Source organism: Lytechinus pictus, chromosome 17, assembly GCF_037042905.1.
Source record: "Lytechinus pictus isolate F3 Inbred chromosome 17, Lp3.0, whole genome shotgun sequence".
Classification (NCBI taxonomy): Eukaryota; Metazoa; Echinodermata; class Echinoidea; order Temnopleuroida; family Toxopneustidae; genus Lytechinus; species Lytechinus pictus.
The window spans coordinates 6,050,919-6,195,097 of NC_087261.1; the positions used below are offsets into that span (position 1 = coordinate 6,050,919).

The 144,179-nt window shown below is 36.5% G+C and overlaps 3 protein-coding genes across 3 annotated transcripts; 2 read left to right on the plus strand and 1 right to left on the minus strand.

Annotated features, from left to right (window-relative positions):
* Positions 1-8,454: 8,454 nt before the first annotated feature.
* On the minus strand, positions 8,455-24,620 carry LOC129280640 (meiotic recombination protein SPO11-like). The gene is made up of 13 exons (XM_064111985.1): positions 24,566-24,620; positions 23,104-23,330; positions 22,446-22,559; positions 21,475-21,563; positions 19,184-19,250; positions 17,765-17,873; positions 16,502-16,588; positions 16,137-16,173; positions 14,809-14,918; positions 13,569-13,668; positions 12,955-12,992; positions 12,162-12,350; positions 8,455-10,556 (listed from the first exon to the last, which is right to left on the minus strand). The coding sequence occupies exons 2-13, from the start codon at positions 23,250-23,252 to the stop codon at positions 10,437-10,439; spliced, it is 1,209 nt and encodes a 402-aa protein (XP_063968055.1). The 5' UTR covers positions 23,253-23,330; positions 24,566-24,620; the 3' UTR covers positions 8,455-10,436.
* Positions 24,621-31,661: 7,041 nt separating this feature from the next.
* Positions 31,662-105,306, plus strand: LOC135157224 (laminin subunit alpha-2-like). The gene is made up of 3 exons (XM_064112172.1): positions 31,662-31,788; positions 104,089-104,372; positions 105,262-105,306. The coding sequence occupies exons 1-3, from the start codon at positions 31,662-31,664 to the stop codon at positions 105,304-105,306; spliced, it is 456 nt and encodes a 151-aa protein (XP_063968242.1).
* Positions 105,307-118,981: 13,675 nt separating this feature from the next.
* LOC135157321 (laminin subunit alpha-1-like) lies at positions 118,982-140,213 on the plus strand. Its single transcript, XM_064112491.1, has 11 exons — positions 118,982-119,281; positions 127,553-127,672; positions 128,138-128,239; positions 131,785-131,902; positions 132,225-132,434; positions 133,740-133,819; positions 135,152-135,307; positions 135,811-135,951; positions 136,782-136,949; positions 137,478-137,579; positions 138,010-140,213. Exons 1-11 carry the CDS (start codon positions 119,066-119,068, stop codon positions 138,274-138,276), a joined length of 1,680 nt encoding a protein of 559 aa, XP_063968561.1. The 5' UTR covers positions 118,982-119,065; the 3' UTR covers positions 138,277-140,213.
* The last annotated feature ends 3,966 nt before the right edge of the window (positions 140,214-144,179 follow it).

Consider the following 144,179-nt stretch of genomic DNA (forward strand, 5'->3'; position numbering starts at 1 on the left):
TGTTGTCATATCTGTAAGTTACACTTCAGATGTGCATGTACATGTAGCTATTTCACTAGCCATCTACAAACAGAATGGAATCAATTCATGGTTGCCTTACTGCCTTGGTCAATTTCTGTCTGTAAGTCGGTTTTACTCCTATTTGTTTATCCATCTCTTTGATTAACCAAATAAATTTCTTCATAGGAAATAGACTTTTTGTAGTCTAGCATTTATTCATGAGAAAAATTTATCAAATTTTGTGTCTTGATATAAACCAGTACTGATACTTCTGTTAAATATTGATGTTTTTGATGTACTATGGAGTTTTATTGTAGGCCAGTCCTGTGTATGTGTTTTCATGTTAGTTGTTATCAATCAAGCTATGTTAGATGATTCTTCCTTTGAGTGTGTTAACATCTCCATAAAATCTTACAGATATCATTTGGTGGATTCATATAAGCACTCTATCCTGAAATACATTAAGAGACAAATAGTTTGATTGGTTAGTTGAAAGTAAAGAAAGAATGTTTGTTCTTTATAGCTAGTGATTTTCAAAATCTTATTCCTGTCTTTCCTGATTTAAACAAAGGAATTCTCTTATAAAATATTGTTATATGAATGAGACGGACTTCATGTAGTATGCAAAACCTTGGGAGTTGGAAGTCTTGATAATGAGTTAAAACTGAGGAGCAATGTCCGAGACTTGAAACTACCTTTGATATGTCTCTCTCTTTAAAGCAGAGGAATAATCATGTGTGAATTCAGGACATATTTAAGTACGTCTACATGTATATAACACGGTCAAATACAGAATTATATACACACTCTGTGAGTGGATGATCATGCCGTTTTCATCTCAAGCCAAGACAGTCATCAGGTAACATCGTTTTGGTGATGGGACTTCATATTTTTTTCTTTTCATTTGAAGTCACTTTAAAATCATGTTATGTTTTGATTGCTTAATTTCCATATCTTCCTGTGTTTGTAAAAAAAAAATGGTGTTGGTGAAATCATTTTCGTGTATCATGTCTTTCATGAGTGTACATACATACTCTATTTCTTAAATAAATGCCAAATTAGGAACTTCCACGGACAAGAAACTGGGACCCATTTACACAGGCTTGGTGATTGATGGTATAGCAGATTTGTATAATTGATTGAAATGATGATTGTATTACAATCAGTTATGAAATTCAACCTGTATCCAATTACTTAACTTTTTATGGGGATTCATAACAGATACATTGTACTTTATGCCGCGATAGCTCAGTCGGTAGAGCGGGGGCTTCGGATTCCGGTGACCCGGGTTCGATTCCCAAGTGGTGCGCTAGTGCCCTTTGGTAAGGCATTTATCCTCATTACCAGGTCCCTCGGAGAGGACCTTAAGCCGTTGGTCCCCTGGTTGCTTGCTCACAGGCATTCATGCTTTCTTAGCAGTCAGGTAAAACAACCTCGGTATAACCTCGGTAAATAAATTTCGGTTCTTTGGCAGAAGGAAGCAGATTACAAAAGTATCATTTGTTGTAAATGAGCAATGTGTGTTCGTCATAGGCAGCAATGCAATTTAACAGCATATTTTCTTCAATATCTTTTCATAGAACGATAATTTCTCCCCCAAATTTTGCCTGAACATGCAACAGACAAAGGGTGTTTCAGAAACAACAATAACTCAAATTTGACCGATGTGTCACTTGCTTCCTTTTGCCAAAGTTGGGCAGTATAGTCTGTACAGGGTCATTTGTTTGGAGTGAATGCTTTGATCACACAATCAATACCTAATCCAACTCAATCAAAGTTAACTTTTTCTTTGTTCCATTTTCAGTTAACCATATTTGAATGTCTATTTTGCATGCAAGGTTGTTTTGTAAAGTATATTCCCTGCATGTTTTTGTAGATCTGCTCTTTTAAAAATTATTTTTAGAAAAAAAATCATGGCATCTGAAATAAAGAAAATTGTAGACTATGTTAACCAAGGTTTCTGAAGGATTGATAATTACAAAGTAATTTGAAAGAGTTTGTGCTAATATGTAACGTGTATAACTCTAATAAGATGAGTGCTGGATACATGTACCTTGTTACCATATGATCAAAGATGTCAGCACTGCCTATTAACAATGTTAGCTCTGAAATTCCAGTGAAATCCTTCCTTTAGTTTGGTTCGAGAAGCGCTTGGGATGTTTCATAAAAGTTGTCAGCAGTGACTAAATTGATGTCTGAACATTTCAATGAAACCCTTCGTTTTGATAGATAAGAAGCAGTGGTCTCTGTCTTGGACTATGGAATAGACCAATCCCACTTCCAAGCAATGTAACTTATGGCAGCCATAGCTGGGGGGTTACCACTAGGCTATTAGCCAATTAGCAATGAGTTAGGTGTGTGTATGTATGCGAGTATGTACATTTCTTTTGTTACGCATTCTGGAAGCCCCACAGTCATGGCCGCCATAAGACGAAACAACACTCAATCCTAATTCGTCTATGTTATCTGTTTTATAGAGAAAGACAACATTGACAATGATGACAAACTTAATGCTATAGCAATCTGGGCCCCGTATCACAAGGATTTGCGTTTGATCATAAAGATGATTTTCATGAATGAGGTTACTGTACATGGTGGTCAGTGCAATCAAACGCGAAAATCTGTTTTACGATCAATAGCTAAGCTCTGTGTATGGAGACCAGGGCCCTGTTTCATAAAAGTTGCTATTATGGTAAATTAGTCATCCAATGGTATCTGCCATTTTAACGCTGATCAACAGCCAATCAGAATGAAGGATTCCATGCTAGTTACCATTGGATGCAGAGGCGGTGGAACGTCATGCTCATACAATGAAAGTGGAGGGGCACCTATTGTTTGGCAGACAAAAGGTGCCCCTCCACTTTCTTTGTCCAAGCCTGATGTTCCGTCGCCTCTGCAACGGGGGCCTGGGATGTTCTGGGTTTGAGCCCTGTTCACACCTTTCGAATGGTAATGTTAAAGGTTAGCCCCAGACGTAAATAATCATATCCAATTGATATACGTCTGTAAAAACTCAATCACAGACACAAACACGGATGTAGCATTCTCTTTGAGTTCGAAAACCTTTCTGATTATGAAGTAATTATGAATTGAACCCCAAATCTCTTTGCTTTGCACTGCCCATTATAGATGTTTATAACTGATTCTAATATATTACTTCTTCATTATTATTCATTATTTGACTCTTTGAAGAGCACAAAGACTTGTTTGTGTATGGGGTTTCTCAAGAAGCAAGTGAAAGGGAGAAGAGAAGAGAGATAACCAGTATACCAAAATATTACAATAAATGTCAACTCCACCAGAATAATAGTGCTTCCATATTTTCAAATTCTAATAATGCTATGTAAACACAGGGATGTACTGTTTTATTATGTATATATGGTATGGAAATTATGTTTCTTTTTCTACTGTGCCTAGTACATACATGTGTGATGTGCACAGATATCAATTCATGTGTACATTTATGTTTTTCCACACTAGTGTTAGTAATTCATATTTATACTTGACCGGGTATAAATTTATTATTACTTCCTGTTTAATTTCTTAATTAAGTTAAATGAGTTACGATGTAAATCATAGTCAATCAAAGTTTTGTTGGCTTTAGTTCCATTTTCTTTTCATTTTGTCCATCTTAAATTGTGTTGAGATATCTGCATGAAGAAATGTCGTCTCAAAAACCCGTAAGATCCAGTTGAAAAGATGGTTTTTGAGTTGGTACAAATTCATGAGAGATTTTACCAGTTACAGAGATCATGCATGTCAATGTATCAACCCAGTGCATGTTTTGATTTATATAATATTTTCTGGTTTATTATTTCAATCTGTTTTCAGGGCATATACTACATGGGTGTTGTACTCTGTGAATTTCTTTACCAAAAACCCTACTTCCTTCAGTACAAAAACTATTTATTGTATGATAAAATCTTGTATCATTATATAAGATATTGTGTTGTACATTGTACCATCTATAGACATTTATGTTTGTTAAAGTTTGCTTTCACTTTTATACATATTTATACAATATTATTATATCCATGATGGATTGTTACGATAAGTGTAAACCATATTGCTTTATGTACAATGTAATATCTATCATTTAACATGTAAACTATTATTCATGTTTTTTGCAAGAACAATAATTTATCAGAAATCAGTGTGTAAATATATCATACAAGAAACTTGTAACATCATGTGCATTATGGATTTCATTATTATTTTCATAATTATGAACGATTTCCACTCTAAGTGGGATTCCTGAATTTTGATGTGATCGTAAAAGTTACTGCATTAGAGTGAGAATACTAATTGTACAATTTTTCAAGTATTCTGTTGATATTATGAGGTAATTATGACCTTTGACCCCTAAGCTTTTCCATGTGATCAAGACTTTCTTGCCTTATTTTGGTCAAGTGAAAAAGCAGACGATTTTCTATTTAGTTTTGTCGTGACGGGGTCTCGTGTTGGAGACAAAATGTAGTCAAAAGAAATTATTCTAATTATTAAAGGAGATATGTAGTGATGTACATCAGACGTAGAGTTTTCACAATAAAAAAAATGAAATAGTTCATTTAATCTTTTAATTATGTTGTCCTTTTCTTGTTTATTAGCTTCTACATGTAGTGTGCATAAGATGGTACTGTATTCAAAACCATTTAAATCATAAGGAGTCTGAAGAAACTATTGTTCATATATTAAATTGATGGATATTTTGTGAAGAAACTACATGTATATATCATACATTTAATTTATGGATATTTCAGTGAAAATCTCAACAATTAATACAGAAGAAATACAATTTTTTTTTCAAATCATATTGTAAGAAACCCTTACAGACTGCAATGAATACATTTCATTCTGATAATTTCCCAATTTGAGGATGTGATAATTTCCCAATTTGAGGATGTGATAAATCAAGGAGTTACAAGGCGTTTTGCATTCCTAAAAGGCATATGGAAAATTTCATGACTCCCATCTTCTCTAAATCAATTGTCCCACAAACCACCATAACCATGACGACCATTGATGTTCATTGTTGACGCGAGACCCTGCACCTCGGTTCGTCGAGGATCCCTGTACATTTCTCTCAAGTACGCTGACATGTGCGCTGCCGATAACAGAAAACAGGCTACACACAACACACCCAACCCGACGACCATTAAAACATCCATCATGTGCGCGCGTCGGGCGAAGTGCAACTGCGCGGCTTCGTACTCCCGTGCCGTGAGTTTGTGTTCGTCCAATTCGACATTGCGCGGCACCAAACAGCTGATGACTAGGGTTGTTATGGCAATCAGTAGGATGACAACAGAGATGCGAACGAAGGTTGTGTTTGCTTGGGGTGTACGGCACGGCTCGTAGTCATCAGAGCATTTTGAATCGGTAGAGAGCCGTCTCTGGAGCACATCACGGTTAATGCTTGCCATGGTCATGTGCTATATGACTGCAAAAAGGGACTTCAATCTATTATTTCCTTAGGGCAGCGATTCAAAATGCGAAATTGAAAAGACAAGCTTTTCGTGCAAGATATATGGAATAGCAGTTTTGATACCTTCTTTTACAGTGTATCTTCTTGAACATTAACTGTTACATGTCATGGTAAGGGTGCTCACACTGTCAGTATTTCTCATAACTGCACATTCTCTTGATCAATATGATTTTACGTCCTTAGTCAATCAGACTACTCCTGTCCAGGTAACCGCTAGGTGTCCAATTCCAAGGAAATCCAGTTAAGCACCAGCCTAGGAAACCAAAAATGCCATTGACTCGTCACAAATGATTAGGTTGATCTGGAGTACATAAAGAGATCAGTACTTCTGGTGGAGTACATTTGCATTTTGTATTTTAGAGAACATAAAAACCAACGATATACTGAACAGGAAGAGTGATCCAAGATCAGTTGATCTTGAATCAGATCGGACTGGAGTAAGTTTTATTGCACAATTGAGATTGTTGTGTTATTCAATGCTCAAATGGTTCCAGTCGGCTCACTAGCTCTGCAATGCGGTGATGGTGAAGTTAATCACCTGAAAGAGAATAGGAAGAGACAATAGATGAAGCAAAACTTTGAAATATGAAATTCTAATTTTACATCTTTTAATTTTAATGAACTTCTAGCATTATACTTGGTATATTTTTCTGATTCCCTATTGATTCAAAATATTAAAAATAATTTTTTTTAGGGGGTGACATTTATATTGTAAGATTTGCCTAACGTAAATACTCATTCAGCTATTATCTAAATGTGCATTTTGCACCCTGAGCAGCATGTTTATATAACTGGGGGCCGTTTCATAAAGCTGTTCGTAAGTTAAGAGCGACTTACTGGTGAACCTTTCTTCCGTGCTTAACCATTGCCGATGAATACACCATTTACCACAAGAAAGGATCACCAGTCGTTCTTAAAGTTGCTCTTAACTTACGAACAGCTTTATGAAACACCCACCAGGGCCCAAATAGGATTATGTATCTAAGCAGTTTGTGTCAATAGTTTACAATGGCACCATATGCAGGCATTCACATGATTTTGATGTCTGGAAGTGGTATTTTTTATTATAATTACAGGACTTGCTATATACACATATATATTTATGGTGAACCATGTGAAAGAAAGTTGCAGTTAAAGATAAATACCAGTTGTGGTAACGATCTCAAAATGAGTCCGAACAGAATCCAATGAAATTACCACCAAAGTGTTTGTACAGTGTATGTATAAATTTAAAAAAAATGTGCCAAATAGTTCTGGAAGAAAATGTGTAATTGCTGAGAAATTAGCAAAATAAAGCATAGAATTCCATCAAACGTCAAGTATTTTTCAAAGCAATATTAATGCACTGTCCCACATATGCTTTTCTGTGTTAGTGATCATCAGAATTATCAATTTCGAGCTAAGATTTCATGATTTTACAAAGATAAGTTTATATTGATTTACCAGATCTAGATGTATGATAATACTTTGACAATGTTGATTTAAAAGACTCATGAAATAATTGTTTGCTGCGACTACCGTCTTATACCTTCAATTGTATATATTAAGCATCTCTTTATTTTACACCCCTACTCCCCTCAGTGAAGTAATCTGAATCTCATATAATTGTATGATAGAAATCTTGTATCCATTGCTTATGATACAATTCAAATTGAATGACTTCCTAATGTGTAAAATGTAGTTTGACAGGGTGTATACTAGAATTATACAAAATGCATGTCTATTCATGTGATACAAATTCCACAACCCCTTTATATCATACCAACGTCCCTATCCTTTATCGCATAAATTAAAATAATAATTAACCATACAGTGTGTTCACCAAACTCGTGTACCAGCAGAAAAGGATTTTTTTAGTGTTTTTTTTTTTTTATTCATAATGGAAGACCATACAAACAAATCAGTTGAAAAGTGATTTTTTTTTTTTAAGAGCAGTGCCTCTATTTTCAACTGCTCATTCTGGAATATTTTAGCTGTTCAATAATATTCACTGATCGTAGAAAAATGATAATTTAGATTCTCACTGCCAGTAACATAATATTCTTTACTTCAGCTTAGAGCCACTTTTGACTGCATATTTCATTCAAATTTGCGAAGAAACAAAATAAAAAAAAATAATAAAAAAACATTTACTTACGAAGTTTACCAGTGTAATAACAGATCCTTGCCAGCTTTTCAGAAGAAATTTTGCAGCTTAATTGATGAAGTAATGGAATTGATTTTCCATTCTGAGCAAATCATGTCTGGTAGGTAAATGGCAGTCATCATTCTGCCTACAAGCTGAATGGTAATCTCCCAATTCTTTATTTGCATTGCACCAATAGTCGAGTGTTATCAAAATACCAGACGAAATGTCAGACAATTCTCCACCACCTCTGCTCTTTGAGAATGCCATGAGTGGTTGTATTTCAACAGAAAGCTTTTGTAATGAGGACATGTTTACCACTTGTCTGAAATCTAACTTGAGGTAGCACCTGTTGCGCACTCAATCAGGTCACATGGTTGGATCCATTGTTTTAGTGTATATTTATACACACTATCAAATACACATAATATCAGACCATAATGTATTATACATGTACCATACACAGCATGCAATCATGTACATTAGTATTTGTACAAAGTATGGATCCATTGTCTCTTTTCGTAAAGTGATGTTAGTTAAATATGGTAATGTATGTAATGTATAATTGCTTCACTGTATGGTAACTGTGAACCTCAGAATAGAGTACACATCTACATAATATTGTCATCATCGTAAATATTGTTTTTCTTTGTTTTTACAGTGGACAAACTTTCCGATACTTTTCTCATATCCCTTTGTAATTTTTGCAATTTTTTTACTTTACCTTTCACCTCTCTTTGCTTTATGCTATCAGGGCCAAAATTACATTTATTAATTATTTAGCATAAGGAATGCAACCTTTTTACAGTACACTTTAGAAAATCAGTACAATGAATTAATGCAAATCCATTTCAAATCATAGCTTTATTTGAATATTCTAATCATTTACTACACAATAATCAAACAACGGCAAACAAAATATATCAATATATCTATCTCTTTATAATCTATAAAGTAAATGAATAACTCAATAATAAGTCTTTGAAGTTTATTAAACTCATTAATATGAAGAAATTCAATCATACCATTTTGAAAACAAACTATTAAAAAAAAACATAGACCTTTTAAGCCTGGAAATTTAAATTATTATATATAAATGTCTCCATATCAAAAATATCTCCAGTACAGATTCATCGAAAAACATAAAAATGGGTATTTCTATCAATAAAAGGAAATGCTTTCACATTTGTACTAAAGTGAAGTACATGTAATTGAATAAAGCTTTGATATAAAAATAATAATGCATTGATAGCATTGTATCATTTAATGGAATCTCACGAGAAAAATAAGTTCTTTAGATTCTTTAGATAAGTTCATTGGTATCAATATATATTGTTCACAAGATAAATATCTATTATTCTCCAATAAATATATTTACAAAGGAGTTACAATATACTACTGTACATATCTTTGCCATATTTACATAATGATAAAGAAGTATGCACAAATATTGGATTTACATATGAAGTATTAATTGTGACCCTTCACCTCAAACCAACAAGTTGCCTGGCAAGGTTTTTTGTAATAAGCCAAAATAGTAATTTGGTCTAAAAAATATATAAATAAAAGTTGGTAGATGAAACAAAACAAAAAAAAAAGATTCCAGGGTTTATTTGACACCATTTTTTCTGGACTGCTTGAAGTCTAACCCAGCTTCCACGGTATTCATATGCATTCTCAAGTGAACTAAAAAATGTCAAACTTTGTTTTCTCCTTAGTCTTTGAAGCGTTCACTAATGTGAGGCAATAGCCTGCAATTTTTAATAATATACAACTATTGATTGCAAAGCTTTTAATATACCACTATTGATTGTACAGCTTGTAATGTAAACGCTATTACATTCGTTTCCATTTATCGGCTCATAAACAGATTGTGTAGTCTGCATCTGGCTTTACACAATTGTTTTCAGAAGAGAAAGGAGTTACTTATATAATTTCAATGCCTGAAAGTAGACATAATCGCTTTAAAGCAGAAATTTTCAGAAAGAACACTATTACTTCATGGTAAATTTACTATTTATGGAAAAGCAACCTACTTGGTTTATTTTTATCACACATCAATAATTTGTTGATAAATAAATGATATATATATGGGTATTATCATATACATTGCCCCTGTTACAATGGCTAATAGTGCAGCTAAATATTTGGTGACAATCGGTCCATGGGGGCCTGAGATATGACGACATGAATACATAATTAGCCCCATTGAAGTCAATGTATTATTGGCCTGGTTCTAAAAGTTAGGAACCAGGCCAATAATACATTGACTTTATATTCATGAGGTCATATAATCAATTAGCCACTTATCATCCCTCTTATATTCAAACTTTTTTCCTCCTTTAAATATTCTTCAAAGTTTCACTTCAACTATACTTTTCCACATTTTTTGTATACTGGTAATCATACAACTGCCGACTAAAAGTCAAACATAAAGAGCACTCACAGATACGGCAAGAAATAATGAATAAATAATTTATAAACCAAATCAAGACTACAATATAGGTACATTGGTTAGTACATTCCTTTTCAATTCAATTTGAGAAAATAAACCATATTTTATCAGTTCCTCAGCTCTTTTCAAATCCATCCTCCACATCTTAATTTGGTTGGTAGGTAGACATCGGTGAGGAAAGTTTCCGAGATTGATGTCAAGCTTTTCTTAAATCCATCCTCCACATCTTAATTTGGTTGGTAGGTAGACATCGGTGAGGAAAGTTTCTGAGATCGATGTCAAGCTCTTCTTAAATCCATCCTCCACATCTTAATTTGGTTGGTAGGTAGACATCGGTGAGGAAAGTTTCTGAGATCGACGTCATGCTCTTCTCAAATCCATCCTCCACATCTTAATTTGGTTGGTAGGTAGACATCGGTGAGGAAAGTTTCTGAGATCGATGTCAAGCTCTGGATCTCAGCCTTGTATCCTGATCTCATCATTTCTTGTAGCTACAAAGATATGAATGGATTCAATTCAATTCAATTGTTTCAATTGCATGTAATTATTAATTCGAAAGCACAATGATCTGTATTATGTTTGATAAAAAGTGATATGGATCCTTGTAAATTGATAAAGCATCCTCGTCTAAAAACCATGTCGTCGATTCAGTGGATTCACAATACGGTGCGCCACCTATCGGTTGCAGCGGACAGACCAAAATTCGCAATGCCTCACGGGAAAAAGTCAACATATCTGCTGAGCATGCTAGTGCATATGCATGCGATTATGCACCGACCAACGCGGCTCGGCCAGTTTGCATTAAAGTGTGCTGTTTACCAGGGTCTAGGAGAGAAATTTGCTGCAGATTTCTTTGGGAAATTTTAGACCGTTTTCGGTAAATTCTTCCTGCGCTTATCATATGGTTTTCATTTTTTAAGCATCTTTACACCAGTACTATGCACTGGCATGCGCTGGCTGCACCTCACCTGCGCATGATCTCAACCCAACAGTTAGATATTGGTCTGTCTGCGGCTAACCGATAGATGGTGCACCGTACTGTGAATTCACTGAATTGAATTAGTCATTAGCATATTTGCCGGTTAGCTACAATGTACAATAAATGACTGGTCATGTGATTGATTTGAGCCAATCATTTGATTAGGATCAGAGTCATTATAATATAAAGATAAGATGCTGGCTGAATGATGCAGCTTAGACTTTTCTTATGGTGCCTTATGAATCCTCATTACCAGGTCCCTCGGAGAGGACCATAAGTTGTCGGTCCTCTGGTTCCTTGCTTTCATGCTTTCTTAGCAATCAGGTAAAAATCAATACCATTTACGATGAACAGAGCCTAGGGCCCTGCAACATATAGCTTAGCGATTGATAATGTGGCTGGTTTCTATGATTGATTGCATTGATTATTGTGTATGAACAATCGTAAAATCAACCCCAAGATCTAAACCGTTACATGGAATGGGAGGTGTTAAGTTGACTTAGAGCCATGCTTACACGCCAACGTGCGCACATTATTTAATAATGATAATATGTGACATTTATATAGTGCTTCATACAAATGTCTCTAAGCGCTGCATACTACTAACCCAGCTTTAGCAAGGCTATCCTGATTAGACACTCGAGCATTCAAGGAATTCCTTCCTACTGGGTACCCATAATACTTCACCTGGGTGGAGAGTGGCAATGAAGATAAACGCCTTGCCAAAGGACGAAAGTGCTGTGGTGCTGATTTCTATGATTGATTGCATTGGTTTTTGTGTATCATCATATTTAACACATAATCTTATTGATGGATATGTGATAGTGCGTGTACCATGCGCATGATCCGACCAATGCGATAAAGCATTATATAACATACCGAACTGAAATTTAAGTGCCACACTAAGTCACACTTACAAAATATTTTCTAGATATGCTGCTTATTCATACATGTACTGTAATTGCCTTCTTGAAAAGTGAGGGTGCTTCTCTAATTTGTTTACAAAAGACATTGCACAAATTCCCCATTGAAAAAAAATGACACTGATGGATTTCCATAGATTTGAGGTGATTGGATCAATCGTAACCCTTCGTAAGACGGGGCCCTGAATACTAACCTCTGACATCCAATGAGGGAGCTCTTTATAGAACGGTCTTCTCATGAGATGGGAAGCTTTCCTCAGATCTGACGGAGAGAGTGGTACGAGTGCTTCCTCTGGGATCCTCAATCCTTTCACATCTGATGGCAATACACCAAGCCATCGTATGGATGGGACTGTTAGGCTGTGAGATTCATAGCTTAAAGACTGTCAAGAATAATTGGACATAGTGAATCTGATGATAATACACCGAGCCAACGAATAGATGGAACTGTTAGGCTGTGCGATTCATAGCTTAGAGACTATATAGAAGATATAGAGGCACACTTTAGTTTTAATTGCTTTAAAAAAAAAGAACTAAACACTCTCCTCTTCTTGGAAGTTTTGATTCTGTCTCACCATCTTTTTCTTTTTGCTTTCATCATTGAAATTAAGTTTGGTAATGTCATTCATTTTTCAGAATTTCATTTATAGACACTTCAAATATTTATTTAAGTGACATATTGACATTACAATCCATGTATACATGTATGTAATCCACAGAGCTTACTAGAAAAATCTTAGCTTTCTACTAGGTTCTAGTGTGACTTCATAAAGCTTAATAAGACTTTATGAGATCTGGTAGCAAATGAGAACCAAATCTTAACTAAGCAAGCTGGATTCTATGGAAAACATGTGTTATAGCAAAATCATTCAGTATCCAACAGGCTAAAGGATTACAGGGAAAAAAGAATTGGTTGAAAGTTTCTTTAGCAGGGCTTCAAATATTTTGTACAAATAATGAATTGATAATGGTATAATGAACACTTACCCTTGATCCAAACTTGTATACAAAGAGGATCGCTAGCCCTGAAAAGATAGAGAGGGGGGTATGGAGATAATTTATTAATTGATTTATTTATTTATTAATAACAGAAATGAATGAATGCTTTTTATATAAATTCAAACAATATAATCAATAAGATATCTAGATAGTTATCTATCTAATAGTCAAATTTATCACAACACATATCTAAATGTTAAGTGTTCTACATGAGGTTTCCACAAATTCCTTTTAAATAACAGCATTAGTTATGTGTTTCATTATGTGGGGTAATTCATCTCCTGGAATTCCACCCAGAAATACATGAAATGGATGAGAACCTAGTCAAAATCCTCATTGGACATGCACAAATTTATTTTTTCCTGTCTTACTCGAAATAAACTGTCATATTTTTGTGTCATTCTGATGTTCATATAATAATAATAATAATAATATAGGGTATTTATATTGCGCACATATCCACCTTGTTAGGTGCTCAAGGCGCTCCTATATTACCCGGCTAAGCTAGGCGTTCATAGCGCACACAGCTTTTTAAGGAATTACTTCCTACCGGTACCCATATAATCAATGTCATTCCCATCTAGCGTTAAAGCATATCTTACCATGTGGATCAGCATCTACAAGAGCAAATACAGGTATATGCAAGGTGTCCCACAGTGTACGAACCAGCATTCTCGTGTTGATATCTGGGAATCCTTTACCCTGCCCAAGAACAACAATAGGAATGTGAGAATATCTTTTGTCTATATATATCCCCTCTCTCTAAACACTAACAAACAAAATGAATGTCAAGTCATGGAGACATTCGTAATATTTTAGCAGTGATCAGACATGTTATTTCTATGCCTCAAAGAAGAAGAAAGTATTTCTTGACCATCCAAATCATTGACTAGTAGTAGTCTGTAGTTTGTAGTTTGAGACATACATTTATTACTGATTGTTATGTCATTGGCTCGACTTATAGTTTTAGACATACATTTATAAATGATTGTCATTTTTCACTCGATTTTCTATAATGCCATAATTAATTCATTGATATCATTTCAGTGTTTTTTATCAGTGAATAAATTATACAATTGGTAGTTTTATAATTAGTACAGTAACTGTTCCCTTTTGATAAGTTAAATATTTCAGTTTGATTCATATTATCATCTAAGTAAAAATATTTGTTTATTTACATGTATGTTACCAAGCATTGTTATCTTTGACTTTAATAGATTTTTACTTTATTTTCATGTATGATATGATGATTTATGTTGTTCTTTATGTTTGTATCAGGTCATTGATGAAAAACAGTTTTATGCTGATCTTTTGTACAGGTCTGAATAAATATGTTCTAATAAATAATTAAATTGGTGACAATTATCTTTATCCATCCTCTTACATTGCTTGAAAATAAGGTAATTGAATAATTTTTAAAAGTTGCATGTAAGTGATTTCACTATTTCCATTCCTTTTTTAGGGTGTAATGATAAGTACATTTCAGCAAGGTCAGAACAACGTAACACACTAAAAAGATACAATTATCAGTACATTTTTCAGTTCTTTTGCTAATCAAATGAACAGCATACAGGATAAAGTAGAACTGCAAAATTATCTCTTCAGCGGTTCCTTGTTAACTGTCAGGGCCATGTCTTTTGCATGCTTTCGCGCAAGAATCTCACAAGCGGCATTTCATTTCCACTTCTCACACTTTAAACAAAACGATGGGGGAATGTAGGGGAAGGTGCTGTAAAAAGACACTCAGTGCATTAATATCGGGATTCCTGCTAAAAGACGTGGCACAGACTTTTGACAAGGTACCTGAAGAGAGTGTACCTCTATGGGTCTGATTGAACTTACAGTAATGATGATGCAGTTAGGTATCCTGTCCACCAGACCATCATCAATTATCTTCTGAAAGGTAGCATCTTTCTCAATAATCAACACAAACCTAGCACGACTTTGGATGTCTGTAATAGGATCTAGGTCAGGGAAAACTAATTGATAATATCGAATTAAACTCATGGAATTCTTTTTTTTTTTGCATGCAATTCATGTCAACTTATATAAAGAGAAAACAGAAATGGATAACAATGCGATACTTAACCTTTACTTTCGGAAATTGATATGAGAAGAGTGAATTTTCAGATTCAAATGTAATATTCAATTAGTTGAAAATTCATGTGAATAATTCACACTGATATCAAAGAAGAAATCTTGGAAACTATTACTATGCGTCTACGATAGGCAACAATCTCAACGAATTTCATGGTTTCCAGTGGACATTGACAAGAAAAAGAGATAATTGCTTTGTATTCTTTCTGATCATTCTTACAAGTTATCTGCATGAGATATGAAGTCATTTTTCTTGGATTGTTTACAGAGCTTAATTTTGCTGTCAAAAATATGACAATAGCATAAACTGAATGCTTTCTTTAAGAATAAGAAGTTCTATTGTAAAAAATTTCGATATATTTCATATATGCTTGAAAGAATAAATGAGGTGACGAGGCCAAGGTTTAATCAAACGAACATTGCTCTTTCTCATTTTTTTTACAGAGAAGTTTAAAGGAAAGCCCTAAGACATGAATAAACACAAATAATCATAACTGATTGATACATCTCTGTATTAAAGGATACACATATACATGTATGCATACACATTATATCACATAATGGCGCAGATATTCACTGCTGAATGAGATGCGCTATATAAGCTAAAAACAACACCAACACAGAAGAGGATTTAACCTTGGACTTTAGCCAACGAGGAGGCCACGTGTAACATACGGAAGGACAATGATATCGTATCATATCAAAGACACTTTCAGCACATGTTGATCATTATCTTCATAAGATATGAACACACACTGCCTGTAATTAGTCTTTGCTTTAGGCCAATATTAAACACAAATCAAAGATATGTATTTCCTGCTGCAGGTGTCATATAATCATACACAAAGCAATTGGGTTGTAAAAACAAAAGACGCAGCAAAAAACTTTTGGAAGGAATCCCGCAATATAGGCATTACAGAGTTATCCCACAGCCCCATTGTCTTTCCTAAGATGAAATTTGGAGATAATTTTTTATACACAAAATTCTTTCAACAAATCGGTGCTTTCATTATTTACATGTACCTGTAAATAGAAATATCAATAACATTTTCTTACTCAAACTCAAAGGATACTTGTCACTCCTACAACGTGATTTGGCACTTGTGTTCCCTGTTATAAAAAAGAAATGCAATTGCACAGAGGGTTTGTTAAAATGACAATCTTTACGACACACATTTTCAGCCTGGAATTTCCTGTTCAGTGTAAATCGTATCGCATCAGTGGCATATCTATGAGAAAGCATCAGAAAAGCAGTGAGAATGCATTCCTTTTCAACTTATCACTATTTAATTTGGGAGAATGTTGATTACGGATTTTTAGTTGTTTTCTTTCTTTTTCTTTTACATTTTACTTCCTTCCTATCCTGATTCTTCCACCTACGTCATCTAGGAAAGAATTCATCAGGAGACCAATTCTATTACTTGTTACCCATACTCACTGTTCTATTCCTGCTGCAATCAATGTAGGATCCAGAAACATCAGTAAAGCGTAGGTCCCCATAGACCAATCCTTTAGAGGTAGCCAGCTGTCCACAAAACATAAATGTAGAATAAGCATAAATGTTCTGGGGGGATATACTCTTCATCTTTCAATTTTAACCCCCTCCCCCCCCCCCCCCCCCCCAATTTTTTTTTTAAATATAAAAAAATAATAATATAAATTAATAAATAAATAAATGCAAAAATAAATGAATAAAAATAAATAAATAAATAAAAATTAAAATGATTGAATATACAGAAAAATAACACAAACAACACAAAAACAGGATTTTTTAAATCTTATCATCAGTATAACAAAAAAAAAAGGGTAAACAGAGAAAGATCCAATAATAATGGAGAAGTGGCTTTATATTTTTTTGTTCCAAGCGTAATACGTCCCATGATCCCACCAGATTAAAAACACTTTGGAAGAGCCCACTCTTGTACATAAACCAATATTGCCAGTAAAATGCAATTGTGTTCAACTGTAGGCCTATCCATCGTTGTAATATCCTTCAGCTGTTGTTTATTTTTGTTGCTTTTTTTAATCAACTCATGCAATGATTAACTGTACAGTCACATCAAGAAAGCAGACCCCTGATCAATCAAAGCTACCGTTTTATTTTGAATGGCATATCATTGGTTGGTTTGGAGTAGATTTCATTGGTGTGGAGCCGTGGTGTAGTGGTTCTGACTCTCGCCTTGTAAACAGAGGGTCGTGTGTTCAAATCCCACCACAGTCTGGCGTCCTTTGGCAAGGCGTTAATCCACACTTTGCCACTCTCGACCCAGGTGCTAAATGGGTACCCGGTAGGATGTGAAAGTCTTTGTAGCTTGTCCAGTACTGTGTGCGCCTCACCGGCGACTGACTGGAATACTCCCCAGGGAGTAGAGGATGTGCACACATTGTGTGCGGGAATGACTGATTGAATCCGATGACCAGGGTAATAATATATCTGTAAAGCACTTAGACACATCGTTCCAATGTATTAAGCGCTATATAAAAGCGGATTATTATTACTATTATGGTGTGACTAACCCTAATCCTTACCCTAACCCTATAGCATTAACAAATTTTTCACTGAAAATGCCAGTTTTAATGAGGTATTCTAAAACTGCTTGACACAGTGATAAAGCTACATGTATGAACAAGGTCAAGTTTGGTAGGAAAGACTAATAATTTAAACTTGGTTTAGATGAAAATTTAAAAGAGATAAGCTTACAATATGAAGGCATCGTCTCGGAACTTGCAACAGACAACATAGATTATCAACGATGTCGTCAACAATTGACTGACTGCCGAATGACTGAACATCGCTGTAGTACAGGTCTCTGCATACAGAGAAAACACAGTTTGGATGAATGAGAGATAGTGTGTGTTTAAAATGTATTTACTGCATCAAATATTTGCTACAGACTGCTTAAATGCTTGTTTGTTTGTGTTTTTGAACAGATAAAAAGCAATACAATGAAGAACATACACAAAAATGAGTTGTAAATACATAGAAATCAAATAGGCTAGCCGAATTCAGCAATGCTGATACAACATTACTGTTCTTCCTATTAATAGGTTGTTTGAATGCTGGTAGACAAGAAACAAATATTGAGTCGACTGCAACACTTGCCTGCCTTGTTGCGAATAAATTTTGATGAGAGTGACGAAAAGGTACAGGAATGCACACATTTCATTTTCAATTAAAAACTATTTAAAATACATGAAAAATAACTTTTGACATACAGTTATATTTAAAACAAGTGGAATGCCTCTGGCCGTCTCACCTGCATCACGCGATTCAATATAGCAGCAGTGCTGATTTTGAAAACTACTATAACTCGCACAAGATGTTCAGTGATACTTGGTTACTCTTATTTCCACGTTTTATGAACTAGACCAATACACTTATAGAGATATGATGGCAATTCAACAAATACCCCCAACGTGGCCAAAGTTCTTTGACCTTACATGACCTTTGACCTTGATCATGTGACCTGAAACTCGCACAGGATGTTCAGTAATACTTGATTACTATTATGTGCAAGTTTCATGAATCAGATCCATAAACTTTCAAAGTTATGATGGTAATTCAACAGATACCCCCAATTCGGCCAAAGTTCATTGACCCTAAATGACCTTTGACCTTGGTCATGTGATGTGAAACTCATGCAGGATGTTCAGTGATACTTGATTAACCTTATGTATAAGTTTCATGAACTAGGTCCATATATTTTCTAAGTTATGATGACATTTCAAAAACTTAACCTTAGGTTAAGATTTTGATGTTGATTCCCCCAACATGGTCTAAGTTTATTGACCCTAAATGACCTTTGACCTTGGTCATGTGACATGAAACTCAGGCAGGATGTTCAGTAATACTTGATTAACCTTATGGCCAAGTTTCATGAACTAGGTCTATATACTTTCTAAGTTATGCTGTCATTTCAAAAACTTAACCTCAGGTTAAGATTTGGTGTTGACGCCGCCGCCGCCGTCGCCGTCGCCGCCGCCGTCGCCGTCGGAAAAGCGGCGCCTATAGTCTCACTCTGCTATGCAGGTGAGACAAAAACCTTTAAATTAGTTAATTTACTGCTTTTCTTACATATACTGTGGGATGTTTTATGAAATGCACCAACTGAAAACTTACCTCTTTGTTGAATATGTATCGGTCTGTACAAGCCTGTAGCACAAGGCAAGGACTTTCAACATGAGAGCTAAAATAAGGAAATAGGCCTAAATAATAATAGAAAATAACTTCTTACTGGCAATCACTTTTACAAGAATGTTAATCAAATTAATTAATTTTTTTTTTAAACTTCTCATTCTTCCACATTTATAACGCAAAGGAGCAAGATTTTAAATGCTCAGAGATATGAGACATATTTTGTTAAATGAGCATGAGGAAACTTGGGGAACACTCTCAATGGCTCAAAGATGAGCTTTTTTTCACATGCGCTTCTATATCCCAGTATTAATCAATCTTTCTCTAATCTGCTTCAAGAGAAATGAAAAGCTGGTCAATAAACATCCATTTCAAAATGACAAAAATACATATTAACAAGCAGGGACTCAGTTTAATAATTATGAGGGGAGCAATAAAAAGCTCTCCTAGAACTTTTAAGGAGAGCGGTAGAGGAGCACTGCAAAAAGCTCTCATTCAACATACAAGGGGAGCGTTTTGATTAACAACACGGATGGAGGAAATATATGAACCAAGTTACAATCAACAACCAAAGGAAGGAAACAATCGAATATGCAATATTTATGCTGTACCTCATTGAACATGTTATTGTAATTCTTGAAATATAATTGTTTTACAATGTATTGTAATGAGATTGTGTGTTATAAAACCTGTTTGAGTGAGGTTTTGACTTTGGCTAAAAGTTAAGTCACTGACAATTTTTTTTTTTCGGGGGCTCCATTTTAAATTTTTTGTCAAATTTCGGGGGCTACTTTTTGCATTTTGGGGGCTATTTTTAAATGCTCTTTTTGTATTTTGAGGAATACCTGTTCACTTATTAATGGATTATATTACTTTTTGTTTGATATTGTACGATTTTTAAAGTAATTTTTTCATGCTTAGAATCTTGGATGTGGGTGTGTGTGCGTGTGTGTGTGACTGTGAGTTGGACTTGGATATAAATGAATTCAATATCTAATTTCTACTCCGTCTATTCCAGTACAATACCCTGTACTCGGCCATGTACATGTAATAAAGGCCCACATAACCTCGTTCGTAGGATGAGTGACATACCCTAACTTTTCCTGAAGTTCTTTGAAAACGCAGATCTCCATGAAAATTGCATTTCTCTCTGGGGGAGTCTAAATTTTGTGAGAATGTATTCATTAAGAACTTAAATATACATGACAATGAAGAAATCATCAAACTTTATTGGCAGTTTTGAATAATATACCTGAAATGTAAACTCTGTCTGAAACAGAAAATCACCATCCTTGAGGCCTTTACTGAGCGAATTGTCCCCAAGAGCTCTGGCAGAGAGACAGAGCTCCGACTGGCTAGCTAGAACAAACGCCAATGCGTGCGCGAGCCTGCCGCCGGCCTTGTAAAATAGATGGAGCTTTGTTTGATGATTTATTGTCTGATATTTACCTCATCCCCGAGAAAAAGAAAACAAATGATTTTTTTGTTATAATTAATCAATAAGGTAACTCATTTTGGATGTTAATAGGCCGTTTTGAAAAGCAAAACCGAATGACAACTCACCAACGCTAGGTTACTAGACTCTGGTATTTATTTCCTCTTTTATCACAGAATTGTGATATATGTAGGGGAAACATGTGCATTCGAAATTGCACATGGTGGTAGTCATAATGGACCCCTTTACATGCAACTGTTTCCCGACCGTTGCGTTGATTTTTTTTCCATACCTGGTACCATGTGTATGGAAATACGTGGTACAGAAAAAAAGACGCAAAATTTGAAACTGCGCTCCTCGCTATTTTCAAGGCTTATTCATGATTTTGAGTGTGGATTTTGGATGATTTTTAAATGGCAAGCGGAGCTCGAGCATATGGCGCTAGTGGGCCGTTGAGATGTTATCACTCGGCAGTAATTCCGGGGGCGACATTCAGATTTCCGCGCAGCTCAGCGATCGCGAGGCGCGCTATTAATCGCGCTACCTAAAATGGATTAAGGCGCGCATGTAGCGCGCGATCGCTCTCGCGCGCCTTAAAATCGAGTCCCTGAACAAGTGCTTACTACATGTACAAATTGCAATGGTTTCATTCACTGCTTTACTTTAAATATGTTTAATGACTATTACATCCATGTGTTTTAAATCTTGCTGCACCGCAGTTTTTTTGGCATTCATTCAATGTCTGTCACACTCAACCATAGTTAGATAAATGTGAATTTGACAGTGTATTCCTTTAAATGCTGTTATTATCAATATGATTATTGCTTTGATTGAAACTTACCAAATTTATTTGTGGAAGTAGGTACATCAAATCTCACTTCAGTCATCTTTCCATCATTCTTCATCTCCAGTCCGACATCTTCTCTGAAACTGTAAGAGATGAGAAAGAAGGACAAGGAAAGGGAGAGCAAGAGAGAGAAGGGGTGGGGGAGAGAAAAGGAGAGAAAATGGGAGACAGGGCAGAGGCAAGAAAGAAGGGTCAATGTGGAAGAGAGGGGGTAGTGGAATAGGGAATGAAGAGGTCAAATGCAAATGGTAGAATGAAAGAAAAAGGGTGTAATCATGGAAGAAAGTGAGGAAAAGATAAAGAAATTGAGATAAAAGGCAGGAGTTATTAAACCTAAAGAATTAAGCAAACGGCTGGTAGGAAATATGGGTTTGATGGGCAGCAAATGAGCAAGGAATTGAAGGAATTAATACACGGAAAGGAAAGAAAGTGGAAGAAAGGCATACAAGATGTAATGTAGATTGAAAGAGAGGGAGAGAGATAATCCATGACAAATGTCTTATCATTTTGAACATATTACCTTCATGTGATTAGCAACTCAATAGGGATGGATTAAAAAAAAAAGTAGGAACGGCTTTGAATTGGTCCTTTACTTTGTAGAGCTCTATCTTATTTAGATATGAACACAATGTACCATGATTTTTTTAATACTTAAAAGGATTTTATATAAAAGTGGTTTCATTCATATATATCTAAAAAAAATCATGTTTGCATTCTACAATAATGTTCAGAAGACTAAATACAGAGAATATAATTTTTGTCAATAGAGCTACATGACGAATGATCAAACAACTACTCAGACAGCAATGGAGACCTTAAATTAGATAAAAATGCTTTCTAAACAAATTGATCGCAGAAAGTGGAGCAAAATTATATGAAGCGTTCAAGCAATTTGGACACGATTGCAGTACTACGTGTTGAGTCACTGAACCTGAGAGATCACTAATGATGAGGTAAATACCAACCTAACACTATCCCAACTGTTTCTCCTGCAGTAGCTAAGATATGGTGCTTCTCCTCTGGCAATGCAAGTCACTATGTTTTCTACAACAGCTTCTATCCGGTGCAATACATCTTGACTGTCAAAGGACAACATGAAGTTAAAGATCAATAATAAAAGGTCAATAAAAACAATCAGTCACAATCATATTGAAAGTAACAAAAAGAAATGGGATTGTTATTTTTAGTCTCACGTTCAACAGGATTCTTTAAAGATGAAAATTATTTTAGTTATTAATCAACTTAGAATTTCATCATCCCCCTCCCCCCACCAAAGAAAAAAAAATAGTTCCTAAATACATATACACCTACAGACCCAATTCACAATCTTTTGTTTTTCAATTGTTGACTGAGTGACAACCAAATCAAAATAGTTTTTGAGATTAATATGTACTTCTATTTTCCATTAGAAAATGGCAAATGTTTTTTTTTATTAATTCATGTAAATCCTTCAGATAAGTTAAAAATAAATATGCAAGCTGAAACTGTTTGAATGGAAAAATAGAAACTTGTTCATTTCTATTTTGAAAAAATATTAGGGGCTTAAAGAAAAATTCAACTATTTATAAAAATAAAAAAAACATAAGATTTGAAAAAAAATACTCTAATGTAATTGATCTTTACCTCCCAATGCATTTTGTTCTCACATATTTCACAGCTTCTTGGTCTATCGTTTGGCAAAATTGTTCTCTCAGTTTGCGAGCTCTGTCTTCTTTCTTCAGATCTTCAGTCAAATTATCAATTTGTGTCCAGAATTCAGCTTCATCAGTCATACTCCGCTGATGCTAATCCTGTCTTGAGTACCAACCCCTCCTGTGTCTTTCAACAAATCACTTTTTAACCTTTTTGAGCTAAAAAGTAAAATTCAGATAGATGCCAAGTTGAGATCAAAGTCAAACTTGAGTTAAATGCGAATGCCTTGTGATGCCAAATTCACAAAATCTGGTTGAATTTGAATAATTTGCAAAGACCATGGAAAAAAAGTTAAAGTCCGTACCGGGTAAGGGTAAGTCATCCAAGTTTTCAATTCCTGTGAAAGTGGAAAAAAATCAGTAGGCCGAGAGAAATTCTTCATAACCTTTTTTGCGACCTCTAGATCTAAATTAATTCTAAAAATTGTAACTTAAATAGATCCAACAATAATTTCATTTAGATCAAACATTTATAGATATAAAGTTAAGCCTAGATCTACAAAGTCTAAATTCTATACAAAAAATAGTACTAGATCTAACTTACATGTAGATGGGGTCTACAAACAAGCTTTGAATTAAAAAGCACACTCCAAGACAATTCCCAATCCGTTTGTATTGAGAAAGAAAAAACAATTCATAAAACCTGTAACTTTTTTTAGTAGGCCTAGGCCTAGAACATATTTTTAAAATTAAATAAAATACTGATGAAATGACAGGGGTAACACTGCAAATTAGGGCCTATACCCCTGGCCCTGATGGCTTGAACATAACTGTTAACATCAACAGTTCCAAAATTGCAGAAAGGAACAGAAGATGCCATCTCTGACAGAGTCTGAGACTGAGTGATGTTTCACTTTCACTTTCAGTTTCACAGTTTCAGTCAAACGAAAAGAATTATTGTTTTTTTATTTTTATTTTGTTTAATTTTTTAACTGACATTTTTCTACCCATGGTCGACCAATCTCTTATTCATCCTTGAGCACTCTACAGAGTGGATTTGGCGCGATATAAGTCTAATTATTATTATTATTATTATTATTATTATTATTATTATTATTAGATCATTCAGCGAAACAACCGAGAGGTCTGATTTTCTGAAGCTTGGTCTACCCGAACACGGTGGTGCGACTGCGAGGCTGCCCAGCCCAGGCCAAGCCCCATACATACCACTACAGTGAGACTTGCACTCAGCCTGGCCTGGGCAAGACCGACAGGGCAAGCCGAGTCGAGATGCGCGATGCTGGCAAGTCGCTAAAAGTTTAACATTAATTCTTCTTAACATTAAAGTTAGGGCCACTTAATTCCTACAATCACATCACACGTATAACTCCTTACCGTAAGGAAATTTTCTGCACTATCACTTATAGCAGCGTAATTTCTAGTAAATCACTCACCTCCCCGATTGAGTCAGTAAAACAAAAACAAGAAGATAGTATCAGCTGATTGCATGATCGATTGCATAATATCGCGAAAATCGATCAATATTTGACTTATAATGTTTTGATCGTAGATGGCGCTAAACCAAAACTGTGGAAATGCAGTTTCAGGGGTCTTGATCATGACGTGTAATGTGAGGATCATTTATTTTCAGTACTGATACATTGCATGATTATCCACATGAATGAATATAAAACATTTCGTAGAAAGGGTCGCCTATGCATGTAGGGGACAATTGCAGAAACTTTTTTTATATTAACCAATAATAAGGCGTTTTCGGGACTTGCACTTGATTGTTTATTTATTGATTGATTTTGTTTTTAACTAAACGCGACTCTTTCTGAAACACCCCATATACTTTCCGTACAGCCCCCGCCAGGGAAAAAGTTACAAGGGGCTGGAACGATTTAGCCCTAACATTTTCAAACCCTGAAAACTTTAAAAAATAATAACAATAATAATCCCCGGATATCCTTATTTATATCAGTGTTAACCCATTGCCTATACTAAAACAGGCAGGGTGATACCCATGAGAACCACAAAATTATGTTGTCAACGAGTTAAAGCTTATCGAATGTTGCAGATTTAGGCAGTAACAAACAGTTTTTGCCTGGCCCCCGCTCCCACTAAGAAAAAGACTGATGGTGATTTTCCAAAATAATGGAAATGCATAGTCTCTGGTGTCAACTTTAACAGCTTCAAATGAAAATCGGGGCTGTGAATTCATTATGGGACAGGATCTGCAAGTGACAAATTTCAAAAGTGAATTATTATTATAGATGAGTCAAGGCGTGGATCAGTTTAAAACAGGGGCGGTGTCGGTGTCAGGTTATTTTAAAAGAGACAAGAGTATACGTTGTGATATTTTTCTGTTTTCTCAGTGAAATAGGCCCATATAGGTTTTAGACCCAGTCCTCTCTTTCCAATAATCTGTTCCTATAAATTCTTCCTTCCTCAAAACTTTTTACAACATTCCTTTTTTAGTTTCTTTGATTATGTGGGGGGGGGGGATCATGAAAGGTTAAGTGAAATGAGCGTTAAACTTTACAATATAGCTATGTTAATCTTTTGTGCGTTTTTTGTTAACGATTTTCAATCCCTCACATCGATTATAGTCTTCATGGTTTAACAATGGAAAGGTTCAGGTATAAGACGGATAATCTCATAGAGATTACAAGTTCTTAATCTTAATCTTTTAGTTTCTTAATCTATCAATTCTTCCCTTTTTCATAAACGTAGAAAAAAGTTCAATTACATGGCCACACTTCGACAAGAAGTCATCAGAGTAAAATCGCATTAATGAACAGAACGTTATCAGAACTTACAAGGAGAAGCAAATTTCCGAAAGGAATAACGGTCTCAGGGTAAAGAGCTAAATCAGCTAGTTTATCTCTTGAGAATGAAACATAATTTTGTAACCCATTGTTTTTAAATTTCAAAAGAAAAAAAATCCTAAAAATTACTTTTGATAAAAAATTGATTTAGCCCCTTTTTTGGAATAACAACAACAACAACAACATCAACAAAAACAATGATAATAATAACAATAATAATGATAATAATAATGATAATGATAATAATAATAATAATAATAATTCTAATAATAATGATAATAATAATAATAACAATAATAATAATCATCGTCAGGTTCACTTTATTCATTTGTTCATTTTGTTCACTTTATTCAATATTAATGTTATTCAATTTATTTGAGTTCAGCATGATGGTAAAGTGTAATCTCATGAAAATGTTAGGATTTTATTAATAATATTTCAATCAGAAATGTTCAATCCATTTATTCCTCGCAAAGTGATTTTACATTCTTAAAGCAAATCAGTCAATTGACTAGACCAGTAGTCAGATGGGTGCAACTGATATGACGTTCACTGATAGTCACATTTCTTTGATGATGAAGATGATTTTTTCCTTTACATATTTGAAGCGGTAAATGATTAGTAATATTCAGCTTTTTACTGATATACTCATGCAAATTAAATATCAAAGTCAAAGGCCACTGGTACACACCAACCATCGTCATTACTGATCATCATCATCATCATCTACATATTGAAGAGTTTGTTTGCAAAAGGGGTTAGGTCCAATTTGGACCATTCCGAGAAAAAACATGTTTTTATTCTCACTTATTGCAATATTCTTATGAGAAACTAAATTGTCATGATGTATACCCTATCATGTAAACATAAAATTGGGTATAAAAGAAATCTACCTGTCTTCAATTTTTTTCTTTATATTCTTTTAAGAATAAATCATTGTGGACCTAATCCCTTTTGCAAGCAAACTGAAATGAATCCAATCTCTTTGGATTAAAAAAGTGATTTTTCTTTGCCACTTTTATTCACGTTTTAATGTGAATTTCAAATTTTCTTTGGTATCATCAGAGCGGCTAAAAATTTAGAGGTTTTGAGACAGAAAACAATAAAATTTATGAAAAATTAACCTGACCCCTCTTGACAAATGAGCTCTTCAGGAGAGTTTGGTTGCAAAAGGGGTTAGGTCCACCCCAAGAATTTTTTTTTATTCTCCCACATTGCAATACTCTTATGTGAAACTAAATTTTCATGAAACCCTTCCATGAGAACATAAAATTGGGAATAAAAGAAATTTACCTGTCTTCATATTTTTTTAAATATTCTTTTCCAAGAAAATTCAATGTGGACGTAACCCCTTTTGCAACCAAACTGAAATGGACCTTACCCCCTTTTGAAAAAAAAAAAATTTTCTTTGCCATTTTAGTTCACTTTTTGATGGGAATTTCAACTTTTCTTTGCTATCATAATTTTATAGAGCTACTAAAAATCTATACATAGAGACAATAAAAAAAAAATCAAATTTGATGAAAAATTGACCTAACCCCTTTTGCAAGTGAGCTCTTCAATCATCATCATCATCATCGTCATCATCACCATCATCATTATCCTCATCATCATCATATATATAAATTTGATAATCATCTACATCATCATCATTGTTGAAGGTTTGAGGGAAACCCATCAAAGATTGGATAAGTTAATTATTGGATTTTTTTACACTAGGAGCAGCTTCCCCATATGTATAATAAGATAATTAATGAAGTGTCATTTTCTCAAAAAGATGAAAATGATTTTTGTTGCACCTCCAATATATCAACAAACAAATTATTTCACACCTTCTCCGTAAAGATTTTTTTTAATAACCATGAAGCTTTAAAAAGGGAAATTTATGCATTTTGTACGACAACAAATAAAATACCATGTAATAGCTTGCCTAATCTCTGGTGGATTTTTCTCAAAACTTATCCAATGTTTCTTTATCATTATTATCTATTATGTTTCTGTTATTTTTACAACAAACTTTTCTTGAGGGTGAACTTTCCCTTTAAGATATCAGCATTACAGGCGAGTATGGCTCGGTATGCTCGTTGTAGCTAGCTGAAGTGAAAACGCTTGAGCATTGAGGTGCGAACACTGACAGAAAGAACAAGACAAGCTGAAAGGGGTTACAAGCAATTTTATCGATGTTTTAACTCTTCACATTTTGAAAGGTCGATTTTCTTTTCTTTTTTTATTCAGACAACAATAGAACGGAAAGACACGAGTATTAACTGTATCTAATCATGATAATGGGACAGGATAAAGTGAAGACTCATAAAAATTCCAAGATGGTCGCCAAAATAACCAACTTAAAACCCTAAACTGCTAAAGGACACGATGTGGCCATTGGCGGCGGAAGCCGAAAAATTTAGGGGGGGACCACAACATTTTTTTGACCAGTTTATCAACCAAAAATTTTAGGGGGGACGCAGGAAAAAAAAATTGACAAGCAATAAAAAAAAAAAAAAAAAAAAAAAAAGGTTATCAACTAAAAATTTAGGGGGGGGGGGACCGTCCCCCCACCTAAAATTTAGGGGGGACACGTCCCCCCCGCTTCCGCCGCCTACGGATGTGGCTATATATGCACATCAACTCATCAGTTAGACACTTCACGCAATACAAACAAATTTTTGGTTAAAAGAGGGAATTTCTGATGGTCAACGGGAGCCCCTATTTATTAGTGCCGTGGCTAAGTTTCGAACAAAAACAAAAAAACGAAACCGGGAACAGCACTATTCTTCATCATTTTTTTTATGAATCACATCTGATGTAGGTCCTATATACGTGTATGAATAAGTTCCTCATTTTTCATGCATTTTTTCATACGTTGCGTTTTTCATTTTAAGTTTTGTTTGCTTAGATGATGTAGTAGGTCCATGTTTAGATCAACAAGATGGCAGAATGATCAGGTCTATTTTGTTCCTTGTATTGTTTAAATTTAACGTCAGGCTATATACTCATATAAATGTAAAAGTGAAAATGTCTTCGAACGTAACAAAAAAAAAAAATGAAATAAACTTCTGATATAGGTCGAAAAACATTCCCCACCCAGAACCCCCGACTCGGAGGATCCGTTTCCTTGTCGAATCTAGCCGTTTCATTTTTTGTACCATTCGTCAGTGTTGGCAAGTATGCAAGATTTCCCTGTACAATGTACTGATATATACATGATATAGGCTTATTCATTTTCTCACGTATCGTTTATTGAAGCAATGTCCCTCAAAAGAAAAGCCCCTGCTTACAAAGGATTATTTACAGATAATCAGATTCCACAAAAATCAATATTCCTACAAGTGTTCATGTCTAAGCCTTACAACGCAAGTTAAGTGCTCTTCATGTGTTTGTGTGATATTAAACATCACCGTATAACGGTTCAGTTTTGGTATGAGGAGAGACGAGTATTTTATCACACTTACATGATAAGTTATCACTTGACCTACATTGTTTCAATTAGTCGTGATTGTATTTAAACAAGGCCCCCAAGAAAAAAAACACATAACAAAAACAAACATGAATATAAAAAAGAATGTCAAAACAATTTTGTTTTACTAATCGTGGCGGGGGGGGGGGGGGGGGTGGTTACATTTAAATTGATGTTAAATTGGGGGATAAATACAATGTAAACTGTATATCATGAGAAGTAATATTTTTGTTTATTGCGATATATATTTATATTCTATCGAGACCCTAAGAAGAACAATCTATAGAGGTCCTATCATATACCCATGTGAAGAATCACATTGATGGGGGGCTTTCGGGGCCATGGACCCCAAAAACGTTTTCACTAAAAAGATAAAAAACGGGAAAAAACGAAAGATAGGAAAGGAAAATGGGTGAAATAAATATATATTTTTTATGTCAAAATTTATCACAAAATTAGATTTTGGTATTGAGAAGCACATTTTTTTTCGCTCGCAGATTTGCAATTAAATCTGTCCCGTAACGCTATTTCAATGTTTGGCTCATTGCAGTCACTGTGGGGAATCGATAAATAAAATGATTTGGGTAGAAAGTTGCACATGAAGCTAATGGTACGCAAAGTGAAATAAAAATGATACCTCCATTGTATAAACAGGGATCCCTTCTAAAGACTAAACGAATGCATAAGTATGGATGCCAATTTATTGAATGATCAATCATGTTCATTGTCCGTAAATAAAAATCATATTATAAAAATGATGTATGGAAAATACAGTATTCGGATATTTCATTCATGAATTTGTTTCCTTTTACCACAACGGGGGTAATGAATTTGGAGCGAAATAAAGGATTTTATCCATGTGCCACGAAGCTGTATTGTCCACACGAAAGGACCACAAATGCTGGGTTCCCACGTGAATGAAAGTCAGTGACTTTTTGACGCAGGTGCATCACAAATTTATGATAACTTACTGAGCGGAAATGGTGCTCAATGGGACGAATATATTATGCCAAAGGGGTGTTTTGCTAAATACTTTTAGAGGGATGATATTATAGACTCGCGGCTCGGTGTAAAAATGGCAGGGGTAAAAAAAAATATGTCATGGAGTGATTGCCATTTATCTATCCACTACATGAAAAGCCATATTTCTATTGATATGGCATTAGTTTTTATTCTCCCCGTAGCGCGTATCTCCACGGAAGTGGCCGCCGTAAGGGGGGGGGGGGGTGTCTCCAGTGATCAGCAATACATTATCTTGACCAGACCCCACCCCAGAAATTATTATTATCCCCAAATCAACGTTGGATGCATGGGGTGGGGCCGGGTATAGTTACAAACCATGATGGTAAGTCGGGCTGATGGGGGGGGGGGGGGGCTGATGCTGGGGCAAGCACGAACACTTCCCCTCTTCTTTTTCCTTCTTCTTTTCAGTTTAATTCTTTTTTCCCCTCCTCCTCATACATCATCATCATCACCACCATCGTCATCATAATCATCATCATCTTCATCATCATTCATCATTATATTCCTCTTCTCCTTCTTTTTTCTCACATAAATTCTATCCATCTCCCGGCCCTCTCCCTCCTCATCCCTTTCCTACCCCCAAACTTTTGCACGTTTTGTGCTCATTTTGCTGTTGCTTATTGCGTTTTTCTGTTTATTTTTTTACCATAAAATAAGTTATGTTTTTTTAAAGTTAAATGTAGTTACTCAAAATAGAAATAATGCCACTAAGGATAACATACAGATAGAATACAAACTTTTGAAACCATCCACAATTTATAGGGAGAAACACGCGAGGTAAGAAGAAAAATCAAATCCCAAACGCTGAATCTGTCCCAGGCACTTCCCTGCCTCACCCATCCATATTTCACCCCCACCATAACAATGAAACAGTCCACGCTATCACCACATTGATCACACAAACTTCGCGGACACTTCAAAATACCTGTCCCAAAGTCCGCCCGAGAAAACTCCATCATCCACCAGAAATTGGGGGTCGATTGGTATATTGTGTAACTTGGCTCCATGCCCGCGCTTCGGTGTAGACGTACACTGTACAGGTGAGCAAGATTCACTGCGGTTATGGATAACCTTCCCTGGGAATTCCATTAGGATAACCCAAACGTTTGGATAACTTCTTGGAGTTTTAACCAGACACGGAATTACTTTAATTTGTGTATTTTTTCCACTTGGATTGCATTGATCTTAAAACGGAAATTTGAGTTCTTGGTGGAGGAGAAAAGAGGCTGTGAGTTGGAGATGCATCTTCGATTTGGGAAGATGGAGTTTGTTCTGCTCCTCTGTGCGGCTGTTACCCTGTGCAGCGGACTGTCGCCCCCGGTGGAGGGCCAGCAAGGTGATGATGCGAACGCATTCAACCCTCGCGGTAAGCTCAAATTATTCCATCTCGCTGTTCATTTTTAATGTTATACCATATTGATCTCGCCTAACCGTTAGCGAAGCACATAAGAAGCAATCCTTACTTCATCAACCTAATTTTTGTGATGTACACTTCAATTAATATATGATTAATGTTTGCCATTATCTTGTCTTGAAATCAGCTTGAGTATAAAAGTTTTAAGAGTGCAACGGCATCCGGACCTTATTTTTGTTATGCACGTGTGCTGAGCGAAAAACTGCACCGAGAATATACATATTTTTTTTGAGGTCATGGAAGTACGAAATCTCGGGAGTGAGCTAAAGCTAGGAGCCTGGGGCTAAACACAGTCTTCTGTAAAACGTGCTTCGTATCGTTCATGGTCCATTTCATACTTTTAAAATTCTATTCTCATTTGAACAATTCTTTGTGGTTTGAACTTTGTATGGTTAGAGCGGAAATTGTCGTTTTCTGCTCAAAATAAGGGAATCCTCTCGTATTATGTTGATGAAATTAAATTGCTTCACGGTGGTGGGATATGCACACAAACTAACAACTAATGTCTCTGTCTCATCACGTTTCTTAATCATTTTTTGTTGGCTGTTTTTGGTTCATGAGGAGGCCAAGACTTGAAGTTTATCCATGACACTTACAAGAATACTTACCTCATAATTCTGAAGTTTGTTGATTAGCCTAACATACATATATATTGTTTTTCTTAGATATATGATCATTATTTGATGTGATTGATATATCGGGGGGGGGGGGGGGGGGGGGTAAGTAGAAATACATATTGTTTGAAAAGAAAACAAATCAAAAATTATATTTATCAAAATGATGTTATGTTTGAAGAAGAACAAAAGTTCAGAAATGCACAATAGACCTCTTGGACTTGATGTTTAAAAAGTGAGAAATGTTCTAAGTGTAACTTGTGTGTCTTCTTGAATATTATTCCAGTTGCTCTAATCTAATACTTGTTTTGTTTTCACTGAATTTTGTCTGTTACATGTAGGCTTACATGTTTTAATCCAAACATTATATGAGAGTTCAAAAGACAAGGTAATGGACCTGGGGCCCGTTGCATATAAGTTTACTACTATGGTAACTTTGCCATCCAATGGAAACTACCATGGTAACGCTGACCAACAGCCAATCAGAATCGAGGATTCCTTGCAAGTTACCATTGCATGTCAAAGTTACCATAATGGTGACTTTTATGCAACGGGCCCCTCGTCTTTTTGTATGCTAGTTTTCTTCTGTTACTGTGTCTTTCATTGAGGTCTAGTCTCAGTCTATATTAACATTTTAACATATTTAATGAAATATTCAAAGAAGTTTTTATTTCCTTATCCCAATAATAACCCCCAAACATCCTTTGAGAACTGTACCATATTTTAACAAGTAGCATGACTTGCAAACCCCCAAAATACTGGACAAAAAGCAAGTTGAACTATCTCAACTTAATTTGAGAAAATGTTTGAAGAGATTAAAAGACTGTGGGCTAGCCTGATCAATGTTGAATCAGCTTTAGAGAGAAAGGGGTTTCATTGATCTACATGACAAGCAGGTACCATTTTCTCCATTCATCAGGACGGAGGGAGTAAAGAGAAGTGCAAACTTTGCTTTGAATTCAAATGAGCCCTGCAAAACAGTTCCTGTATGTTCCATGATAGGCATTTTGTCTCATGATTGCTTTAATACGATGAAAGAGCAACTTCTGCTTTTGATATATGATTCTATTATCAGACTGTGTTCTCCCGGGCCTTGTTACACATACTATTGTGGTAACTTTACCACCCAATGATTGGTGACTTCAAATAATTGGTTCCTTGAGTTTGATTGGCTGTTGAAAATCCTTACCACAGAAAATTCCATTGGATGACAAATTTACCATAAATTGATTTAGTAATTTGTTTTATGCAATGGGTCCATTACGATTACTAGACAATACAGATTTTACCTTTGGGTGTCAATCAGAATATTAATGGAATAAAGTGAAGACATTATTTTTGTAGTATGATACATTCCATTTTAGGTCCATGATTCTGCTAAGCCATAGTTTTGTGTCTTTTTATCTTTAGAGGACATCATATACCGTACATTGGAGTATAGGCCTACATGTACACTCTAAAAAAATTAAAATTGTGGGTAAAAATGCTCCATGAGGGTAATTGTGTGTCCAACCAACATTGGGCATTTTTATTTATCCAGTGTGATGAAAATTTTGCCCATTCTAAAGTAATAGCTGCTTATTTTTAACCTTACTGGACAATATGCTTTCCGCATTGGGTGAAATACTGCCCAAAATTGGTTGGACACATAATTAACCTTGTGCTTGTTTAAAATTTTACCAAATATTTTTTTTTACAGTGTATGTGGACTCCTACACTGTTACTGGCATAACTTGTGCCCTGAACCCCAAATATATCTTTAGTGTAGGCCTACCTTTACATTTTCATGTCCCCCTCTTCTCTCTGTCCAATATGTTATTGTTCTACGAGTCCATTTCCTTTCACTGCTCAATTCCCCCCTATCCTACCAAAGAATTTTCAACAAACTCCTTCCACCCCACCCCACTCTCTGTATTTACCCCTAGTCCTTCAAATTTAGATAGTGTGTAAATTAGGCATTGGTAAACAGACAGGGTCTCTAACTTTACTCAAGGAAGAACGTGAAGTGGAACGGAACAAAGATTCCTTCCCCTTCTTGACCACAGAACAATTATCACCACAATAGTGCTTATGATTAACATAATTTACTTAGTCCAGGCATATTGTAATGGAAATGGTCTTAAATCTCTCTGCTTTTTTATCAGTCTCTCCTCTTTTGTAAAGTGGGTTTTTTGTTATTATGTGAAATACTTACACCAGTGCATGATCTTTAGATAAGTTGGATCATTCACTTGTGGTAGGCCCTATCATGTAAATTTGTGGAATATTTAGATGGATCCCTTTTTAATGTTTTTTTCATTTTGCACTTTTGAGGGAGAACAGAAGAAGAGGTGGGGAAGGGGGTGTTAGTAACAATACAAGGAAAACGTAATGCTGGATCAGTTGAGCTGATGTTTCTATTCAATGTAACTGCCAAAGTTGAAAATCTGCTACTGCCATGGCAACCAATGAATGATTTGACTCATGAGTGCATTACTAAATTAGATTCTATGTGATTTTGATCCCTAGTAATTTGAAAGATTTGATATATAGCAGATTTTCTGTATGTTTTAACAGAATCCCAGAAACACTCTCATCTCTCAGCTTTATAGAGCAACTTTGTTTTGTGGCCAGAGAGTATTTAACTATAGAAGACCAATTAATGTTCATTCATGAAAGTACTTCAATGTTCTCTATACCCATGTACTTTTATTCATTTCAGATTTCCTTTATAATAACAAAAATAAAGGAAAAAAACTGATGTGACCAATGTAAACTTTAACCACTTCCCCCTAGAAGGATAATTTGTTGAGGTCCATGCTGATTTGACCAGTCTATTAGCAGCAGGGTACTACATTATCAGCACATGGTTCGCACCTTGGGAAGGAGGTTGTCCTGTGAGATCTTACAGGCCCTCACTGAAATGCCAATCAATTAAAATGAAAGATGACAGTTATCGAAGAGGGATAAGAGACGTACAGTAATTACAAGAAAGTGGAAAAAATGAAAATGTTTCAAATCCTGGGCAGTGGTGAGAGAAATTTCACATAGTTCTGACTTGCCTCTTTTAACTTAAAAGGGTCATTAGTACATTAATTCAATTAAAAATAAAGGCATAATTAGAAAAAAATTATGAAGAAGAGAAGACAGAGAGTAGAAACAGACATCGGATAAAATCACATCTTTTCATTCTTTTGATACCCCTGTCGATTAAAATGGGTAATTTGTCACATTTTAGTGCAAGCCTCTGCTGGTTATGATCAGAGTATTTGCCTATAGGCCTAATTAACGATACAAGTCTGAATTATGTTAATATTTCAAAGAGTACTGCTGTCTGTACATGGTAGATTTGACAAACTAGCACTTCCCTTGAATTTGATAAGAATATCATTTCCCACAAACTGGAAAAAATGAAGAAAAGTATGAGGGAATCATGGTTCCTTTGTGCATGAACCGACATCAGTGATGTATGTTTTGCTGAAGAGCAGTATTTGAACACCTGAGAAAAGTTGGAAAGAAGATCAAAGGAATCCTATTGCTTCCCTTTTATCAATGAAAATCCTGCCTGTAGCCATGGCCTGTTGGACCGGCGACCCATATGATGAACAAATGAGAGAGAAAGAAGGGGAATAATATAATTTTTTCATAAGAATACTAATCATTCAAACAATTCATCCCTGTGAAAGCCGCTTTTGGCGCTTTTCACAAATCTCTTTTCGGCAACTTTTCAAGTCAAGTGCAATCAGTGCTACTCTTCTTTTTGATCCTGTTAAATGCTGAAGAGTCATGCGGCGGTCGGCTTGTTGTCGGGCCGATCATTTTTAGAAGGGGTATCTCCTAGATCCGTTCACTGTATTTGTCATGGTTCGGTGGAATGTTTTGTGGCTATTTGTTTTGTGTACATTTGTTGAGTCTTGATTGAAAATTTGTATGAGTGCTTTGTGAGAAGGGAAGTAGGGGCTGGCGGGCACGTGAGTGTGTGTAGCCTGTGTTCTGTAGCCAGGGTTCAAAGGAATTATTTTCATGAGACGGGCCATGCTTGCCAGCATTTATTTTTTTTGCCGCGATTGATGTGATGAATTAGCATTCAATATAAAGCCCATCACAGTTTTCCATTTTCTTTTCCAAGAAAATATTAGGCCTCTGCCTATTGGTCTCTAGAAGTTTGGAAAGTTCAACAAGTGATTTTGGTCATTTTATCAATTTTTTCCTGCATTGCTGTATTCATATACACTATGATGATTTTCCAATCAATTTTATTTTTGATTCCTTTGGGATAAGTCTAACTTGTATGTCAGAGGAAATATGACAGTTACAATGAATCATTCTCAAATTAATAATTCATGTTTGTTGCATTAAAAAAAAAAGATCAATGATAGCTTCTACATGTAGGCCTACATGTATGTCATTGAGTTTTGTATTTGAAATATTCACCCTGTCACTGGTACCTGTTGTTACCATTCCTATGTTGGGGTTGTCCAGAGCAACTTTTACAGAACCGATTTCAGCAACACCCCCTCTTTCTCCCCCCCCCCATTTTCATCGGTGACCTACATATTTGAATTGTGACAATTGCCATGTCATACCCCTTTCATAAACCCAATTATGCGGCTAATAGCAGCATAATTTGGTCGTAAAATCGGAGGAGGACCAGAGTTATGCGCATTATTTTGATGCTGCAATTATCTGCATAATAGCAGCATCGGGACAAGATTTTGAGTTTATGAACGTATTTCCAAATAATGCGGATAATTGCCATGGTGCGGTCACAAGGTCACCCTTTTCCAACACAACCGCATCGGAGGGGGCGTGTCCAGTTGTCATGACGATTATCCGCCTTTTTCAGGACGGGCGCTCATAAAAATAATGCGGATAATTTTCGGAGTTTGTGAACGCAATTTTTATTGAATTATCCGCATTACTATTAGGCGGCTAATTGGAGGATAGGTTTATGAAAGGGGTATTATTTGACAGTGTACATGTAGTTAGTTTACATTCTTAAAGGATTCTTGTGATCAGTTGGTCTAATGACAGGACAGACCAATCATCACTAACTCTTTTGGTTCTTCCAATTACCATGGCAACACACTGCCAAGGGTACAGCCAGAGGCCCATGTTGGCATCAAATACTTTTAGGTTTTGTATGGTCATCCTCCATGTAGACCCCATGTTTATAATTAAGATGGACATACATGACATGAAAGGTATCGAGGAAAGTTTAGTTCTGGTTCATGTAGCATTTTTAGACATAACCTTCACTGTGAACATGGCCATCATCAATGTTAGCCTCAGGCACAGGTTTTGTCATCCTTCTCAAGATCAAGTTCATTCCAAAACCTGTGAAGTCATGATGAGTAAGGAAGCAGATTTGGGATCACCTAATCCCCTCACTCATATGCTCTTTACCCCTCTTTTAATCCCTCTGTACCCACTCCTTAAGCTTTCTATCACCTAATGTAACATGAGCCTCTGTATGTTCAAATAAGTCAGAAATATTCACCAAGCTATAAATAACATTGCCCTCTCAGAGTTACCCCAGGGCACTGGTTCTTCAATCAGGAATTAATAATGATAAAAGGAAGAAGAATTTTTAAGAAATAAAGTAAATTTCGCCCTGAGCTAAAATAATTGTTCAAAGGTAAGATACAATACATATAAATAAATCCAATTATCAACTTGTAGTTTATTTCATTGCTGCATGACACTATGATGCATCTGCTTGCATCACATTGATATTTTAGAGATATTCTTTTTTAACAACAGTCAATGAATGTTCAAGAGCGTGAAGTTGCATTAGTGGTCACATTCTTAGATCTTCAAAAATCTTTTTAGAGGAGGGTCAACTGCATCTCCATAAGTAATAAAACTGATCATTTTTGTAAAAAGTATGTTATTGTAGATTTGTGGCATAAATTGATGATTTAGAGATCCCACCAAGCATAGCAAAATATTATTTTTGAATCAACTAGAGCAAAAAAGCTTAAAAGAAGTTGAACATCAACATTTTTGGCAGTAAAAGCCATAATTTATGGAAGCAAGAGTTTGACCTAAAACATGCCATCCATCACTTTGAGCTCTTTTTATTTTCAACTAAACCTGTCATTTTGGATGACACTTTAAATCTTTATTTTTGAACACTGACTGCATCAATTGTAACCTCTTCTTTTCCCCCTAACCCCCCACAAGCACATTGACTGGGTTCATTGATAAACTGGTATCCCTTCCTTGAAAACATTGATGGTTTATTTTTGCTGTATTCGTTGACAAACAATTGCTGACTGATTTATTAAATAATTCCATACTGCAGATTTCAGCACTACTTACTGATTTACTGTTAGGCAGCTCCACAACAGGCAGGTTAACATGTCCTTTATACAGCCTCTATGAATTACTGTGAACTTGAAAGTTGTATAGTATGTGGTGTTATTACCATCTTTCTCGGACCTTGTAAGTTTTTAAAACCAGCACAAGTCTTACTTTCTGGCAGGCTGTTACAGTAACGTAAAGGTTTTGGGTTGTCATACTAAGAACTGGTTCAGAAAACTGTCCTGCACAGCAAAAACTGTGGTGTTAACAGGTGTACATAGAGGACCACACCAGCTATTTTACACCGGTGTTAAATTGACAGTGTTAGTTTAACACCTGTATGTGTTATTACAACACCTTTGGTTGTTACATTTACACTCTTTTGTGTTATGTTCAATCTCTAGGGTGTAATTTTAACACATCAGGGTGTGGTCCTCTATTTAAACCAACTGGTGTCAGTTTTAACACCACAGTTTTTACAGTGTAACATGTACATTGGACAATATTGATGATGACACTTGGTTTTTTGTTTATTGCATTTTATGGCACTGCAGTAACTTCATTGGCTCAATAATATTTCAAGTAGCACTCTTTACTGAGTTCATGACCAGGAAAGAATTCAATGTTTAATGACTAAATCTTTTTCGCCCTCTTGGTTTGCAATTACGATAATGTGAGGGAGAAATGTCGAGAAATGAGACATTGTGCGTCAGCATATTTGTACGTCAAATTAAGATGCAGATTAACCAATAATGCATCAGACAGTTGGGGTAATAATCACCTGTACTTGAGCTTTCAGGGGTACTACCTGACGCACCCTAAAGGTGAAGTTCGTACCCCCATTGACTCCTGGAAATTGAATTAAGATCTTAAATGAGAGGAACACCCATAAACCATCCATCAAAGCTATTACTGTCAATTTAGAATACACCTGAATAGTAGTTTTCCTGAGCAGACCTAATATGAATATTGTGGAAGTGTAGATGTATTGTGTAGTGGGCAATGTGATATTTTTTTAGAATTGAAACACACTGAAGCACTTTACGTTTTTAGCATGACATTAATCTCCATGTGCCTCTCGCCACCCAGCTAGCCTTCATGTATGTGAATCTCATTGTTGCATTGAGTGAATTGACTTCTTATTTCTGGGTCTCTTCCCAGGGAGTGGATGGGTTATTTTTTTAAAGCAGAATATACTTAGTTATCGACAATTACTCAAGTTTTCATTACTCATTTCTCAGTCTTATCAGGTGTTGCAAGAAACTTACGATCAATTGCAAGTCTATTTCGTTCTCTAAATCAATCATATTTCCTGAAATTAATTGCAAATTTGAGATTGATTGCTGATATGTTCCTTTAAACAAGGAGTGTAATCTGATTTGCAACAGCTGAAATTGATATATAGATTAATTGTAAAATTTCAAGGAAATTGACTTGAACACCTCGTTAGTCATACAGTCTGAATAATGAGACTAAGTCCTGATCACCTGCAAGGTTTTTATTAGAAGTCAATGTCAGGTTGTTTCACCTCCCATGACATCAGCTATTGTTACCTAATTGCTATGATGTCTCATTAACTCGACGTCTGGCTACGACTTCCAAATCGACTTTGCAGCAATTTCCCTTCCCGACCAGGGAGATAGTCCTGTGATCGGGGTTTCGATGACGTTCATTGAATTTTTCCCCCTTTTGTTACATGTCAAAGTTTATAAAAGAAACTTTACCTCAGCCTTTTGCCTCCAGCCTTTTACAAGCACACAAGCATTCCAAAGAATAAAATAAATTCCTGCCAGGTACCCATTTACCTCACCTAGGTTGAGTGCGGCACTATGGATGGATTGTAGATCAACTTATATGCTTTTCACATTGCATTTCCTTAACCCCATACTATCTTTTTTTTATATTCACACTGTCTTTCTTAACCCCATACTATCTGCTTAGCCGGGGTTAACGCTTTAACCCCGGACTATCCCACAGCTCATGAATATTGATGATTTTACCATACATAGCGTGATTAACGTGCAATTTCGACTTCTGTGATTGGCTATTGCTTAGCCCCACTTTTGCTTAGCCCATTTTCGTTTCACACTGCATCTCTTAGCTACGCAATTGTGGTGCTAGCACCACAATAAGCCGGCTAACCCTGCTTTTTTGCAGGGCCAGATAGTACCGTACTTTTTACCGTGCTAGCCCACTTTGCTAAAACGTAGTGTGAAAACGAAGTGGGCTAAACTTAACCCCGGGAAATTCTGGGGTTAAGGAAAAAAAGTACAGTGTGAAAAGCATAATAGACAACACATATTTTGAAATGGCATCAATGTTCTACCTGCTTGTGTGAAGTGTTGTAGGATTCGTAATTTGGTGTTTAACAAGATTTTGTCGACTTTCCTTGAGACCTAAGACTATAATCCTAATTAAGTTGAGCTTGCAGATTCCCTTGGATAAGTTTAGCTTGCGTGTATTCAACTTATAAATCTACAAATTTGTTCTAATCTGGTCCCAAATCTTGGAATGAGTAGAAAATATGAGGTCAGAAGTTGGTTAATCTTTTGAAAAGGAATGAAATATATTAAAAAACCTGAGAACCTTGTTCTATATGGAATATTATTAATCAAATGTACATGTGCAATATATAGGCCGGTATTTCCACTTTGAACTGTGGGAGATGTGGAGAATTTATATATATAGGCCTATACACAGTATGAATAACATACCAAGAAGTTAACTTGTCGCTTATTTATCACAAATAAAATCAGGAAGTAGTAAAAAATGTGAGGTCAATTCGATCCTCTTTACCTCAGTTGTGTCCTTAATAAAAATAAGAATGGAAGACAATTTATTCTAAGCTTTGCCTTTCTATAGATCCGTGAATAGGCCAAGAGGTGAATTATGATGGATTGAGTTTGAGGATTATGGAGATAATATACTTACAAATGTCCCCTGGTATGTATTTACAACAATGAAGAAGTGTAATTTGCAACTCTTAAAATCTGTAAGTCTCTTGGGGCCAATCAAACTTGATAAATTGTTTACTGGTCCTATAATATTCATCTACATGTAGATATCATGTTATCATTTTATCCTCTTCTGAACTTTAGTTCCATCCATCTCCTTTTCTTTCCTGTCTCATTCCTCAAGTGTCTTCAGTCCAGAGCTTCTAATGTGACTTCTCAAGCATGGACCTAAAGTAGTAATGCTGTTGCAACTCTGATTTTCATTCATTCATGGGTGGGGGCTACTGAGTGAATCCTTGTAATGGGATAAGGCTTACAATTAGTTGTTAAACCATATTTGTTACAGTTTTAGAACTTAAATGCTTTAAAAGTGTTTCAAACCAGACAACTCTGGTGCATGAGAAAGGTGTGATTTTTGACAATTGAATCACAAAAGTCAGTCTCATTTTATGAAAGACATTGATCAAGGTCAGTTTGAATGCAACTGTCTTCTTTGCCTTGGGCTAATCCATTCTTCTTCTCTTAGTGGTTTCTATCAGATTATGGTACCATACATATTTTGGTCTTTGTAGAGTATTGATTACCTTCTTCACACAATTACCTGTGATAGAAAATCACAATCTCCCAACAAAGGTACCTATGTAGAAAATATGTATATTCAGCAGCATATTTTTGGTTAGAACCTGACAGGAAAGAATCATTATTGCACAAGCTAAAAAAAAACATGATTTTGGTTCAGGATTTTGGGCGGGGGGGGGGGGGGGGGGGGGTGTGGGGAGTGATGTTTTTTTAATACGGACACCTAATTAAGAAATGAGCATCATGCATACAAGGGAAACATGCTTGGCTGATTATTGATTAATGAATTCAATCGCTGAAGGTTATTCTGAAAGTCGAATTGATTATTTGATGAGGTGTTGTGAAGCATTCCCATTCATGTGCAGAGATTATAAATGATGATAATTTATAAATACAAATATTACATTTTTGATGCACTTAAATTACATGTAGATCCTGTTCATTTTTTTCCCCTTCACCGATCTACTTGATTAGTTTGGAGGTAACCTTCTTTTCATTCATATTGGTAGAGTCAGTAAGCTGCATTGCTCTTGACTTGTTTTTAATAGAAACATGTTCAGTGAGGTTTAAATGTAAGCACAATTAGGTGACATTTTGCCATGTAGCTTATACCTTGGTCACATTTGCTCTACGGCGGCCGTACGGCGAGTCGAAAACAGCCGTTTTAGTCATTTTTATTCAAACCACCTATATTTAGCTGGTACAAAAACTGTTAAAACGACTGTTTTCGACTCGCCGTGTGGCCGCCGTAGAACAAATGTGACCGAGGTATTATAGGCCTATTCTTCATGCGATGTACATGTGCAGTATATTTGCTTAATTTCAGTGGTGTAATGAGCCGAAAATTTTGAGGGGCCAGATATGGTGTATCGGGCAAAAAAAAAAAAATTGTGAGCAAGCGAAGAATTCGAGAAAAAATTATGACATTTTTATTACAAAATCCAATTTTTGTGATAGATTTTGACATAATCAGAAAATAATGTTATATTTCACCCTTTTCTCTTTTTTTTCTTGGTTTTGAAAAATGGGGGGGGGGGTGTAGTGCCCCCAAGCCCCCCTTCTGTACGCCACTGCTTAATTTGAATTCTTCCCATACATGCTTATTTCGGTTATCCCCCTACAATTGTATGTCTATGCAAATAATGGCTGGCATGTTCTAACCTCAGGCAAATGCTCAAGTTCCAGATAGGAATGTCACAAAATATGATCCGTGGAAATATGATACTTGACAATTTATGTGTAATCTAATGTTACGATTTGTTCCCCCCCCCCCAATCTTTACATATGTAGGAATATGTGGTTGAGAATCCTCAGGATGGTAGAAGAAAATATAAGCTTGAGAAGCATTTACCCAAATGCAGTAATATACTTTAAAACTAAATGGATAATGATATAAGATCTCAACCCTGCAATATAGTCTTTCAATCATTGCAGATATTTCTTACACAAAAAATTACTGGTTTTCAAACTTTTAAAGTAGACCCAATTTTTATTAAAGTTTATAGCAAATAGCAAGTAGCTAGCCAAAAGGTATATGATAATGAGCATAAAAAAGTGGTATATATCTAAGTGCCATTGAAATGTTGTATTCCACTCATTTAATCTAGTGACTTTTCAGTGAAATAATCATAATTTGACATATGCATGTACATATGTAACACTGTATTGGCTTCTGTTGGGAGCTTTCTTTTTAGAATGTGCACATGGATAATACTAGATTTGCAGGAGCAAATATGTGAGTTGCTTTGAATATGGCCAAAGATGAAAAAAGTAAATTTTGCTTCCTATGAAAATACTCCATTTCATCTCTGGAATTTAACATGATGTCTGTAAGATACCTTAAAAAGTCTTTCTTCACACATTTGAGTATTTTCCTAAAGCTGTGCCCTCAACCATCATTCGATCACTGTTACAGAGGTATTGTCATATTGCCCTGCCTTCCATAATTAACCTAATTCTCATTATAAAGTGCCCCTTTGTAACATGGCTTCTATTCACTGCAAACATCAATTCTAAACCTGCTGCCTCATTTTATAATGGGGTTTTTATAAGTATTCTCTACTAAATAGAATGCCCCCTTCATTTTGATAACTCCCTACCTGTATGGCTCATTTTGTGATAAGCGGATGTGTTATTGAGCTGCAGATAGCAGGTCCTATTGTGGAGGTTCTTCAGGGAATCATTTTAAAACTTTAATAGGGATCCCATTTCGTCCCATTTTGTAGATAAAGAATGAAGGTCCTTGTCTCGTTGTCCATTAATACTAATGGACACACTTCCAATGTTAAACATGGTGAAAATAAAGAAAGATATGAACAGACAATATTCTTGTTTTAAAGATATACAGTGTCATGTCTGGTATTACAAATTTAAGAGATTTATTAGGGGGCCATAAAAACAGCCATCTTTAATGTGAATTATTCATGAGATGTTGGGTCTCTTTAGGTCATAAAGTACCTGTTTTGATATTTCAATTTTTTGAAAAAGCATTTCCTGGGAAAATTCCTGCCTATGAAAAATTAAATGTGAATTTGCAAATAAAATATGAATTTGGTGGAAATTATTTGCACAGTATAAGAAATGCTGTATAGTCATCATACTTCTCTGAGTAGGCCTATAAGTTATTCCTGACTGATGCATTGCCTAAAACGATATGTCAGGGAAAGCCTCCCCATGTGCAAGCGGTCTTCCATACATCACTTTCCAGGTAGACAGCTGACAGACCTGGGGTCTGTTTTCACTGGGATATCTTTTGATTTTGATTGGATCAAGAGATTGTGATCCGTTTCCTGGCAGCTGGAGTGGTAGAAATTGAAGACTGGGGAGAGGATTGCTGTGGTCTTGAACTTGGTAGGGGATAGATTGATCAGAGTGTGTTAGGGGAGAGAAAGGGATTGATGAAGGGGGAGAGGGAGGGGGGGGGGTAAACACATTTAGGGGCTTGGGTTATACTAGAGTGGAAGAGGGAAGATGATTGGTGTGAATTTGAACTTGGTAAGAAACGGATTGGTAAGAGGAAGTGATGGAACTCCGGGGGGGGGGGGGGCACTTCCATTGACGAGTGGATACCAGAGAAGGGTGATGGGGTAGGATACATTTGAAAGAGAGGAGAAGATTGCTTTGGTCTTGAACTTGGTAGAAGAGAGATTGGTAGCATAGAATGATTGGGGAAATTCCCGAGTGGAATAATGGAAGAGAAAGGGAGTGATGAAAGGGGGCGGGGGTACACCCATAAGGGTAATGTGGCTGTAGATTGAGAGTATGAAGAGGATTGGAATGGGCTTGAACTTGGTAAGAGATAGGATGGAATAATGGAAGAGAAGGGGGTGGGAGGCTGGACAAGACAGGTTGGGAAGGGGATGAGGATGATGGCCTGGACATAAACCAAGCAAAAAAAAAATATCCAAAACTGTTAACTGATTCTTCCAACATTTTTGCATGGAACAAGAAACATACCACTAATCAAATACTGTAATGTTTTGTATCGAGCCTGATTATGATGACTCACAACGGGGCAAAGGGCTTTCCTCGCCTCCTATATACCTCCCATTCATGAATGAATACATTGGACCTTGGTACCCTCCACAGGTGCCTGGAACAACTGCAGTGATTGAACAAATACCAACCTCTCATTCAGACTACCAGAATTTGTATCAAAATGCTACTGAGCATAAACAGTAGCATTTTGACAGCATGCCTCTACAGTATTCAAATAGATACCTGGAAGGAACACCCCTTGTAGTTATTCCATTTAGGGGCGAAACACAAATTCTTCAAAAAGGGTAAATTCATGGGCACAAAGGAGTGGGCCCTTGTTAATATTCTTATTGTGACAAGTTACCCCAGTTATTAATTCACATTTTGGATGTTTCAGACTTTATTGGAAGTGCAATATACTCACCATAAAAGTACCCACAGAAAGTTGGTTTGAGGGGAGGCCAATCTCCAGTTGAGAAAATTACACTACATGAGTCAGATATATACAAATTTTCTTAGATATTAATATTTGAATGCAAAATTGGTATTATGAAATATTTGCCCTTTTTAAATCAAGGTCTAATTTGGACGTGACATGCTCCCATCATTATTCAAATCAATTTCTTCAATAATGCTGCTATTTGTAGGAACGTTCACATTCTCTTTTGCATTAGAAGTATAAACAAATATACAAATATCCTCGTCTGAATACACCTTATGGTGAACTAATACTAAGGTGTGCATCAAAATGTATCCAAGGTTCAGAGTCTATTGTAAAAAATAGATTTGCGCTCTTTGATAGCGATTTACTCAGATACAACGCTACTTGAGAAAACAGTGCAGTAATTGTACAAATGTGTACTCTCCTCTTTGAGAACACAATCAGTGTTTTGACACACATGAAGAAAAACCAAGTTTTGTTAAATTGAATGGTGAATTTAACTTTGTACTGTTCCATTGTCGAGCTTTGTACAGATATATGAAATTATTTTTGGACCTCTTTTGAAATTTTCTTTACTTGTTTTTTTTTCCATTATCAGTTCAAACATTCTTTACATGCTCTAAGCGAGATAGGCCTACTACATACATGATTATTGAGTTAAACCTCCACTGAAGTTTTGAAAATTGTCCTCAAAAGTGCCATTACCTAGTTCATTAAAAAAAAAATGTTCCTCGGATTTTTAATGTGATGTTTTATGAAAAAGTGTAACCAAACATCTAGGCCTATGCAGTATGTGTGCTGTAAATGATTCATGATCTAATAAATACAATACTAATACCATACCATGTAAGGTTGCAAGCATTTACCGTTGGTAAGGTACGAAATACTAGTAATATCCAGAGTTCCAGACAAAGAATTGGACGGACTCAAAGAGATGGACTCAGAATTGTATCATCATCATGACAGTCTTTGTGACTACTGGAATCTGACCCCATAGTCATCAATCTTGTCATTTATTAGATTCCTATAGGATAAAGGGGGTGGGAAAAAAACTAGAATCACCTCCGAAGCGTAGAAGATCCGGTGTACTTCCACATCGAGAACCTCCGGCAATCTTGCAGCTTGTACTGAGATGAGAAGTTTGTATACTTTGATTAGATGCTGGTGATAGAATATGGCCTGACCCGATGCGTTCAGGTAGATTCTTGAGATGACGGAAGTCTGAATGAGATGATTAGACGTGTAGAGAATGATGCTGATTGAGATGGGGGAGGGGGTGGAAGCTGAAGGAGATGAAGGGGCGGGGTAAGCCTGCAGATAGGGCCCTTAATTGTTATCTATTTTTCAATGTGAGTTGTTTACTAACATGAGCACATGAAATATTTTATTGGAGGTCACAAAGGATGGCATGTTATTATCATTATCAGTCTGCCTGTAACAAAACTGCCAATTATACCCAGTTTGGGGGAAAGGTGACTGTCAATTTTATGATTTGATAGTATGATACGAAGCACAACTATGATTACCCTGGCTTCAGCAGCACTCGTTGCATTCAAGGAATTAATCCTGCTTGTGGTACCCATTCGCCTCACCTGGGTCAAGTGAGGCACAATGTGGATAAATATGTTGTCAAAGGAAAACCTGCCATGGCTAGGATTTTACCCACAACCCTCTTTTTGAAAATTGAGGGTTAGATCCATTTTACCATGACACACCCTCAACCTGCATTTGTTATGAATATCCAAGTTTATACTTCGAAAGTTTAACCAAATTGCAGAAATAGCACTGAAATATGAACATGCTCTGAACATCATACCCGATTCTCAATTACCAACTTGACGGTAACAAAGCAAGGCTTATTTTGCTTGGAAATCCTACACCCTTAAACCGTCTTTCCCATCTAACCAAACAGCTTTTCCACCGGTGTCATCCTTTCCCATCCTCTCTGTATTTCGAGACATGACATCTTGGATATCCTGTGTGAAATCCTTTCAATCCTCTGTAGCTCAAGTTCAATATAAACAAACCAGATACCTGTCATTTTGCAGAAAATATCTGTATTTGATGGTCTGGTTTTTGGCCCACTTACCGCCTTAAGTATTTCTCTCCTGACAGTGAACATGGGGACGGGAGACGACAGTCGTGGGAGTTTGTTCTTCAGTGAACTTACACTGTACCCTGAGTGCAATATTTGGGCGGAGTCATCTTTTAAAGTAAATACTTGATGAGCCAACACTTCTCAGGAATATTCGGATTGTTTTCTCATTTTTAAGTGTATTTTTTTAGTGTAGTTTTATCACCCATTCCAATTGTCAGTTGGCCACTTGCAAATCATAATTCATTATCATCATTACCATTAGGGCAATTCCATAAAATGATTAACCTTTTTGTACGTCCGACCCCCATTTTTCTCAAGTCATACTTCACTTCATAAACTGACCAAGTCATGTTCCTTTGAGAACATTACAGACTGTCAAAAGAACAAAAAATCAAAGACAGAAAATTCATGAAGGTCCTACATATAGGGGGTCGGACGTGCATATTTTATAGAATCTCCCATTATCATCTACATTATCATCACTGTCATCATCATCCCCATTATCATTACATGATCACCATCATCACCATAATCATTGACCAACATCACCATAATCATTTATCATCATTGATCATCATTTCCATTCCCCAATCTGCCTACATTTCCCGGATCAAACGTCACAGTACAGCATGTATTGTCATTGAAATGCAAGATTGTAAGAAATCAATAATAATAACGGTATATTTACCCAGGGTAGCCACTTTAGTTCCATAAATTGTTCTTCCTGAGGGCCCTGCTATTATTATTAACCGGCTAAGCTAGGCTACCTATTCGGTGCACACAGCTTTTTTGAGGAATTACTTCCCACCGGTACCCATTTACCTCACCTGGGTCGAGTGCAGCACACTGTGGATGAACCTTGCTGAAGGAAATTATGCCATGGCTGGGATATGAACCTAGGACCCTCTGTTTCAAAGTCTGGAGACTAATCCACTGGGCCACAACGCTCCACTCCAAATCAATGTAAACATTAATTAAAAATTTGCTTGAGTTGGACTGTTGATTAGTGAATTATTTTTGTGATTCTAGCTCAATAAAATTGCTTGAACACCCTAAGCCTGGATGCAAGACACATCTCTCTTCATCTTCAAGATTTGAAGACCACGGCTGGATGAAATTCGTACATCACCATACCCATCCGTCTTTGCTAATCATGCGCCTAATTTCTCAGTCGATGAGAGCCCGCTCTTGGCCAACAAGAATCGTGTCTGTATTTGGAAAATCAGTGTTAGGGTCCGCTTGCAATCTTGTCTCCTACTAATTTCTCTGTTGATGTATTTCTGATGTATTCCCATGATTGATTGGATCATTAGGATGCAATAAATATTCCCCTTTTTCTATATGCTCCTTATTGCTGTGAGCATTATAACAAAGAACAGTAATTCTGTATTATTTATAATAAAATATAATACTGTTGTATTATCACTAAATTAAAATATAGAATTGTAATTTGAAATTAAATTGTTTCATGATGATAATGTTATTGTGAAAATATTATACTATTAAAATTTACTGTATGTTTGCACACATCGTTAATTTGTTCATTGTGCACTTGTGCCGTATGGTGAAAGTCCAGCTTATGTTTATTATATATATATATATGTCTAATAGTAATTGACTCATTGATTTTAATAGATAACTGAATTCTTCACTGAATAATGATAATCAATTTATTACTAATTTTGACACTTGTATGTTTCACAATTAATTGTGTTTGATGCACTTTATGTAACTCTTAGTATTTGACATTACAATGTAGATCTGTTTGAGATCAAGTAAAGCACCCTTCTTTCCCCCGAACTTCATCACCCTCTATCACTCCTCACACTCTCAGCCAACTTTTCAATCATCTACCTGAGAGTGATCAAAGGGGTAAAGAATTGGTCCACCTGAATCCCGGAATATCCTAAAATACACAAATGTAACACCTTTCTTCCGGTGTGGGTGTTAAAATCGCCCCTAGGTCAAGGGTAAGAATTGGCTGTTGAAGGGGGGGGGGGTAAGAAAGGTGTAAGGGGGTGATGAGATGACAGGTGCTTTATAATTGGTGGTGGTGGTGGAGATGGGAAATGTACATGTATCATAAGAATCTTTGGAAAACTTTTTTTATATGTTTTTAATACACTGGTAAAAATGAAAGGAATAGGGATAGATTGGAACTCTTCAAAGTTGTGTCAAGGTCAGGAAGAACGCATCAGGAAATCTTCCACATGCAGCTTTCGGATACCAACATTGGTTCAAGCCACACTCCCAAGTCCTGGAAGTAGACCCGAGTGGTCTATTCCACGCAGTTTGTATTCACTTAGATGGTCTAATTCTCAGGTTGTCTAACACCATCCTGGCTAAACCCACCTGGTCTACAATCATTTGGTCCAATTGCAAATTGGTCCATCCATCACTTGGTCCAATATTCACGTGGACTAACTGTCAATTACTCTAATGCCCAGATGGTCTAAGTTCCACTTTGTCTTCTTAGGTTTTTGCACTTTGCCATTTGGTCCATAAACTGTTCATCTAATTGGATAAACTTAATTGTTAGACCAAGTGGATATAAGACAAAATGGTATGGCCTATTTTGAAATTAGACAAAATGGTAGATAAATACAGTTGCAATTAGACCAGGGGCCTGTTTCATAAAGTGTTACAACTTGTATAACTTTGCCATTATGGCAACTTCCATTGCAACCTTGATTTTGATTGGCCGCTGAGCCCTGTTGCCATGGTAGTTGCCATAATGGCAAAGTTACAACTGTTGTAACTCTTCATGAAACGGGCCCCTGATAGTTTAGTCGATGAACTGGTTGTAGACGAACTAGCTACGGATTAGCACATGTGGGATTAGACCAAATGAGAAGTAGACAAAGTGAGTGTAGACCAAAGTGGCAATGTTCCTTCCTGACATTGATTGGTGCCTGGGGCTAATGGATGTAAGCTTTGTGCTTAAATCCATCCTGTGTATTCACCTAACAGACTTGTGATTGTTTATATGATTGATCGGACTGGACTGGACCTTTAAGGTGTTCTGCTTCATCGGGTCCCTCTAGGATGATATCCCTTTGTGATATTTATTGATCAGATTTTAATAACTCCTGTAAAATAGCCCCTTACTGGATGCTATTCCAATGTATTTGTGGGTGATATTCCATTTTTTTGTGTGAGGAAATTTGCAGTCAAAGGAATAGGCAAAATCCACAACTTTGTTTTGCATTAGAACTACAAATATTCATGGTCCATGGATTTGTTTGAAAACAGAACTTTCAATTAAAAAAAGAAAGAAAGTTGAAGATAGCACGTACTGTGACTAGGAAGATACATGATTATATACAACAGGATGGGGTAGGGGTGAGAAGGTGGGGCCCAATTGTTCTTATTTTGTCATTGATTGAATGTAATTGAATTTAAAGTTTTAAAGTTTATTGTTAGATAATACCAGAACAACTATTTGGATAATATTCAATAAAAGTTAGTGTACATTGTAGTTACAACTTCACCCAACCACTATGAACCACATTTAGATGTTAATTTGTTTCAGTTGTAAATAAATAGATTTGTCCATATGAAATTTTTATAGGTATTTTTTAATATTCTAATAAAAAACATTTTAATATTGTTCCTCTAATTAATAGCTTTATTTCTTTCCTTTTGCATGCTATACACGTGGACAGATGAAAAGGGTAAGTGTCAAGATTACCAATGTATTGTCATTTCAGTGATCCATGAAGACATCAAATTAGTATCCAACGTAATTTCATAATTATTTTTAGAAACCCAGTTACTGCTTCTCCTATTTTCATGTTTTGTTTCACACATAAATGCAGTAGCTGTTTGAAAAACAACAGATTCTGTAGAATGTTTTAGCATACAGAGAACTAGTACCTACATTTTTCATTACTTCATGTGATTGGTCTTGATTAAAGTACCGTTGTAGAATTCTCGCTACCCCAAATAGGAACAAACATCTCATAATGCGCGAGACGAGATAATTTTCACTCCGTCGGGTCGTCATCACCACTTCCGGTTCAGAGTCATGCTCGCGCGAGGTTCGCGATACTGAATCCACCACGCTGAAATCGATGCCAATCAGCGTAATAAGTACAGATTATAATACTTTTTATCTAATTTGGTCAGTTTTGATTCCATTTGAATTATAAATAAAAAATATATTTCACGTGAAAATGTGAAAGAGAAGGTTGTGATCACGAACTTTCCGAGCGAAAGCCACGTTGTGTTATTGTGCATGACGGCACTGTTGATCTGAATGGCAAAACAGTGCATTGGACTTCCGATCAGGAAATTGTAATACCGAAAAGCTATCCCATAATGCAATGCGCGTTACAGGGATTTTACCGGATCTCGGCGAAATCGCTATTTGGGGTAGCGAGAATTGAATGAAGTTGGGGCATGAAGAAATGTGTGTATGGGGGGGGGGGGGTGGGGTGGGGTGGATATTCAAAGAAAGGAGAAGGTTGAATAGTAATTATATTTTTTATTTGCATCTTCTATCAACTTGTATAAGCAAGCCATTTTGTACTGCTTCGTATGAAAGAGGCCTTTGTTAGAGATGAAAGAGGAAAAAAAGAATGAGAAAAGTTGGAATAGACCCCCAGTACACATAAAAGAAGGGGGAAGAGATAAAAAGAAGCCCGGAGTCAATGAACTAGAACACTATGACCTGTTCTGTTCAAGTCTTTGTGATAAATGTGTTTGATATTGATCAAAGAACCAGTGGCATATACATTGATGATATCACTATTGATTATAATCTCTTGAGCTGATGTCCCCTGTCATAGTCTTGTATATCAGAAAACTTACCTGTAGGAAGTTTTGCTGAGCATTAGAGCTTTTCTGAAGGAAAGAAAACAATGTCACATAGTGTGCTCACAGTGTGTTCAAATAGGGGATTATTTAGGTAAAGATGTGAATTAGTGTTCACATGCTTGGATTTAGCAATGTGAAGATGATTTCATGTGTTCCACACTGTGATCACACTGTGAACACACTGAACACACTGCAAATATAATGTGAGCACACTGTAAACACACTGTGAACACACCGTGAATTGGTGAATACACTGTGAACATATTGTAAACACACTGTGAACACACTATGAACACACTGTGAACACACTGCAAATGTAATGTGAGCACACTTTAAACACACTGTGAACACACCTTGAATACACTGTGAACATATTGTGAACACATTGTTGGACGTAGTTAACACTGTGGTACACAGTGCGAACACATTGAACACTCTGTGAGCACACTGTGAACATACTGTGAACACACTGTGGGAAATGCTTTGAGATGCTGTTCTTTCCATCTAGGATTTTGAACTGACTTTTACTTGGATCATTTTTTGTTGCTTGAAACCAGCAAAGATTTAAACCATTTTAAAAACAGGGATCACCCTTCTATTCCTGCCACTAACTCTTCCCTTCTACATTTGATTGTCGTTACATCCTCTTAGAACATACTGGTATGCTTGTGTTATTCTCAAGGAGAAAAGGGGAATTTTCATTTGAAGAGTAATATTTTTAAGTTTTTGGTGAAATTTGTAGAACATCATTCAGTTGTTTCATCTAAGAACATGATAGCAAGTGAATGTTTAGAATACATAGTTCATGGACATTTAGTTTTTAATCAAACAAATGTACACATTAGCTTTGTGTCATAGAGAGAAAGACTGGCAGTGGCAGATCAGGCTGGGAAGCAAGGGACGCGTACCCCCCTCCCCCCCCTCTACAGGTATATGTTTAGAATCACCCATTGAACATCAGTCGAGTGAAACCTCAGAAAATTGTCATCTTCCCCCTCTAATAATAATGTCAAATTTTCTCTTCGAGCCCCCTCGATTTTGGAGAACCTGACTCTGCTACCAAGAGTGAGAGAGGGTGTGTATGTGTGTGAGAGAGAGAGAGAGAGAGAGAGAGAGAGAGAGAGAGAGAGAGAAAGAGAGAGGGGGGGGTCCGATGGGGGTTGGGGGAACAAGAGAAACAGGTATAGCAACAGAATGAATGAGGTAAAGAAAAGTGTGAGTATGCTCTGGTGTTGGGGTCATTGACCCTCTCCTGCATGGTGCATACAGGATGACTGAGGTGCCAGGAGTCTTAGGGTCAGTGCTCCTGGCTTTCTCTTCAAGCTCCATTAGATTCCTCTGATCCCAGTTTTGGGAAGTGAAGTTTGTATGCTTGAAGAAAAATTACAGTTTATATACTGAGCAATTATGTCAATAGAAAGTCTCTAAACTCAAGACAGGACTAAATATCATGTCATCATAAATTGAGATGTATCATGTCTTGGTATAAAAACCAAATGTTATCTTTTATATATCATATCATCAAAGAATTTTTACCTTATAAGATTAGAATTAATGTTTCTGATATAATTTATGTGTGTCAAACATTGTGAAAAAATGAATACAAGCAGAAATCACGTATATTGAAAGTAAATAAGGGCATGTGAATTAATCGTAGCCTGATGAATCCTCTACCGCTGGACCATCATGTTTTGGTAGATCACATTTAAATGTCATGTAGAATGCAGTTCAAGTTTGGAAATCAATCTTATATCTAGTTGATAGCTTTTGATCACATACTCCTTTATTTATTGGATCATTTTCCTGATTTCAAGGTGTTTAAAGTTAGTTAACAGGTTACAGGTAAGATACATCTGGCCTGCATCCACGGGCTCCCAATAGCCAACACTTTGTGGGTAATAGGATATATCATTTACACACCTGAAACGGTCTGTGGTTGACCGCAATCAATCAAAGATCAACAAAAGATAGGCAGTCATGCTACTCCTACTGACCTCTGAGAAAACAAAACCACAAGATATTTTAATAAAGCTCCTCTCCACTTCCTAAGAATCTTATATTTATATCAATTTTTTAATCTGCCATTTGAGAGAAGATAAATGGGCCCACAAGTAGAATGATGTACATTTAGGTGTGTTTTTATGCAAACAATCTCTATGTTAAAATTTATGCCTATTATGTGGTATTTGATGATTCTAAAAACTATTATATCATTACCAAATATTTAATTGATAAAACAAGTTGATCTTTAGATATTAACTTGACCTATGGGACAAATTCAAACAAAAAGTAAATACCTCTGTAGTTGCCATGATGAACTTGGAAAGATGTATGCCATTTAATTGGCTTCAAAGATGTCTACCCTGCCAGGCAACACCAGTGTGGACAACTGTCTATAGTACTGACCTTTGGGACAACCTAGCAAAGTTTACCAAGATTAGGATTAGGATAAGGATTATTCTGATTTAACATGGTTCACCTCTTCGCAATTCACCAAATCAGACTTTAATCCAAATCCATTTCCTCCTCAGTGTTTGACCACTAAATTTGGTAAATCCCTGTTTTATTTTTCTGTCAATATCTCTTGAGCGCAGCATTTACACTACAAAATAACAAATACATGTATGAATGTTTTCTGTTCACATCTTACATTTCATCATGTTTGATAAAAACATGTGGAGCGGTGTGGCCCAGTGGATTAGTCTTCGGACTTTGAAACAGAAGGTCGTGGGTTCGAATCCCAGCCATGGCGTAATTTCCTTCAGCAAGAAACTGATCCACAATGTGCTGCACTCAACCCAGGTGAGGTAAATGGGCACCGGTAGGAAGTAATTCCTTAAAAAGCTGTGTGCGCTATGAACGCCTAGCTTAGCCGGGTAATATAGGAGCGCCTTGAGCACCTAACAAGGTGGATATGTGCGCAATATAAATACCCTATATTATTATTATTATTATAAAAAATGCTGGACCATTTTTCATAAAACTTGTAATTAATGGTAAGTGAAAAGCGAATGTTACAGGCTACTGAAAAGGGGCCTCGGGATTGGCTAATGACAACCTATCATAGAAATCTTGCATTTGTGACTGAATTAAATCATGTTATAATCTAGGGTCCTGGAATGTATTTTTCTATGTTGGATCACAGGAAGACCAGGGCCAAAATGTTATTGTGATTTTCATTTCTTCGTCCAAGGAGCATATCAATCAATGAATCTTTGGTAGTGAGAAGTGGCCTGGAATTATAGGAGACACAACTGTTCACTTTATCATCGGTGATTAGCAGTTATAAGTGACTGTAGATTTGATTTATTGATATTGTGGGAAGAATTTAAGTTTGGCTGGAACATAGTAGCGCAATAGCACAATAAGGCTGTCCACTTAACCTTGTAGGATCATCTTCTGCCTTGTTGTCCAGTATCATCATAAGAAGTTACTTATCACAACCTTAATCTCAGTCAATCTGCCAGATAGATCTATGTTATGGAGTTTTTGTTGGATTAAAAAAGCCTGTAGGGCCTACTTGCAAGGGTATATTTGGCAGAAAACTCTAAAAAGAGATGAGTTAAGAAAATAATAAATGATTGAAAATAAAATAAATAGTAATTGAATAACTTAATTAATATGTGCATGCCATTGGCTCATTTCTCATCAATGATAATGGTAATAAAAGTAATAGTTTATGATAATGATAATGATGGTTGTTTTTCTTTCCAATAGGCCGACTGTTTAAATCATCCCGCTAACCCACCCCCCCCCCCCGATCTTGCCCTTGTCCCGTAGTTGACATTGCTAGGAAAGTGAGAAACATCCTGAAGTCCATTTCTCATTATTATCTCTGTTCCATTGTAGTTTACACTAGAAGTAGAGCTTGTTGAAACATTTTCCATCGACAGTTGGATCAAGGAGATTTTTGGATGATGTACAAATTCTACATCTTTCTTTGTATGGCTGAAAAAAAAACCCCTCTAATTTCGCACAGAGCATGCAGAGAAACAGCTTGTAGTCAGCTTTAAGTCTTGATTGATCTGTCAGAAGAATGTATAAAGCTCATAAATACATGTAATCCTATTCTAACAAGGACAATGGGTAACAAGTCACCCTTCACTTCATTCCTATTCCAGCTTTTATTCTCAAGGATGTCCCAGAGACAGTAGAAGGAACAAAAGAACCCTGTCCCGCTTTGTGGCAAGTAAAAGTGACAAAAGAAACATTGGGATTCTGTTACACTGATCCCATTGATTCAACCTGGAAACTGTAATTACAATGCCCTGATTAAAGCCAGGCTGAATCGTCCACCTTAATGATAATTTGGACCATTCCTTCAAGGTTTTTGTAAACAATGGGAGTTTTAATTTAAATTATTGAGCATTCCCATTGCAATATTGAAGATATCTTTGTTGAAGGAAGGTATTAGATTGGAATCGATCCTGACAGGATGAGGGTTCCCTGACCTTCATGTTTAGAGGTTAGGCAGGCAGTCTTTTGTGTAATGTGTATAGGATATTGTCATTCATGGGCTTCATAGTTAAACCTGGTCATACTTGATAGTAAACATGCACACTGAACCAAACCTGCTTCTAAATCCATTCCCTTGAACTGATGGAGACACACTTTTAAATTCTTTCCCAATACCAACATTTGTTAAATGCAAGTGTGAGTGCGAAGTTAGAAAAAATAGCAATTTACTTGAACTATTATTCACTCTTTATTAAAAGAGGTCAACATTAAACACTGTCCCAGATATCCCAATCACATCAGTACTCTTGTCCGCACAGGGGCGGAAAGGAGACCAAATTTCCCAATGGCCAGTATGGCCCTGCCAAGTCCGTGTATGTCAACAAAACTAGCCCAACACAATTGCCCACATGCCGAATGACATCCATTCCGGAGCTTACAAATTGAGGCAGGGGTATGAATTTCAAGATCTGAACTCAGATCAAAAAAATAAATGTCTCTGGGCAATGGACGGCCTTCGAAGAAGAGGCGGATTATTTTTCCCTAATCTTTTCATATAGGTTCCTTGTCCAAAGTCTGAATTTGAAATATGATTTTGGATACTAAGGGGATTTCCTCACTGAAGTTGGTCTTTAAATAAGCTCATAATTCGAACCAGGAGCACTGCCAAACAGGTGGTTTTAAATCTCCATTTTCTCAAACCAAATCAACCAGTTTTCTTTCTCCTTGACTTTCTAGGCACCCTTGATATTTAATGAAAGTATGCTTCTCTGCAGATATTTCTGTCTATTTTGGAACAAATAGATTTTGTAAAACATTTCACCTTCATTTTCATCCGTACCCTTAGAGTCAACATAGGCCCTGCTAGTGTCTTGTTACGATATTCCTGTCACTTTTAGATCAATTCATGCATTTTTTGGTCTTATGTCATGTGACAAACTTTATGAAGATTTAAGAGACTCTAGTTATAATCGTAGAATCTACATGAATTTGTGTACTTGACATGAAACCAAAATGATTGTAGAAAACCAGGAAGTTGAGGAACCAGGGGCCTGTAACACGAAGCTTAGCTGTGATCGAAGGACTTTTTTCTACGATTGATTACATTAATTACAATGTACGAACGATCAATCGTGAAAATCAAGCACGATCAATTGCTAACCTTTGTGTTATGGGACCCAGGGGAGCAGTTCATCAATATTTGTCATCTGACATCTTATGTTTCACAGCTATCCTTGGTCTTGATTGGCTGAGAAGCACAGGCATCTGACTGTTTCCATGGTTACTGTCATATAAAACAGACTTTGACAGATAACAAATTTGATGAAATGATATCTGGTTGGGTTTTTGTACATTGTCTATGCATACATGTAGTTGATGAGTTGATTCAATTTTCAAAGTGCGTCTCCTATTGTGAACTGAAGTTGACATTTTAAAATTCATAATTTTATATTTCATCAGATTATTAAAATGGCATTGGCAGCATTCTTTTTCTAAAAAGAAGGCCTAAATACAAAACATTTGACAGTGAAGCAGTAAATGTGGAGGAAATCTTAAACAAAGATTTCCCTCGCTTCAGTATTTGAAAGCAATAACCGAGCCCAAAGACTGTCTTGTAGAAATCTCTAACACCACTTGTACTACATTAAGACGGAGTGCTCCTTTCACCGCTGAAGATGTCTTCAAAGCCCTCTTGTCCACTTCCAACCTATCTTCACTGGTTCCTGTTCTTTTGCTTGTAACCTATTGAGTAAAGTGTGCAAACACTGTCAAGAATTCTGAAGTGCCTGTACCAAGACACAAGCGTTATTGATCAGTATTGATCTTCTGAAAATTATTCCTAAGAGCCGTTACCTCCTCTCGTGGGAGGCGGTCTTCCTCAGATGAATAAGAACCTATAAGAAGAAGAATGGAAGAATGCCATTGTAGGGTTTGTGAATACCCATAACCAAAGACCAGCTCAAAACTGTACTTCTTTGGTGTATGACATAGTTGTATGCCACCATAATGAGTTAGGAACCTTTATAAAATGGTGATATGGATCCTAATCAAACGATTGGCTTAAATATGTCATGTGACCAGTCTATAACTACCAGAAAAATTGCCAATGACTGATGCTAATCACTTATTCTATTGACTTGTCATCACATCACTATCTTATAAAACATATAGACTTCTGATACACATCATTTTGCTTGGGCATGAATAAAAAAAAAACATTATTCAAATTGTTACCTTTGAAACTGTCCAAATCTATATAAGAACTGTTCCAAAGCTAACCTGTGCATGTTATTCTTAGTATACTGTAAATGTTCTTGATGGCTTGATATTTCGTATTATATTTGTATGTTGGTTTTAAATTGAATCCATCAAATTTTGAAATATTCAATAAGAAAACCCAATATAAGTGTTAGTGGCAGTGTAGCAGGTTGTAGCTAGTTCATATTCATAAATGCAGCTTGATACAGAAACATTTTTTACTTTGAAGTCGGTGTTCTTTGTATTTATTTAAAGGTAAATGCTAGTTTTGGTAACGATATCAAAATGAGTTCGTACAGAATCCAATGAAATGACCACCAAAGTGTCTGTTTGTATAAATAAAACGCATGTGCCAAAGGATTCTGGAAGAAATTGTGTAATTGCTGAGAAATCAGCAACTAAGCACAGGATTCGGGTAGAGCGTCGGGCCCGACGCTCAAAGCAATAATTATACACTGTCCCACGTGCGCTTATCTGTGTTGGGGAAGTTCAGTCTGAACATTATTCAGCGTAGATTCAAGATTTCACAAAGTTCAGTTTATGTAACTGTACCAGATCTAGATCCTCGATGATATACTGACAATTAAGCCTGGTTTTACAGACTTTCTCATGAAATCAGTGTTTACTGCAACTACTGGAATTTCTCTTTAAATGTTATAGTTTGACATGTTTGAACTCTGTACTATTAATGTCCATAAAGGAGTATTTTGATTTTGAATACAAGGATAATACAATCCTACTGATTTGACATATCTAACCAATGATCGACATGTAGCACTTGAAAAATGCAAAAAGTGACAATTGATAATGATCACCATCATTTACAGTTCTCAAAATGTCATGTATATCCATATCGAAGATATTTGAGGAAGTCCTCAGGCTCAGTTACACTGTAAAAATGTTATTTAAAATTTTAAGCACTTAGTTAAAGCTCGTCACTCAAACTGTTTAAACTTTTAAACATGTTGTAAACTTTAACTTTTAAACAAGTTGTTAAAAGTTTTAAAAGCAATTGTTGAAAAGTTTAAATGTTTAGTTGTTAGACTGGCAGGCTTAAACTACAGTATGTGTTTTACAACTGCTTTCAGCTACAGTAGGTACTTGTCTCTTGACATTCCTATTCAAGTGCATTTCCACCCTGTATTGATTTTCAAGTGCATTTCCACTCCATATTGATTTTCTTCTTTCTGTATGGAAGTGTAATAAGCTCATTATTTGAAACCCAGTTTGTATTGACCAAACTTGTTTATAAACCTTGTCCATACTCATTGTAATCTTCTTATCTATCTAACTGTTCTCATCCTTGATATTGGTTAATCAATATTCGAATTTCACTCAAATTAGGTTTATGCAATAATTCACCCTGCACTGATCCAAATATTTTTACAAGTAAAAACTCTAACTGTTTTCAGGTGTAAAAGTAAAATCAGATCATATCATGTTCTGGCAAAGCATATAAGACACCGTTCTCATTATGCTTTCTAAAACTAGTTTACTGGAAACCGGTTCAGGAAATCAGTTTGGAAGATCGCTTTGATCACACGAAAGTGGTTTTCAAAATCACTTCACATAAAGCGATCTTGTTGCTATGGAACCCTCTCAGTGGTGTGACACGTTACGCGCGAACTTCCAAACTGCAGCGTAGGCATTCTACACCTGTCGTGTGAAGTAGCGTGCTCAAAATGTGCGAAGATCGCTTCCCGAAGAACGGTTGTGTCCTCACTTCCGGTAAACCTATTTAACGAGGCAAAGCAATCTTGAAAACTACATCGCGAGGCAACGTTCTCGCCAGGTTCATTCTGACGCTTGGCGGCGCGAAGCAACGCAAGCCGCGCAGCGGCCTTGGTGCGTGCGAAGCACGCACGGGCGGAGGGTTCGGGAGGGGGGTGTCCCCCCTCCCGCGCGGAGCGCGGTAGCTATCGAAAACATCAATATCGACGAGCTTAGATTGCTGCTAAATGCACCACTTTTATGTCTATTTAATGCTCCGGCGCGGCCACACAGCCGTAACGGTTGCGTGAATTGCGATTGAAGCAGAAAGGCAAGTACTGATGAAAAAGGTCAAAGAAATGATTTAAATTCAATCTCATTTTATACTTACAGTTTAAAGATTTATTCACATCGATAACATTGATAAATGTACTCCATACTTTCCAATGTCTAGATCGCTACGTCCTCGGAAAGTGCGATTAATTTTGTGAATGTGTGTCAATGACCGACTTCATCTACGATCGCATGCGTAGCCCTTTGAGCTTGCGCCGCGCCGCACCACGCCCTTGCTATATCCAAAGATTGTTCCGACTTTATTTGGAAGCCTCGGAAGTCGGAAGAAAACTTCTGAGTCTTCCAAATAATGGACATCGTTATTCATGAGACGGGGTCTCCAACTTATATAATTTGCATGTTTGTTTTATTTTCAGATACTCAATGAAACTATAACCCTCATAAGACTTCTGTTGATGATGTTTATACTAATAATATCCAATGAAGATTCGTTTATCACTGTCAATTATTGCTATGTTCATTTGTATTGTTCTATACTCACCTATAAAATAATGAATGTGCCCATCACTAGTGGGAGAAATATTTTTAGTCATTAATAATACATTAATATTACGATTTTGTTTTATATGATTTTGTATAATTAATTGCGATTTAAAATGTTTTGAAAGTAAAGTTTAATTGACAGGAAAGCAGATTTCTATTTTTAAATAATGTACTATGTAGGCCTACAAATACAGCGTGTTTGAAAGAGAGGAGGGGGGGGGGAGGGGTTGTAGCTAGGATGGTCGAAGGGAGAGAGCGAAAGGGGAGGGGTCGTGGCGTGGACAATGACAAGGGCATCGTACGTGTGCGGGATTGCATGGTGAAGAAGTCAATATTCGAAGCGAATGCATATTTATAGACATGTCTATACTACTACTGATGATGACGGCTGAATAACCTTTCTTCAAATGTATATTTTGGCGATTTTTTGAATTTCAAAAATATTTTCTTGCACCATGAGTGGGAAGATCGAGGTACGTGATTCAATAAATTGCATCAGATTTAAAGTTACAGAAATTCATGAACAGATTATTAAAAATGACAAAAAAAGTCAGAAAGATCTTCTTAATTTTAAAGCCCCCATCCAGCGTAAACAACATGAAGAATATTTGAGGTCACGAAACCAGCTGACTGATTCGCATTCAAACAACAGGTAAACAGGTCACGCACATGGCGCACGTACATTCCAAGGGCGGGAATTTGGGGAAACCCGAGAAGCACAATGATTGGCTCAACCCAGAAAGTGAATACTAATTAGATCACGTGGCATCGGCTTTGGGGCGTCTCGTTCACATTCCAATTCTTTTCATAAATATCCACTCGCAGTAGGCCTAATTAGGCTAACGACGTTGTAAAGATAACCCAGATAACTCAATATGAAACACAATTCCGATATAAAACATATAAAGACATAAGTGAAATTGAAAAATTCATCCAACGATATTCAAATTATACTAGCAACTCATGCGGGCGTGAACAAACGAAAAACATAATCCTCTATTAAAAACGTTCACACATATCAACTTCAATAATTCGTACTTGAAATGCAGGGGCCGCGGAAAGGTCTTGAAAGGGGGGGGGGGCTGACCATGCAAAAAACACAATCAGGTGGTCCACTTTATGTTTTTGTACACGGTTTTGGGAAAAAAGAGTGGGGGGAGGGGGAAGGGGCTGAAACCCACCCAGCCCCCCCCCCCTGTTTCCGCGGCCCCTGAAATGAATATCTGTGAATGAATTGTCAATTCCACTTTATAAAGATTATGCAGCCACAATCACAGAAGACACATCCTTAAATGAATATTAATTTCATTCGCTCCGAACATGGACTTCTTTTCGCCAATCCCCTCCCCCACAAAGTCACAAACATCCCATCGTTTTCATTTACATTGCCCACGACCACCTCCCATTATTCTCTTTATCATTTACACAAATTAATTTCAAATAATATTTCATTTTAAATCGTAGTTGTTACCGGGAGTTGTTAAGCAATTGTACAACAAATTCATGAAGCATTCACTGCAGTGGCGTACCTAGGATTTTCCACAGGGGGGGGGGGGGGGCAAATTCGTCCGCCAAAAAAATTGACAAGCAAAAAAAAAGGTTTTCAACCACAAATTTTATAAAGGATTTCGTACCAGAAAAAACAAAGGAGCGGCCAGGGATCAGTTATGACTCGTCAGGGGGCGGGGGGGGGGGGGGGGGGGCAGTCTGCCGCCCCCCGTAGGTACGCTAGTGATTCACTGATCTGACTAAAAACATTTCTCAGGACCGTTCATTATTTAATTGGCAGGCAAAGAGTAATAAAGAACAATACAAATGAAAATACACTACGTATAACTCACATTAAAAATTGAGTCGTAATATGATAAAAAGTGTGAATAATATTAATAAGGATCATTACTTATGAAAATTATAACAGATTCAATGAATATCTGAAAATAAAATAAAAACATTCAAATTAAATCAGTTTTGGATCCCATCTAATTTTGGAAGACGCGGATCAAGGATTTTGATGCCACGTGCGATTTGTATTTATGTGGCCGTGGCGATCGCGCGAGTGCAGTGACACAGAACTTGGTAGACACACCGTCGCGAAATTAATCAACACTTTCAAAAGATCGATGTAGAGATCAAGACTTTGGAAATTATGGAGTAAAATCGGAATATAAATGTGAATAAATCATTTTGCTGTAAGTAAATGAGTTGGACATTATTAACGTGATCTTTTAATAATTTTCTCAATTCGCTCTACGGCAGTGTCATCAGAAATGCATTCAATGAATTCATGTAGATGTAGCTATACAAGGCTGGGGCCTGGGACGAGATGAAACTAAGTTTCGATCGAATTTTTATGTTATTTTTGAGACACTTTACTTTTGACAAAATAAGTGACAATATCAACTGAAATTCGTAGCATCTGAATTACATTGCCCAACCCAGTAACCCACGGTACCCCTCTCCCCTCACTTTATTTTTGAGCGTACCGGTATTTACTACCATTTTAAAGACGTACCAGTACCGTAAATAATGTGAGCAATGCGATACGCAAATCGAGGTAAACGTCTTCGCGCTTCCTACTAACGGGCCTCGAGTCAAGGTCGTATCGTATACAGATTAGTAGCGAGTCAAATAAATCCTGGGAAGAAATCGTGGACGAAATAATCGACAAGTTTATTTTAGGATCTGAAAGCAGATTGTTTTTTTTAATATATTATTCAGTTTTTTGTGTAGATCTAGGCCTGTTTGACAGTTGTCGGCCACGGTTGTCGGGGAAGTTCACGGTTGGCGGATTTGCTCTGAAAATTTTCAGGGTTGGCGGCGCCCGCCAACCGTGACGCGTGGTAGCGAGAACGTTGTCGCGAGGTGGTTTTCTGAACCAGTTTGGGAGATCGCTTCCAAGATCACTTTGACCGTTCTCATTACACGTTAAACTATATTCCAGTAAACTATTTTTCGGAAGGTAGTGAGAACTGTGTCTAAAAGGACTTTGGATGTTATTACCCTGGCAGCCTTTGATAGGGCTCAAACATTCTTGCCAAGCACCAATTTATCTCACCTGGGTCGAGTGTGTGACAACTGACAAATCATATCTTGCATAAGGACATTTGTGCTGTACCAGGGATTTGAACCAGGTACCTTGCATTTCTAAGTCTGGAGACTTATCCACTGGACCACATCACCTATTCCATTGCTCACACACATGTAGTACACATGGACATGTGCATGTGTCGCCATTTATGCAGTGTTTGATAATACAAGCCATCTGTGGTGAGCTGGAAGGCCAAATAGTGTGGAATACAAGACAAACATATTAAAAGATAAGAATTGATAAGTTAGTGTTAAAACTAGCCCTATACAAATACTCAATTTGATAAGGAGGGTTTAGAGATTTTCCAGCAAAGGCTAGGTAGGTCCAAGGAGGAAGCTCCTTGGTAGGTCCATGGTCAAATTACCTGCATTGCCTCCAAATACTTTGGCATGGGTCATACCATAAATAGTGAACCTACATGTGAGCTAGTGTCGCCTTTTAGAAATGAAAATCTGTCAAAATTAAATTATGTAGTGTAAACTGTGTAAATAAATGCAAATTTAGTGTTTTTTTTAAATTTTGTTTTCCAAGCGTCGTGGTGTAGCGGTTCTGACTCTCGCCTTGTAATCAGAGGGTCGTGTGTTCGAATCCCACCATGGCCTAGCATCCTTTGGCAAGGCGTTAATCCACACTTTGCCACTCTCCACCCAGGTGTTAAATGGGTACCCGGTAGGATGTGAAAGCCTATATGTAGTATGCCTAGCAATTGAGTCTTGGAACTCTTGTTGGAATGCTCCCCATGGAGTGGAGAAGGTGCATACATTGTATGCGGGCATGCAAGGATCCGACGACCGGGGTAATAATATGTCTGTAAAACGATTAGAGACGTTGTTCCGATGTATTAAGCGCTATATAAATGCGGAATATTGTTATTATTAAATACCATAGGAATCGATGACTTGTCAGAAATCACATGTGGCTATATAAAGTAGTAGGTACGATAGTGATTGTATTTTTCCCCACAAAATATTTTATTGCAGAAGAAATTTAATACATTCACACTTTACAATGTACACGGATATGCATTTAGGTCTCATGTTACAGTTGGCTTTCTCAGGCCATCACTGTACAAAAAAAGTAAGTGAAAAGCAACAATTAGGTTAAAGAGAAATTCCAGTATTTGCAGTAAACACTGATTTCATGAGAAAGTCTGTAAAACAAGGCTTAATTGTCAGTATATCATCGAGGATCTAGATCTGGTACAGTTACATAAACTGAACTTTGTGAAATCTTGAAATCTACGCTGAAAAATGTTCACACTGAAGATCACCAACACAGATAGGCACACGTGGGACACTGTATTATTATTGCTAAAATAAAGACCCGACGGAAGTGACCGAATCCGCGCTTATTTTGCTTATTTCTCAGCAATTACACAATTTCTTCCAGAATCCTTTGGCACATATTTTTTATTCATACAAACAGACATTTAGGTGGTCATTATATTAGATTCTGTAAAAAGTCATTTTTAGATCGTTACCAAAACTGGAATTTATCTTTAAGATAGATAAGGCACCACTTTGTATTTATCGCGTATATCTAGAGCTACATGTAATTTTCCCCAAATGTGGATTCAGAAAGAAAAAAGTTAGTAAAAAAACATATAGCCCTACCCCCCAAGCTGCATTTGATATGTCATGATAAAAAAACATCATTTTCCATTCATCACATACTCTTTAATTCCACGGCTATATATATTTTCCCCGAACAAAGATTGGAAAATTTTCAACGAAAATGCACTTTCCTTTGGCCCGTGCCTCACCGAGATCCTCCGAGAATGGAAATTGGGTTTTCTTTGTCACTTAGGCTCATGACAAGAGAACTTTTTTATTGAATGGTCCTACATTCCAATATGAGGTGCAAATTTTCAAAGAATTGCTCGTGATGTATTGCATTTCACCGAGGGCAATGAACCTAAAGAGGAGTGCTGGATTGGGGTACATCACAATGCTATATAGGGAATGTTTATGTGTTGAGGGGTCATAGTTTGTAACGATTTTCATCTTTCATTCTCTACATCTTCCATGCTTGCACTACTTTGTAGAATTTTGGTAAAGCTCTAGAATTAAGGGGCACCCCAGCCTTGAGATTCCTTGAACCCTGTTATTTGGGTAAAATCAAACAAGCAAAAACATTGAAAATTGCATCAAAATCTGTAAAAAAAAAAGTTAGCATATAATTTCACATCTCCACATTTTCTTTGAGTATTAAATCATAATACATTGCAAATATTCTGATTTTCTGCTCCAAGAATATGAAAACAATATTGACCTCCTAATGGAATGTGTTTTTTTTATATAGGCCTTCATTTTATTGCACATGTGTGAAAAATAATTTATTAAGATTTCATGCAATTAAGGGGTTGCACATCATCAGCCATCATCATCAGCATATTCATGAATCATGATGTATGTAACTTTCACCAAAATAATGTAAAACTTTCTTTCCGCATCTTTCTTGGAGTTTTTTATCTCTACTTTTAAGCCGTTCTCATTTCCGTGCTAACCTGCAGTTTGAGAGCATTGAGGGACAATTCATCCAGCCCATATATGACATGCAATATGGTCCTGTTGTGTCCTCATCCACTCCCAGACAAAGTGGCTAGAAGGTTTACAGGATTGGTGATTTTCAGTGAGATTAATCAAATCATTTGGAATGAGAGGTTGATCCCATCTAATATCATTTGATTTATGTTGAATCCTAAATATTTATTTTCAAATCTCATATGATTAGAAATATCTTTTAGCTTTATATTAAAGTCCCCAAGGTTTGAATGTTAATCTAAATTTAGGCTTGTCACTATTCACTCCTGATCATACTAGTATATTCTTTTATAAATCCTGAAATTCAATGGAGAGACTTTTATACATTTGATACATTCATGGACTTTTATACATTCATAGAGAGACTTATATACATTTCTACCAATAACCTTGAACTAAATAACATGTTATTCTTGTAACTTTTGAGAAAAAAAACTAACAAAATTTCTGGAAATGATAGCCATCCTGAATGGTTTCAGGCCCTCTCAATCAACAGACAATTCCAAGGTGATCAGTGATGCGATCTATGCATACTTCCTGTCTTCATTTGGACCAAAACAAATCAACATTTACAACTTGTTTCAGGAAACGTTCGGCCCATTTACACAACCAAAACCCCATGGAATAATCATCTTTCAGGTTTTGGGAGCCCATTCACACAGCATCATGATTTATACTATTTAGTGAGTGTATAAAGGGGGTAAATATGTAACTGGCACTCTTATGTCTGTAGTTTATGGTAGTCTTGTTTGAATGGTGTGAATGACTCTGTAATATCATTGTGTGAATGGATCTTCTTTGCTAATGTAGTTCAGAGACTGTGAACCACCCCCTTTTCATCTCCAAGTTCCCTGAACATGCTAAAATAGATAGAAATATCAAAATCATTAATAAAAATAACTTTGCTATCACAGACACTCATTTAAACTAGTACTACAATTAAAAAGCGAGAAAGGACAGACAATCTTTGTGTGACATAAGGGCCTAGTGGCAAAACACCTACTCTACAACCAGAGATCATCTGTTTGATCCCCAGTCGAGCCATATCAAAGACTCTGAAAAATATGGAATCTTCTTGTTTCTTCTCATGTGCACATCATTTAAGAATAGAAAAGTGTAATGATAATATACTACATTAGGCCCCGCTTGAAGATACACTTTACCCTAGTCACTGCTAATAGCAGTAGTGGCTACCAGAGGTAAATAAATCAAATACTTCAGGCAAATTAGAAAATAAAATTCTGGGGCTACTTTCCCAACCTTCTTGCTAAATCTGCAGCATTGGAAAAGTTAGAACATTGCAGTAAATGGAGATTTCTAAGGGTTCTTTTGAGCATGTCGGCAAAAATGCCCTGAGCCCAGGTTATTTTCCCCATGTTGTACCTTGATAATTTTTGAGGAAGTCTAGTGTTCCACATCTTTCAAGGCTATAAGTGACAATGTATTGTTATTGTCCAGTCAACTTGCAGTTGTTTTTACACTCTGGATCTGTGTAATGAGGCAGAGAAATTCTTTTTTTTTTGTCATGAAGTACATGGGTTTTTGTTCATTATTGAATCTTGAATGATTATGAAAGACAAGTGGGTTCGTGGAGTGGAAGATGTTTATCCCTGTAATTTTCATATATTTGAAGCTTTGGAAGATCAAGAATCATGCTGTAGAAAAAGCTACATTTTCATGCCCGATGTCTGGGATGAAGTCCCTCACAATTGAAAGAATACTCTGCAGAGCTGCCAAGTAGTACTGGTTTTCAGTAATTATCACTGAAACATGAGAAAGAAATACTGGTGGTTTCATGCAAATAACTTATTTCTGAAGTTTCAGTTTATGTGTTGTCCTATGGTATTTCTGTGAAAATACTTTCTGTGAAAATACTGATTTTCAGCCTCTAAAATACTGAAATGTTCTTGATCAGGTTGGCATCTGACTCTGTATTTCATAGTCTATCTAAAGATATTTTTTTCTTGTTGTAATAGTGCATGTGTTCTTTATTAATATTGATTTAATCAAAGTCAAAAGAAGCTCCAAGAGTCCAAATCCTATCAAAGTTTTCCTTTTTTTGCACAGAACATCTAAAGACATGTAGCAGAAATGGCTGTCTACACAGAAATTGCTTTCTATGCTAGTATACATGTATTACCTCTCTATTAAATTCTTTGAAACTAGTATCAAAAGCATTATACACTAATTTCAAATTTACTAAAAGCAACAGTTGTTGGAATTTCACCCATTGTATTTTCAATTGCTTTTTATTGTCATTTAGCACTTGCACTTCTTTTGGTGTCCAACACCACTTCACGCATTAGGCATGACTAAACTCACTGTGTGCAAGAAATCCATTCTTTCTTTATGGACACTTCACAAATTAGCGCCTATTAATGTGTGATTATAACTGATCAGGATTAAGGGATTGGCATAATCAATTAATCCTAAGCCCCTCCAACATCCTGATAAATAGGCTGATTGAAGTGATGGATTAAAAGCTGTTAAGTAGGGAATTATAATAAATGTTGGAATGAAGAAAGCCTAATGCTAGTAATTGCAAAGCAATTACTGTAATTAGGGGCTTAATTTTGAATTATATTTCTAAGCAGGGGGTCAAAATCATCATGTTAAAAAAGGTGGTCTTGTCACTGGTCTACCGTGAAGGCTTAGTCTTTAAAAACTGTAGGCCTACAAAATGATTACAATTAAACCTGCAGCTATAGGTACTTCATCTACACGATTTGTACATATGTAGGAAAAGTTCAACCAAACTTGCACTAATTGATTGTATGGGTGTCTTGTGTGAAATATTTGAACAGGTTGGGGGGGGGGGGGGGGTTATTAACCCTCAAATATGTGTAGTATGGTACTTATTCAATCAAGAAAACTGACAAAACAGTCCAGAGACTAAAAAATCCAGTGTACAGTATAAACAAAGGCAAAGTACAATATTATAAAGATAAAATATTGATTATCATATTACACAATCATAAAAGATATTCCAGGAAAAAAAAATGAAAAAAAACTTTTAAAAGTATGATGTTGATTGATGAAGCATGTACAAACGTCAAGAAGTGTGAAGGTGCAATTTGAACGGAACGCAACTAGGGCATTAAATGCTATATTACATTATAACCATGGAATACGGGAACAGAAATAAAGAAAAGAAAAAGAAGAGACAGAGAGAGATAGAGAGAGAGGAAACCAAAAATTTGGTTTCATTTGGTTTCAAATATTTTCATTTGTATACACTGTACTCAAGTCTTTATGAAGTGAATCTTATTGGTTCTATAGACACATGATCAAGAGTGTTTGTTCATGTTGTGAGAGATGGTCGTAGACTAAATGTATTTTGGCTGAACTCTTTCTATTTATCTTCTCTAGAAATGTCAAGTGTTTGTGTCCTCATTATTCGAGAGCTCTCAAAGTCTGTAGATCAGTGCCATTGTTAATATCCAAGCTTGATTTGGTTAAGCAGATACCATTTGGCTAAATGTGTTGAACTTCTGACTTGATTTTAGATGAAGGACTTTAGGTGAAATTGAAGAAAGTTATGCATGTTTTCTTCAAAAGGTTAAGAACTTTGATAATTTCAAGACTAAAGAAAAGACTGATGGCAAGGTGCTTGTTTTAGAAAGGATTTAACTATCAAAATAATTGTGCAAGTTTGGTAGGCCTAACTACATTGGCAACAGGTCTTCAATTGTCAATCAAAAGGAAGGCTTCCCAGTAATAATATATTTAAATTAAGTCCCATACCCATCCCCAGCCCTCAGGTTTTATGTTTTTGTTGGAAGTTTAAAGAATTTCTATCTAATACATGTGAGACTTTTGTGATTTTATTTTGCTGTGATGTTCTTGCCTTTTCTTAAATTTCCCTCCAGGCCACTTCCCTTTGAAGCATTATACTCCTTTCAATCATAATAATTGTTCTCGGAAATCACTCAAAATGTCTGACAAAATATTGAGATCAGGCTTAGTTTTTGAACAAGGGACACCACTTTAGGCCTACACCAATGAAGCCCCTAACTTTGTGAAGAGGGGTGTATTCCTCCCTTTTGAGGAGTTAAGATTACCCTAAGGATTATCCATCTTAAAGACGAGACCAGCTTGTAATGCCACCTCAAACAGGACAGGTTGACAAGGGGATCCTAATGATCTTTGACTATGTTGACCATTGTCCAGTCAATGGCCAAAAGTGGTTTTATATGAGTTTAGTACTGCAGTGTCTGCTCAGCTAGAGACCCACCAAAGACCCTTGTTAACCTGTTACAGTTTGGTTTCAGCAAGTTATTGAAGATTTAATGGCTCATTCTTGGTTTTCCCATGCTGCAACCAATAGAATATACCCCATTCTTAAACTGCAGTCCATGGTCCCAGTGGTTTATTTACTCTAAAAAAGAAGTCTCTATTTCACAATTTTTGCGACCCTCTAGGTGACCCTCGGTGAAAAATAATTAAGATCCCTGGCATATACTGTATCTGAAGATGAACCCCTCTGTACATCGGAACACTTTATCCATCAGTTATTGATTAGTTTCCCACTGGATCAATCCAAGCATTATTTCCCTTTATCTGCTTTTAGAGTTTACAAATTTCAACCTGTCAGGATCTGTGATAGCGCTCTCTGCTAGTTTGATATTTATTGATCTGGATAATTACACTCCATTTCATTTCCAAGCTATTAAAGAGATCAGATCGATGAAACTTTAATTCCAGGGTGAGAGATGTTGATGAATAGTTCACAAGTGAAAAGAAAGTTTATTTAGGATTAGGCTAGAGAAGTTGATACAAGCTTTTGATGCAGTGAATAAATAGGCCTTCTATCAATAGCTGATAAGAAGATTAATTTGTTAGGTCGATGAAGGGAATAATTTGTACATCTCTGTATTGTCCCGGGGAAAAAATTACTTGTCTATTTTAACAAAAGATTCCCAGAAAGTTCAAATTAGTTGACATATATCCAATATCATGATTTCTTAAACTAGTAATTCTTGCAATTTGTAACTTTGGTATAAAAACAGTTGCGTTTAAATACTGTAATATGACATTTACTGAGCAGATCTATAATGCAACAAACTAACTAAAGGGAAAGAGGGGGGGGGGGGGGGTTGGGGCTATTCATCAAGTCGAATGATAATGTGGCTTTTAGGCATGGGTTCGTAAAAAAACCCCAAACCATGTCCCAAGTTTATTGTTGACTCACTGACCCTCTCCTAGGAAAAAAACCTTAGGATTCCAAGGACAGTTATAAGACAGGAAACTTTGAGGAAATTGAGGAGCCCTTGTTCCCTTAAACCTGGGGAGTGACCCAAGTGGGGAAAATTTCCTGTATTTGTAGGAGAAATTTATTGAAAAATTGGGTCATGGCAAATGGGATTTGTGGTATTAAAATCTGTGTAATTCCATTTGTTTTTTGTTTTGGAGTATGGAATACTCATAGAGTTTACTATTTAGGATAAAATGGAGTTGTAATGATTTAGGAAATATTGGTCAAGGATTTATTTGATTACTATATTTGGTTAGAGCATTTTGAGAGAAATGGGAGGGAACTCTACCAACCTTGACCAGTAAGATGTGATTTGGTAATCTTATAGTTACCATGGTTACCACACACAATATACAGATCAAGAAATGCCAGTGAAATATATATCAAATAGCACACGAGGAAATTTTATCTTTTAAAGTCACTTATTTCTTGAAATAGAAAAAAGGGTATATATTCATATGTTGTGTTTAGAAAGATGTAATATCAGCGGTGGTATTTGAATCAGCTTGTAGTGATCATACTCTCTAATGAATTCATAAGATTTTCTCTTTAATATTCTGTTTAGATATTGTGGGACATCAGAATATATCAATCATCCTTGGGACATCACTTTTGACAGCATTCACAAGAACCTGCCATTTATGTTAAAATGATTGCCAATTTGATGATTCATCACTGATTCATCGCTTATCTCATTATTTTTCAAGGCAATTTCAGACCTTTATTGAATATTATGATTCTATATAACACCAATCTATGCTGAAATGTTAAGGAAAAATTAAATGGGTAATCAAGTTTCAAGAAAGAAATGACCTATTCTAAAACCACTGTACAATTGTCATGGCCAAGTCTCCTGATTAATCATGCATATTATTTTCAAGGGTATTTTAGGCTGTTTGTAATGAAGAGCATGATTAAAAGACCTAGAAATAACTCCACAACGTAATGAAATTTGAAGGAAAGTCACAGGTAATGACATCCATCAACTTTCATGTAACAATCATGACTTTAGTCATCATTTGCATGATGCGTTACCATGGTGATAGACTAATACAGAGCTCAAAAGTGGCTCCAACAAGAACATTTTCCTGTAATTGAATTTCCACTAGATGGAAAAGATGGGTGTTGGGAAATTTCATCCTAACCTGAATATTGTAGATCTGGAAATAGATGACATTTTCCAGTGCTTAATCACATTAAAATATGATCTGTATCCTTATTTGATTACAGACGGAAGTAAAATATAGAAAATATGTACCAAATATAAGCTGTTTTGATATGTAGACCTACTATGTTGTGGCAACATATTCTGCTTATTTCGGGCCAGTCCTCTTTGACTAATACATGAAATTGTAGACCTTCAGCTTGGAAAATTAAATTATACTTTAAAAAAATGTTTGATACAGATATACATGGTGAAATACAAATGCAATAATAAGGGTCAATACATACACATTTTAAAAATTATTTTATTCTATTTTAACATAGGGTCAACATTGTTAGCTTAACAATTATCAATATTATATATATTTTCATATAGTCTACAAGTTTATGTGCCACTGGATTAAAATCATTCTTCGAGACCTATTGACATATAAACTGTTATTAATTGATTATAAAATATAGCAAATTTCTTGGTGCTATGCCTAAACCTTGTGCCAAGCAAGCTATTAATCAGGAATAACTTTGTAAATACATGAAATGTAATTTCGTGCATGACCTTGAAGTTCAAATAAACGAATGCCCCACCAAAGTTTGCTCTTGACATTTTCTCCTCCAGTACACTAATTGCATCAGTCTGAGGTGAGTTAAAAAGGTCTGCCCTGATCCACTTCTATCTTACCGAAGAATAGCACCTTTCTACTAAAGAATATACCCATTCTTAAGAATAACAAAGCCTTTGAATAACCACTTTACATATCCATGTTTAGAGTCTTCCTATTCTTTGAAGACTGAGAAGAGTAAGAGAATGCATGTATAGCAAGGTCTTATGAAGTGTGGACTATCTTGACTTATAAGATAGAGGTCCCTATATCAGAAGAGCTTTACCATAGACCCTGTGTTCAGACTATTGTTGGAGAGGAGAAGCGTGTCCTCCAATCTCCTAGTCTGAATGGTTGTTACAAAACACTTTCACACCTCCTCTTCCCCTCCCAATGGAGCATTTAGGAGATTTATTTTGGAGGAAAAGGAGGTCTTATACCCTTTTTACACACGCTAAAATTTCCTTAACCCCGTACTATACGTGGGGCTAAATTGCCATTTAGCCCCACCTATAGTACGAGGTTAAGCTTAGCCCACTTTCTTTTTACACAGCATTTTTGCAAAGTGGGCTAACCCCACCTTTAGTACGGGATTATTTGGCCCTGCAAAAAAGCAGGGTTATCCCAGCAATTGCGGTGCTAAGAGCGATAGTACGGGGTTAAGATCGCTAGTGTAAAACGAAAGTGGGCTAAGCTTAACCCCGTACTATAGGTGGGGCTAAATGGCAATTTAGCCCCACCTATAGTACGGGGTTAAGGAAATTTTAGCGTGTGTAAAAAGGGTACGAGTGAATGAGCTACCACTATAGTCCGGGGTTAGCGAGTTTCGTGTGTGAAAAGCAAGCATTCCTTATCCGGGGTTAGCAATAACAATTTGGCATGTGTGAAAAGGAAAAAAAATAGTACGGGATTATGGATAGTACGGGGTTAGCGATAGTCCGGGGCTAAGAAAATCCTGTGTAAAAAGGGTATTAGTTGTGAATTCATTCATGGCCGTAACAGCAAGGAATGATATGTTTTTCTCACCATATTTAATAAAACGTGTTTTTATACAAAAGAGCATGTTGACCATTTTCCATAATTGTTAAAGATCTAAGTACCATTCCTGAGAACTTGTTCTGCAAACTAGATTCCACTCTAATATTTTAAATCAAGTTTGATGGATCCCTTTAATAATCAGTAGGCCTAGATCATTGATGTGCCTTCTGTCATACTACTCATTCCCTTCTCACATGAAACTCAATGTGACACGAGAACGCCCTTATTCACAGGTTTGCTGCAGAGTAATGGAGCGCCTCTGACAACGACATTGTCAATGTCATAGCCAATTTGTTTCGGCACACCCTGAAGATGCATTTTAGGAGTGCAGTACAAAACCATCTGGGTTCTGGAGGTTGAAGGGGGGGGGGGGGGGGTTGGAGCTACCTTTGGAACAAAGTTGAGGGTTGGAGAGGTAGTTTTCAGATACATAAATGGTCTTGTTTTATTTCTAGTGTTGAATTGGAAGGATGGAATGAACAGTAGATTGTTGAAAAGGGAGTCATTAATAAAATAGAATTAAAGAAATGGAGATTGTGAACCAGTGGCATACCTGGCAAACGGGGGAGGGGGGGGGGGGTTGCCAAAATTGTTTTTTTTCCCCGAAATATTAACACAATACAAACTAGTGTAGTTTGACATCTTGTGTTTGGCAGTCTCTATGAATTGAAAAAAATACAGAAGCACAACTTCATGAAGACAGTTCATCAGAGCATATCAGAGACATACTGTAGGCTTGCAGAAATGGATACAAATAATTTTGAAGAAGAGACCAGACAAGTAGCCAGCTCAGACACAGATGAAGGAGGAAAAATAGTGAGCCAGACAGACTGAAGTGGAAGATATTTATTTGGAAGTGATGGATGTATATATAGGTCAATGTTACAACATAACCACATTATTAGGGAAGTATTCTATTCTGGCGTGGATGATGGATGGGTGACATAATTGGGGTAGTTTGGAGGAGGAGAGTTGGTGAGGAAACACAAGAATTAAAGGGTCATGTACACTGTAGGTAGTAAAAGGCAGAATGAAGGAAGAGGCAAGTGAATGAAGAAAGAGAAAGTAGGGAGAGGGGATCAGAAAGGAAGGAGAAAGGAAGGGACCTTGGTTCCGTAGCGTTTGATTGTAAGCTTGATTTTCACAATTGATTGTAAATTGTGGTCAGTGCAATTAAACGTAAATATATTCTTCTACGATGATTGCTATTGAGCATTGTGTAACAGGCCCTAGATAAGAGGATGGTAGGTAAGAGGGGAGGGAGGAAAAGTATTGACCCAGATCATGCAGCTTGTGAGGAGAAAAAACAACAGAGGGGACATTGGAGGGGTAATTTGAGAGGGGCCACAAAACTGGGCTGGACGGAGAGGGGCCATGAAATATGGGCCTCGTCAAAAGAGTCCGTTGGAGAGGGGCCTTTGGACAAGGTCCATTCCGTTGGAGAGATGAAGTTTGAGTGGGGGTATTAGAAAGTGTCTGTTGGAAAACCATTAATGAGGAGCCACTAGAGAGGTTCTGTTGGAGTGGAGGCGGATAGCTCACTCAGTCGGTAGAGCGGGGTCTTTTTGTATTCAGGTGAACCCGTCGATTCCCAAGTGGTGTGCTCGTGCCCTTTGGGAAGGCATTTAAATCTTCTTTACCAGTTCCTTCGGAGAGGACCTTAAATCGTTGGTCTTCTGGTTGCTTGCTTCCAAGCATTCATGCTTTTTTAGCAATCAGGTATTAACAATCACTACAATTCAGAAAGGGCCTTTGGAGGTGGCCATTATAGAGCGGCCACCAGAGAGGTTCCGTTAGAGAGGGGGCTTTAAAGAGTCTCTTTATAGAAAGGGTGCCATTAGAAAAGGGACATTTCTGATGTTGAGAGAATTTTAAAGTGTCAATTAAAGGGATGGCATAGAAACATGATGATGTTCAGGGGATTTGAATTATAATTGTAACAAATAGGCCTATATTCAGAAGGGACAAGTGGATGGCAAGATGACCAAGACAGAAAGATGCCACTATCACAGTTAATGTTACCTTGTTCTGTCCCTCTCCAAATGCTTGACTTCTTGAGAAGTGAAGAAGTCCTGAATTTCTTGTTGCCAACATACCTAGAATGCTTTCAATTCCAGCATCATCCAATCTTCTTATCCGACCCCTTGATGTACTTGTGATGTACTGCGAATGACATTTCTCCCCGATAATCTTCAGAAAAATAAAATGCGCTTCTCGTTTTTGGACGTCCAGATGTGGGCTGCAGAAGTGGACTGCTGCTGACAGATTTGTTATGATGATATTTCATAAAGTAGATATCTTGGGAATATGTAATGTGCTTGTTCATAATCATGTCTGGCTGTGCCATGCCAAGTGGAAAAGGGAAAGGAATAAATAAATAACAATCCCTGAACTCCCTGGCCATCTCGAACCTGGAGAACTTTAAGGAATTTCTGATGATGGAAGAAAGGGGATATGTGATACTCTGAATAGACATATTGCAGATCGCTTCCTGTAGTAGTCTAACATATAATTTGACCATTAATTCATTTTTTTTAATGATTTTTTTTTTTCATGTCATCTGTTAAATTCATATAGGGCCCACTAAGCCTTTTCAGATATGTTTGAAATCAATCACGACATCAATGGCCAATGGGAATTATGTTTGCAAGCAGAATTTGAATTTGTTTGAATGACTGATATACCTGTGTCTAATAAATTTTATGATTGCAAAATGGGGCCCTTGTTATGTATGTTAATTTGAGACCTATACCCTTTTTACACACGCTAAAATTTCCTTAACCCCGTACTATAGGTGGGGCTAAATTGCCATTTAGCCCCACCTACAGTATAGTACGGGGTTAAGCTTAGCCCACTTTCTTTTTACACAGCATTTTTGCAAAGTGGGCTAACCCCACCTTTAGTACGGGATTATTTGGCCCTGCAAAAAAGCAGGGTTATCCCAGCAATTGCGGTGCTAAGAGCGATAGTACGGGGTTAAGATCGCTTGTGCAAAACGAAAGTGGGCTAAGCTTAACCCCGTACTATAGGTGGGGCTAAATGGCAATTTGGCCCCACCTATAGTACGGGGTTAAGGAAATTGTAGCGTGTGTAAAAAGGTACGAGTGAAGTACTTGTACTACGAATGATCGACAAAAACCACTAGTCCGGGGTTAGCGAGTTTCGTGTGTGAAAAGCAAGCATTCCTTATCCGGGGTTAGCAATAACAACTTGGCATGTGTAAAAAGGAAAAAAAAATAGTACGGGGTTAAGGATAGTACGGGGTTAGCGATAGTCCGGGGCTAAGAAAATCCTGTGTAAAAAGGGTACTAGAGACCAAGGGGAGAATGAACTACAGATTATAACCTCGGGCTCAGTTAAAACTTTATGAAGTTCAGAGACGAACATAGAGACAAGAAGAACGAAAGGAGGGACAGCGGTGGGGCTGATGGAGGGGTCGGATGAAGAAGATCAAAATCTTTACATTTGGTCTTCATCTGGATCGCAATGTCATTCAAACAATCACACCAGTCACTCAAAAAAGAATCCTTCTAACCCCTTCCATTCCTGCTGCATTGTATCCACCATCATTATGTTCACCCGCACAAATATGATTGGCAGATCTTCCAATTATTGAATGCGTTCACACTCGTCCTAATCCTCCCCAACTGTTTAGCATGTGTATCCAAGTGAGGACTAGATATAAACAGCAATTATATATCCTTAACCGCAATGAATTTGCATTGTTACGGCTCAAGATACGCTTTGTGCTTTTGAAATCTTCACAAGGTGAATGACTATCAATGAACAGGTGATTGCTCCTCTTCCTTTTCAATATATTTTATTAAATTGAAGAAAAAAAAAGAATCATCTATTTGTGTATTTGTGGTTTCAGAGGTGAGGTGAAGTGCTCTGTAAAGGTGATTTGATGGCTTCCTTTTCACAAAAAAGGTTTGATTTGATTTGGAAAATATGTGTCCACATTATGATGTCTATTCACGGTTCAGGGAGAAAGTAAATTACTTTCAAATCTATGGACTGTGGAGATAAATGTATAATATGAGGTTTTCTTTGAATTTAAAGGCAGTTTTAAACAACTTTGTCTAGGGTTAAAAATGAAAATCCCATGCCAGCTGCTGTTTATCATCATTGCAAACTGCTTTTCAGTGGGAAGGTTAATGTTTGAGACAAAATGGATTGCAATGCAATCTTTGTATTGATGTAACAGTATTTCATAAATTTGTTATCTCAATAGGATGTACCTCAGGGTGTCTGTTCATAGTGAAGAAGAATATAGATAGTGATCAGGGCTCTGTAACACGAAGGTTAGCGATATGGATTGCAAATGTGAAAGAACAGCACTGATTGGTCCCTGGTCAGTATTTTAAACCAAATACGCCTGAAACATTGATCTCGATTGGTCAGTTCATTTAGCGATTGATCGCTAATCTTTGTGTTACAGAGCCCTGGGGTTCTTAGAATACTTCTTTCCCATGACACTTATCCTACTAGAATGCCTTGAATTCTCAGACACAATTTATTACACTGATTTCAGGAGTCAGTCCAAGTGCCATGATTCTTGGTTTATTAGTATGACATATCAATAAACTCCTTCAGTTAATGTTTAATTTTAGTTTTCCTGATGTACAACTATCATTATAACCATCCCCATCATAACAGTACAGAATTCTAGGGGCCTTTGAAAAGTTTTGTGGCCTGTATCATTAAGGATTTGCAAATGTTGTAATGCCGGCATGGCAATGGTAACAAGGCGCAGCAGCAAATCCCAATCAAGGATTATATGGTAGTTACCATAATAGCAGTTACCCCAGTTGTAACTCTTTAGGAAACAGGCACCTGTACTATTCCTTGCCTGCGATTTTTATTAATTTATTTATTTTTATTAAAGTATGATCAAATACAAGGTTTCCATGTGTGTAGAAGATCAACTATTCTATATCATAATGAAGAGCAATTCAGATGTGGCTCAGCTTTGAGGTGTCAATGTGTTGAAGGTCTCCTACCATCGTAATTCATGTTTTATCGTGAAATCGGATTTGTTGGTAGAAATCAACAGACAGTTACATGGACTTCATATTCATGCAGTGGCGGATCCGGGGGGGGGGGGGGGGGGCACATCCAGACCTTGCCCCTCCTTTTGAGAGCCAAAGTCAAAATTTTTAATTTAAATATGCCGTTCTTACACAAGCATGCCCCCCACCCTTTTGAAAGTCAAGCATATATTTTTAATGGGAATATGTCATTCATTGATACATAAGTGAGGACCTTTTTTAGCGTGTCAAATTTTCCTCGGGGAAAATGTGCCACCCCCCCTTTGGAAAATTCTAGATCCACCCCTGCATTCATTTATCATTTGAAAAAGATTTGTCAGGTCTGAAGATGCAACACATTATGATGTGTAATTAGTAAATCTTTGTGGGACACCATCACTTGCTGAAGTAATCATTGATTGGAACTTTGGGAAGATATTTGCCTAGTTTGAATGAGACAGTTTTTTTTTTAGATCAGATATGTCACAAAAATAAAATTGGACCCAACTCATGGACTTGCACAAGTGTGTAATATGTCAAACAAAAGAACCTGTCAATTCCATTTTGGTGTTAGGTCATTATCACCCAACCACTACAGGTCATAATGAGGTCATTATGAGGTCATTGTAAGGCTATTAGTGAGGCCTTATACCACTTCTGAAGGTTTTTTCATCCTTTCGAAACACCTACACACTGCAAAAACTCTGGTGTTGATTTAACACCAGCCCGGAATCTATATATGTCCACACCAGAGAAGTGTTAAACAACACCGGTTTGGTATTGGTTTAACACCAGATAGGTGTTTATACAACACCAATTAGTATTAAAACAGCATCAGTTTGATTCCAAACTGGTGTTGTTTCAATACTTCTCTTGTGTGGACATATATAGCTTCCGGGCTGGTGTTAAATCAACACCGGAGTTTTTGCAGTGCATGTAGTTTTAAATGTGTGACTTAGATGTATTATAAAGGCAAAAGTGTGACTGCATTGTGGCGTCTCTTTTTTAGTTTGCTGTGGTTCACATTGACCAACTGGACTTTTGTTTTGCTACAATATATTTTCAACCCCTAAAAATGTGTACAAGTTTTATGAAAATATGACACGCAGGGTTTTTACTGCCTGTTTTTAAGATCTTAGTTAGCATATAGGGCCTGTATAATTGTCCACATGGGTTATTGGTGTACATTTTTGTCTGCTTGTGTGGAATCATATACATCGTGTAGGGCCTACACTGTAAATTTGAATTATGGTATTTTATTTGTTTTTATTTAATTTATGTATTTTACCTCATATGTTGAGGTATAAAAACATCATGGCAAAAATGTTAGAATGGGAACAATTTGCAACCTTTAAATGATGAAAAAAATCAATAGTTTATTGCAAAAAATAGAAATCTGAATTAAAAATAGGGCCTACTCCGAAAATTAATTTTGCCCAATTGATTGTGGGCCCGGCATTAACCATAAAGTACCAGATCAACGTAGCTCTATCCCTTACATCGTTGAATGCCAAACAGGGTAGCAGCAACTTCCATCTTTTAATATCTTTTGGTCTGACACTGCCGGGGTTTGAACTTCCAACCTCCCGCTTGTGAGACGACTCTCTACCAACTTAGCCAACACACCGGTTGATTCATAAACATCTAATTGATTTTTATTATGTAAATTCCAACCCCTATTACTACACGGAGTGTGATTGAGGTGTCAATTACAATCTTGTAATTTCATGGGAATTTGCTTTTTTGTGTGGGCACAAATAACACTTCAAGTAAATCAAGCCATTTTGGCTTCTTCAGTTAGTTTTAGGAATATATATATTGATAATCTCACGTAATTTTGTGGGAAGGAAATTGGCTTTCAAATAGGTTGTTTGGGCAATCGTTGTGAATAGCAAGCAATCATTAACTATGTAATTGATCCTATTCACATTGGAATGGACACGATAATGTAGATGAATGGCCCGAATACTTTGAAGTGAAAGCTGTATAACCACACTAGTATCCTTTCATGGTGGGGTAATTTCATTGCTGACTGCGCACAAGAGTTTTGAAATAGCTATTGGATTTTGTAATTGTTCACTGGAGTGATTTCAGTGTTCTTGTCTAATGTTTCATTAGTTGCCATGACAATGACATTTTAATTGGTCACATTTTAATTTTTATATGTATCAGATGTCAAATACAGTCATGGCTCAGCTTTAACTAGTTTCTAAATGCTGAAAAATATATCAACAAGAAATTTGAATGACTGAACTATCTAAAGAGGTGGGAAATTAGCTTTTTAATTATTTTCAAATTGAAGAAAACCCCACAAGCTTCATTTTAGTAATGACAAGCAACCATGCATTATATTAATGGTTTTGTGTCAAACCATTGATGCAAACAATAGTAGGAATTTTAATTGTGACCTTATAGTGAAATAATATCTAAAAGACTGAATAGCACTTTATATATAGTATATAATTTATTCAAACTTCACAGTCAATTTGGTTAAGTTTCCTTGATCAGGGTAAACAACTTTCTGATGATAATTGACCCTTTCAAAAATCAAATCAAATCAAATATCTCAGTACATTTGTTACCTGTTTACCACAATTAGTTTGGCTATTGGGTTATACGAATATGTCTGCAATGTGCTTCCTGCAGTACTCCTGTTGAATTATTTCAATGTCAAGTCCAACCCAAATTTGATTGTTCTGTGATCTTCTGTCACTTGAGTGCAACTTTGATATTATTTTTTTAATTGAAATTTCGTGAGGGGCAGAGATAAAATTGTCCCTTGGAAAAAAAATGATTTGTGTGGGGGGGGGGGGGGCTTGGAAAATTCGGAGGTTGCAGAATCATATTCTTATGCCTAAGAAAGGCATAGGAATGGCATAAGAATAGGTTGGCGTGTGATAAGTTTGAGGGACATTTTGAAACTAAGATTTGAAATAGAAAGATGGAAGTGTTGTAGTATTGTGTACTTGCTTACATCATGGATCCTACTAGAACTCCATGCTTACATGTAAGACTTTTTTTCCTGCAATATATTTCCCTGCACGTTGTGTGAGGGGGACAGTGTCTCTAGGTACATTGATCGAAGTGCCCTGATCTCATGGGTGAGTTCAGTAGTCATTTTCTGCAAATCTTGTCTTTTAAATCTGCTATTGAAAGGCATCAGTTAATGGCATTGGTAGAAAGCAAGCATGGTCTTTCAAAAGGAAACAAGTGTTTTCAATTCTCAGAGTTTGATGACCTTATTCATATTTGGAATGTTAGGGCATCTGAGAAACAATCCACATCAGAACCTTAAAGGCCACCATCATTAATTGAAGTAAACTTGAAAGCTTGCTTTCTTTCTGACAAAAATTTGCTGTTATTTTTTTACGGTAATCTTATTCAAAGAAAATCATGCAAGAATATAAACAAAGAAGAATATAATTCCCTGAAACTTCTCCATTTCTCCATTGAATTCAAACATAAACTTATACCATTAGCAGAATGGGCTAACAGCTTACACAGTACAAGTACTCGTGGAAGTACACTGGGATTCATATCCCTGAGTTCTGTAGGATGTGGAACAGATGCAAGTCTGGTAAGGGGGAACCCTGCCGGCAAATCAAGCATCAATTCTCTTTGGTCGAGTAATTGGTTCCCTCACCGAGCCCAGCGGTGGCCGAATTAAGACCCATTTGTCCAATTTGAAAGGTAGAATAAGGGGCTGAGAATAGAACCGGTGAGGTCATTCCCAAGTCCATGCCAAACTTTTGGTTTGGACAGTGGAAAGGATACATCATGTCGGCTTTGTTTTGATGGGAATACATAGCGACTGTGTACATTGCATGTTGATTTGTATGGGAAACTATTGACTCATTCCGTATTTAAACAGTTATACAGTTCAATTCATTTATTTTATCCACTTTAAAGATGATTTACAAATAAATAACATATAATGGTGGCAGGGTCAGGAAAAGCACAAAATAATGGCTTGTTTAAAATATTCCCCCCTGGCATGAAATTAAATAGGCCTATGTACACTTACTTACATATAAATATGAAATGGTGTGAGTTATTCATTTCAGAAACAAAACACTAAGCCTAACTAAGGGCAAGAAAAATGTAAAGAAATAACAATAAAAGAAACACAAGTCAATTAAATGAGCATTAATCAGATAAAGAATTTAGAAGGTGTTATTTTTGTTTGAACTTTTTACTATTTTAATATTAAAACCATTGGCCAAAACTGACCGCCCCAAAGAAAATTAATTTGATTAATTATCTTGTTCAAGAAAACTTGAAAGTGCTAGTACCTTATAATTGAGATGTAATAGAATGAGCATGATGAGTGAGAACCATGAGTGAGAATGAAATACCACTACTGTAGGCTGTACATGTACATAAGAACCTTTAGATAGGTATTGGAATAAAGCAAACAATTTTTAGTCTTGATTTGGTCACTGGGGTGCATTTCAAAACTACTTGGATTATCCCAGAGGGCCTTCTTCGTAAATTGCTCAATAATGAACCCAGGGGTGTAACTTGGCATTTTAGTAAAAAGGTGCATTGTTCCTTCTTGTCAGATGGTAAATGAAAGTCAGTGGAAGTAAGGGGAAGGAGGGGGGGGGGGGGCTAAGTTAAAATAGCTAGAGGATAAAGCTGTAGGCCGATATACGTAATATTTCAATGATATAACTATAGTATGAATATGCCCCTTATTTTGATGCAAACGGAATGTTGCTTGATGCGGCCTTGAATAAACTTAAATCTGTAAAGTACTAAAGAATAAAAGATTAAATTTACCTTATCAAGTGCTATTTAAAAGTGGATTGTTATTGATACTATTTTTGATACCCTTAGAATTCTTTAAATAGTTAACAATATTATGTTTTCCCATATAAAAAAACACAGTTTTCTGCTCTGTTAGATTTTATAGTTTTGTAGGCTCCATAATATTGTAATGTTGCTTGTAACTTAAAGGTCTGTGCAATGGTGGATGGCCGTGGGGTGTGGTCTATTAGAGTTGATGAAATCATTTAATAATTTGCGTAGTTCCCTTGGGGGTCATGTCGGCTATCTCATTCATGTTCAGGTTGCTTGTTTGTGAAGTATTTATCATGTCATAGGTTACACAGGTGTGCAGAGGAGACAGACTTGTAAGGGAGATGTTGTCTGCTGTGCAAACCCTTCACTCGAATTATTCAAATAAAGGGTCTGAATTGCAGCCTACTAATGCCTTGTGTACTGAAGGCCCTCTCGCTGAATTCTCGCTACCCCAAATAGGAACAAAAATCTCATAATGCGCGAGACGAGATAATTTTCACTCCGTCGGGTCGTCATTACCACTTCCGGTTCAGAGTCATGCTCGCGCGAGGTTCGCGATACTGAGTTTTCCACCACGCTGAAATCGATGCCAATCAGCGTAATATGTACAGATTATAATACTTTTTATCTAATTTGGTCAGTTTTGATTCCATTTGAATTATAAATAGAAATAAAAAATATATTTCACGTGAAAATGTGAAAGAGAGGGTTGTGATCACGAACTTTCCGAGCGAAAGCGATGTTGTGTTGTTGTGCATGACGGCACTGTTGATCTGAATGGCAAAACAGTGCATTGGACTTCCGATCAGGAAGTTGTAATACCGAAAAGCTATCCCATAATGCAATGCGCGTTACAGGGATTTTCCTGGATCTCGGCGAAATCGCTATTTGGGGTAGCGAGAATTGAAACAGCAAGTTTTGTATGTGCTAGTCTTTGCATGGAGACACACTTGTTGATCAAAGTTTCAATCAGGGTCTGTGCCTGCAGACTAAGGGAGATGAGCATGGAGCGGGTCGGGTTGCTAGAGTGAGGTGAGAGTTGCCATTGTGTCCCCATGACATTACCATTGATTTATAATAATGTTTACAATTATGAATACAGATTAATGTCAACAGAAACACATATCTTTTCCTATGCTGTGCATCTTGTTATGTAATAATAATAATAATTATAACATTTGTAGGGCGCTTAATACAGGTGTTTCTAAGCGCTCAGTTTTCTGCCTATCAACTAAATTACCGGAAAAAAAAAAAAAAAAAAAAAAAAAAAAAGAGGGGCATGCCTGTCAATCAGAGAGCTCAGGCAGGTGTTGTAATGATCCAAAGCCTCAGATGGACATGTCAGTTCGGAAGGTGAATTTAACATGCCTCTGATGTCATTCCGGAAAATGTCCAAGTCGATGCTGCGAAATTTTCTGAAGGAAACTCTCTTCTTTGGATTCTGCAGGGAAGGAAGCTTCATTGTGGCAACAATAGCAGAATGGTCAGATGGGAGTGAAGACAAAACATTAACATTAACTATGTCGCATGAATCCCTAGTAAATAAAAGGTCGAGTGTATGACCTGCACAATGAGTGGAATCATGTACATGTTGCTTGAATCCAAGGGATTCTACTGCACTTATAAATGATTTAGCAAAATTATCATTAGGGTCATCGACATGAACATTAAAATCCCCTAAAAGTAGAGGAAAGTGGTCACTGATAACAGCACCCTCAAGAAGGGTTACAAACTCCTCTCGAAAGACACTATTACTCGAAGAGGGAGGGTGATTATGTAAAGACAAAAGTGTTGTGAAACAAGTTTAAGATTTCAAGAACACTATAAAATTTGAAATGTTATTATAATTATTATCAATATTATCATCATCATCATCATCATCATCATCATCATTATCATCATCATCATTATCATCATCATCATCGTCAACCTCGTCATCATCATCATCATCAAATTAAATGTTTTTTACTTTTAGGTGTTTTTCTTAATAATGATAAGGGGCCAACATTTATTTCATTTTCTAGTGTGACAAATCTTCACTCTCACCAGCTGGCTGCAAAATACCCAGCTTACAAAATACCAATAAACTGTTTAGAATAAAAAAAAAATATTAATGCAAATTTGGACATTCCTATTTCCTGTATTGTAGAATTGAAATGAAGATGTAAATATAGGACAGGGAGGAGGGGTAGCAAGGATTAACTCAACTTGAAAAATGTCAAAATCTTGGAAAGTGTGCAGATGATTTATGATGAAAATGAAAGATGGTGATGGAATATTTCCTGGAGCCTGCTGTAAGTTGTCACATTCGCACCTCCCCAGAAAGGAAAAAATAAAGAAACTTTCTGAATCCATCGAGCAGTTGGGCGCAGGCGCAGTGGCTTCGCCTGCCAATCAGACCATACTGCACATACATGTAGGCCCAACTTGTAACTTCTTACCCCAAGAGGGTCCGTGTCGGGTCGGTGTGAATTTGGAAAATATCAGGTATTTTAAGGCCTAAACAAGTTCTAGTAATTTACGGGTTCTCTGGTAATCAAGTCGGTCTGAATAAGCTTATTGGGGGTAATCCTAGGAATGCCCAGTCACACACAACATAATTTAGCCTAGTGGAAGTCATAAAATGCTGGTTTTATAGCTGAGTGCTAATCAAATAGTGATTGATGCTGCCAGATGACAATTGAAAAACACCAGTTTATTTTTAGTTGTGTTGTATGTATTTTCACTGTTATCACGTTTAAAACATTGCAATTCTTTATAATTCTTCATTGTGCTCCTTTTTTTAATGAAGTATAATTGTGGGTATGATAATGAGTTTTGGTGTATTGTAGGAGAGGAAGGAAACAACGAAAATAAAAGATGACAATACATGTATATGAATTTTGGCAAGAACCAGAAGAGGAAATAGCAGGCCATATCTGAGTTCATGAGTAGGAGTCACATATGAAAAGAAACTGCAAGTGTCTCCTTGGCCACATTTAAAATTATTTGTTTAGAAATAGAACTTTAAAAATCATTGTAAATACAAACAAAATGACACCAAATGCAAGAATACTATGGATAAATATACAATATTTGCATCACTAATCAATTTTTCAGGTTATGTTGGTCTTAAAGGCAAGAATTTTGCATACCGGTATTATGGTTAAATCTTGTGAGTGTATAGGCGTAATGAAATGAAATGAACGTGTGTGGTTCTAAATTAACACCCAGTAAATGAAAAATACCTAAGAACAAGTGTTTCAGCTGAAGTCATGCAAAACCGAGCACACTTTGGGGCTAAGTGTTGTGTGAAATTACAGATGACACTGAACTAATAGATCCAATGAACCATGATGACTAGTTAAATGGAGTAAGAACATGTAAAAACTAGCAAAAATACTCTGTGAGTCATTTTGTTTTGCACGTCCATGTAAACCCTTTTGTATTAGAAAGTCAGTTTATCGGGTGCAATGGATATATTCAATGTTATTCTCATAATTAAACTTTTGTGTACTACTCGTTGGACAAGGTTGGGATGAAAAATAGATTTGGAGATAACTATAATTGTATATTTTATGTGCTTGACAAGGTTTGAAGTGTCATACTATTATTTATAAATTTGTTTTTACAAGGTTTATAGTGATATATTTTTAAGTTGGGCTAATTCTGCGAAGGCCATCTACATGTACAAAGATGTAGGCCTAGGTCTCCTATCATTAGGTGGTTTCAGACCGCCTCGAAGTTCGTCAGTTCCAGGTATTCTCTGATCGGGATATTTACCCCGATCAGAAAATACCAGGTATTTTGGTAATGTGAAAGCAAACTACGCGTAATTTCCCCGAAAGAAAATACCCGCTAAATAGTAGGTACTTGGCGAAATTACGAGAACTTTCGCGGGGATTTTTCCAAGGTCGCAGGTATTTTGGCAATGTGAAAGCAATATACGGGAACTTTTAGCCCAGCGTGTTGTTGGGCGCGGGCGCCGTGGGTGGCTGCTGGGCTAGTGATTTTGAATCTCGCGCCTTGCCTGCTTATACAGACCATACTGCGCATGCTCGTAACTTCAGGAACTTATCCCGAAGGGTGTGTTTCGGGGCGGTGTGAATGCAGGAATAATTAATGGGTATTTTTTAGCCTAAAAAAGTTCTCGTAATTTTACGGGGATTCTTATGATCGAGGCGCTTTGAAACCACCTAATGAAATAGGCCTATATTACCCCAGCATGATTTGGAATAGAAATTAGAGTGTAAAAATGGGTGTCTTCTCTTTGGCACGGCCACCACATAATATGCACGTAGTACCTACACTGAACCTCTCCCTTGCAACTCCTCCCACTTTACCCAAAGTAACACAAAAATCATCCTCCTATTTATCTTCTATCTTTTAATATCCTTCCCATTTTTCATATTTGCTTCTTTCCCTCCCAGTTTTCATATTTTCCTCCTGATTATAAACCCTTTCCCTTGCATTGCAGCTGTGGTACTGTAGTATGAAGTGTTAGAAGTTAGAACCAGGTTAAAACTCTCTCCATCCTCACCATCACAACCCCAACTATTTCTACTTGTTGAATTGGTTCATTGTGAAATAATGCAACTGTATACCTTGGCCATGAATGAATGAAGACTTGTGTTATGGTTTACGACCCAATAAACATCAACTGTACTTACTGAAATGGAGCTGGGATACCCAAGTACAGAGCTATGACTGCATGGAGTACCACAAGGGGGCGAGTAAGGGGATTAGCCCTGGCTTTGCTCAATGGCCTCCCTGCTAACTTACCCCCTCTGAATTCATCTTTGTCTCCTTTTGTTTTCAACATGGGGGTTGGATTTGTGGTGACCCCCTTTTTTATTCCGACCCAGGATCAAGTTCAAACTTCAAAGTGACACCTGTATTTCCGAGAGCACTGGGGACACTATGCAAATGGACCCCCAGAAATTTAGGAGTAGAATAATATATAGCATGCCTATATTATATTGTCATCATACAATGGCTGTGTGGAGTGGATATTTTTATCATACAATTGAATTGTTAGTAGATTAATGATGACATTTAGGCCTGATATCATCATTATTATTAGACTTGACTTGTAGATGTAGATTTTGTTTGTCCATGTTTTGAAGGGTATTTATCCTGTCAATGCATGGTATGATGTTTAATGAAGTCAATAGTCTTAACGTTTTCACTCTACAAGGCTTAAGAAATGAAGTGGGTAATTATTTGGTTTAGTTTGATGTTGCAAAAATGTCACAGTATGAAGATGAATATTGCAATTAGTGCTTATTAATGTACAATAATATGAAAATATGATTTTTATGAAATACAAATGACGATGCATGATACATTCTTATCTTTTAAGGCAAATTTTGTTATGTATACATCATCTTTGCTTTATATTTCGACCAGGTTTTTGAGATTTTTGAGATAGAATTGGGTTGGTTACACTCGCAGGAGGCGCTGAAATTCACGGGATGGCATTCATCGTCCAAACGATCTCCCTCCACGAACAGGAGTCGCTTCCATGTATTCAAGCAAGATAATCGGCTACCATCCTGAAAAGAAAAGAAAACATTTCCGACAAAGGCTCTGAGGGCTTGCCGGCCGGGATATCATGCAGCTTTGAGTCAATATTAACTCTTTTTAATTTCTAGATTTTATTTGTATTAGGAACAATCCCTGTAGATTTACTTCTTTTGTCGTACAATATCAATAGATTTGTGTCTTTCAACTTCATATTTTGACCTCTTGTGAATAATACGCATCAGGAAGAAAGATGAATGAATTTTCTATATTAGGAGAGGCCTTTGTATAATAATTGTAATTTTCTGTTTAGAGGTGCTGTTACATTGCAAGTAGGCAGATCGAGAGTTGTGTATCTAGTTTTTGTTACTGTTTCGTGAAACTGAGAACCCTTTTAAAGATTTTGAAATAATAAAACATTATGCTTGTTTGATATTTCTTTCTCCTCATTCAAATCAACTTGTTGTTCGGCTGGACCATGATATAATGCCGTATTTGGTCAAATGAAAAAAAAAAGAAATACCCTGAACTGCAGATTATAAACCTAAATAAACACACAATTTTCATAAGGGAAAGTGAAAACATATATTCTGAGCCTGTGGAAATTTTCCATTGTAAACTTACTTGATTTTATGGTCAGAATGAAAAATATGTGAAGAAGGAGCTGCAAAAAAATTGATGACAGTTGTGGAACGGATATGAGGCTCAAATCAAATTACTCCACAATGGATCCAGAATTGATGGAAAGATCTGAAGAATTTAGAAGCATGTGATTTCAATATCATTGCTACTGGGCTATATAAACTTGGGAATTGGGTCTTTCTGGCTGCTCATGAAAAAAAGGTGCGAAAAAATATAATTTTGTTTATGACAATGTTGATCTGTTATCAATTTTATATTGGTCTTTAAGGTGAGAGATTCAGAGAGAAAGATAAATAGGTGGGGTGCTGTAGGAAAGAATGGGGGGGGGGGGGGTAGTATGAAAATATTGGAAGAGAGATAATTGCATGTGAATAGAAAATGCCATCAGTATTGCTTGATAAATTGCATAGAATATGGAATGCAACCTTGGTTAAACTTTATCACTACCAATTTGAAATATAGGCATATTTAAATAAAATGAAGTTTATTTGCTTCCTTGCCCTGTTTCTATGTCAACATAACTGTGAGAAAAGGAAGAACTTGATATGGTCCTTCCTTTTTTATTTCTTCATTCTTTTTATGATATTGAATTGTATGATTCTTTTATTGATTTTTAAAGTGAAAACACATTTCATTCATCTCTTGCAATTTCTAGCTCAGAATATTCTGATTTGATTCGATCCATTGACTCTAGCCTTCATGTTTCTATAAAGGGCCTTTACTCTGGCTAATTTATTCACTTCACAGTCCCATACTATCACCCCACCTATTAGACCATGATGTAGAACTAGAAACTAATTTCCTCATGCTTAACTTTGACTTGTTTGAAAAAGTGTGCTCTCTCCATGATAAGCCTGGTGCCCATTTGATAAAGAGTTAATACTGATTGTAACTTTGCCTTTATGGCAACTACCATGACTTTGATTGGCTGTTATGCCATGTTACCATGGCAATGTTACAATTGTTGTAACTCTTTATGAAAAGAGCCCCTGAAGTGACTTGACCTGCCCCCAAATAACTTTTAGGTTAAAAATAAATAGTTGAATGTAAATATATTTTGGGTGGAGGTAGAAACGCATAGTTTATGGCGCAGTCACATTTCCCCTAAGGCGAGTTGGAAAGAGTCGTTAAACATTTTTTGTACCAGCTACATAATTATAAGTGGTTTGAAAAAAATGAATAAGATAACTGTTTTCTATTCAGCGTACGGCCGCCATAGGAGAAATGTGACTGCAGCATTAGACCTGCATGTATGTATAGTTGCAGTATTAAGTAAGACCTAAAAATGCAAAATAATCGACATTGTCCGTGGTTAATAGGCCTATAAGGTAAGGGATGATGTGGGCCCATGAAAATGGGGTATAAGTAGCATATATATATATATATATATATATAAGTAGCATATATATATATATGCTACTTATACTTATATATATGCTACTTTCTTTCTTTCCTTTTCTCTTTCCTTTTCTCCCTCCTTCTCACCCGCTCTTTCTTTCTTTCTTTCTTTCTCTCTCAATGTTTCTTTCCACTCATTTCGTTTGACGTGGATATTTGTTTTCTTCTTTTTTTATTTTTCTTTTACCTTCTCTTCCTTGTCTTTCTTTCCTGTTCTCTTTCCTTTTCTTTTTTCTTCTCTCTTTTTTTCTTTTTTTCTTTCTTCCTTATCTCCCTCCTTCTCACCCACTCTCTCTTCTTCTTTCTGTCACGCGCTCTCTCTCATTTTCTCTCTATCTACTTCTCCTACTGTCTTCTTTCGTTTCCCCTTTATGACGTATCCTTTTCGTCATCCTTTTTGCGCTTTTGCTCACTGCTTGGATACCGCGCATTTTTATGATGCATTATTTTGACGCAATCTAATAAATTTGTCATAACTTGACAAAGCCCTATGGGCGAAAATTCGTTAAAATATTACTGTCCACGGAGTTTTTATACTTTTCTTTGTTTGAACCTATATATAAACATACATGTATACCTTTCACCCTTTACATACATGTATACCTTTCACCCTTTAGGAATATCTTTTGCTTGTCTTGCTGTTTATGTTAGATGCCATCATCCATTCCTCTCAATATTTCATAAATCTGACCTTGCTTGACCTCTAATATTGCTATGGGGATACTTTTGTGGGGAACAGTCTTGTCCCCCCAACATGTTTTGCAAAACAAAACAGTATGTGACTCAATGGACCGATTATGAATTATGTGAATATTTGATGCATCATTTTTTCTTTTCTTTGCTGGTGTTTGTACTTGTTTGTCAGGTTGGCCAACAGACAAAACTGTAATTTAGGATACTATTAATTAGTTGTGTGCTACTGTTATTCCTATTTATAAACTTTAAGTGCATAGATCCCTACATAAAAAAAAATCAAGTCAAATATTGGATGATATGGCAGCAGAGGAAGAGAGTTTTTTTTATAGGTAGATAAAAAGGTTTACTTTCATTTGGTCTAATGCCAATTCGTCCAATTGCCAACTCGTCTACTATCATTTGGTTTACCATCATTTCGTCCAATATCCACATGGTCTAATTGCCATTCTGTCCTCTCACCATTTGTCTAATAACCAGTCAGTCTAATAGCCATTTAGTCCATGTATCATTGGGTCTAATTAGACTAAGTGTTAATTGGGCAAAATTGATGAAAATAAAGTAAATATTAGACCAACTGGTTATGAGACGAAATGGTCATAGACGAACTGGTGATTAGACGAAGTGATGATTGGACCAAATGGTAGTTAGACGAAATGTTGATGGACGGAATGGCATTAGACTAAATGAAGGTAGACCATGTGGCGAGTTGGAGAGTTGGCAGTGGACGAATTGGCAATTTACTGATGAAAACAGTGCCCTGGGAATTTTGGGGTGGTCACCTGGTAGGGGTCAGCGCTGAATGGGTGCCAAGTTCAGAGGTTAAATTAAACTATACAATTGAGGTCAATCTAATTTTGATTTGTGATTTACTGTCTCCTCCATCTTCTAGTGTACTCACCCCATTCTTCAAAAGCAGAGATGATGAGGAAGATACACGAAATGCTGTTTTGATGGTATAAATTGAATGAGTTACGTTCTTGGTCTGTCCGTATTATTTGAACCCTATATATTGGCAATCATCAGTGGCAATTACTGTTAGGGTATACAATTAATTAGGCATATTATTTTGGAAAGAATTAGGAATCATAAGGAAAGATGGTGTAGAATTTACACCTGGTGACATACATGTAATTGTACACCTGAAAAGGGATGTATAGGCCTACTTTTATGCCTTAAACTAGAGCAGCTGTATTTTTTGTTTACAAGTCCCTGGACCTATGTGTATGACTCATGGATGGTGAGACAGTTTTCTATAGATTCTTGAAAAGACTTGCAGTTATTCTTGATTGTACAATGATTGACTGAAGTTATTAATGCTGCATTGCCCAGATAATGTACCTTTGTTTATTAGAGATTTAAGTAGAATAGCTATTATTATTGATATTTTACAACTCACGATGTTGGTTTATTCCATTCTGGTCCCAAACTTGGTAATCAGAAGGCCCTAGACTATGGCCTAGGACAACCGATAAATCTTTCAAGCAGCTATTTAACTCCTTACAGAGGTTCAGTATTACATTACCCCAATTTTGGAAGCTGATCTGATGAAAAAGGAAATCCCCAAAGCCAAAGCTGAAATTGTTCCCATGATTGAGGAGAGATCTGGTAAATAGGCCCTATAGAGTTCTTAGCAATCAGAACTCCACCAATTTAAAGAGGAAATTTTGGGGTTGACCTTCATGGGCACTCTTGTATCATCATTTGCTATTAGAAAGGGGTTTCAATATTAATTGCAATCTGGGATTTTATCATGGTCAAGACCCCTGGCTTCCCCCTGTTCAAAGGAATTTTTAATCAATGTCAGGCTTTATGATAATTACAAGTAATCATTAGGTGGATGGTTTTACTTTTGGAAAGAGGTGAGTTTTAAATCTGCAGTAATAAACTAATGATGTTATTTCTCATTTATGAGAAGGTTCTTACCAGAGAACATTAAAAATACATTATATTTTTCTTCCCATCCTTTCGCAGTCAACTTTTTGATGCAACTGTATATCCTAACTATATATCCTCACTCTATATCCTCTATCAAATGAAGGGATAATAACAATGAAAAGGAGACGATAATGATAATTTGAATGTATAGGAATACATCAATCTATTATATTCCCCATTCATCGTCCATACATCAGTCCATCAATCAGAGTGGTACATCATCCTAGCAATAAATCCACTGTCTTGAGATGTTCTTCCATTGTCCTCTCAGATCCTCCCATTGATAAGCTGTCAGGAGAACATGTTCGGAGACAGAAGGACTTATAAACCGCAGTGAATGAACTGTGAAAAGTCAGAGCCTCATTATTCTCCTACAAAAAGCTAATTGTAGATTTGCATTGGATCAATGCTTAGTGGGAGGGGAAGGGGTAATTGTTCTTCCCCATCTTTTTTTAGTTGAATATCGCAGAAAAAAAGATCAATTCTTTAAGAGAATGGACAATTGTCAAAGGCTGGGTGATGCTCCAATAGACCATTTGAGTGTGGTATGTTTAGATGACTTGTTTCTTAGGGTTTTTTTTTGTGGGGGGGGGGGTGGGAACTCCTCTAAAGTTAAGAAAAAGTAATACTTTCCCTTGCTAGTGACAAGATGTATGAACAAACTAAAGGTCTCTGAATTTAATCCATTACTTTTTGTTTCATTCTGCAAGTGTTGGATAAAGTTTCTAGCAGTCTCAAAACCATTGGAATTATTTTTTCTATTTGATTCATTGTTCTTAATCTGTTACTAGAATCAAGCATATATCATATTTTCATATTTTCTTTTGAAATATTCTACTTTTTGGAAGTCATTCACTTACAACAACAACACAAGACAAACAAGGTCCCTTTGAATTTCTCTTTCTTTTTCCCCATTTTGCAAGTTATTCAAACAAACAAATAATCAAACTCACATTTTGCCATTTCATGCATATGATGTCTCTTTTAAATTTCCCTGGTAAAGGTATCTGATTATTTATGATACATGTACAGCTGTTATTTAATGGAAATAAATATTCCATATGTCCACTCTTAAGAGGTGTATTTAGACTGACTCAAAGTTCGAGAACACTAGGTATTCTCTGATCGTGAAATTTACCCTGATCTTCCCCAATCAGAATATACCAGGTATTTTGGGCAGTGTGAAACCAATAATAGTTAATAATTGATATTCTTGAAAGATACTACATCTGCTAAATAGAAGGTACTAGAGAATTTTTTTTTAACTTTCTCAAACCAGCGAGTAGTTGGGCGCAGGCACCGTGGGCTGCTGAGGCTAGCGATTTAGAATTGCGCGCCTTGTCTGTAATCAGACTATACTGCGCATGCTCATTACTTCAGGAACTTACCCCTAAGTGTCTGCTTCGGGTCGGTGTAAATGCAAAAACTGATTATCAGTTTTTGGGGGCACGAACAATTCTCGTAATTTAATGGGAATTTTGATGATCAAATCGGTCTGAATCTGCAGTAGAAAGAAAAATTGAAAGACAGAGAAAAAAATGGTGCAATAAAGATGAAATATGAATTTATTAGTTGGCAGTCAGGCAGGTGAGGAAGCCATTAGAGGGGGGCTTGGGCAAGGTGAGAAATGAAAACAAACTTTAGGACTGGAGCGGAAATCTCCTCAGGCTGTAAAGAGCCTACAGGTGTGTGGCCCTAGCAGGGGCGATTCCAGGATTTTACAAAAGTGGGAGGGGCCTCCAATGTCCTGAAAAGAATTTGACAAGCAAAAAGAAAGAGTTCTTCAATTGCGTATGCACAATATTTTATATAAAAAAGTATTATGGCTCTTAAAGGAGGCGGGGGTAGGGGGAATGGGCCAGATGTGTCCCCACAGGGATCTGCCACTGGGTCTTAGGGAATTTCACCAATAGACCTCTTTGATACTAATGGCTGATCTGGCTCCATCTAGAAGCTTTCAAAAGACTTCTTTCTGTACTAATGGATGGCCTAACTCTATCTCGAACTCATCGAAAAGCCTGTTTCATACTAATGAACGTGTCTAGCTAGCCCGATCTAGAGCACATTTTCACCTTCGAACATTGTATCATAGGCGAGCGATTCTAGGTGCATGTTATTTTTCACGCTACATCTTACCATCAACTGTTTGCATCCATTTGCCTAGATCCACATGCATGCAATCACGTGGCCATGAGCAGAAATGTTAAACCATTTTCACTGTCTAGATTCGAGTAGTGATTATGTCTTTAAAATTTGTTGTAAGCAAATCGTTTTAATGATGAATGACTGCACAGACCATACCTCTTCATCTTTAATGATTTGAAGATGGGATCATGGCCTTGGCATTGCTAGGAATGGAAGCGTAGCGCGTGAATGTTGAATGATCGTCACAGGTCCGTACTTCCTCATCTGCTTGCCTGCTTCCCCCTTAGAGAGATGACGGAAGGAACTCCCTGTTGAGAGATAGGAGTGATTTCTTAGTGTTGAAGATGAAGTTTTAGCAGATTTTGCTGATTTTATTCATTGATATGATTAGCCAAGTTTTGTAGGTCTTGGTCCTGGTTTTGTCTACATCACTGGTGATTCAGGTCTATTGGTGTGATCACAATCTTCCAATCTAAGTAAGAGCTTAAACATCAGGATATTAGGGAATGTGTTATCAACAATATTTTACCAAATTATCATAAATCACAAGGAGGTTTGTTTCAAACCATGGTTACATTCAAGAGATTTTTTGTTGGTCATAAAAATTTAAAACACCAACATGAATCATAAAGTACTTTGAAAGGCGATTCAGCGGAAATTAGTCTGAAATGTTTGATTAAACACTACAAGATCTCAAGTCTTGTCTTTCTCTATCTCTGTCTGCCCCTGTATGTTAGTATTCATGTCTTTCTGTCTTTCCTTTATATTTTGGTATGATTTCCCCCTCTGTCTCCTTTGCTTGTTCTTGATTGATGTGATCCTGTCTAGACTTCCTATGTACCATCTCATTGTCAAGTAGGGCCTACGTCAGAGTGAAGCAGGACACAACTAAAATAAACCTGCTTATTTGGGTTTGGAAGTCTGCAGTTCCGAATAGTTCATTCTTTTCGTTTTTTTTTCCATCAATATCAGACACTTTTCATGACTTAATTTCCTCTTGTATCCCCAAATGCTTAGTCAATTTTGAGTGTCATATAGGCCCTATTTAGAAACTCCTTTTCTAATTGTTAATGTTTTGTCCAAGAAATTTCCTCTACCAAGTCATTCAACATTTCTCTTAATTTGATGTGGTACATATATTTAGGTTGAACCTTTTTCAGTCATTTGACAGGGAATTTGGCAGGGTCAATCCAGGATTTTATTAAAGGTCAAGTCCACTCCAGAAAAATGTTGATTTGAATAAATAGAGAAAAATCAAACCAGCATAATGCTGAAAATTTCATCAAAATCGGATGTAAAATAAGAAAGTTATGGCATTTTAAAGTTTCGCTTATTTTTCACAAAACAGTAATATGCACAACTCAGTGACATGCAAATGAGTGAGTCGATGATGTCCATCACTCACTATTTCTTTTGTTTTTTATTGTTTGAATTATACAATATTTCATTTTTTACAAATTTGACAATACGGACCAACTTGACTGAACCATGTAATATTAAACTATGCAAATTCAACGTTTTTCAGGGAGGAATTAATCGTTGTTTCGCTTGACAATGAGGAGAAACTTAGAATATTTCATAATTCATATAATGAAATACAAAAGAAATAGAGTGGATGATGTCATCAGTCTTCTCATTTGCATACCGACCAGGATGTGCATATAACTGTTTTGTGAAATTAAGCGAAATTTTAAAATGTTATAACTTTCTTATTTTACATCCGATTTTGATGAAATTTTCAGTGTTATGCTTGTTGAATTTTTCTCTTTTCATTCAAATCATCTTTTTGTTGGGGTGGACTTGTCCTTTTAGGCTGTTGTGCATAGATCTGCAAAATGGTTCAAGTAGACCTTTTCAAACACTATTCCTTGAAAAAAGGCCCCACCCCCTAAAAAGAGCATGATTCATGCATAATAATATAGTTGTAACAATTATCACAACCATAAGGGGGGGGGGCTAGGTCTGAAATGTCCCCACCAAGATCCACAGTTAAATGTAGGCCTCGACCGATTCATAAGTGCCGACTGTATTATTCATCAAAGAATTGACTTTAGACAAACTCTCTGAAGTAAATCTCTTGAATGCATTGGTTTCAGATAGGCATACATTTCCCTTTTTCATGTTTGCCCATGAACCAATTGAATCTGTTCTTGCTTGTCAACCCAGCATACTTCCCACAAAGCCCTGGAAACCAAAGTCAAACATTTTCATTAAGACACTTTTTGAACTGTTCACACGTTTTGTGTGGCTGTTAAAATGTTAGTGCATTAAATATTGACTGGGACTGAAGTTTGTCCACCAATTAAGTGTGACCAGAGTGTAAAGTTTGCTCTGATTATATAGGAATGAAATAAAGTTTTTGTAGGGTAAAATGTGAAGGGTGGGTGAGGAATGGAAACAAGCGGAAGAACGGGAACGAAGAGACGGCAGAGGGTATAGTGGGTGCACAGAGATGTGATAAAGGACAACAAGAGAAAATTGTTGATGACGTTGGTCAGGTGGACTGGTGGTTGTTGTGGTATTGATGATGGTGATGATGATGATGACGATGATGGTGATGGTGGCGACGAGGATGACATCAATGATGGCAACAATGATGATGGTGGCGGTGGTGGTGGTGCATGATGATGGTGATGATGATGATAATGTTGATTTTGATGATGATGGTGATGATAAATTGATAATGATGATGTTGATATGATAGTGATGATATTTTGAAAATGGAAGCAGATGAGAAGATGGGTTTGGGGGAAGAAGTTAGTTTAGGAGAGGTCAATTAATAGGATACATTTTATGAGGGGGGGGGGGGCTGACCAGTAATGTTTGATGACCTGTCCAACTTAGTGAATTTCTTTTGGATTATTTAATATACTCCATTTGATCAAAAGGGCTCCAAGATTCCCATACCTTGTGATCCATTCTCTTATTCTCAGCTCAATAACTAGAAACAGCAGCTGAAATTTCAGAAGTCTGTGCGATACTCTGTCATCAGCGAACATCAAATAGACTGCACTGGAGTGCTTTGCTGACACAGGCTAATGGCAATTGTTACAATTCCAATTCACCTGTTTTAGGGTCAAATCCAAGGGTAATTTTCCCTCAAATTCCCATCTCATCTGGATAAATAGAACATGCATCAGATGATAGACCCTCTGGGAATGGGAGCTTGTGACAGTTCCAAGGACTGAAATTAAGAGCAAGGCGTCAAATTGTGATGCTGAATTTATTTGGAAATTTGCACCATGCAGCCTGTTTGAACTCAAAATTAGGCAAAAAAGCAGGGGACTGATTTTGGTCCAATTTGACTTCACAAGCTGCCCCTTGTTAACTCTAACAGGTTGCTATTGAAAATGAGTTTCAGACAAATCAGTGCCCCAAATTAAGCTATTTGGAGGTAAATTTGAACGAACTTGACACCAATCTGTGCCTTGATATGGTAGGTTACTGCGAACACTTGTTAGATTCGTCTGCAAATGGTCTTGATATTGATTTGTGAACTGATGAGGAGTCATTTTGGCTTGGAAAAAACTTCATTGTATTACAAAACAACTCTTGTTCTCCTGATTAAACATTTACCAGGATGGTGAATTCAGGGGAGGAGGAGCAGTGAAATCTGGCTGTGGGATCAGATTTTGACAGATTTGAAATAGGGACAGTGGAAGCAGGAGGGGGGGGGGGGAGGATGGGGTTTAGGGCTTCAGCCACCCCATATTTTTTTTCTAAAATCGTGTGCAAAAAGGTAAAAACTACCAGCATCTGATTGTGATATTTTGCATGGTCAACCCCCCACTTTCAAAACCGTTCTGCAGCCCATATAAGGCCTATTTCATGAATGAAAGTTATTTTGTATTTTTTTTGGTTTAAGCTTGAATGTTCATAGCATATTTGTCAACAGGCCACTTTTTTCCAAAACAGTGTACAAAAATGTAAAAATGACCAGCATCTGATTGCGATGTTTGGCATGGTCAGCCCCCTCCCACTTTCAAAACCGTTTTGCAGCCCCTGTATTTCATGAATGAAGGTAATTTGTAATCTTATTTGGTTTAAACTTGAACATTCATAGCATATTAGTCAATAGGCCTGTGTATTACATGAAAATTTGAAGAGAAAAACAAAGAAGAAATCTTTCACTTTTTATAAGAATAGAGCCGAGATGACTGTAGTGAAAATAGGTCTAACAGAATATTGAAAACTATTTAAAAACGGAAAGAGGAAATCTTTACTCCTGCCTGTCACCACCAATAGCGCAAATAATCTCTCTTGACTCTTGTCCAGTAGATTAAATTTCAGCGATATGATTGCCCTTGTTACAATAAACAATATCCAATACTTTCCCACAAAACCAAGTTTATCCCCTGTTTAAAGGTAATCAGAGGAGATTTAATGACAAAGAAGATTGTTCCTCCGAAAACCCCCTCACAGAAGGCAAGATCAAAGTGGATTCTTGTTGAACACCATAAAAGTTAATGCAATAAATTCACCTAAATCTGTTGAGATTTTTCAGGTTTGAAACAAAAGTAGATTGGAGGGAACAGCCAGATTTCTGTAGTGGAAACCATTCATAAATGTCAAAATTAATTTATCCATCTTGACTGTACAGTCTCAACCTCAGGCCGCTATGCATTTTCAGTATATTTGGAAATTCCAATACATGTCCAAGACTTTAACTCTTTGCCTTTTGTAACAGTGCTAAGTGATATGGTGATCATAAGCCACGCAATCTCACATAGGAACATTTGACTTGAATGTATTGATAATGATATTAAAGTAAATTTGTTATCTGTTTGATAAGCCTCTTTGTTGTAGGACCTAAATGAAGTGGATATGGCATTGTCACAGAATTGTACCATGGCTATTATTATTAATAATATTTCTTACTTATACAGCGCTGTTCACATAAGGCCCAAAGCGCTTACAATGAAAATACTTAAAAGAAATTATATAATTTTAAAACTATTCAACTACAAACTACGAAATAGATGGGTTTATTAATCTATTCAAAAGTCTTGATGATAGGCTATAAGACTTAGGTGTTTTCAATCTGAAAGGAAGATGGATGTAGTAATGACCTCTTTCCATCTCTATTCTCCATCAATCAGGAGAGTGTTTCATGAAGTATCTTGTTAATGACAAGATTGCTCTGAGCCAATCAGATGCAAGCATTTCAGTAGCTTTTAACAGTTTTTTTCTGAACTACTCCCCAGATAAAATTGTCCTCAGAGAGCTGGGTGGTCCCCTGCCATATCTTGTCTATGTCTTCCAGTGTCATTTCACTGTACTTTCTTCTCATCTATTTCCTTATTTATGTTCATAATTTTTCATGCCTATTTGATATGATGAATCGACTTTCATTCTTTTCTCCCTCAAAAAAGTTTCCAGCAACTGTATTCATGCTTCTTGTAATCCTGTGATGAGTTAATGTTCCTCGTAATGTTGTGTCAGTTTACCTAGTCACAAGTTTATCACATTTTCTCGAATAAAAATATACTTAGTACATAAATAAGGCATGTATCACTTCACAGAAGTTATTTACACCTGATGTTTTTTTTAATGTGAATTTTTTTATATTATGGAGTATCCTTTAAGGTTAATGAAAGTCTGGGCACAGTCGTATGGTCCAAACTTGAGCATTTTTCTTGTTTTTGAAAAAGGATTTCCAATCATAATACCTATAGTACACTTAAAAAAAGCTGGAATTGAAATCAGAAAATGCCTGAAAAGTTTTGAAACATCACCAGTTTAGAATCAAATGTTGTTCTAACACTGTCCGGTGTTGTTTATGTATCTGGTGTTAAAACACCAATGTTTTTTATGTTTTTGTTTAAAAATTGCAAATTATGATGTCAGACTGAATGTTCATCACATTTTCATTTTTTTCCCATCACAGGACTTTTCCCTCATATCTTCAACTTGGCCACGAGAGGCCGAATATCCGTGAACGCAACGTGCGGGGACAGAGGCCCCGAGACGTACTGCAAGCTGGTAGAGCATGTGCCCAACGAGTCGGAAGACTACCCACAATGCCGTGTGTGCAATTCTAGGAGCTTTTCCAAAGCCGATCGGCACCCTATATGGAATGCAATAGATGGGACTGAGAGTTGGTGGCAGAGTCCTAGTATAGCAAACGGGATGCAATACCACTGGGTTACCATCACGCTAGACCTTGGACAGGTAGGTGGTTGCTTCAATACCCTTTAAGATCTTATGTCCAATGAGACCTAGAAGCTCCTTTTCAGGTTTTTCATTTATTCTCACATCCAACCACTTGGTCATAATAACTCTGGACCTCGGATGGGTAGGTCATTGGTTCAATACCCATTTAAGATCTTTGTCTAGTGAGACCTCGAAGCACTCTTTCAGGTTCATTTTTCACATCCAACCACTGGGGCATAATCACGCCATAGACTTTGGGCATTTAAGTCGATCTTTGGCTCTATAATCAATTTTCGGTCAATTTTGACTTTTCTTCTCTAAAGAGCAAAAAGCACCTTAACTAGATTTACACTTTTTTTTCCATTTGTTCTCACATCCAATATGTCAACACCTACAATACATTAACGTTGTCAACTAAAGTGATCTTTATCAAATGTGTTGATTCCTTTGTGAATGTGTGATTGTTCTTGCATCAATCATTACATTTTTATTGAGACCATTTTTGTATCAGAAGACACTTTTGACAACTCCCCTGAACAGTGACAGGTAGAAAAAGAAATACCAAAATACAAGTAACAAAATCAGGAGAGAGAGAGAGAGAGATAGATAGAGAGAGAAAGATAGATAGAAAGAGATAGATAGAGAGAAGGCAAGGAATTGGATGAAGTAAAGGAAGAGGATCACTATTTTATCAAACTGAATTCAAAGTGTAATTTACTATGAAATGAATTTACTATAAAATAAAGACATAATCAGTTATATCAATTGTGAAACTTTTCTGTTTAATTTTATCACAAATGTACTGTTCGCTTTCACTAAAACAACAGATATTAGAATAGCCTTCTGAAGTTGTCTTTTCATCAAATCTTGCTTTCTAGTATAGAATTCCTTACTCTCTTTCACTCAGGTTCAATGCTTGGAGTGTGAAGTGACAGCTCCAGATGTAACGTAATATTCACTTCAAATATTTTGAGCTTTGATTGACATTTTCCATGCCGTATCTCGATTCTTTTCTACGAATGTAAGACATATCCCCATCATGTCACGCCATGTATGGAAGAGAGTTCGCAGAGATTTTCCATGCATGCATTCTTGATTTGATCGTTTACCGATTTAATGAATGATTTTCAACTAACAAATTTCAGCTTTCTATTTTGTGTTTGAGATGATTAATGTTTGTCAAACAGAGACAAACTTTCAAAAAGTGATTACTTATGTAAAGTGACTTAGACTAGATTTGCCATATACCCTTTTTACACACGCTAAAATTTCCTTAACCCCGTACTATAGGTGGGGCTAAATTGCCATTTAGCCCCACCTATAGTACGGGGTTAAGCTTAGCCCACTTTCTTTTTACACAGCATTTTTGCAAAGTGGGCTAACCCCACCTTTAGTACGGGATTATTTGGCCCTGCAAAAAAGCAGGGTTATCCCAGCAATTGCGGTGCTAAGAGCGATAGTACGGGGTTAAGATCGCTAGTGTAAAACGAAAGTGGGCTAAGCTTAACCCCGTACTATAGGTGGGGCTAAATGGCAATTTGGCCCCACCTATAGTACGGGGTTAAGGAAATTGTAGCGTGTGTAAAAAGGTACGAGTGAAGTACTTGTACTACGAATGATCGACAAAAACCACTAGTCCGGGGTTAGCGAGTTTCGTGTGTGAAAAGCAAGCATTCCTTATCCGGGGTTAGCAATAACAATTTGGCATGTGTAAAAAGGAAAAAAAATAGTACGGGGTTAAGGATAGTACGGGGTTAGCGATAGTCCGGGGCTAAGAAAATCCTGTGTAAAAAGGGTAATAGTGGAGGACTGGGGCATTTAGGTGTTCCCACTCAAGACATACATCCCCACTCCCCTACTTCCATAAGGAATTAAAAGAAGGAAAAATTGAACAAATCCAAAGCATCTATTTGCAGTGAAAGGTTCAAGAAAATTATTTCCTTGTAACAGAAAAAAAGGAAGAAAGGAAGAAATATAAACCTTTACAAAATCTTGCTCTAAATATTTGTCTGTCACTGCTGGGAATCAAATGAACTGGTCAATGAAGTAATTGACGCTGTATTATTACATTCTTAACTATTGACTCAATATTTGCTCGTATCCACTAAAAATAGTAGTTGTATGAACTTGAACCTTTTTTGTTACATATTTACTAGTTATCATTCTCATGCCCATATACTTCAATCCCTGTAGGTCATTTGATTTGGCTGGGTAACAAACCCAATAGATCCTCTTTCCATCAATATTTTATGAATCCAATACCTAAACAGATTTGGAAAAAGCCCAGAGGTAGTGCTGTTTAAGACCTAAATTTGAGGTTATGATATCAAACCACCGTTCCTGAACAGCTCCAGGATTCTTGAGTTTCCTATCGTCTTGCGCTTCTAACATCGGGGAAAGATAAATATGAAGGTCTTAAAGGGGTCATGCCAAGAATGTGTGTGCAGAGAAAACTCAGAGAAGAATCGAATCCTGTTAATCTAATTTTGTGGAACAACAAGGGGATGATAAGGTGGTTCTCCCTAAGCCTGAGTTTGACAATCAAGTGGAATAAAGTGCAAAGTCATCTGAAGAGGAATATCCCCTTCCTGTTCCAGTAATTTTAAATGTTCCTATATTCAAAGGCCACAGGAGCATTTTCTTCCAGATATATCCCAACTGTCTTTAAGGGGGTGGGGGTAGGCAAAAAAGGATATGAATCTATAGGGACGTCTGTACCATCCCGAGTTTTCAAATTAGCGCGCTATTTCTGATCCGACAAATTATCCCGATCTGAAAATCTTGAGATTATTTGCAATGGGGACGCAATTATCGCGCTAGTTCGTAGGATTAATCTCGAGATTGCAATCCCAAGTCAACTTGGGATTATTTGCAAAATAGCGCGCTAATTCGTAGGTGCAGACGCACTTGGGATTATTTATTCACGGCGTCAGACCATAATGCATCGATGCCTCGCTCGAGCAGGATTCGCTCTTCTTGCGATGGTGGAGAAGGGGTTTCTTGAATCTAGAGATTAATCGCGAAGAGGGCCGATCGGGCTAAAATCTCGAGATTGAGCAAACTCGGGATGGTGCAGCACCGCCTTATGAAGATTGGACCTTTTAATTTTCTTTACAATCTTGCAATGATACAATCAAAGGGAGCAGAATCAAACCATGTTGTGGCAGACACCAAGAAAATGACAACTACGGTAATGGGACCTGTCCGAATCTAATAAAGAGGTGAAGAGTGGGGGTCACTGCTTGTGCCTCAGAACCGTTCCCACAAGACCTTGAATTTCCACTTGCATTTCCATTCTTGAGGGACCAATAAGAGACCATTATCCAGTTCTATTTAGATGTTATCTTTTAGTTGATATCTGATTTATAGTCCCTGCTAGAGTGGAAGTTTTGTTATTGCCTGGGTGCCATATGTGCAGATTCACAATTCACAAATCTTTTATAGACCAATGCCCTGTTTAGGCCAAGAAAATCCATGTTGCTCTCTAGGTGCATTCAGACACCCTTGATAACCAAAATATTACCAGTTAACTCAGGCCTAAATTTCCACATTAAAGTGATTGGTTAACATTGCTTTGACTTTAAAAAAATCTGAGCTAGAAGGTCACACTTGTCACCTGTGTCTGTGATATGTTACAAAAATGAAGCCCAGAAAAAATTAGGTTCGAAAATAATTATTTAGTGCTTCAAAAATTGAAATATAAAGTGACCGAAAACACCATCTTAATTTCATCCCATACACTTATGTGTACTATTTAGGCGTCTATAAGACGCCTATTTACAAAATCGGGGTTTGCCTTGTAGTTTTAGCTTTTCATTCTCAATAATGGTTGTTTTCAGGGTTTATTAGTTCTAATACATGCACTTGTACACATGTTTCATCTTGGTTTGAGAATTTTTTAAATCGGCTGCTCACAAAGTTAAACAATACCTTTAATACCCACCTAAACCAGACCCTTTTTGATTTGAGTTCTCCAGTCATTAGCAGTACAATCTGAAAAGCAGACAAGGTTCGCAAAGCTCGCAAATCTATCACCGCTCTACGGAACACATGGCCAGAAACCGAGATTAGAAAGTTTTTCGTAATTATGTTTTTACACTGCAAGACTACCAAAACCTTGGACAAATTCTGACAAAAGTGCTGATGGTGAAAATCACCTCTTATTCAGTGGGTATTTTTTTTCAGGGATGTTTTGATTAATTAATTTTCATGCGGGCAGATGTACCAGGTATTATTTGATCAGTTAAAGAGGTAGATGTCCAGATTAAGGTGGGTCTGGAAGTACATGTACCATATGTTGCCCTCAGTGTGCTTGCTACAATAACCTCATTTGAACTCTGAACTTCTCTGAAGATAAAACTATGAACAAACCTTCTGTGTAAGTTAACCTTTGATGATGTTATGAACAGTACATTGAAAACGGGCATGAAATGAATTGTATATTTGCACCATCTAACGTTGTATTTCAGATGTTTCTCTTTCTGATTACCAGAGGTATTTACAATTCAACTTGTGTCTTCCTGCCATTCCTCCCACCAAACGAATACATAAAAAATCATTCAAACCTATGTATTGCTCACATAATAATTTGTTATTGTTCAAGTTACATACAGAGAGTCAGGACAAATCCTATGCAAACTAAAAAAGTAATAACTTTGTTGCTCCCAAAACATGATTTCTTTAAGAATTGCGATATCAAAGAAGTTCCATCATTTAAAAAAAGTGTTTCCGCAGGTTGGTGTTTTCAGTGCATACAGTCCCACGCATACCAAAGTATCTTTGGGGAATATGGTATTATTGCTACCCATGCTTTGTTTGCCTACATGTGTTTTGATGGTCTGTAATGCTATAGGATGATGTAGGGAAATAGGAGAGTAAGGAAGAAAGATGAGTAAAGCTTGATAAAACTAGATATTTTTTGGGGTAGGCTGGGGGGGGGGGGCAATAATTCAAGAATTGGAATATTAAAATGAAAAAAAACCCCACTACATTTAGTTCACACAAAAACAGCAAATTTAATAATTGGAATATTTTCCTTCCCTTAGTTACTTGAAGAGATGGCCAAACTTGAGTTTTAGATATTATATGTTACAGAGACTTATCAGGGGCATATTTTTTTCACTTTTTACAAAAATAAGAAAAATAGATTTCGACCCATTTTGAGCATTGAGAAAGCAAAATTACAATTACATTTCATATTTTGATTTCTCCTTACTTTCGATGATCAATTCTAAGTGTTTGGTGGCATGAGTTTCTAGAAAATTGAGGTGGAGGAGGACATTTAGGGTCCACAGTCGAACCGAAAGTGAGTTTTTGTTATTCCGGTGTAACGATATGTTTTATTTACTTCAGGCCGTTGTTCCAAAGTAACCCTATATCATTTTATCTGATGTAGAATAAGAGCGTTGTGCATTCTTTGGCAGAAAATTGAATAATAAGCCCCCTATCCATTTTATATCCATTTTTTGTTTGGTGTAAGTCATCTTGATCAGTTTGACTCCCATTTTTTTCTTTAGCTGTTTAACCCTTTGCAGTATATCGTCACACATTATTTTATACACATTTCTACGCTTTATGATGAAATTGATTTCTTGTCGTCATTGACCCATTTTTTTAAACAATGGGAATTGTTATTTTTCATTAAAGGGCATATGAACAGCTGCTGTCATGTGATGTAATAATCACACAATGGAAAATTAAAACAATCATTAATTACTTTGTTATTCTTTGACAATTTTGACAAATTTTTCACAAATTTTGTCAATATCATTATCATGTTCATTAATATCATGATCTCTCATTTTTCTGCTTTCAATTAAAATATTGATACCAGGGTATACTTTTTACTTTTTTACTGATTGGACATTTTTCAAAGCACTTAGGGATGGGGTTCATGGAAATGGATGGAATGGGGGGGGGGTGGGAGGTTGAGAGACAGCAAACCCTGAAGAGTGTGGTAACTTACACCCACGCTGTGGAATATGATTCCAGCCTCTCTGTGTGGCCAGACATCAGCTCCCCAACTCCCATTCATCTCCAGAATTTATCTGGGTTTCCCTCATTTTCTTTTGTTTATGCCATTATACTGGTTCATGTTAGAAGTAGATGCCGTACATTGCTCTCTTTCGGCTATATCTTTGTTGTTCCTCATATCTGTTTTAAATCTATCTTGTAATTTAAAAATCCCCATTCAAAAATGAGAGATGGAAAGGGGAAGGCTAAAATTACTCCTCACAAGGCTGAGGAATAACATCTTATTTTTTTTAAACAAGGATGAAAAACATTCACTCCTTCACTATTCAACCCTTTCTGTCCTTATTTAGAGTGAATGTAGGGTCTATGTAAATAGTAGTTAATACTAAGTCTATGAATTACTTGACATTGTGTATAAATGAAAAAAATAGTTGAATAAAGATATAAATGAGTAGATTCAACTTGTTTGATATAGATGAAATCTTCATACCTCAACTTACTTCATGTCTCACTTTCATTCTCTCTTTACAATACAACCCCTCCTTCTCCCCTCCCCCTTCCCTTTCCGCTTCAACGTCATTTTGACCCATCCATCCATCACCATCACTGGCCAGTCTTAGGTTTCTTGTAATTGTTGCAAAGAAGAAGACTGAAGCGAGCATGTAGACGTTATGCATGAATTAAGAAGTCAAGTAGATTAGTATCGCCCCTGGAGCAGGGAGGTGCTAGAGAAATATCAGGTCATTGACTTCTTCATCACAGGAATAGTCTTTATGAATCCTTGATTTTACAAATAAAAGTGTAATTTCATGCTCCCAGGGAGTGGAGAAGGTACATACGCTGTGTGCAGGCATGTAAGGATGCAATGACCATTGTAATAATATTTAGAATGTAAAGTGCTTAGAAACAGATATTAAGTGCTATACTATTTCTTGTTATTATTATTATTGTAATTTGCACATAATTTCATCTGTTTTTGTTCATGAAGTGTGGATTTGAATTAGGTTACAATAAACAAATAAATGGTATGGTGGCCCATTGGTAGAGATGCCAGTCTCATCAGTAGGTTTTATGTCCCTGTCAGTGGCATACCTTGCTAACCTCATTAGGAGGGGTAATAATTTTCTCACAAACAAAATAGATTTTAAAAGAGTCATCACTATGGGGTGCGGGGGTTAGTTTGCTTCCTCCCTCAGGCATGCTATTTAGCCTCCGTTATGAAATATTTGAGACGTATATTCACCAAAAAGAATACACACTGTTTATATTTTTCTGTTTGAATGTTCTCTGTCATGCATGAATTCACAAATCCAGAAATAATTGTATATACAGACAGTTATATGACTCATCCTTCCTTTTATATCTTCAGATGTTCAGAAAGATATCCCGGAGATATATATCTTCTGTTCCCATACTAGTTTCAGTTCTGTCTAGTATTCACCCTATCCATCTTCATCCCTGGAGAAGTCTGTAGGTCTCAAGGTTCCAATCCTGTCATATCTTTTGACGAGTTCATAAACAAAGTGTAACACCTTGTCTCATCATTCAGTGCTCCGTCATGTGGGATGCGAAGAGATTTATTCCCATTCCTCCTGAGCATTACTAGCAATTTTGCTCCTAGCCAATCACATGCATTGATTTCAGTAGCTTGTAACAAGTACTCGGTTTATTTTATGATATTGTAATTATCCAGCATAACCTGAGGAAATAATCACACAGGCCTATAGATTTTTACCTCTAAACGAGGATCAGTTACTTCGTCAATTGTCCATATATTTTCTGAGGCCCGTATTCTGAACTCGGGTATGAATTAAACCCTGCTTTAAAGTTGTGGTTTATCTGTGGAGAGCCAATTGGGGCACAAATCCCTAACAGTACACATTCAATCTATTAACTTGTATGACACCCAAATTGTTCAAAATTGTCTGTGAATGATAACTTAAGTATTTTTCTTCATTATGAAAACAAAAGGAAACAAAATATAAAACATAAGAAATATACAATATAAACAGAATTTCTGAATTGGTGGCTCCCCATAATTTTAGCACAGAGTTTAGACCGTGGTCTAAGTTAAACCTAACCTAGTTAAACCTAACTCCAGAATATGGGCCTGAGTGTCTGAATGATGAAAATCTGTTACATATTATGATGTGGTTTTTTTAATAATTGATTTAGACAAGATGAACAGCTGATTGCCATTATTCCCTTTGCCTCTAGGCCAGAAAGACTTGAACCCTAGACCTATCCCAGGAGATGCCAAAACCTTTGTTCATTGATATACAACATAGACCAAAGGCACCTGTTCTTCCCCACTTGACTCTCCATTGCTACCATTCAAGGTAATGGTACTTGAAATTTGGAAACTGTAGTCCCATCTATATGGTTTGATGAATGGCAGGTTTGCATCAACACATACAGATGATCAGTCAATGTCTTATTCATCTTGTAATTGTGGGTTTGGGAATAGGTTATCGGTTTTTCATGGATCTTTTTTTTTAAATTAAGAGTCTTTGATAAGAAAGTGAAGTCACTTACCAGTTGATGGTGTGAAAGATGAAAAATGCAGATCCACAAAACCAAGTTTAAGTCATTTAAAATTGCCATAAAAGTCTGTCTTGACAGATCAAACTTAGCCTATGTAGGTTGGATCGCATTGATAAGAAAATGTCACAAAGTGCCTTCCATTGCCTTGGTCCCTGTCTGGTGAAGATTTTTGTGTGTTATGGTGTGAAAAAGAACTGTTAAAAACACATTTTTTGTCATAATGAGGTCTACCCCCTCATATGTATCATGTGTGGTTATTACATGAAAACTCAAATATTAAAAATACATGAATATATGAAATTCATAATTTGATGTGTAAAGTTACAATCGTTGATACAAAGAGGAGCAATGCCTTCATTATTGAATATAATCTATTTCTTTGTAGAGTGCCTTCAATTTTGATGCAGGTAGAATAATGCTGGATCTAACAATGTCACAAGATAGATTCATCGTGGGAAATCAGGCCATGAATTGATATTTCAAACTCAATTTTAAGAAATTTTTGTGATATCCCCTCCTCTGATAATAAAGTCATCCACCCATCCCATCTTCACTTGGTCTTTTTTAAATATTTCCTTTCAAAGCTACCAAAGGCCATCTTCAGGGCAGCCCCCGTCTCCCGCAGCAGGTTGTGTTGTGACGACCTGAAAACAGCATCCTCAAATTGTTGAAGTTTTCATCCTCTTTTTCTCTTGACCATGTTCAGACTTTCAATCACAGGCCTATTTCTGGCTTTAGTGAGATGTAGTCCTAAATCTGTCTTTAACAGAAGAATGGGAGGATGTGAACTGGATCAAGTCTTTAAAGGAGAATGAAACTCTTGGAGCAAGTTAGCTTTTGTGAAAGCAGAAAAATCAAAGAATAAGATCAACAAAAGTTTGAGTAAAATAGGACTAGCAATAAAAGAGTTATGAGCATTTGAATGTCGAGATCACTAATGCTATGGAGATCCTCCCATTGGCAATGCGACCAAGATCTGTGATGTCACACACGTACAACTTTTCCATTTGGACACTGAAAATATACCCCAAAACATCTCTTTTTGCTCATTCTAATCATATGACAAACGATTCATCAATGATATAATGTTGTGAAACCTCTGTACTTGTCATCTCATAAAGAGAACACCTCACCTTGTGATAGACTCTATAAAAGTGAGAATATAAGTGAAATAAGTACTAAAGTAATGAGGGAGTTGTACGTGTGTGATATCACAGATCTTGGTCGCATTGCCGTTGGGAGGATCTACATGGCACTAGTGATCTCAATATTCGAATGCTCATAACTTTCTTATTATTCATTCAATCTTCCTCAAACTTTCAACAATATGTTTCTTTGATTTTTCTCTTTGATATGGATTCAGCTGGTTTCAAGGGTTTCATTCTCCTTTAAAAAATATTTGGACATTGCAGATACTTTCCTGCAAGAAGCTTGGCATTTTTATTAGAATTGAGTGGTGTAATGATTTCTTTATGTAGGGTCTGCTGGAAAAAAAGGTCGCTGCTCTTGGTAAACAAGAAGTTGAGAATTATCAAAGATTTCAAAGTATAATTGTAATTGTTTTGTGTTGTTATGATTATTAACAAAAATAGATCTTCAATTTATTGATTTCTAATCAAATCAAGTTCTAGCTCTAATGTTCACTTCCTGTATCACACAAAAACAACTGCATAAGAAGTGAAAAGTAGAAGTAATACAGATTTTAAATCTAGTTTAGCCCCCCCTTCCCTTTATGTTACTATATTCAGTGTATCCTCCTCCCTCACCCAAACCCTCCTTCTTTCCTCCACCTCTTTGTGTAATAGTATATTGGCCTTACTAAAGGAGTCATTATTTGTGTAAAAAGCTATTAGAAAGCATAAAATCAATTCTATAATATAATTTTTACCTATTGATATTTAGGAGTTGCATTCATACACAACATGCAATACACATCTGTAAAATACATTTAAATGTACTTGGACAGTATTTGACCTTGGATAACTTTTAACTCTTAGTGTGACCTTTGACTTGAATACAGGAGTGTGCTCTTAGTTATATTTCAATTGAATAATTCACAAATCTCCTTTGATAAATGTATTAAGTTTCTTCCAGTGTTAACAGGTATACCTGTTAGCTTGCCGTAGGTCAGGAATAGGGCTTGTTTTTGCGGAGATTAGAAATTGAATTAGCCTTGGATTCATGTTTTGGATTTCCCAACTTCATGACATCAATACCGTCTGATCTAGAGAAAGAATTAACAAGAGAATCTTAGCAACATACTCTCTCTTTTTAGGAGTCATTCGGGAATGGGGAAAAATCATTTTTTATTATATTAGCATAATAGACAATCTATTTTGGTTCTACTTTGGTTTTGCAATATTGCTGTAAATAACCTATTATTACTTGCCATCTATATTTGGGATCAGAACTTTAAATTTGTGTGATATATTTACAGAAAATGCAGGTTGAGTGATCTCAGGTTTCACCTTCCACCCATGAGTAGTTCACTGGTATTCAATTTATTACTTAAATGTTAAACCTAAGATTGTAATTTTGTGTAAAAGTAATTGCCTCATCCCCAAGACTCTTTTGGATGGCAAAAATCATCATTTGGTGAGTAAAAGACCCGGGAGGAAGTCATTTTCGCCTGGTAGAATTTGGGTTTGGCGGAGATTTTGTTTAAAGTCTAACCAGGGCTGCATTACTTTGGGAGGGGCACATATTTTTTTCCAGCTTAAAATCCAAGTTCACGTGTGCATGTTTATGCATATTATTCATGAACAATGTCGTTAAGAAAATTTTTGACAGCCGAATTCCTGCCAGTATGGGAGAGACTTGCCATGATCCAGATGGGAAATGGGTGTCAAAGTAATTTTGAACTGACATGAAATAATTTATATCTCAATATTGATGTTGTAAAACTATCTTCACACTTTAAGCACTTCGTAATTTTCAAAAAACAAAATAGTAATGTGTGAGAGCGGAGGTACATCGTTTTCACGCAATAATGATGACGAGAGACAGTCTGCTTGAAAGTAGATCAAAGAGGATATTTTCCTATGGTAATGAGCACTTGAGGATCCATTCTGTTAGATAAGCAGGTTTATTTGGATATGAAAAATGATTGTTTGGACTTGGAAGAGGGACGTTAAGAAGGGTGAAGGGTATTGCCTGCCATTTTGAATTGATGGAAAACAATTCTTAGTTTCTCTGGTATTTTGTAAAGATCTAAAAGCAGTGGAAATGGAGCTCCTGGAAGATGGTGTCATACAATGTTGATGATGATAAGGGTAGGCAATAGAGATATGGATAGTTTTATCAAATGAAAATTTATTAAAGGCAACAGAGAAAGATGGAGATGGAAGGGAGGGGGGGGGGGGGGTAAGAGAAAGGTGAAGAAAAGGAAGGAGGGAGAGAGAGCGACAGATTAAATAATATGAGTGCCCTATTTGCTCAATTGTTAGGAATGAAAACTCAAATATTGCTATAAAACATGTTTTTGAGCAATGTTACTTGTAAATGTATCATAATCACAATCAAGGTTGAACATGTAGAATACCTGGTAGCTTGTGCAGAACATGTGATATATTTGAATAACTTGATTGGGAAACTAGATATGATGACTTACAAAAATACTGATCTGGAAATGAAGAAACTGAATGAACCTTATGCCCTCCAAATCTACCTCTAAACCCAACTGCACATATTGACATAAATTAGCACCTTTGGTTCATTCTTTGGAGTGCTTTTACACAACCAAACAAAGCTTTCACACTTTAAAACCAAAATACACTTCCCATTGTGATCAATTTATCTTTACACTGAGATAACTTTCTTTATGTTCTTTGTGTAAACATTTGAAATTCAAACTAAAAAAGCTCTATGATATATAGCTTAGTAGTTCATTCACACATGGAATAAAACCGTATAGGCCTATTTTAACAAACTTTTTGGCTTTAGGATGAAAGGTTATACAAAGAATAAGACAAATTTGTTTCGAGGGAATCTGATTCCGGATCTCTGAATTTTAGCAAATTAAAAACATAAATTATTTTTTTCTCTAAGGAAACGGTTCAGTTCATGCTAATGTCAGAGGCAATCCCATGGTAACATTAACCCCCAGAATTTTGTTTTGCCTCCTTTTTATCAGTAGGCCTACTGCTTGCATTTTATATGTTAAAGAAGTATTAAATTCATTCCAAGATTTCTTGTCAAGCTCTTTAGAATCTACTGGCCTGAAGTAAACTTTCCTATTATAATTTAGTATTCATTGTTGAGTTTGTGACAGAATAAGCTCTCTAGGTGTCATCAAGATCTGCAGAGCACAACCGTTTTCTGAAGTATTAATGGACAATCACTCTCAGTCCTGGTAACTTTGTTATTTCTCACCCCATTCTCACCATCTGTATGTTCTATAGCTTTGTTTAGACCTATTAGATATCCATTAACCAAAAGTTAATATTGTCTTCTGAAGATCTGTTTATTCTGGAACCACTTGATCAATTGTTGTGTCCAACTGGCTTAATTGTGTCAAAAGTTGTGTAAGACCAAAGGATAAGAAAGGGGACCTCATCCTATTTGTTCTTTCATCTCAGAGTTTGGGATCAAATCAAGTGAAACCACACTTTTTTGTGGTGGGAATAGTCTCCTTAGGTGGTTTCAGACCGCCTCGAAGTTCGTCAGTTCCAGGTATTCTCTGATCGGGAAATTTACCCCGATCAGAAAATACCAGGTATTTTGGTAATATGAAAGCAACTACGCGTAATTTCCCCGAAAGAAAATACCCGCTAAATAGTAGGTACTTGGCAAAATTACGAGAATTTTCGCGGGGATTTTTCCAAGGTCGCAGGTATTTTGGCGATGTGAAAGCAAATTACGGGAACTTTTAGCCCAGCGTGTCGTTGGGTGCGGTGCCGTGGGTGGCTGCTGGGCTAGTAGTTTTGAATCTCGCTCCTTGCCTGCGTATTAGACCATACTGCGCATGCTCCTAACTTCAGGAATTTATCCCGAAGTGTATGTTTCGGGGCGGTCTGAATGCAGGAATAATTAATGGGTATTTTTTAGCCTAAAAATGTTCACGTAATTTAACGGGGATTCTTGTGATGGAGGCGGTTTGAAACCACCTCTTGTAAACTTTCCCTGTACCATACCAGTATGCAAGATCCAGGAATATATCCTGTCTTGTTTGGATGATCACTGCAATATCCACCCCCAAAAAAGCCACCACTCTCCATGAAATGTATTTTGCATTTTGGTCCCTTTAAATGATTTAATTAAAATGTAATTAATAAAAAAAAATCGCATAAAATCATTGCTGTTATTTGATGAGTGTGTGTGTGTATGTTGGGAGGGGGTGAGGGAAGGGGTATTCATTTCTGCCAATTTCCCTGATGAGCCTATATGCATGCAGGCTTACTTGTATGTTAGCACTGACAGAAATGTCCCCAAAATGATGGAATGCTGTTTGCATTTCCAATTTATTTTAGAGTTTGACTTCACACTTTATAGAAGATTCTGTTTTTACTGTGAGTATAACCCTTACACAGTACTTGTCCATTGATTGTCAGTCCTCTATATTTAAAGTGATATATGACTAAATTGAAAACAAACAATTCGTTTTGAGAGAGATATCATATTTTGGATTCATTACTCCCAAGTTGACATGGGATCAGGTGAATGCAAATATCCCTAGGCCTCAGTTGCCAATTTGTTTGAATATCGTTAGTCCTGTTAAATATCAGATTTTTTCTCCTAGCATACTTTTATGACTTAAGTAATCAAATAGGCTATGCACAGGGGAGTACAAAATGGAGATGAGTATTTGAATTAAAAAAAGACCTGTATTTATTTAACCATCTGTAATAACTAAAATAGGTGAAACACAGTGTTTGATTATCTATTTTGTAGCCAGTTAACTCTCTTTTTATTGCTGTTTTGTAGCCTTTTCAAAACAGCAAACTTTGTATATTTTGCACAGCTTAGGTTGCTGTGAAAATATGTGGGAAATCTACTTTATCAAGCAGACCTGGATCCTGTTAAAGATGTATTTTTGTGTGGTACCAAAATGAAATGTTTATTATTGTCACATTGAGTTTCACTTTTTTGTTTCTTTATTCTCCCCTCAGATTTACCAAGTAGCGTATGTAATCATTAAAGCAGCCAATTCACCGCGGCCTGGGAACTGGATCCTGGAACGCTCTTTAGACGGGGAAATGTACAAGCCCTGGCAGTACTTTGCCATTTCAGACAGCGAGTGCGTGAAAGAGTACGGGATCGTTCCTTCGCGGGATATGCACCGCTTCTCACGGGATGATGAGGTCACGTGTACATCGCTGTACTCCAAACTGGAGCCACTTGAGAACGGCGAGATACACTCATCAATCGTCAATGGGAGACCTACTGCTACAAATCCAAGCCAGGTTTTAATAGTAAGTATTTCATTAACTAATTCACTCACTATAAGATTGATTTAGTCCCTTTCATGGTATTTGTAATGGAGACCAGTGAGTCAACGTACCCAACAAGCCAAGTTGAATAGAAGTGGTACATGTAGGTATGTATCTTGTTCAAAAAGAAATACCTTCAAACATAGGGGTTTGTTTTGTAAATGATGATATTCCTTTTTGAAAAAAAAGAAGAACATATCAAATGAAATTGGGTTCACCAATCAGCACTTTCAGAGTACTTAGTAAATATAAGCCTAGTTTGCTCTCATGAGAATTTTATTTGACTTTTCATTGTTTGGAAATGACAGGTTTTGAGTGCTTTGTAGTGCAAGAAACAGAATTTCTTTGTGCATTCACTGTCAACGTGGGATAATATTGGATTCTCGATTTCTAATAAATCATTTCTTTAATTCAAATGCCTCTCTTGGATACATGGGGAGTCTTCCATGAAGCACCATGTCAGTGATTTTTTTCACCGACACCGATCGTTCTCACTGACTTTAGTTTGTGAAGATCCCTGAGACCCCAAAGCCTAACTGTGTGACTATAATTTGACAGAATGTCAGCTACAAATCCAATTTGTAAGACTGAATGAATGAAAAGAATCTGATTTCTCCCTATGAGCTAAATTTGTAGTGGATCGTAATTGAAAATTCAAAATTGCCGGAGAGGTCCTCATAATGAGCATCCCTCATAAATATATTAACTGTCAAAATTGCTTTGAATTGAGTAATAGGATTTTATCTGTGTTAATGCCTGGAATTTAAGAAGAAGTTAAAGGGTTGTTTGTAAGTTACCTGTTAATATTTTGGATTGAGAGGGATAAAAAAATGTCATAATAATCGGAAGATTGTAGGGAAAACATGATGTATTTTTCAATGGTTCCCCTCTTTTAAAGACTAAGTGTTTCTTGCATGAAGAATAACTGTGGTATAACAGTATGCATTAAGGATATAAATATTTATATTATCTGCCTTTGTAAAACTCATTGTTTCAATGAGTACAAATACATATTCAATTTATACATAAGAAAAGCCATCATAGGCCTATTGGCCTATGTTTGAACCAGTGGCGTGATTAGGCAAACCTTTTGAGGGGGTAGATATGGTGTATGGGGCAATACTTATAAAATGCTGAATGTTGACTTTTTTAATAACAAAATCTGACTTATGATAGACTTTGACTTCATTTTCAGAAAACAATATCATTTCACCCCTTTTTCTTTCCTTTCCTTCTTTTTCTCCCCCTTTTCTTGGTTACAACACGTTTGGGGGTTCATGTCCCCCAAGCTCTATGATTTAAACATTCATAACTTGGCCCTTTAAAATCTTGTGATAGTCAAATGCACACTGATGGCACTTGGAGAGATCCCAATTTCAGTCATCTCCAGGCTTCTGAATAGATGTATTGTGGTTTACTTCCTCTCATTAAAAAATGACAATGTTTAGATAATATTCAGAGCTGATTATTATGGAAATTTTATGATACTTGCCAGGTCAAGTCAAGCATGCCCATAATAAATCATTCTAATTTAACAAAAACTTTGAAAATTATTAGTGAAGGCAAGATTAGAAATAGAAGTTTTACTGCTAGGGTGGGGTGTGGGGGGTTGTCGTTCTTTTAAGGAAATCCTTCAGGGAGATCTTTTTGATTTTTTTCATGTTATTACAATACTAAATAAATTTTTAATGAAAGTGTTTGAAGGCAAAAGGTTAGACCTACTTGTTAGATACCTTCACAGATATGACCCCAAAATGACCAAAGATGTTTGGGCTGAACATACTTGCAAATATGTGTGCAGTGCATACTGCATGTGACTTCCAGCAGTCGTGAAAACCAATTTGTATTTTTCACTTGAGCAATCCCCAAATATTGCAGTATACTTTTCTTTTTGGGCATTACAAATATTTTCCAATCACTTTGAAGCAGTTTCTTTAAAAGTAATCTATGTGAATTGAAATTTATTTGTTACAGATTTGTGTAGACATGGCCTTGATTTAATTGAATTGAATACTTGAGAGATCAGCTAGTAAATGGTGAAGAAAGAGAATTTAGGGAAGTATATTACTCCAAACCCATTTTCCTAGATATGACCGAGATCCACTCAATTGATAACAACTTGAACTACATATATGGATTATTTGACTTTGGACTTGAGTTATAAAGAATCTGTGAATTATTCTGAATGATGTTTCTTATTTCAGTTCCTTACCCTGTTTTCGTCAGACAGATTCTATGAATATCTTTAAGTCAGAACACTCAATATGTGTCATTGCCATGTATATGGGAGCCAAAAGAGATAGTTTATCTTCTGCTGAAAGTAAATTTGAAATTTTGATGTATGATGATTTTATAAAGAGCACGCTACTCTCTCAGATGGTGCATGGGCTAGGCTTCCAGCTATATTGTTGTAAATGCACTTGACCAGAAATGTGTAAAGAAATCAAGCTTTCAAGGCAAAGTTATAGGAATACTTGCATGATGGGTTGTACCTCAGTCACATTTGTGCTAAGGCGAGTCGAAAACAGCCATTTTATTCATTTTTATTCAAACCACCTATGTATAGCTGGTACAAAAAAATATGAAAAAGCCTGTTTTCTACTAGCCATACGTCCGCCTTAGAATAAATGTGACCGAGGTATTAAGGTGTGAAAAAACTCCCCAAAACTAGAAAAAAGTAGACTTTTAATATTTTTTTTCACTTTAATTTAAATTGGTCTTGGTTTTTGTGTGATCTAAGCTTCCTTGGTAGAAGGCCTGCTCTATACGGTTTGCAATGTTTGTTTTTGGAGCGGAAATGTTCATAAAAAAATAAGAAAGGCTAAATTCCTGAATAGGGTAGTATTTGAAAAAAGAAACAATTTTTTTTAGAGTTTTGAATATCTGTGGTTGTGTGCATGTGTAAATTTATATGCTTCAATGAAATCTCTGGGATTTTGTTCAGAAAATGAGAAAAATCAAACTTGAGACTTATTGACATATTATATGAGAAATGTTAGAACCTCTACTGTTAGAACCGTATACTCGATTTGATCAACAGGTCTCATTTTCTTCAGACTTTGTTTCTGTCACAGTAAACTACTTTCCATTTTGAATGCTTGAAATGTTACAGTTGTTGCTTGCCTGACAACACTCTGGGACCATGTTCTCAGGTATCAGGTTCACCACACTCCAATTATCGCACTAACAAATCTATTTTCAAATAATTAGCAATAATTGAATACAGATACAAAAAAATCATAGGCATTGGATATGTATACAAAGAAGAAATTCAATGAGTGAAATATGTTTATTTCTTTGAATTTGGAATTCCAGCCATATTCACATGTAGTGTATTGAGGGTTTTCTTCCCCCCAGTTGAACCTGGGTGTCAACAAAAATTTACAATTTTGATTAATGTTTCATGTTTTTTAATAGATTATTTTATGAATGTAACTTGATGATGAAGAAACATAGCAAAGAAAGTGACACCCTAATTTATTGTTATTAATCCATCTTTTTACAGTTGCAATATTGTTAGTGGCATATACACATGTTCTGCCCTCTCATATGTCACCGCCATGTAGGGCGACAGTGTAGAATGAACTTGCGCTGAGGGCTGGCTCCAACGATATAATTGGAAAAAAATCTAATTGATTGTGAAATTCAACCTACAGAGAATTGGTTGTCTGTGTGCTACATTCATAATTGGGTTATATCAAGGAATGTTAGATATATTGGCTTTTTAGAATCGTTTCTTATGATAGTTGTCACACCACACTTATTCCTGATGTTGGGATGGTGTGAAAAACTGCCCCCCAAAAAATAAAAAAATAAAAAGGCAATGAATTTGAAGGAAAGCCACACTAAAAGTGTTTTATTTTGTTTCATTTTTTGTGGGAGGGGGATGGGCAGGATGCTCATTTTTTCCCCTACGACTTTCTGTTCTTGGTGTCAGAATAGAGTTTATTCCTGCAGACTTAATGACTACACCAAATGAATATTCAGGAAGAACTCAGCAACCCATCAATGGATTAGGATAATCCTTGGCTTACAGTGGCAAAGATGTACGTTCAAATCCCTTTATAGGATAGATATTACTAGTAATTAGCATTTTTTTCCTCCTTTTCAGAATTTAGTCAAGACTTTAAAAAATGCAAATCACAGACCTACTTAGACTAATTCAAAGTTGTTTTTTTAAGATAGGTTATCAGTGAACAGGTGAAACAGAATAAAAAGGGGATGAAGAAGTCATAGGAAAAACGATTACATGGGCAAGACACCCTTCTTCTCTCTGGAACTTCCAATGGCTTTATTCATATATATCTATGGAAGTCAGGACTCATCTTCATCAGATAAAATGAGAAGAAAATTCTTGTAGCTTTATGTAGTGAATTATAACCTTTATCTGAACTTTGAGATTCTTGCAAACGGGCCATGCATAAATGCTGTCTGGGAATAGATTATTGAACTTGTGAAATCATCGCGATGTGATTCAGCTATCTCGCAGTTTTGTGCCTTTCTTGCCCAACCCAACAAGTAAATTAAAGAACTTTGTTCAACGTGCTCACCAAAATGACAACAAGGGAGGAATTCGCCGGTGTCTCTTGTTTGGAAACGTTAAAATTTCCCCAATTCAACCTCGTCTTGTGTGGGTTTTAAAACGGTTTTATTTCCCCAAAGTCCCAACTGTTTTCTTTACAAGTTCAACCAGAAGACCATAAGATAATAAATGGCATTTTTACTAATATTGGGCCTTTTACGATTCCCTATTTACATTGCCTCGTGGATAGAACCCCATTGAATAAAGTGTGGCTTTTCGACCTTTTATTTCATGCCTCCAGCAGGACTCCCATTCAGGGATTCAGAAAGGAAGTTTTTCTTGGTCTATTATGTACTTTTTCCCCTGAATTTCTCTCTTCTTGTACCCAATTCTGCTTGTCATAATGCAGCTAAACAAATAGTTTTATGCCGGTCGGTCGATTTGGGTTGGTCTTAACCTATTTGATTTTGAGGATTGACCGAGTCGCAGTCCCTTAATCAATTATATTTTGCTTATTTTATTGATAAAGGTTAAAGAATTTTAGGGTTGATATACTCTGAACAATTTAATGAAAAGTGGAAAAATGACAATCCATACTTTATTGGTTGAAATATAAATCTGAAATAGAAATGCTCAGAAAATTAATTTTGCCCAATATATCGTGGGCCCGGAAGCCACTGTGCAGGGCCAGATTGACGTTGCTCTATCCCAACACTAAACAGGGTAACGGCAACTCCCATCTTTTAACGTCTTTTTGGTCTGATGCGGCCGGGGCTTGAATTCGGGACCTCCTGGTTGTGAGACGGACACTCTTATCAACCAAGCCATCACACCGGTTTACAGTTTATAGTTTTCTGTCTTAGATTATAACGTGCATCTGCAAATAGGCATTCAAAAACTTTTTAAGGGCTTATTTAAGATAACGTACAGTGTACTTTATTGGCAGCACTTTGAGCTTGTAACCAACTGAAAATGAAGCTTTCAAGATCCCATCTTTATATACAAAGTGTTAGAGGGTATTACAAATCTACTTAGAACTTATACCCCTTTCATAAACCCAATAAAACCTATCCTCCAATTAGCCGCCTAAGAGTAATGCGGATAATTCAATAAAAATTGCGTTCACAAACTCCGAAAATTATCCGCATTATTTTTACGAGCGCCCGTCCTGAAAAAGGCGGATAATCGTCATGACAACTGGACACGCCCCCTCCGATGCGGTTGTGTTGGAAAAGGGTGACCTTGTGACCGCACCATGGCAATTATCCGCATTATTTGGAAATACGTTCATAAACTCAAAATCTTGTCCCGATGCTGCTATTATGCGGATAATAGCAGCATCAGAATAATGCGGATAACTCTTGTCCTCCTCTGATTTTACGACCAAATTATGCTGCTATTAGCCGCATAATTGGATTTTATTGGGTTTATGAAAGGGGTAAAAGGCTATGATCAAACCATGGGAGAAAATATATTCTATTTTTAGGGGCTACTTTTATTTTCAAATTTGGGCAATTGCTGAATTTTGGGAGCTATTTCTTCCATTGAAAGGGCTTCTTGTTTGCTCAACCAGTAATTAAAGTGTAAATGGGAATATTTTTAGACTGGCAAGCTTAGATTATTGAATTTGCAAATATGTTCATTTATTAATTGTGGCAAATATTTGGGCGATTCTAAGCAAATATTTTCTATTTTTAGGGGCTATTTCTTTCATTCCAAGGGCTACTCTTTTGCTCAACAAGAATAAAGTGTACTGGAAATATGATTATACTGCCAAATGTAGAATATTGAATTTCTAGATATTTTCAATATTGATTGTGGCAGAACTGTTGGCGACTCTTATACAAAAACGTTGCCCCGAAACAGTCAATTTTGGGGCTTATATGGCAGATTTAGGCCATCATGGGGACAAAATCACGCATATCTCTGATGTATTTCCTACAAGTATGCTGGATCAAACTAAAGACCAATGGTACACTCATAAAAACCAGCATGTTTGTCTAATTGCATAGCAGCGGGCCAACATACATGTTAGAGTGTATTGAGCGGAAGAGAACAAACTGTTGTTGGATCGAATCTATTTGAACGTCCAATATGCTTGACCTCGGTGAAGTTGAGTTTGAAAGTGCCCCAGTCAAATATTGACAATGAAAGGTAAAGTTTTGATATGAAGATTGCTTTCTTTTCATCTGCATCCTATTCCGTTGACAGAGGTCCCTCTTTGATGATGGTGTGTGTTCTCATATTATGCACCTAGTTTTTTTCCTTTTCATTGATGGTGAATGGCCTTGGTTGGAAAAGGGGGTGGGGTACGATTGATGACCCCCCCCCCCCAGAAATAGAGTTTTCAAAGATTTTTGGATTCAAACCATGGTTTGGTTCACTTGATTTTTTTAGCAGTTAGTAATTATTTAAACTCTTTCAAAATAAGGTGAAATAAGGTGCATGTCAATGGCAATTTTGCCTAAAGACAGGTTTTGAAAATAAGTGGAATGCAGCAAAGATAAGAATAATGTTTCTGCTGCAGATTTATTCTGGTGTTGGCATGTATTGTATACAATTCAAATTTACTTTTACATCGTGGAATCCACTCATCCGCTGTGTGCAGTTGGTGAGTTTCAGAACTTTTGAGAAACAATGCGACTGAACGCTCTTCTGGAGAGCAGTGTTTTGTGCACGCGCGTTTTGATTTGTGATTGAATTCTAGCTTCAGAAACTTGAGTGAACACACCCTTTTGGGGTAAAGGCCCTCCGCAATTATTTGCTCTCCGGTTGCAGAGCACAAAAGCAGATAGGTTCTTGGGTTGACCTTAGTGGTGTAATGATTTCCTCCTGGTTGTTATATGAAATGAAATTATCCAATTCAAATCTATCCTGTGGTCCCTTAAACCATGAGAAATTCAGTAATGGGTGGTTTTCCCTAAATCTGATGCCTTTATATGTTTAATCCTTCATTTGTGTGTATCAGACCTTCGGAGAGAAATAACCCCAATAGTACTAATTAGGCGATAACACCCATTTGTGGATAACGCTCATTTGTGGTTGTGTGCATCGATGGTAGCATTATTCAGCTTTTGAAAATATTGAACTCATAAAATAGGGAATGAATTTAGATCCACCCACTTCAGATTAATGTTAATTGCAAATAAGAACATGTAAAGTGTTATGCTTGAGTGAAATTAATGTTTATTACTTATTATTATTTCGTCAGTTATCATGATATCTCTTTATAATTATTGATTCACTTCCCAAGCCCATGTTTCCTTTTCTTTGTACATTTCGCACATTGTGGTGGATTTCTTTCAAAGTTGTGAATATATATGTAGGTTATTCACAAAATATCATACTGTATGTGCTGTAGTAGGTCCATGGTTAGTGTATAACAGATATTTGGTAATACTTTTTACTTTGCGAAATATCCTGGCAACCTGGCAAAATTCTCTCAAAAGTTCTTGTAGTTTTGAAAATTCCCTACTTAATTGTGATTACTTTTTGTGGATATTTACAGTTTAAAAAATTTTATCACCGCTCACACCGGCTAAATACTACCTGTTAATTTCTCATCTGGGTGGAATTCCTGATCAGAAAATACAAGCGATTTTTAATTTGTAAGTAGAGATTGAAGCACCCTACAATTATTCTGTCAATTATACTTTTCACTGCATTTAAAGTTTCTTCTAAACTGTTATGTAACAACAAACAAACACTGTCTTTATTTCTTTTTCCTGTAGGAATTTACATCAGCTCGTTTCATTAGACTTCGCCTTCAACAGATCCGAACGTTACATGCTGACCTTATGACCTTTTACAGCCGCGGTATACGATACGTCGATCCTATAGTCTCAAGGAGGGTAAGGAAAGAATATACGATAAAACACTGAAAAAAAATGTTTTTGAAAGAATATGAATTTGGAACCAATTGTTGATCAAAACACTAATAAGTTGTCAAATTGTCTATACAAAGTTGGTCAGTTATTTAGCTGAAATTGTTCAATTAATCATGGTGATAAAACAATTTGCCTGACAAAAGTGCAAAAAACAGGGGAACACAAAATTATTTTGCAATGAACATCCAAATTAGTGTTTAAATATTCATAGAAATAAGACAAAAAATCTTCACATTTTTTTTGCGACATTAGAATTTTATTTTGGTATGTTAAATGTATGTTATAAGCAAACAGAAAATACCATTTACATTTTTTTTTTCATAAATACAATTAGATTTTATGTAAGAATAAAGTAAGTATAAATGAATGATGCATCGCTTTGAGATTCAGTACGTATAATTTACTTTGTTCATTTTTTGTTTGTTTCAGTACTATTATTCAATCAAGGACATATCAGTTGGAGGGCAGTGTATATGTTTTGGTCATGCTGAGCAATGTATATTAAATGCTTTTGCTGGACCAAATGATATGGTAAGTTGGGATATTAATAATAGTTTGTAGGTCGACAATCTCTATGTGAGGGTCTATAAATTTTGATATATGAATATAAAATCCTGTTTTTATCCCAATTCAACCCACCAGCTGAAAATCAAGTGAATAGAAACCAATTACCCCCAGAAAAGGCATTTTAACCAAAAATTTAGATAATGAAACAAACAAACAAGCTATTTCCTCAAACAGTATCAACAACCCCCATAATCCCTCCCATGAAAGAATGGGGAAAATACAGCAGGAGAAGTTGTTAATTCATGTGTAATATACATGTACATGTACATGTATGTGTTAACCAAGAAACAAGATGCCAAAGATTAAAACTTTAATGTGTTATGTAAACCAAGAAATGAGATGCCAAAGATTAAAACTTTTTGGCATTGTTAGTGCTCTCTATGACAAAGTTTTTTCCGTTAGTAATAATCAAGTTACGTAACAAATTGCATTCAAAACATGATAAGACAATATTGTTAACTAAAAAGTAAATGTAGAAACTGTCTTGTGCAGTAAAGGAATGCCTATCTTATATTCACCCTTCTCTCTTGAAAGATGAATTCCACCAATCATGTTTCAAATAGTTATAAAAACGTCGGGCACAGATTAATGGAATGGTCGAGTGCTTAAGCTCAATTTCAAGGTTATCATTTTCTGGAAGATTGGTTTTCAATCACTCCCTAAAGAGTACTTTATACAAAAAATTGTCTATCTGGTGTTTTCTCTGTCTGTGAATGCATTTTAGCAAAATAGATTTTATATAGGGAAAAAGATATTGACTGGTTATGTCCAAGACAAATGTCCATAAAATGGAGTATTTGTAATTTGGATTGCAAACTTTACCCATTGCAAATCAATTTTTGATATTTCCTCTACAATTTTTTTCCTTGATCTTCTTAATATCAGAAAATTAAATCCAATGGGGTTTTTGTGAAATCATCATCTGTTCAAAAGTCAAGCCTAGAAGTAACGGTTACATTGTGACTCGATTTGGATGGATGCAGTTGTTAATTTTTTCTGTTTCCCTCTACCTATTAATCAATCCCCTCCAATAACATCTATAAAAGCCTAAATGATATTATATATTTTGTTTGCCAAGGCCTCAGACAAAAACATGTTTCTTCAGGTGACTGAAACACCACCTTTAAACACCGCTCTATGCCCCAGACACCATGGTATAGTGATTACTATTCACCATGAAATATTATATACTATTGCCTTGAGGGGGGTGTGCCCCCTTTAAGGATATGTCCTTGAGAATGAACCTGACAGCTAGAGAACAGTGGCAAGAATCCTACAAATTATTCAATATAACAGCATTTTTTGGAATGTCCTAGGGTCACCTGAGGGTGTCCCAGAGGGTCAAAGGTCACTCCAAATGTGCTATCTACTGCTGACATGCATGACTTAAGAAAGGGGATGGAAAGAGAATGAGTATCAGTTCGTAATTTGCAAGGCGGCAGAAGTTAATCAGGGGTACCCTGGAGTTCTGGCTCGCCAGCGATGGATGACTTTGGGGGTCGGGATAACATTGACCTTAGTGATAAATACATTTATCATATTTCTGTTGCGATGAGGTTTTTTTTAAGGTGATGTTGGTATGTATTCTATTTTGTCAAATGGGTTTTGAGAGTGGCACTGAGTGATGGATGAGTACTGCACTCTGGGTAGCAGTTTCAAGATAAGACATACATGTATTTCGAACAAGATTGATGTTTCAAAATCCTATCAACAATATCTTTTAGGATTTTCCTAAAATTAATTGCATTAACTATAGTGATGGGAAGAGGAGTACAATGAAACCTGTGTATAGTGACCTCCCAAGGGAAATGTGTAATGTTTTCTAATATAGAGTTTGCAGAACTGTGTAGACAGGATCTTGTACACTTAAAGGCAACCGCACACCTTACGATTGGTCTGCGACCCGATTTCAGAATAAAATGTAGTAGAATTTGATGCTAATATTGAGACGTAGAATATCTTAGATTGTAATGTTCTAAATCGTATGAATACCTATGTTCAAATCTGTGACTATGCTTTCATCCTTCTTAGAATAAAAGCGAATTTAATATCTAGTCGTAATGACGTCATAGCAGTGGTACGATTGGCTACGATTAGAAACTAATTTGGCCTTTACTCCAAAATAAAGGCTTGCAATCTTTCAAAATGATTAAATTAGTATTCTTTCAATTAATTCTAACCTCAAATAAAATGATATGTTCCATTCACATTTTTAGAAAATGAGCAAAATGCGATTTGTTCCAAAATCGGATCGCGAAAAGTCGTAAGGTGTGCGGTGGCCTTCAGATCCCATTCTTATTAATTTCCTAAAACTAGTTTAGTGTAAACTAGTTGTAATGAGAACGGTCAAAGCGGTCCTGGAAGCGATCTTCCAAACCGCGATGTAGTTTTCAAAATCGCTTTGCCTCTTTAAACTGGTTTTAACGCAAGTGAGGACACAACCGTTCTTTGGGAAGCGATCTTCTAACCCTATGGTTTCCAGTAAATCAGTTCTTAGGATTGTAATGAGAGTGGTGTCATAATTTGCTTCCACGGGAATTAATTTAGAAGTCAATTATTGGCAGGTGGCTCCTTAAGAGAGGTGGCCTGCTATTCAGGTGGGACTGTACAGTGCGTCCCAGAAAAAAACGAAACCGAGATTTAGCGATGATTCGTCATAACTTTATCACAAATACAATAGACAAATGACCTACCATTGTAAAGCTTAGAATCTCCTCTTTCATCTGATATTACTTAGATTATTTCTCATCCACGCATGAGTGTGCAAAAACAATTTGAAGAGGGGATATCAAAAAGTCACTTAGCGGGCTGTATCTGGGTTTCTAAAAGAATTTTTAAAAAGTTCAATATCTGTTCTTTAATTTGATACCTCAATTAAAGAAATTGTTCAAGAAATAAGAAAGTTCTGGTTATTTGAAATAAGGCTTGAATTTCAATGATTTCATAAAATGAAAAGGTTTTACAGGCTAGCGTTCAAACTCACTCGACACTCCGTTTCGTTGACGATCAGCCTTGCATTAAGTCTTTTGTTAACCGTGCGATAGCTTCTGTGAAGACACGTTTATTTAATGAAATTATGGAAATACAAGCATTTTTTGAGGGAACATAACTTTTTTACTTCTTGACCATTTTCTGGGATTAAGGTATCAAATAAAAGAGCAGATATTGAACTTTTTAGGCATGTGATTTTCTTTTTGAAATTCAGATACCCCCTGCCAAATGTGTTTTTGGTATCCTTTCTTGAAATTGTTTTTGCTCACGCATGCGTGAATAAGAAATAATCTAAGTCATATCAGATGAAAGAAGAGATTCTAAGCTTTACATTGGTAGGTCATTTGTCTATTGAATTTATGATTAAGTTATGATAAATCATTGCTAAATCTCGGTTTCGTTTTTTCTGGGACGCACTGTATATTATAAGTAAGGAATATGTTCTGGAGCAGCATTTACAACAAATATTATTGTATTGATGTATTCCCTGAATACTTAACTATCACATTATATTCCAGGCATTGAAATGTATATGTGAACATAACACCTGTGGTGATCAGTGTAACCAATGCTGTAGGGGTTTTCAGCAATTTCCATGGCGACCAGGCAACGCTGACTTTGGCAATAGTTGCAGACGTAAGTATTTATTAGTAAGAATTCACATTACATTTAATATCTTCAGTTACCTTTATTGAAAAAGATTTGAAAAAAAAAATTATGTTACTCTTTTTATGTGTTATTTGAATTAATCTTGATTCAACACTTCATTTTTCAAGGAAATCATTTTGTCCGGTATTTTTTTTTAAACAAATTTTTAGATGCAATCCTCTCTCGTTTGCTATAAAGAAAATGCTCTTTCACTTCCGTGTGGATATCTGTTGGATATCTATAGTGGATATCTACATCTATACCTAATTGTTGAAAATAGTCATATAAATTTCCGTTGTTTTTTTTCCAGCATGTAATTGTCATGGACATGCCGATGACTGTTACTACGATGCCAAGGTCAACGCCCAGAGCCTTAGCATCGACGAGAATGGGAATTACAATGGGGGAGGAGTTTGTGTAGGTTGCCGTGACAACACGGATGGACTCAATTGCCAGACGTGCCGAGATGGCTTCTACCGCCCTCTTGGGGTCGAGCCCACAGATCCTGCACCATGTAGTGGTAAAGACAACAGATTTGTTACATATTTTATTGATAATTCAACTAAAGTAGAGTCCCATTTATTTCTGCGATCAGAAAACAGAACAATTTCACAAAGACGGTAAGTGATCTAACATAAAGTTAATTTGTATGCTTGATTGCTCTTGATGATCTATGTAATCAAGCATAAAAATCAACACTACAATCAAGCTTTAAGCTTTGTGTGACAGGGATGATAGATGAGATGGTGATGGTGATGATGATGATGATGATGATGGTGGTGATGATGATGATGGTGGTGATGAGGATGATGGTGGTGATGATGGTGGTGATGATGATGGTGATGGTGGTGATGATGAAGATGGTGGTGGTGATGATGATGATGACGATTGTGGTGTTGATGATGATGATGATGGTGGTGATGATGATGGTGGTGATGATGATGATGATGATGGTGATGATGATGTTGTTGATGATGATGATGATGATGATGAAGGTGGTAATGATGATGATGGTGGTGATGATGAAGATGGTGTTGATGGTGGTGGTGATGATGATGATGGTGATGATGATGATTGTGGTGATGATGATGATGGTGATGGTGGTGATGATGATGGTGGTGATGATGATGATGATGATGATGATGATGATGGTGATGATGATGATGAGGATGATGGTGATGATGATGATGGTGGTGATGATGAAGATGGTGTTGATGGTGGTGGTGATGATGATGATGATGATGATGATTGTGGTGATGATGATTGTGGTGATGATGATGATGATGGTGGTGATGATGATGGTGGTGATGATGATGATGATGGTGATGATGATGTTGATGATGATGATGATGATGATGATGAAGATGGTGTTGATGGTGATGATGATGATGGTGGTGTTGATGATGATGATCATGGTGGTGATGATGATGATGATGATGATGAAGATGGTGTTGATGGTGATGATGGTGATGATGATGATGAAGATGGTGTTGATGGTGATGATGATGATGATGATGATGATGAAGAAGATGGTGTTGATGGTGATGATGATGATGATGGTGATGATGATGATTATGATGATGGTGATTACGATGATGATTATTATTGTGATGATCATGATGATGATGGTGTTGATAATGGTGCTCTATATTCAGTGAAATCCAACAAACCAATATCTTTTTATTCCTGTTACTTGAAGGAATCAATATTTTCAACATTATCTTTTTTAAAGGAGGCCCAAATTTCCACTCTGAACTATTCGCATCTGTCACATGATATAGACCTAACCTTTTGTCTCTAATTTTATTTTGATATTATATTACAGCGTGCATATGCAGCCGTGTTGGTACAGATCCAGAGTCTAACTATAACTGTGTCAAGGATGAGAGGAGCCAGAGTAACATGGTATGGTTTTAAGAAAAAAAAATAAAGCAAATAATTCACAGGATTCATAATTTACTATCTTGTTATCTGTTTCCCTACAACATTCATGTCACCCTATAATGTACCAAGAAAGACAGGAATAAACTCGGCCTACATGTATATTCTAAGCATTCATATTTATTTGTTTTAGACATCAAATGGTCATCAAATCTTTTATATTTTTAAATTCTATATATTATTTCCTTTCATTTCTATCTAATTTATTTCCATATTCAAATTCAAGTATAAAAAAAAATTATGGGATGGAACAATTAACAAATTACTGAATTTAGTAATTCTCATAGGCCTTGTAAAGGGACCAGTCGGCAGTATGTTAAGATGCAGAATTTAGCCAACATTGGCAACATTTTTTCTTCCCATCACCATCCTACTTGTGCATTTACTCATTTATTTACATTTATGTTCTGCTTTCTTTATGAGGAAAGTCTGTTTTTTGTTACAACTGTGTGTAAACTATCAGAGGAAAAGAAGAAATGATGCATAGAACACTGAGGTTAACAAACTGAAACTATGGTAATAGAGAACAGACAGGTGCATTGGAGGAAATAACATAGATTTGAATTCTAGTCAAAGGGGCCTGAGTCTGCACAAATGGTATTATCTTGAAATGATGTTATTACCCTTTGACCTCCCACTTTAAACCTCTCTCTTGAAATGAAACTACTTCTTGGAAGTATAATTGGCAGTTCCATTAATAGCTCATACCCAGTAGATTTAGACATTTTCTCAACTTAAAAAAAAAATGGACTTCAAAGCATTTGTAACTAATTGTTATGATGGCAATATGGTATGCAAGCTATATTTTTATTATTCTTGCATGTTGGGATCCCATGGGGGGGGGGGGCAATTCCATTAAATTTGGATGTTGGAAGAGGGGGGGGGGGGCTGTAGCCTGCAGCTTGTTGGACTTTCCAGAAATGATTTGTCCTCTGTTTTCTAGTTCATATGAAAACTTGTAACACTCTCAAATCATCATAGATTGGGCAGTTCTTGAAGCAAGGTTAAAATGGAGAAAGTGTGGGTCAAATGTACAAAAATGTGATTACTCTTTGGAATTGCCCTTTATTTATTCATGTAGTGTTTTATTTATCTATTTAATTTAAGTTTTACTTAATCAGTGTAGCCTCATCAGTTATACAATCTGCTGTCCTTGAGGGACCTTAGTTTACCTATTGCCTTTGAAGGCTTGTCCATTTCCATTCATGTTGATATTGACCTCATTGACAATTGAATGGCATCAAATAATGTACCTTCTCCTATTAATTAATCTGTTTCCTTTCCTCTACCTTATAGAATCCAGGAGACTGTTTTTGTAAGGAGGGATACGCTGGCCCGAGCTGTGACAGGTGCGCCCGTGGATACCGTGGGTACCCGGATTGTGAGAAGTGCGAGTGCAGTGATGCTGGTAGCTCTAACGTGGACCCTTGTGAAGGACCATGCGAATGCAAGGTAAGGATTATATCCATTTGGTTATAAATCTGTCTGTCCGCTTGTCTTCCTGAACAAATATAGTATATAGTCACCATGGTCCCATTGTCCGCAAGGTGTCAAAATCAAAGAAAGAAAAAATGTCAATATTTGTTTGAATAGGATCTGCAAATGTGAATTATCTCATAATATCTTCAACGTTAGGTTGCTTATTCTTTTCTGTTTTCTCAAAGATACATGTACTTATGCTCTGAATATTAATGAGATGCTTTTAAATGATGTAGTTATACCCTGCCTCCTAAATACCTGCTTTCTTTTAAATGTTATCATTGTCGTTTGTTTAGTGTATTGATCAACCAAAATATTACCATGAATATGATATGTATATATTTCTAATGCTTAATATTTCACCTTCAATCATATACTTCTGTTTGGTTACAGTCTAACAGTTATATCTTGATCCATCTGGAAATGTGAAGATAATTTTCTTGTATTTTTCATGTTTGTTTGTCTATTTGCCATAGCCCAATGTAGAAGGATCTAATTGTGACACATGTAAGAGAGGATTCTTCAACCTTGTAGGTGATAACCCTGATGGATGTGGACAGTGCTACTGTTTTGGTATCACCACAGAGTGTACAAGTGTTCCATGGGGAATTGAACAGGTTGGTAGTACAATTATAGCAATATTGTATTTCAATTTTTGGTATCTTTTTAAAGTTTAAATACCAAGATAGGATACCCTTTGAATGTGTGTTGGACGCCAGGGACGTTGCTAGGAGGGGGGGGGGGGCACCCTCCAAACTCACCACTGTCTGCGAATATATTGTATGTTTGAATTTGATGATGAGGCTGCGATGATGCAAGGAATGCTCCCCAGGGAGTGGAAATTGTGTACTTTTTGTGCGGGATGGAAATGAATCCAATGACAGGGGTAATAATACATGTATGTTGTAAAGCGCTTTGAGCCATTCTGGGAAAAGTGCTATATAAAATTGGCTATCATTGGAGTTGGTAAGTTTTTTATTCCCCAAATCGCACCCCCCTTGCAAGAAGCTGGTGATGGCACATGACACTGATTTGGTATTACAGCATTATGTATCATTATTCCTGGGAGGAAATCCTTTAGATTTATTGGATTGAATGCTATGGTTTGAATGTCACATTTTGTAATCAACCCATAAGTAATGATGCTCTACTACACGAAAACTAGGAATGTATTCTACAGATGTAAAATACTCTTTTTTATGTGCGGAATTCTACACACTTACCAAGTCTAGCTGACATTTGTACTTGTTTGTGGCATGTTTTATGTAACTGAAGATAGAAAATCTGTAGGTGGAAAACAAGTAGATCAACTTTACATGTAATATTTGATTAATCAATTATGAATGATGTATAAAAAAAGATAAAAGAGAAATTAAGAAGTACAAGACAAATGAGCATTTGTGTTAATGATAAATGAGCATTATTATTATTTGTTTTCTCAATATAGGTAACCACACTCTCTGGTTGGTTTGTGACTAACCTAGAACGTTCATCCTATGCATTCCCTGATACCACCGGTACTGACATGCTAGCAATCAACCATTACAAGGCATTGGAAGACCTGGGAAACACAGGCTACTATTGGTTTGCCTCCACGGAATATCTTGGTAACAAGGTAAATATGTTTGATCCTTATTTAATACGTATATTGGCCAAGTTAGTATATGCTGATGCAGTAATTCAAAAGATAACACACTATTGAAATATCCTTCTGGAAGGTCAAAACCTACCCTTGGTGATAGAGCAGTTGCACGTACATGGGGCTCCCAAATCAAGGAATTCACTCCCACACTCTATAAGGGAATCACCCTCAGTTAATATGTTTGAAACTAATCTTAAGACCTCAAAGAATTATTCTTTGAAATGTACCATTTATTTTGTTGTGTGCAGTTAAATATATGATTACACTAGCTGTGCAATATAAATATGCTCTTTTTTTACTATTTTAAGGTAGCTGCTCCAAACTTTGCTGAATTTCAGACATGATTTTTTTAATTAATATATTCAATCATTCATTGTAATTCAATGAAAGAAAATAAGGGTTTAAATATTGGCACTTCACATTCCAGTTTGTAAAGTCATGTGCGACTTCATTCTAAAACATTTTTTATAAGTCATCCTGTTTTTATTTTCTATATCACAGCTTTCATCCCATGGAGGCTACCTTACATTCTCCGTGAGTTATAGCATACAGAGAGGAGATATATACCAACAACCAACCAGGGATGCAGATGTCGTCATAGAGGTAATACCGAATATATTGTTTTTCAGATCACACTTTAATGAAATACATGTACATGTACTCTTATCAATTCATTAATTGAGATTGTGTACAGTAAACGGTATAAATATGTTTATGTACATGTATTTAGTTGATAAAATTTTGAAGTGCTTTGTAACCAAAAGGTACATGAAAAGGCGCTATACCAAATCTGTCCTGCCACCCCGAAACCCAAAATAAGTCGCCCAAAATGAAATAAATGATGTTCATCAGTAGTGCGTTTTATAGGCAAAGCGATGGTTATTTTGATGTCTTTTACAGGTGAATCCCTTCAAACGCAATTATTTCTCTCTGTGTATTGGTTTAATGAAGTACATAGTGAAGTGACATCATGAAAGGGTACTAGAATTTGGTAATGAATTTAATCACTACATTTGCTGTGCTCTGTTTCTAGGGTGACCGTCTCCTGCTCTACCAGAGCTTCCTGTACCTGCAGCCGGAAGAAGAACGCACAGCGAGGATCCAGATGGCTGCTGGGAACTGGTTTGTCATGACCTCGGACGTTGACCTCTCAACCGGGGTCATGGGTCGAAGGGCGACCTCTGAAGAGTTCATGAGGGTGCTGGCTGATGTGAGGATGCTCCTGATAAGGGCCTCGTATAACACTAGGCCAAGAGAATCAAGGTATATAGTTATTTTCAGTTCATTGAGGTGGGGATGATGATGATGATGATGGTGATAGTGATGGTGATGATGATGAGGATGATGATAATAATGATGATGATGATGAGGATGATGAAGATGATGATAATAATAATAATAAGACATTTATAATGCGCAAAACATATCCACCCTATTAGGGGTGCTCAAGGCGCTTACAATAAACTTAACTCACTACTGGTACAACTTACAATTTGGCCATTAGATAAGTTTTCAAACTGGCCTTGAAATGTTCTACTTATCTACAGTCTTTTAGTTTAGTTGGAAGATTGTTCCATAGACGGGGAGCTGCTGATGCAAATGCACGATCTCCCCATGACCGTCTGGTTTTGGGAATAGAGAGATCGAGAGAAGAAGTCTTAGAAGAGCGAAGACCAGAGCGACCAGGTTTGCGAAAATCAAGAAGAGATGAGATGTATTCTGGTGAAGAGAAGGTCAGCGCACGATATGCTATCAGAAGAATTTTATAGGTGATACGATGTTGAACAGGAAGCCAATGAAGGGACTTAAGGACTGGTGTGATACGGGAAGACCTCCGCGTATAGGTAACTAGACGTGCAGCGGCATTCTGAACAAGTTGGAGCCTCTTTACTTGAGACAAGGGAATGCCGTACAACAAAGAGTTACAGTGCCGGCCGCGGGAAACGTCACAGTGCCCCCTAGGGCGAACGCGGTAGCCCGTAGCGGACATTCGAGGGGAGCGGACGAGGGAAGACGCCCGCGTCCGCTCCCCTAGGACATGAGTGCCCTAGGGGAGTGCCCGCGTCTATCCTAGGGTGTTTCCCTGGGATGTTCGGCCGTGCATTCTTGGTCGAAAGAGGAGGTCTGATTTGACACATTCGTTCAAGACTGCATGTGATTTTTATCTCGTATCAAGCATAAGTTTTCGATCATTTATCGTGGATAAAATCTGTTATGAAAATTACAAAGTTTTGGGTTGATAACTGGGATATTAGGCTTTTTCACCGAATGACTTATTGTGTTCGATTACACACTGGCACCAGCGTAAAGGGTCCTTTCCTATGAATATTCTTCCCGCGGTGTCCGTTATTTCATTCACTGACATGGTTAGTCGTGATCGTAAATGAGTTTCTGACAAAGGAGCAGGTATTTGTCGATGTTGACCCTACATTCCGGAGGTCGTCCTAGAACTATTTACTCTTCTTTCCCTGCATGGTCATCCTTTTTTATATACCCTGACATGCCTTTCAGGCGCGGATCTACGAGATGCAGATAAAAGGGAGAAGAAGAAAGCAAAAATGAAAGAAAATGCGAAAAGGAAGGGATGGATTGAAGACGAGAAGGAAAGAGATAAGAGAAATAGAAAAAGTGAGAGAAGGGGAAAGGGGAGAAAGAGAAAATAGAGGAGGGGGGGGGGGGCGAAGAGGAGAAAGAGGGAGAGGGGTAAAGAAAAGAAATAAGGAAAAGGTGAAATGGAGAAGAAAACAGAGGGGATAAAAAAAGGGAAGGTGAGACAGAAAGAAAAGAGGGAAAAGGAGAAAAGGAAAATAGATTGAAAATCGAAGGGGAGAAGAAGAGACAAAGGAAGAAAAGGAAGAAGGACATAATGAGAAAGAGAGAAGGATAAGGAGGGGAAAATTAAATAAAATGAAGAAGGGAGACATAATAAAATGGAGTAAAAAAGCGGAGGAGGGAAGGGAAGGAAGGATGCAGGAAAAGGTAAGAAGTACAGGGGACAAAAGAAGTGGGACTTAAGAAAAAGTAGAGGAAAAGAGAGAAAGCGGTAAGAAAAATTTGGGAAATGGTCCAGTTTTTCATGTCAGAAAATCCTTTAGTAACTCGCATCTGCCTATTTTTACGCTGATGACAAGTATTAAATATTCTTGCGCTTAATCTTGTAATTATTTTCTCTCACCATGCTCACAATTTCCTGCTCTCGTTGCATCAATTAAAAACTTGTCCCGAATTAACATCCGCTCATTCAAGAAAGAAGAAAGAAAAAGGCAAAAAGGAAGGGATGGAAGGAAAATGAGAAGGAAAATAGAAAAAGGGGGAGGAGAAGAAGAAGGGAGCGAAGAAAAGAAGGGGAAAGGGGAGAAAGAGAAAATAGAGGGGGCTTATTGTTTATGGATACCCTATAGTTCTGCAGTACTTAGTTATGAAACTTGTTTTACTCAGTAATGCTCATGCGTGGTGATTAAAAGGATTTTCGGCTATATAGAGGTGAACCGGGACGGGGCTTTCATTCTTTAACTTGGCTTGACTAACTCCTTTGTTCCCCGAAAATAATTGTTAGGTTTGATAGTTAGCGTTTGCGTGAGCACCCACCAAAACTCTTAACAAAAGAAAAGAATGGTTTGTATAGCTCCATTCTTGCTTTGTCGGCAAGTGATAATTAACTCGTTAAGTACCCATTCCACACACTACGTCATAGTAGCTTTCGAAAACTACTTTTACTTGGGTATGTGTTTAAACATTGAAGCTAAATGTGCTAAAAAAATTAAATAGTTACATTATGTAAATAGCTTTTGTTGCTTTGCTCTGAAGCGCATTGAGCATCCAATCAAGATGGAAAGTGCGCTTTACAAATATCATGTATTATTATTTTTAGCTGCCATATAACACTGAATTCTGTATTATACCAAGTTGTGACTTGGTTTTATCATTTCCAATTCATATAACAAAATATATTTCGAAGGAAAATCTTGCTTTACTGAAAAAAAAAATGTTTATAACTTTAATTGATGTCCGACTAATCTATCGATATAAAACCGCAGTTCGTAAATATGATAGTTTAATATTTACTTCGACGTCAATTATTCGTGTTATTATCATCATGTAGGTGTGTCAGGGATATTAATATTCGTTTTAATCCCATCTATAATTTCGTATAAAATTGCGCGAAATATATGCGTTGTTCTCATCATGAAGCTGGTACCCCTCTTCATGCTTCTCCTTTATTATTTCCACCACTTTCATCTCTTCCCAATTCGAATATCTACCAATGTAACTTAAAAACCGCAATAGAGAGCAGGTAATGTGATCAGATGTTTTAGCAAAAAGATAAATCTGTTCCATCTGTTACATTCAGGTAAATTTATACTTTTATAGGGTGAGGGTTTTAGAGACCCGATTTGAACCGAAATTAAAAGAATATCCTCATTTATTGTTGCTAACGCATCAATAAATTAATCCCCCCCCATTTCTATGAACATCCTGTCATAAATTGGGAAGCGGATGTGATCAAAGGAGATCAAATGTGTGGGTGGGGAGCAAGACTCTACCAGACTGTTGACAATAACAAAAGAACCAAATAACAAATCGATGAGCACAACCAGTTTTGCTGGTGTTCGCTTTTTGCACGTCTACTTTGTATGATCTTGGTCATACTAGTATTCGTTTTCAACGTACCTTTCATTCCCTTTATTAGGGTTTTATCAACCATGTCAACGAATTGACGATCCCAATATTGACCGCACGTTTGTTTTAACATAATGAGAATTCGCAAATGCCCGTAATATTCATAATTCTGTTTTATTTTAAGTTTGTCTTTAATGTTTGTTAACATTCACTCTGTTAATAACTTGTCAATTTTGATTTACCAAAAATTTAAAGCCTGCTTATTAATGTCTTTTATCTATTTTAATTCTTTTTTTTTTTTATATGCCTTTCTTTCTTCTTCCCTAATTCCACCCTGTGCACCCCATTAAAACTCAATGAAGAATGTTTCAAATGTATTCTAGTTCTTACACTGTTCATAAGAAGATGGGATTATGTGTATAGTTAACGCTGAAGGGAGAGGAATGGGTACGTATGGAAAAAAAAGTTATCCCAAAAGATAGAGAATTGATCTCCATGACATTAAATCACAATTGTGTCCTATTTTTTTCTAAACAAGCTTGTATGATACATGTATGTCTCCCACGTAAGGCGTAAGGAAAAAAGTTTACCTAATGCATCAAATTAGATTAATTGATTTGATTCATTGCGGTAAATGAAAAATAATAAAATCGATGTTCCAGCCAGGGTGACCGGATTTCACAAAATTAAATACGGGACAATCGACAAAGCACTATGTACCATCGGATCGACCGAGCCAGGCCCAAAAATCAACAAAAAGGCTAGCTACACAATGTTAGACTTGTTAACGTAATATATTAAGAAAGGGGAAGGGAGGGTGAGCGGAAGAAAGAAAAGAGAAAAAAATGAGGAAACAAGAAATGAATTGAGAGGAAAGAAAAAATAAGGAAAAATTAAAAGGAAAAAAAGTTTGGATAAAAGAATGAAAGAAAGAATAAAAGACAGATAACGGTTTCCGTCATTACTTGAAATGAATAAAGAAAGAAAGAATTAAAATAAAGGAAGGAAAGATGAATAAATGTGTGAAAGAAAAAACATAAGGAGAGAAAATAGAAAAGTAAGAAAAATGGAGGAAAAGAGAAAGAAAGAAAAAGAATTCCTTCATTATTTGAAAGAAACAAAGACAGAAGAAAACAGGAAGGAAGCAAAGAAGGAAGAAAGGGAAAGAAGGAATAAGGGAAAAGAATTAAAAAGGGAAAACGTAACTTAAAAATGAAAGAAAAGAAAACAAATAACATCTAAAATAAAATAAAATAATCTACAATAGATTCCGATCACGCTAGTTTAAAACATAATGGTCTATTACAAGATAACCAAAGTACATGCACATGTAAACATAATGCATGGTACGTATCCTAGGGTTCCCTAGGATAAGTGTGGGCACGGCCAATATTATAGAGCACGCAGGAAACTGCGGGCGCGGCTAAACGCCCTAGTCTGCTCCCCTTGAATACCCTCGGTTAGATGCGAAAGCCCCCTAGGGTGTTTGCGTGCTCGGGCGTGACGTTTCCTGCGGCCGGCACTGTACAACAATCAATGCGAGAAGTAACAAATGCATGAACAAGCTGCTCAGCGGTTTTTTTAGTGAGATATTTGCGAACAATATGGAGATTGAGGACACTGTATATCGCAAGTTTAACACTCGATGATACAGTACTTGCGATTCCATTGTCATATTTGAGTAAAAAATTACTCCTAGATTTCGAACTTTATCCACTGGAATAATCGATAAGGAACCAATATGCAAATTTGGAATTGTCAGCTTGGCGAGTTGCAGCTTAGAACCCAGCATAAGAAACTGGGTTTTGTCATCATTAAGCTTCAAATAATTCTCCATCATCCAGTTCCTAATTTCACTTAAACAGGCTTCAACACGAGCAATCCAGGCATCAACTTCCTCTTGTGTAGGAGAGCACGAAAAATAAACTTGCGTGTCATCAGCATACATATGGTGATTGAGATTATGCCTTTTGATGATATCATGAAGAGGAAGAGTGTAGATGTTGAAGAGTTGTGGCCCAAGGACCGACCCCTGGAATTTTTCTCTGTTCATCGATCGAAGAGGGCGAGTTGTAACAGTCCTACGAGAAGGAGACGGTTTCTTTAAATCAAGCTTACAGTGGACAGCATGATGGTCAGACAGTCCCAGGATAACAGATACATGGGAAACTATAGTGGATGACTCCCGGGTAATAAGCAAGTCCAGTGTATGGCCATGAAAATGAGTCCCTTCTTGTACGAGCTGCTTCATTCCATATGAAGAAAGTATGTTTATAAACTGCTTAGCCCGTACATCATTCCAAACATCGACCCATATATTGAAGTCTCCAGTCAGGATAACCTCAGATGGCTCAAGAACAAGTGAGTCAAGTAGGGCCGCAAATTCCTCAAGGAATAGACTGTAAGGTATTCGTTGTCCTTGCTCTTCCACTACTTCTGGATGATAGATGACATGGAGAACAAGGGAACGCAACTGGCATGACACACGAGCTCGATAAACTTCAAAAGACTTGAAATGTGGTACAGCTTCTGACTTGACTGACAGTGCAGATTTGTACAACAGTCCCACACCACCTCCACCTT

Excerpts from the sequence above, each read along its gene's own strand:
- LOC135157321 (XM_064112491.1), top strand. The coding sequence starts at position 119,066 with ATGTACAAGCCCTGGCAGTACTTTGCCATTTCAGACAGCGAGTGCGTG. Across the intron at positions 119,282-127,552 it reads ATCCAAGCCAGGTTTTAATA|GAATTTACATCAGCTCGTTT; the intron begins GTAAGTATTTCA and ends TTTTTCCTGTAG. Across the intron at positions 127,673-128,137 it reads ATCCTATAGTCTCAAGGAGG|TACTATTATTCAATCAAGGA; the intron begins GTAAGGAAAGAA and ends TGTTTGTTTCAG.
- LOC129280640 (XM_064111985.1), bottom strand. The coding sequence starts at position 23,252 with ATGACTGATGAAGCTGAATTCTGGACACAAATTGATAATTTGACTGAA. Across the intron at positions 19,251-21,474 it reads TACTTCCACAAATAAATTTG|CTCTCATGTTGAAAGTCCTT; the intron begins GTAAGTTTCAAT and ends TCCTTATTTTAG. Across the intron at positions 17,874-19,183 it reads GATACATATTCAACAAAGAG|AGACCTGTACTACAGCGATG; the intron begins GTAAGTTTTCAG and ends CTCTGTATGCAG.
- LOC135157224 (XM_064112172.1), top strand. The coding sequence starts at position 31,662 with ATGCATCTTCGATTTGGGAAGATGGAGTTTGTTCTGCTCCTCTGTGCG. Across the intron at positions 31,789-104,088 it reads GAACGCATTCAACCCTCGCG|GACTTTTCCCTCATATCTTC; the intron begins GTAAGCTCAAAT and ends TTCCCATCACAG. Across the intron at positions 104,373-105,261 it reads TCACGCTAGACCTTGGACAG|GTTCAATGCTTGGAGTGTGA; the intron begins GTAGGTGGTTGC and ends TCTTTCACTCAG.